This window comes from Fundulus heteroclitus, chromosome 6 (assembly GCF_011125445.2).
Source record: "Fundulus heteroclitus isolate FHET01 chromosome 6, MU-UCD_Fhet_4.1, whole genome shotgun sequence".
Taxonomy (NCBI): Eukaryota; Metazoa; Chordata; class Actinopteri; order Cyprinodontiformes; family Fundulidae; genus Fundulus; species Fundulus heteroclitus.
This window is the reverse complement of record NC_046366.1, coordinates 1969414-2113592: the sequence shown is the minus strand read 5'-3', so window position 1 is coordinate 2113592 and position 144179 is coordinate 1969414. Positions and strand designations below refer to the sequence as shown.

The 144179-nt window shown below is 42.1% G+C and overlaps 1 protein-coding gene and 1 long non-coding RNA gene across 3 annotated transcripts; one reads left to right on the top strand and one right to left on the bottom strand.

Moving 5' to 3' along the window:
* Positions 1-26446: 26446 nt before the first annotated feature.
* On the bottom strand, positions 26447-127406 carry LOC105933858 (phospholipid phosphatase-related protein type 4). The gene is made up of 11 exons (XM_036137829.1): positions 126771-127406; positions 116717-116902; positions 92974-93103; positions 91002-91197; positions 78222-78279; positions 77920-78093; positions 51472-51607; positions 50174-50402; positions 48985-49600; positions 29017-29155; positions 26447-28150 (listed from the first exon to the last, which is right to left on the bottom strand). Exons 1-11 carry the CDS (start codon positions 126852-126854, stop codon positions 27237-27239), a joined length of 2862 nt encoding a protein of 953 aa, XP_035993722.1. The 5' UTR covers positions 126855-127406; the 3' UTR covers positions 26447-27236.
* LOC118563383 lies at positions 52552-56714 on the top strand. 2 transcript variants are annotated; one of them, XR_004931182.1, is made up of 3 exons: positions 52552-52801; positions 56100-56162; positions 56248-56714. It is a non-coding gene; the product is annotated as an uncharacterized LOC118563383 (long non-coding RNA). The 2 variants fall into 2 exon arrangements; XR_004931183.1 differs by lacking the exon at positions 52552-52801 and adding an exon at positions 53904-53942.
* Positions 127407-144179: the final 16773 nt, after the last annotated feature.

The window sequence follows — 144179 nt, the reverse complement described above, 5'->3', positions numbered from 1 at the left end:
CATGTGTATCTTCGAGTTCATCTTCCATGACTGCCAACCACTCCTACACAATCTATTCGCTTAGCGTATATCAAGCCTTGTCCTCTCAACCTACAACCCTGGATTCCACTCACCTCTCCCTGGTGGACAACTAACCTACTTCAAAATAAGATGGTTTCCTGTTGTCTCACTTACTCCATCCTGTCCCCGTCTCATTCTCTCATCTGTTTCCAGAGCTACTGATTTCCCTCAGAGTCACAGCAGTCCATATCTAAACTTATTTATTGTTACTAGTTTGAAATAATAAAACTTATCTGATTCATAGTTTTCTCCTTAGAGTTTCTCTGCATGTGGGTAAGAAGCCTAAACAAAGCCATGACAGTATTTAAAACAAGATGTGGGTGGTCCTCACAACTGGAACTTGTCGAGTCCAATCCCCTGAAGCAGATGACATATTGCTTTGCTGTGTGAGTGGTTATCAACCCTCCTCAAGTTGGTTGCCCGTTTTCTCTTTGATGTTCTGAGGTTACCTCCTTTCAGTACAACCTTTGGTAGACCTTGGAGTGGACCTTGGTCTATTCCTGGATCCCAGTCCTCTGCCCCCTTCTTTTCAGAATTTGGATTTGCTGTCTGGACACCTCCACATTTCACCATCAATTCTACATTTCAGTATCGTCACTCACCTGTCCAACCCCCAACACTTCACCGTCATCTGAATATTCCCCTGGAAGAAAGAAGAACCCATTACCAACCTTCACCACTCACCACAACCTTCCGATCACAGCTCTCTGGGTATATCCACCTCCTCCCTGGAAACACATCCATCTCCATAACAGTAAAAGAATCGCCTTTTCATTGTATTCGTCACTTATCAAATATTACTTCCTTTCGTACCACATACCTCTCCTCCTCAGTGCGATTATGGATTTCCCACCCTGAAACCAGAAGATTTATCCATTCATTCAATCCTACAAATAAACCATACACTCCCTGTTAAACCTAGAATAGAATAAAAAATTCTCCTTCTCACATATAAAGCCTTTTATAATCAAGCTCCATCATACACCAGAGATCTGATTGCTCCATATTTCTTTCTACCAGGCTTGCTTTTTTCATCCCTTCTCAAGAGTAAGCCCAAGCAGAGTAGAGCCAAAATATGAAGTAAACAGACTGTCATTCAATAATTGATCGAGGGGCAAGGATAAATGAGAAGGTTTTCACTGAGGAAGTCCAGGGAAAAGTTAAACTTAAGACCAAAGACATTAATAATAAAGTCCACCATTATTATTATTTAATGTAATCATTCATGCTGATTCCCTTGTACTTCTGTTCTGGCTGCTGTTCCATACCAAATGAACAGGTGTTGTGACAGAATGTGGATTTGGAGCCACCAAGTGGCTGATGTACCATATTCCCCTCCAGTTGGCAATCATCTCCTTGATGAGCTTCTTTGCTGCTCTCCTTTCCACCATTTCATGAACTTGAGCTCCATATGCCACTCTCCATTTTGGTTCTTTCTTGGGTTGTCTCACTGTTATTAGAAAAGTGGCCTCCATTCCACTCCTGGTGGAGAGCTTGGATCCTCAATCCATGGATACTTTGCATCCCAGTGTGCTTTGCTGTTGTCAGCATCTGCTTTAACATAGGTGAAACACTTCCTGATGATTTCTAGCTCTCTTTCTTCACCTAATATCATTTTGGTGCCTCCAGGTTGACAGTTACCACACCTGCATCCTCCACACTTTGGTTCACAGGCTGCTCCAATGCTATCCCATTTCCACCAGTCAAGAAAGACTCTACTGAGACCTGTATTCTTGGTTTCAGCTTTGAACCCTTGATTTTCAGTGAGCTCTTGGTACTTTACTACTGTGGCTCTCATGGATCGGGCAAAGTGTGTTTCAGATATGTGCACAGCAATATCCACCTATTCAAAGAGATACGGATGTACACCACCAACAGTCTTTTCTAATGGGCTCTCCCATAGGACAAGGTCTCTAATCACCTTCACTCTCTGTGGAGCAAGTCTTCCCTCATGGTGACTAATAAGCAGTTCAATATGTGCAGGTCTATGCAGGTCTTCTAGGCTGGTTTCTGGGAAGAACGTTTGTAGTTGCTTAGATTTTATTGCTCTGTGCACTTTGACAATTTCATCTAAGCCATAGCAGACAAGCTCATACGCTCTCTCTGTACCAGTAGGTGTCTTGACCCTCACTCTGAGCAGGTATCTCTTGGTCCTGACCTTCATGGCCATTCCTCCCACCCCATGGATGACAAGGGTGATTCTTTAACTGTATATATTTAACCTTCTGGCAGCTCTATCTATGGGTGATATAATTAGTGTCTGATGCCAAGTCTGAGTGTTCCAATTGTCTGTCCTGCATTGGTAGTCACCTCCAACAGCATAAGAATAACTGGCAGCTCACATGACTCCATTCCACCAAGTTGGTTCTTCTCAGCACAGCGTGTTTTTGCTGTTCTGTTGGTGAAGGCTCTCTTAAACTTTTCTGTTTTCTCTGGGGAAGGTTCAGACACAAATCTCTCTTGCTCCTCTGTAAGCTTGTGCCTACTCACACTAGATTTTTGTGCTTTGTCTGCTTCACTCCTCTTGAAGTTCCCTCTCCAGCATACAAATAAATGGTGGTCTGCAGAGCTCCCTTTCCTACAGTCTTGGTTCCTACACAGATAAGTATCTTTGCATGCCCCCAGTTTATTCACAGCATCCAGCTTTTCACCTCTTGCAAAAGAAATATTTTCTCTGTGTTTCTCATCTCCACAGACAACACAACCACCTTTTCTTGTGGATTGGCTTGAAGCATACTTCCTCTCCATGTAAATAGGCCTTTTGTCTGCCTTCTCACCCACTTGAAGCCGCTCTAATCTTTCTAGGATTTCTTCTTGAGACTTTAGAAATCTAAGGAAGCTCTCAAAGTGGTAATCTGTCTTGATACCATTTAATGGGTTGATCATGAATACCAGCCAGTCCTTCTTCATGCTCTCTGGTAATTGCTTTCTATGGATCTGATGACTAGAGGGTTCTTGAGGGCTCCTGAATTCCCCAGCTCTGTTAGATCATTGAAGGTCTTCTCTACAGATTGGATTAAGTCAATTGTTCTCCTTGTCTGATTTGACTTTAGTGCAGGAAATCTTTCCAGTTCCTCAATTATTTCCAAGGCAATTGTGGTCCTATTCTCAAGCACTCTGAACATGTCCACAGCTGTATTGTAAGAGGACAGGCGCAGGTCTCTGTTTATCTTTTCCTCAACGCTCTCTAGGAGCTGGATTTTCTTCGCTTCTGCTGAACCAGTGCGCTCTCCCTGCCTCTGCAAACTCTCCTAGTCTCTCCTCCACCGATGGATATTCCTCTTGATTCCATAAAATTTGGGAAGGCTGGTTGGTTTGATTTTCTGTACTGGTAGCTGAACTGGCTGTGTGACCTGTGCACTTACGTTCAATCAATCAATCAATCAATCAATCAATCAATCAATCAATCAATCAATCAATCAATCAATCAACCAATCAATCAATCAATCAATCAACCAATCAATCAATCAATCAATCAATCAATCAATCAATCAATTTTATTTGTCAACTGCAATTTGCATTGCAATCAAAAATTCAGTTCCAGTACAACTGTTCATCACATACACTTAAACATTTTGGGGGAACGATTGACTGAGGCCTTGAGGTGCGTTTCTCCAAACTGCCTCAGACCCCGCTTTACACAGAGTCCACAGGCACTGCCCTTGAAAATCTGTTGAAGAAAGATTTACACTGGGGGAGTGGAGGGAGATAAAAAAGACAAGTGCTTCACAATTTATGTTTTCACACATAATGTGAAGCATCCGACAAAAAAACTCATTTGCACGAGAAGCACAATTAATTACGAGACACATATATGCAGAAAGGTAAACATTTGAATGGTGGTCGGGTGCAGTTCGTCTGTACTTGTGAGCATCAGTATGTGTGTCTGGGTGAAAGTTTATATTTCTGTGGGGCTCTCCAGAGGTCATTTGTCCTTGGTCTTATCCGGCAGCCAACAGTTCAGAGAAACCTCCACTGATGGTAGCGGGAAAGGTGAGGGGGGAGCAGGGGATTTGTGCGATGTCACCATAACAACTCAGGGAGAATTTGATAGTGGAAAGTCTGATTTGAAAAACAGAATTTGTTATAAGAACAAGCTGAAATCAACTTTTCCTTCAGCTTTAGAGTCTTTTCGTCGCTGTCTCCTGGATCCAATTCCAATATTCCAATCGATGGGCTAGTTAACATTCACACTTCCAGGTTTTATCCAATCTCACCTCTGTGTACCACAACCGCGGTCAGCTTATCAAGCCGTCCGTTTTGTTCATTCAACACAATTACGTCAACTGCCGCTGGCAGTCACATCAAGGCCATGTTGATCGCCAGCAGCTTCTGAAGGTGTTGACACATTAAATATCCTGCGAGACCAAAAAAGAGGAATCCAAGTATCATAAATCAGAATAAATAGACATCTTCTACGTCCTCAACAGAAAGAATTGAGAGGCACACTGTGGACAATTTCTCCCACGGGTCCGAGATGTATCCCGCAAAAAAAGCTCCGTCAGGACAGGCACGCTCCCCGCTTCTTTGCTTTCCAATTGAAAAACTTTTTATCAATAGCGTTGAGAGACCAGCTGACGAGATCCATAATTTCCTTAGAGCTTTCGGTTGCTATGAAGAAATGGCACAAAAGACACAAAACGAAGCAAATAGCAGGAAAGAAGGGGAAGGTTAATAGCAGTGTAACGTGAGGGTTCAAATAAATGGTGTCTGGATCACTCTCCAGAAGGAGAACCGAAAGGATGGAGACAGATGACCTTTTGCGACCACGCTTTATTCCGTCTTATTCCAACCTCCAGCACAGCCGCACTTCCTTGTTTTTGTGACCTGACCAACAACAAACCAATAAGAATCTAAACTAAGAAAAAGCAGATCGAACTAACTATCTTAAAGATGTAGTCGTGAATTAAATAAAATATAACTATATGTACTACCAAATTAACTGAACTTTACAGCAGATAAGGAGCTGTGGAGAGCTGAAGAAAAACCGACCAACCTTGAGGAGAGATAGAACAGAAGAGAACCTTTGGGAACCCTTCCTCCATTTTCCTCCTCTGCAACTCGTAGTGCTATAAGGAATTCAGGCCTTCTGGCTTCAAGGTTGTTGAATTGTGTTTCAGCCCCTTTACTCTGCCATAGAGACTTGCTTTCTGTTCCTCTGGAATTTATTTCTCCCATGCTAAAATGCTTGCAGCTGCATCTCGGACTAGTTAAGTTGCACCATCTAGTTCATAGCCATCTTTATTAACAGCAGAGACTGGGATTTCACCAACTTTATTGCAGGCCGCCTCTGCTTCCTGAATTGCATACTTTCAATTCAATTCAATTCAATTTTATTTATATAGCGCCAAATCATGAAACATGTCATCTCAAGGCACTTTACAAAGTCAAGTTCAATCATATTATACAGATTGGGTCAGATTATACAGATTGGTCAAAAATGTCCTACATAAGGAAACCAGTTGATTGCATCAAAGTCCCGACAAGCAGCATTCACTCCTGGGGAACCGTAGAGCCACAGGAAGAGTCATCTGCATTGTACATGGCTTTGCTGCAATCCCTCATACTGAGCAAGCATGAAGCGACAGTGGGAAGAAAAACCACCCATTAACGGGAAAAAAAACCTCCGGCAGAACCGGGCTCAGTATGAACGGTCATCTGCCTCGACCGACTGGGGTTACAGAAGACAGAACAGAGACACAACAAGAGAAACAAAAAAGCACAGAAGCACACATTGATCTAGTAATCTGTTCTACATTAGATGGTAGTAGCGGGTGAGCCGTCTTCTCTGGATGATGTCACAGTTAACAGAACGCCAGACCAGGTGTACCTACTATGAAGAGAAAAGAGAGAGAACAGAAAGTTAAAGCAGAAATGACAACACATAATGCATAATTGAAGAACAGTAGAACTCAATAGAGTGAGAAAATTAGATCCTGATATACTCCAGTAGCCTAAGCCTATAGCAGTAAAACTATAAAGGTAGCTGAGAGTAACATGAGCCACTAGTTATAATTTTTGTCAAAAAGAAAAGTTTTAAGCCTAGTCTTAAAAGTAGACAGGGTGTCTGCCTCACGGACCAAAACTGGGAGTTGGTTCCACAGGAGAGGAGCCTGATAGCTAAAGGATCTGCCTCCCATTCTACTTTTAGAGACTCTAGGAACCACCAGCAGACCTGCAGTCTGAGAGCGAAGTGCTCTGTTAGGAACATACGGGGTAATCAGAGCTCTGATATATGATGGAGCTTGATTATTAAGGGCTTTATACGTTAGAAGAAGAATTTTAAATTCTATTCTTGATTTAACAGGAAGCCAATGAAGGGAAGCTAAAATTGGAGAAATATGATCCCTCTTGTTGATTTTCATCAGAACTCTTGCTGCAGCATTTTGGATCAGCTAAAGGCTTTGAACTGCATTTTGTGGAATTCCTGATAGTAAAGAATTACAATAGTCCAGCCTTGAAGTAACAAATGCATGGACCAGTTTTTCAGCATCACTCCTGGACAGAATGTTTCTAATTTTGGCGATATTCCGGAGGTGAAAAAAGGAAACTCTGGAAACCTGTTTAATATGGGATTTAAATGACATGCCTTGGTCAAAAATAACACCAAGATTTTTTACTTTATTACCAGAGGCCAGGTTAATGCCACCCAGATTAAGTGATTGGTTAAGAAGTTTATTTTTTGAGGACTCTGGCCCAAAGATTAAAACTTCGGTCTTGTCAGAATTTAGATGCAGGAAATTTAAAGTCATCCAGCTTTTGATGTCATCAAGACATGACTGCAGTCGAAGTAATTGATTGGATTCATCAGGATTTATGGATAAATATAGCTGAGTATCATCAGCATAACAGTGGAAATTAATCCCATGCTGTCTGATAATTTTGCCTATCGGAAGCATATATATAGTAAAGAGAATTGGTCCAAGGACTGAACCCTGTGGTACTCCACAGGTGACCCTAGAGTTTGAGGAAGATTTATTATTAACATGAACAAATTGGAATCTGTCTGACAGATAATATTTAAACCAGCCTAATGCTTTCCCCTTAATCCCTACAGTATGTTCAAGTCTTTGTAGGAGAATATTGTGATCAACTGTATCAAACGCAGCACTGAGATCTAACAGGACAAGTATAGACACAAGTCCATTATCTGAGGCCATGAGAATATCATTAGTGACCTTCACCAGAGCTGTTTCAGTGCTATGATGAGCTCTGAAGCCTGACTGAAACTCCTCAAGTAGGTCATTACTTTGTAAATGTTCACAAAGTTGATTAGCAACTACTTTCTCAAGAATTTTAGATAAGAAAAGAAGATTAGATATAGGTCTGTAATTTACTTTACATCATCTTCTTAACCTCATCTTCCCCATATCTAGACCAGAGGTTTTGCTGGACTATCTTTCTGACTTCTTCCAGTCTTATTACAGTCCTTCATTGTCTTTTCCAGGTTCGCCTGCACCTGCCTGCTTAGTTTTGCTTCCTCCTCCTCCTCTCCAGCTTCCTCAATATCTGCCAGTAGGCCAGTATGATAACCATCATTTGTTTCACTGACCCCCCTCATGTAAGAGGTGAGCATCTTGAATTCCCCTTGTAACTCACTCTTGCTCATGTTCTCCGCAGCCCAGCTCAGGAAGTTGGCTTGTTTGGTGAAGGTTAATACTCTGTGTCGACAGCGTCCTTGAGTTCAGGCCTTTAATCCTCGTCCCCACTGTGACTTGGTTTTCAACTGTCAATTTATGTCTGGTTTGATGTTTCAGCTCCTGCACAAACTTGAAAAATGGCTGGTCATCACCAAGAACAGTGGTCCCCAATTCTGGTCCTCGAGGGCCAGTGTCCCTGCAGGTTTTACATGTGTCCCTGATCCAACACACCTGACTTACTTCCCCAGTGGGCTGTCAAGTTCTCCAGAGTCCTCCTAATGACCTCATTATTTGACTCAGGTGTGTTGAAGCAAAGTAACAAATAAAAGTTGCAGGACAGCGGCCCTCGAGGACCAGGATTGGGGACCACTGACCAAGAAGGACGCTAGGCACAACTCAAATCCTTTTTCCATTGTGTTTTATTTGTTCAAACCGGTCTTCAGGTTTGTCGAAGGATTTAGGATAAGGATTTCTGATTAAGATTTAGGTTGAAAACCTAAAAAACAGAAATTCAATTAATTCCAAACAAACATTTTACATCAAACATCCACTATGGTTCAACCATAAGCACAATATAAACTGAACATCACCAGGCCACAAGCCATAACACCATATCTTCACAATTTCTAACTCAACTTCTACCTTTTAATAAACAATATCTTCATAACTGTAACTTAATTTCCTCCTTACCAGTTGTGTATCTGGTGATTTGACCATGAGCTGAAACCTGCTTGGTTGAGAGCCTGTCTCTTCCTTTGTCTTCCAAACTACCACACAGGTGTGCACAGGTGTTTTAACCACAGGAAGGCTTACAGAGAAAGTTCCGCCCCCCAGCACAAGTTCACTCCTCGTTTTTCCTACCTTTCTTCTTTTTTGACATGACACCCATAATCAATTAATTGCCCAAGTAGATCCCTACAAATATCTATGATCACAAATTGACTGTCATGGTTTAAGTTATCTCGCTTCTGGTTATTTTGTAGTTCACCCAGCTCTCCCTCCCACAGCCATTAGTCACACCTACTCTAATTAGTCTTCATTCCCGTCACCTGTCAGGCTCCCTTTATAAACTCACCTCAGTTGTCTCCTCGTCGCTGGCTCGTAGAGTTTTGTTGCTCTCCTTCATGTCTGCCTGCACCTGTTCCCCCGTCTTGGTTCCCGGTCCGTCAAGTTTTGTTTTTGTTTGGCTGCGCTGCTGGCTTCAGTTTTTCCGTCTTTGTCCTGGTCTTGTCCCTGGTCCTGCAGCAGCCCAGCTCCTCTCTGTCTCGTGGACTCTGTACCTGCCAGTCAGCTCCTGCATCATTCACCTCCGTCTGGTAACAACTCTGGTTCCTCATGTCACTACTATCCTCCTGCAATAAACTCTCTTAAATCCTACTCTGTGTGTGCCTGCTGTGTCCGGGTTCACCCTCAACTAAATCTTGACAGTGACAATAAATTTTTGTGGATTGCTCAGGTTATGTCTGCAACAGGGTCCAGCAGCAGCTAAATTTTTTGCACAGGTTGAGGGCCTTTGGTGTCAAACAGAAAGTCATGCTACTCTTTTACCATTCTGTAATAGAGAGCATCATTAGATATGACTGGTTTGGTAACCTGTCTGTCCAAATGACATAGATGGGAGTCAAGCAGCAGCCCTCACTTCAGACTATCTTCAATGAGACAATAACCAGACTGGCTCATCTCAGACCACACTCATATTCTTCAGGTCGACATCTTAGGCTACCTTCACAATGCAGGCGTTGATGCTCAATTACGATTTTTTTGTGAAATCAGATTTTTTTGCCTGTCCGTTCACATCTCAAAATATATGCGACTTGTATGTGATCTCGTGTGTGAACTGCATTCATACACCTAAGTGTATGCCCGAGTCAGCAGCACACCACCCCCACAATAAACAGTGTTGGTACCGCACTGCTTCCCCCTTCTGAGACGCCGGATAGTGGACCAAAATCGCTTCAAAGCCGGATGGAAGTCTTTCTTCATGGCCTCTTTGAACTTTTTCCCACGCCCGATTTGACATGCACCGACAACCTTGCGGCCACAGCTCCGACTAGCCGCCTCAACAATAGAGGAATGGAACATGGTCCGTTCAGACTCAATGTCCCCTGCCTCCCTCGGGACGCTTTCAAAGTTCTCCCAGGGGTGGGAGTTAAAGCTCTGTTTCACAGGGGATTCTACCAGACGTTCCCTCGTTCCAAACCCTCACAATACGTTTGGGCCTACCCGGTCTGACCGGCTTCCTCCCCCGCCATCGGAGCCAACTCACCACCAGGTAGTGGAGCTCAGGCTCCTTCCCCACCAGAGAGGTGACATTCCCCATCCCAAGAGCCAGCTTCTGCAGCCGAGGATCAGATCGCCAAGGCCCCCACCCACTACTGCCACCCATTGCACAACGCACCCGACCCCTTTGGCCCCTCCCAGAGGTGGTGAGCCCATCGGAAGGGGGACCCATTTTACCTCTTCGGGCTGAGCCCGGCCGGGCTCCATGGGCAAAAGCCCGGCCACCAGACGCTCGCCAACGTGCCCCATATCCAGGCCTGGCTCTAGAGTGGGGCCCCGGTGACCCGCGTCCGGGCGAGGGAACACGAAATCCATTAATGTTACTCGTCATAAGGGTCTTACATGCATCATATAATAATTATGCTAGAGGTGTACTTATTTTAATTCATAGAAGTATATCGTTCCAACTTAAAAAAACAATCAAGGATCCAGCTGGGAGATTTGTCATCACGCATGGTAATATCCTCTCCCTCACATTAAACTTACTTAGTATATATGGTCTGAATGAGGATAACCCTACATTTTTTGAAAATCTTTACCTTACTATGTCCACTTTACAGGGCTTTTATATTATTGGAGGGGACTTTAATTGCACTTTAAACCCAGACACGGATCGCTCTACAGGTTGTGATACTTATAAGGTACAGACTAGAAAACTACAAAAGCAATATATAGTGGACTTAAACTTGGTTGAAGTTTGGCGAGAGCAGAATCCGGGTAAAATTGAATATTCTTGTCACTCAAGTATGCATAAATCTCGTTCCCGTATCCATAATCCCCCTAATTGGTGATTGCAAGTAAAATGGTCACAGGACCAGACTTTTTTAAACAAGTGGGAACTAAAATAGACACTTATTTTGAATAAAATATAGATCAAACCAGCGCCAGCATGAGGTGGGAAGCATTTAAAACGTACATTAGAGGATAAATCATTAGTTACACAAGCTCCAAGGCCAAACAGCAAAGGTAGCAATGGAAACATTGGAAAAACAATCTAACTCTTTAGAGATAAGTTTAAATGTAAGGGAAGATCCAAGGAAACATACCGAAACATCTCTGCCGTAAAACATGCTACTCCTGATAGCTGAGTATAATAAACTATCCGTTGACAAAGTTGTAAAAAGCTTAATGTGGCTAAAACAAACCTATTACGATCAAGGGAAAAAAGCTGGGAAACCTTTGGCATGGCAAATTAAAAAAAATACAATCTGAGAGAGCAATTAATAGTATATTGACCTCTTCGGGAAATCTGTCAGTAGACCCTTTGGAAATTAATAATAGTTTCAGAGAATTTTTGAAAGCTAATATAGGTCTGAGTTCCCTCAAGCTACAAAAGAAGAACGGGATATATTTCTTGATCGGTTTCAATTCCAGACACTGACGGAGGATGCTAAAATTGAATTAGATGGTGATTTGACAACTGAAGAAATCTCACAGGCTATCCAAAATATTAACAGCTGAAAGATTCCAGGGCCTGATGGTTTGCCAATTGAATACTATAAAACATTTAAAGAAAAACTATTAATTCCACTCATTAATATGTTCGAAAAAATCCTATCAAACAGGAACTTTCCCACCCTCTTTAAGACTTGCAATGATAACATTGATTTTAAAACCAGGAAAAAAAACCATAAGACCAATAAGCCTTATCAGATGTGACACAAAAATACTTTGTAAAGCCTTAGCAAGGAGACTTGACACCAATATCCCACGCATAGTTCTTAATGATCAGAATGGCTTCGTACAAAAACGTCAAGGCTTTCATAACATCAGACGGGTTCTTAACATAATTCATGAAAAATTTGATACAAAAGATACAGCAGTACTATCACTAGATGCTCGGCAAGCTTTTCATGGAATAGAGTGGCCATACCTATTTAATGTTTTACCCAGATATGGATTTGGAAAGAAATTTCTTAAATGGATTCAGATTTTATACACCAACCAGAATCTGAAATTATATTATTGGTCCGCCCAGTTACGATCGGCAATATTTTATTTCTCACTGAAGGCTCCTCCAGCCTGGGTGAATATTGAGCAGGCATCAGTACCGAACCTCCCATTAAGGCTGTATATGTACTCTGCAGACCCAAAGAAGGTAAAAAAAAGTTAACAGAGAATCCTCAGAAATACTATTGATGTATGGTACAAAGCACATCAACATACTGGAGACACTACTTCCATCTCCCGTTTCTCCCCAATATGGGGTAATACATATTTCAAAGCAGGAAGGGCAGATGGTGGATTCAAAATCTGGGCAGATAATGGTGTACAAAAAATAGAGGACCTTTTGTAATATTCTGAGTTCTGTTCTGGTTTATGTTAGTTTTAATTTTCCTTCTCTCTCCTGTCTTTTATTATCTGGCTGTTTTGAGTTCTGTCTTGTCTGGATTCTTGTTTAGATTCTTGTTTACTGTTTTAGTTTATCCTGTTATGTCTTCAGAAGCTTCTTAGTTTAGGTTTGATTTTTTGATCTGTTCTTGTTTTGAGCCTCAGCACTGATGTCTGGTCTAATTACTTATTCTGCACACCTGCCTAACTCCACCCCTGCTGCAATCACCTCTCACCGGTTTCACCTGCTTCCACCTCCATATAAACTGTTGAGACCAGACATCAGTGCCAGGTTGATGATAAAGAGTCCACCATTGACAGGCTAGAGGCATAGAGACTGGATATTCAGGTAGTCATACAAAAGGCAGATTGGGAAAAGGCATGCTTTAAAGCCCAAAAACAATCTATCAACACTAGAATGAAACTATTACAATACAAATGGTGGATGAGAACTTACACTACCCCGGTTAAGTTAAATCAGTGGTCTCCTAATGTGCCAGACACGTGTATTAACTGTTTGGAAGGAAAGGGTACTCTATATCACTGTGTATGGGACTGCCCAAATATAAAAAAATAATGGAGAGAAATTGTTCTGACTTTATCTGAGATCATGAGAGTGAAGATACCTCACCTGGCAGAAATATGTATACTTGGTATATATCCAAAAATCTTTACTGTTAAATATATCTGTTTGCAGATATTTGCAGATATTCAAGTTTGCAGATGAGTTGAACAGATTTTTCACCCGTTTTGACTCCCCCCACACTGGCCTCCTCCCTGCCCACAATCCTCCACACGCCTCCAACCACAAGCCCACCAGAGACCTACCATCCCCCCTGCCACCACTCTCATCAACCCCCGCCCCATCCACACCTTCGGTCCTGCCTGCCTCCCCCTCACAGTCACACCAATCCAGGTGAGAGGGCAGCTGATGAGGCTGAAACAGAGGAAAGCCTCAGGACCGGACGGCATCCCCCCAGGCTGCTGAGAACCTGTGCAGATGAGCTCCGTGAGGTCCTCAGCTACATCTACAACCTGAGCCTCAGCCTGGGGGTGGTGCCCACCCTGTGGAAGACCTCCTGTGTGGTACCGGTTCCCAAAACACCCCGCGCCAGGGAACCGGCCCACTTCAGACCAGTCACCCTGACCTCCCACCTGATGAAGACCATGGAGCGCCTCATCCTTGCTCACCTGCACAACGAGGTGAGCCCCACCCTGGACCCGCTGCAGTTTGCCTACCAGCCCAACATCGGAGTAGAGGACGCCATCATCTACCTGCTGCAGCGGGCGCTCACCCATCTGTAGACCACCGGGAGCACTGTGAGAGTCATGTTCTTTGACTTCCAATCCAAGAACTACCTGTGTCTAAACACCAGTAAGACCAAGGAGATGGTGATCTACTTCAGGAGAAGACCCCCACCTCACTCACCTGTGAACATCCAGGGGCAGGACATAGAAGCTGTGGAGAGTTTCAAATACCTGGGTGTTCACATCAACAATAAGCTGGACTGGACTCATAACACCGATGCTCTGTACAAGAAGGGCCGCCTCCACCTCCTGAGGAGACAGAGATCCTTTGGAGTGAGCAGGCCTCTGCTTAAGACCTTTTATGACTCTGTGGTGGCCTCACCCCTCCTCTACGCTGTCGTCTGCTGGGCCCTGGCAGCGCGGAGCGGGACAGAAAGAGGCTGAATAAGGTGGTTAGGAAGGCCACTTCTGTCCTGGGCTGCACTTTGGACTCGGTGGAGGAAGTGGCTGAGAAGAGGGTGTTGTCCAGGCTCACATCCATCATGGACAACACCTTCCACCACCTGCACCAGACTGTAGAGGAGCTGAGCAGCTCCTTTAGTGGAAGACTTAGACATCCTGTCTGTAAAAAGGAGCGCTACCGCAGGTCATTCATTCCTGCTGCCATCAGATTATACAATGCTGTAATTCTAACTGTAACCACAATTAACTATAAATGTAACTGTAATAACCAACATGCAATAACTAATGTGCAATCCTATTTAATACATTGTGCAATAATCCTGAAAGAAGTGACTTCTGCTGCTATTACACCTGAATATATGTCAATACACATGTATATAAGTCAATGTGAATGTACATAAGATATCCTCTGCCTTATTTCTATTTTGTATTTTTTATTCTTATTTTCTTATCTACTTCTTTTTGATCTACTGTATAACCGAGGACACACTGTATATACCTGATGCACCTTGTCCTACTTTTGGCACCTTCTTCTGATTACTGAATACTAAACCGATGTGAGATCAATAAAGCCTATCTTATCTTATCTTATATATAAAACTCAATAAAGGTATTGTTGGAAAAAAAAGAATGAGTGGAAAAGTAAGGCTGCCACCTTACCGTGGTGGAGGGGTTTGAGTGTCCCAATGATCCTAGGAGCTATGCTGTCAGGGGCTTTAAGCCCCTAGTAGGGTCACCCAAGGCAGACAGGTCCTAGGTGAGGGACCAGTCAAAGCGCAGCCCAAAACTCCCCTTATGATGAGTACGATTATAGGACCTCGTGTTCCCTCGCCCGGACGCGGGTCACCGGGGCCCCACTCTGGAGCCAGGCCTGGAGGTGGGGCACGTTGGCGAGCGTCTGGTGGCCGGGCTTTTGCCCATGGAGCCCGGCCGGGCTCAGCCCGAAGAGGTGACATGGGTCCCCCTTCCAATGGGCTCACCACCTGTCGGAGGGGCCAAAGGGGTCGGGTGCATTGTGCAACGGGTAGCAGTAGAGGGCGGGGACCTTGGTGTTCCGATCCTCGGCTGCAGAAGCTGGCTCTTGGGACGTGGAATGTCACCTCTCTGGTGGGGAAGGAGCCTGAGCTTGTGCGCGAGGTTGAGAGGTTCCGACTAGAGATAGTCGGACTCACCTCGACGCACCGCTCTGGCTCCGGAACCAGTCTCCTTGAGAGGGGCTGGACATTCTTCCACTCTGGAGTTGCCCATGGTGAGAGGCGCCGAGCTGGGGTTGGCATACTTGTTGCCCCCCATCTCGGTGCCTGCACGTTGGGGTTTTCCCCGGTAAACGAGAGGGTGGCCTCCCTCCGCATTCGTGTGGGGGGACGGGTTCTGACTGTTGTTTGCGCTTATGCGCCAAACAGCAGTTCGGATTACCCACCCTTTTTGGAGTCCTTGGAAGGGGTACTGGAGAGTGCCCCTCCTGGGGACTCCCTCGTTTTGCTGGGGGACTTCAACGCTCACGTGGGCAATGACAGTGGGACCTGGAGGGGCGTGGTTGGGAGGAATGGCCCACCTGATCTGAACTCGAGTGGTGTTTTGTTGTTGGACTTCTGTGCTCGTCATAGATTGTCCATCACAAACACCATGTTCAAGCATAAGGGTGTCCATATGTGCTCTTTGCACCAGGACACCCTAGGTCGCAGTTCAATGATCGACTTTGTTGTCGTTTCATCTGATCTGCGGCCGTATGTCTTGGACACTCGGGTGAAGAGAGGGGCGGAGCTCTCCACCGACCACTACCTGGTGGTGAGTTGGCTCCGATGGCGGGGAAGGAAGCCGGTCCGACCGGGAAGGCCCAAACGCACTGTGAGGGTTTGCTGGGAACGTCTGGCAGAGTCCCCTGTGAGGCGGAGCTTTAACTCCCACCTCCGGGAGAACTTTAAACACGTCCCGAGGGAGGCGGGGGACATTGAGTCTGAATGGACCATGTTCCACGCCTCTATTGTTGAGGCGGCTAGTCGGAGCTGTGGCTGCAAGGTTGTCGGTGCATGTCGCGGCGGCAACCCTCGAACCCACTGGTGGACACCAGCGGTGACGGAAGCCGTCAAGCTGAAGAAGGAGTCCTACCGGGCTTTTTTGGCCTGTGGGACTCCGGAAGCAGCTGATGTGTACCGGCAGTCGAAGCGGCAGGTGGCTCGGCTGGTCGCCGAGGCAAAAACTCGGGCGTGGGAAGAGTTCGGAGAGGCCATGGAGAAAGGCTTCCGTACGGCTTCAAAGCGATTCTGGTCCACTATCCGGCGTCTCAGGAGGGGGAAGCAGTGCAGTACCAACACTGTTTACAGTGGGGGTGTTGTGCTGCTGACCTCGACTCGGGACGTCGTGCGTCGGTGGGCGGAATACTTCGAAGACCTCCTTAATCCCACCAACACGTCTTCCATTGAGGAAGCAGAGCCTGGGGACTCTGGGTCGGGTTCTCCCATCTCTGGGGCTGAGGTTGCCGAGGTTGTTAAAAAGCTCCTCGGTGGCAAGGCCCCGGGGGTGGATGAGATTCGCCCTGAGTACCTTAAGGCTCTGGATGTTGTGGGGCTGTGTTGGTTAACGCGGCTCTGCAACATTGCATGGACATCGGGGGCAGTTCCCCTGGATTGGCAGACTGGGGTGGTGGTCCCCCTATTTAAAAAGGTGGACCGGAGGGTGTGTTCCAACTACAGAGGAATCACACTCTTAAGCCTCCCTGGTAAGGTCTATTCAGGGGTTCTAGAAAGGAGGGTCCGTCGGATAGTCGAATCTCGGATTCAGGAAGAGCAGTGTGGTTTTCGTCCTGGCCGTGGAACACTGGACCAGCTCTATACCCTCAGCAGGATTCTTGAGGGGGCATGGGAGTTTGCCCAACCAGTCTACATGTGCTTTGTGGATCTGGAGAAGGCATTCAACCATGTCCCCAGGGGGATCCTGTGGGGGGTACTCCGGGAGTATGGAGTACCGGACCCTTTATTAAGGGCTGTCAGGTCTCTGTACGACCGGTGTCAGAGTCTGGTCCGCATTGCCGGCAGTAAGTCGGACTCGTTTCCGGTGAGAGTTGGACTCTGCCAAGGTTGCCCTTTGTCACCGATTCTGTTCATAACTTTTATGGACAGAATTTCTAGGCGCAGCCAAGGTGTTGAGGGGATCCGTTTTGGTGGCCTTAGGATTGCCTCTCTGCTATTCGCGGATGACGTGGTCCTATTGGCTTCATCAGGGCGTGATCTACAGCTCTCACTGGAGCGGTTCGCAGCCGAGTGCGAAGCGGCCGGGATGAAAATCAGTGCCTCCAAATCCGAGACCATGGTCTTGAACCGGAAAAGGGTAGAGTGCCTTCTCCGGGTTGGGGAGAATGTGCTGCCCCTAGTGGAGGAGTTCAAGTATCTTGGGGTCTTGTTCACGAATGAGGGGAAGATGGAGCGGGAGATCGACAGGCGGATTGGTGCAGCGTCTGCTGTGAAGCGGGCGCTGTACCGATCCGTTGTGGTGAAGAGAGAGCTGAGCCAAAAGGCGAAGCTCTCGATTTACCGGTCGATCTACGTTCCTACCCTCATCTATGGTCACGAGCTTTGGGTCGTGACCGACAGAACGAGATCCCGGATACAAGCGGCTGAAATGAGTTTTCTTCGTAGTGTGTCTGGGCTCTCCCTTAGAGATAGGGTGAGGAGCTCAGTCATCCGGGGAGGACTCAGAGTAGAGCCGCTGCTCCTCCACGACGAGAGGAGCCAGTTGAGGTGGCTCGGAGATCTGGTCAGGATGCCTCCTGGACGCCTCCCTGGTGAGGTGTTCCGGGCACGTCCCACCGGGAGGAGGCCCAGGGGAAGACCCAGGACACGCTGGAGGGACTATGTCTCCCGACTGGCCTGGGATCGCCTTGGGACTCCTCCTGAGGAGCTGGCCCAAGTGGCTGGGGAGAGGGACGTCTGGGCCTCCCTACTGAAGCTGCTGCCCCCGCGACCCGACCCCGGATAAGCGGAAGAAGACGGACGGACGGACGGACGGACGGACGGAAAAGAAAATAATTAAAGTTTGGGAATGGCCTAGTGCTGTAATGAATGAGAGTGAACCCGGTATTCAACCAGACACAAGGGGAAACTTAAGGAGGTTTATTAAATGAAAGAACAAATAGAAACAGTCCTTGGTAGAGTCCAGTGGGGAAACAGGCATTATGAGCGGAAGATGAACAGACTCAGACCGGGGGGAATAATCCAGGAGGGAGACAGGCTTTGGTAGCAGTCCAGGCTGGGGACTCCAGGAAACAGGTCCACCCAAGGTCCGGGAAAACTGGCAACCAGAAGCAGACTAGGATTAGCAGAACTCCGTAAATTTACAAATGGGCGAGGGTCGGGTACACAGGCAGACAATCCAGGTGCGAAACAGAGGCAGTAGTCGGTGAGCAGATCAGGTCCGGTTTCCAGGCAGGCAATAGAATACAACAGGGGTCAGGCTGGCTCGGAAATGGTAAACAGACACTGGTCAAAACATGGACAGACAGGCAAGGCTAGAGAAGGCTGGAAGTTCGCACCGGGAGAATTGAGACGTTCTGGCCACAAACAAAAAACTGAGGCAGGTTTAAATAGACGGGCGGACAGGTGAGCAGGGAGACTAATTAACCAAAAACAGGTGAGAAAAATCAAGGGAGTGAAGTGGCTGAAAGATTGACAGGATAAGTGGAACGGGACAGAACTGAACTAGACAAAATACCGAACTAAAGTAATCATACAAACTAAAACCTAGATAGAAAACAAAAGCTAAGGCTGAGCAAAACACAAGCACATAATAAAAACCAGAACTAATGCAAATACAGGAACCATGACCAATTTCAGAAAATAACAAAAACCGTACAAAGGCTACAAAAGAATCCACAACAAGACAGAACCCAAAACAGAAATAAAACCTGAGGCAAGGGAGTGAACTAACTGATCAAAATTAACAAACATCAGCCAAAACAAAGCCCAGATCCTGACAAGTGCAAGTCCATCATTTATATATTCTCCTCTGTGTTTTTCTGCAGGAACAAAATAAGCTGCTAAATGTAGTTATATTCAATGAATTGGAATAATATTAAAAGGTTAATTTATTCCAGTAACTCAATTAACTAAGGGAAACACATTATATAGATCAGGGTTTCCCAAAGTGTGGTTTCCCAGAGGTGTTTGCCAGGGGTGCGCGAGGCGAAAACTGTAATGGCGTCTGACCGTGTTTCTTTCCCCCCCACACAATAAAGATGTGTAAATAAGCATTTCTTTTGTAAAGCTCAAAAAAACGTAAATCTAATCAATAAATAAAAATGTATTGTAATGATCCTTATTAGACTTAGTGGACAAAAATCAAACCGCTTCGTGTTTGTATTTTTGCGGCATAAACTGTGCGTCAGACTCAGATTTAGAAGCTTTGTTACGACGTTTAAGTTGTAACTGCAACCGCTTTATATAAATATATATATATATATACAGCATTTAACGTTAAAATATTGTATTAGACCAATAAAAGAGACAGTTTTTTTCATGCAGAAATAGGGGCTATTGGCTTAAATTTTTTTTCTTCTTCAAAATACATTTTTAATCTGACAAGTAAGCCTCTTAGAAATAATAATAGGTATAATAATAAGTATATTCTAATTTATTGAATAAGACTGTAAATGAGGAAAAGAGAAATAAGTAACAGGAATGGACAAAGCGACACTGCTATTTTGATATCAAACCTTTATTTTGTTACAGAAACACCACTACAAAACAGAAACTTTTAGATATCCATCATTGTTAATACACTTTTGCTGATGTATGTAATCAGTGTCAGTACATCTGCAGCAGTTAAATCAGTTTGTCACATAAAGTTAGACCTCCACATACTGTTTCTAGCCTTAATCCCGCTGTGTGTAAAAAAAAAAAAAAAAACTCTGTTTACACTTGTTTTCATATGACGCTTCAAACGTAGAAGTCAACATATGGATGAGATGGCATCATTTCAGGAGTTGCTTCAACACATATTCCTTGTTTGACTTTGATCCCAGTTGTGTCAGAGCATGTGTTTCTGTTAAAAATGCACTGTTGTCTGCATGTTGGCAAATAACAGCAGAGATAACTTGAAAGCACAAAAAATCTGGGAAGGACCCAAAACTGATGAATAAATCTCAGTTAGACCCAGAATATCTTCTGAAGAGGCCTTTTATCTCACTGTGCTCACAAAAGGTTGTGAGGGGAAAAAATCTTGATTGTATGAAAACCCTGTGATTTTAGGGAAATCTTGCAATTTGGAGAGAATAAATTCTCTAATTTCAAGAATGTACAATAAACTAAACAAACATTTCAAGCTCAGTGATTGTTGTTATTTCATCATATAAATAAAACATACATTTTCTACATCTGAATGTATTGTGATTCTCAATGTAAATCAATGTTTAAATGCTTATTCTTTTGAGTCAAAAGCATAAACCAGAAAAAACATTATTATACAGTGCTCTTGGAAACATACAGGTAGTTGTGAAAAAGTTCAAAATTTTTAATCTCATTTCATTAAGTCAAACATATATATAGATGTGTTACACATAGTGAAATACTGGAAGCCTTTCTTATCAATTTAATGCTTAGAGTTTGTAGATAATGAAAACTCAAAATTAAGTGTCTCAGAAAATTAGAGTATTACATAAAATCAACAAAAAATTGTTTTAAACAGTAGCAGAAAACTATGTTCATTTCTGTCCCCCGAATACTTGGTTGGTGCTCCTTTTGTATGATTAACTGCATCAATGCAGTGTGGTATGGAGGCAATCAGCCTTTGGTTCTGCTGAGGTGTAATTGAAGTCCAGGTATCTTTCATAGCTGTCTTCAGGTCATCTGCATTATTGGATCAGGTGTCTCTCATCTTCCTCTTGACAACACACAATATAATCTTGCCAGTTTGATGGCCAATCAAGCACAGTAACCCTACAGTCATTGGACCATTTTTGATACCTTTTGGCAGTGTGGCCAGGTGCCATGTCCTATTGGAAAATGGAATCAGTATTTGTATAGTTTGTCGGAAAAAGGAAGCATTAAGTGCTTTTAAACCTCCAGGTACTGTAGATGACTGTGTTGACTGTGGTTTAAAAAAATCCAGTGGATCAACAGCAGCAAATGACATGGCACCCTTAATCATCACTGACTGTGGAAACTTCACTTCAAGCAACATGGATTTTGTGCCCTTGGACCTTATTTTTCAATTGAAATAAAAAACTGTACTCGTACTTGTTGTCTTCCGCTTACCAGGGACCATGTCGCAGAGTCAGCAGACTCAAAAGAGATGCTCAGAATTCCCACTCCCCTTCCTCCACTTCCTCCTGCTCCTCTGGGGTATGCCTAAGAGTTTCTCAAGCATGCCAAGAGACATATTTTCTCCAGCATGTCCTGGGCTGCTCCCTGGGCCTCCTCCTGGTGGAAGATGTCTGGAACACCTGCCGGGGAAGGCCTTTAGAGGGTATTAGGAACAAATACCCAAATCCCCTCAGCTGACTCCTCTCAATGTGGAGAATCAGGGACACTACTCTAAGCCCCTCCCGGATGGCTGAGCCCCTCACTATATCTCTGAGGGAGTGCGTGGCCACTGTGCGGAAGAAGCTAATTTTGGCCGCTTGTATCCAGGATGTTGGTCTTTCAGTCATGACCCTAATTTCATCACCACAGGTGGTTGTGAGGACCAGCAAAACTTTAGTCCATTTAGGCCTTTTTTGCACAATGTATTTTGGTAGAAATGGAACAGCAGGATTTGAAAACAGATTCCAGAGGGTTATGTTTTGAAAACTTCCTGGTCTCCATTGTCATGTAAACAGGAAAAACAGAATCTGCCTAATATAGGGAAGCCCTGGCACACGTGGTGGTGCCTTTTTAAGCAGGGGGGTGTTTGTACGCATGTTCTAGAGTTTCAAAAAACATGTTAACAGAAACAGAACAACAACCTTGTTTTCAATGTATCACTGTCATGTAAAGAGGCACAGATGCCTTTGGAGGTAATTTGATTTAATTAGCTGATCATTGAACTTTTTCACAATATTCTAATTTTCTCAGACACTTGATTTTGGGTTTTTATTATCTCTAAACGATAATCATCAAAAGGACAAAAATGGCTTAAAAATATTTAATTAATTGTGTAATGAATTTATATACTCTATGAGGTTCACTTTCTGAAATGAATGACAAAAAAATTCTACGTATTCATGATGTTCTAATCTTTCAGATGTACCTATAGTTACACAGAGTAAGCACACTCACACTCATAACTACTCAGTGAAACTGTCTCCTATAAAATATTTATCATTGTACTCAAAGCCCCATCCATCCATCCATCCATCCATCCATCCATCCATCCATCCATCCATCCATCCATCCATCCATCCATCCGACACGCCTATCCCCTGTGGGGTCGTGAGAGGTGCTGGTGCCTATCTCCAGCTGTCAATGGGCGAGAGGCAGGGTACACCCTGGACAGGTCTGAAAGCCTCATTTCAATCATATATCGTACGCAACGTGTGGAGGCTGACAGTGTGGACTGGGACGCAATGAACATACCTACGTGGAACAAACAGAATTGGAGTAACCCCGTTTTTTTGTGTGGGGGGTGGAATCTCCTGTAATTTATGCTAAACATGAGCATTGACAGCAGGGCATCACCTGGATTTCCACTCTGAGCTGATGAACAGATTACAGGGATAAGTATAAAGATATAAATGTTTGTTATGTTAGCATTAGAAACAGCAAAGTAGGCGTCGTGTAAACAGCTTGTGGCTCATATTTTTAAATACGTGATAAAAAAACAAGCTAAAATTACACTAACCCTTCAAAAAATATTTTACAGCAGCAACATCATAGAAATGCAAATTTCAACCATGTTGAACTTGTGTGGGAAAGGCTTGGACAGTTGTGTTTAACAGTCTAGAGGCAGTGCAGCCCTCAGGAAAACCACATCCAAGGCTTTTTATATTACTTTGTGGATGTAGGTAGTAGTTAGGTAGCTCAAAAAGTTCTTGTTTAATATAAATAAATCTAAGAGTCATCTTGTATATAACATTTCATGTGCTGCATTTGCTTTGCTTCAGAAGGTGGAACTCAGACCTGTTAACAACATTCAAGGTACACGTCTGAAACCCAGTGGCATTTGGTAGTTGCACCCAAATTAGAACTACGCATCAATAGCAATGGGATTCTCTTTATGTTATGCATGCAAACACAACAAACACATTTTCACTAACAGATGCTATTCAATACCATTTGGGTCACACATCTACTGAGACAAAATGTTAGATAGTCTGGTGACTTTAGAACCGTACTTTACATGTGTAGTGGACATGCTGGATTGGAGGTTGAAGGAAAAACTGTAGACTTTCCAAGGGGACCTAGAAATCTTTTCAACTTTAAAGTACAAATAGAACACAGATACGGCCTGTCATTTTTCCAGCCAGTTATCGATTCTGGCTGTAACTTTAATTGTTTAGGTAATGATGTTTTTTTTTCTCAAGTTTCATTTCCACAGTTTCCAGTCGAAATTCACATGGAAAAGCATGTGTGTAAAACATGTAAAACAACTTGCAAATCCCACTGGTATTCTGACTTGTAAATAGAGAGCGCTTAACTCAGTGTGATGTCATTTCAACATCCAAGCATCAATTTTCGTGACAAATTCAACGGTAAATGTTCAGCACTGAAACTTGTCTGACAACAAAATGAACTTCAGAAGCTAAGTGGTGATAACTCGATTTGACTGCCCTCAGGGACCACAGACCCCTGTATATAATGTATATAATATCTACATTCTGTTTAAAATTTCAAGTCATAGAAAAAAAATAAATAATAAGTTTTAGAAATATGTAGTAAATTATTTTCTCTGAACCATTAACTTTCAGCGTAACCAACTTTGGAACAGTAGGTAGTATTAAAAGGCTAGAGGTGTATATTTGTGCCGAATATACCTTTATGCCTTTCCAGGATACAAAAGGTACTTGCTGAAAAGCTCATGTGATGTTTGAATGAATGGAAGGAAATAATCTACTAAATTTAACATATAAAGTGTAAACACTTAGAAAAAATTGCCTACCTGTTTAATGCAGATAATGCAGCACCACAGAATGACACAAAGCAATTCAGACTCAAGGAATGACTACAGAGAGAAAATCAGTTTTTTTTAGAATACTTATCAAGACATAAAGTTGGCAATTTGTAAAGTAAAGTGTCTTGTAAACTGCATTTTCAATGATTATTTAAGTCAAAGAACAGTTTTTCTTTTAGACTGGTTTCCAGTAAATAAATTAGCTTTGGTGCCTTGGAATGCCAGCGATGATCGGGCATATTGACAGTGCCAGTTACAGGCTTGCTGTAAGACAGCATGTTGGGAATAGTGTGGGTCATGTCCTCACATTGTTTCGCCATTGAGAGGCAGAGCTCCTTTTCTGCAACACACTGAGTGATATGTTGGGCTTCACTTACTTCAAACATGGCTCTTAAAATTGCCTCATGCATCTAAGTTGTGCTTTCAGAATGCTCCAACATAATACTTGGGCAACTACAGTCTTATTTATTGTTATTTTCTATAAAATAAAAAAGAAAAGGTAATAGTGTGCTAAGACATGTGCACCACAACAGTAATGTTGGGACTTTTCACAACCTAAAATAAATAGTGGGTATACATTTCAATCGAAAGTTGACTTTAAGCGTTGAAATAAATAACTTATTTACATTAAATAGAGTTGTCAAAGCTGGGAGATTTTGAAAACTATTATTTTAAAAGTACATTTGATTATAATTACAGCTTATACTTGAAACTAAGTCAAATATTAAATATGATGTAATACTCTCAGGGATTCTGGTGCTGAGTAATTCTAGAAAATGACTGCCAACACCAGACTAGACGACATCATATATTTGATTAGAAATCACATTCAGTAACATTTATCAAAATATACTTTCCTGTGTGTGGAACTACACATGGATAAAAAATGGACACACCAGGGTACCTTTTTGTAGTTTGGCTGTTTGACAGTCTCATTCATAGCATCTGCTATGTGGGATAATCACACATGCATTCAGTCTTATATCTGTTTTGTTCATTATTAGGACACGTGTGGTTATTGTCAACAGACAACATACTGTATGTGTGCATGCCAGTATCAGTATCACCCCCTCTGCTGAGTCAGTTACACATGACAACTGATTTTACAACATCATGACACAAACGCATGTATTCCTAATTTAAATTACTTCTACCGACTGCATTCAGAACTGTACAAGATAAAGATAATGACACCACAAGTGATATCCATTCCTTACTTTTGATGCGTCAACAACATAGTATTCATGAAGTGTGATGTAAAAAAAGCTGTAGCTTCCCATTGTGACTCATAAAACAGTTGCTATTATTTGTCAGCACGAGAAGTTCGCCTGATTCTTTTTAAAAAGGTACTCTTGGTTTGCTCTTTTTTTTGCAGTGGTTTTAATGGCACAGTTTGGAGACACAGCACCAAAAATAGTTTTCTCCCATTTGCTATCACTTATAATATTCATGTAAAAATAAGTAAATAAATAAATGTTAAAATGTTAGAATTATATGTTTGGAAAAATTGCACTTTTTGAGAAATAATTTTAACTAAAACTGGAATCATTCATCCTCACCTGCATTGTAAGTTGCTAACATTCATTATAGATTCCAAATGCAACTTTATTTTATGTTATAACCTAGAAGAAGCTATGACCTAGCTCTACAAAGAGAAAGGGACTGTGTTGCTCTTTACCCAGTAATTCACTGTATTAAAATCAAGAGTGATTTCAGGGACAAGACAAAAAAGATTCAATAACAAAAATAGCTAAATATAATAGATTAGTATAAAGTTGAGATTTAGTTTAAAGATAAACTGTCTTGTTCATTTAGCTGCAATAAACAAAGAAACAATGTTTTGTATAAAACCTTTAAGGATCCAGAATGATCAGACATTGTAACTGTTTATTTTAGATTTTGATTGTTGGTATGCTTCTAGCTTGTGAAATGATAAAGAAAATATCGACAAAACAAAGTCCTCTAAACTATATATATATATATATATATATATATATATATATATATATATATATATATATATATATATATATACAATAAAATAATGTTGTAATATGTTAAAATTACGTTTAAATAGGTTCAAATAAACCTTTAAAATTTTTACTGTGCGATTGATTTTTCTGTGCCATGTGAAATTATACTTTTGATCTAAATATTAAGTAAATTGTAAAACTGGTGTGGGATTGGGTCCTACTTGAAGTAAACCAAACTAAGTGTGTTTAATCTTTGGCCTTTACATTTTTGTTTCTGTGGGTTTAGATCATTCACATCTCACCTGTCAAAGCACCTACCATACATTAGGACCAATTAGATACTGCACAAAATTAAAACATTGCACTCAAAGGTAAAATAAAGACAGCATATTTTACTATATATTTAACACAATATGCAACTCATGATATTGATCATTGCCTCCACAAACACAATACCACAGTCACCTATAAGATACTGTTACTGCTCTGACCGGACTCAGCAATGTGAGCCGCTTATATTTAAGATTGGTTGTTTGATTCCTTTGGGGCTGCGAGCTGACATTATATACAAAAACATCACAGGGATGGTCTTATATTGTAAGTATTCGTCAAAGATCATGTCCTCACTTTGCTTCTTGTGTTGTTGGGTTGTTTAGTGACAGTGTAAAAACTGTGAAACCTGTAATTATCGTTTCTTAATGCAATCATGGATCTTGCAGTTGAAAAAGGAGGACAGCAGTCTTGAGATTAAATCAAGTCTTGTGAGACCCCTAAAACATTACCATTTTCTTTATGGGATGAGTGAAGTGGTCCTCGGGTCATCTAGCTCAATGTCCCTGTGGTGTTGAAGTCATTATTTCAAGAGTTACTTAGTCTGTCTAGTAGTAGGTTTTGATTTAAAAAATACAAAATGTAATAACAATGACATTGGAAAAATGGACTCAAACTCTTACACAGAGAGCCCAGTCCATAAAATTCACAACTGATGCCGTTGGTTGGAACAGAGGTTGAATATTCACTGTTGTCGGAAATACAAAAAAATTCCAGCCTTTCCCTGTGAACTGGTCCTGGAGGGTGGATAGATATTATTCCACATTCTTCCTCTTGGTCCTAACAGCGATCTCAAACTCAAATATTTTTAGCATAAGTACAGATGGATGACTCATTCCTTATAGGCCAGGCCCAGAGTAGGAGGTGGAGTGTGACTCAGGAGGGGGCGCGGCAGAGTAGGGGGAGGAGTTGGGCTTGGACGACCAAACACGGCCTGCATCTGCCTGTTAGGGAAATTAGGTTGAATTGGATTTTCTTGGAAATTTCGAAGGTTTTCATGGAAACGGTTGCTGCTCTCATTGTCAAGCCGGTTGCTGTCATCATTGGGGTGGTGATTGTTGTGGCTATCAGGGGTGGGCCCTCGATCTTGGACATGGATGATGTTGGTGCTGCCCTTTCTTCTAAGAGTGGACTCACGGCTGGACGAGGCCACTGACTGGCAGTCTGAACCACCGTCACTGCTTGCAGCTGTTGCCTCAACAGGTGTGACCCTAATAGTAGTAACTGCTTGGGGGTGAGGGTGAAAGGGAGGAGCAAAGGTGACAGTGGAAGAAAAAGACATGTTGGAGTTGGTAGAGCTGGGGTTAAAATTAGGATGAACATTGTTAAAGTTTGGATTACTGGGATTGTTGGGGTTAAAATTGTGGTGCTGGAAATTGTTGGGATTATTTGGGTGTAGGGGGTATAAAGGGTGCACCACACGTGGATGGTTGGTGTATGTGACTCCTCCTCCTGCACCCCCTCCTCCTCCTCCATTCCCCCCAACTTCGCTCTCTGATTCTGTCCCTGTCACACTCCTCCTTCCATCCACTGAGCCACCATCCCTCAGAGAATCACAGCTGTCTGTGTGTCTGTTCAGGTCATTGAGGGCAAAAGTTGACTGTCGCAAGGATGCTCTTTGTTCAGGTGGTTTCCATCGCCATGAGCCACTGCCATCATTGCTTGGAGGTTTCACCACAGGTCTTTGTCTGGATTCTGGGTGAGCGTCTACTCGAACTATACTGCCACTTCTTTCCAAACCACCTCCTGAAAATGCAAGTCAAGGAAACTATTATCTATTGTAAAGTATACAACAGAATATGTGGCATGGCATAAAACAGTTGGAAGTCCATTTTTGTGGCTGTCTTTTAAAATCTATATGATTCTACAGACTACAAAAATAGTTATTGTGCATTATTTAATTATTACGCAAATATATATGTTGTCTATGACTATTGTAAAAAGAACTTTCTTATTAATAGGAACTGTACCTCTCTGCACAAATTCACATCGTGAGGAGAACAGTTTAGTTTGAACTGTTAGTCCTGCCCCCAACAGTTTTTCCCAATGAGAAACCTTTGACATGCACAGGACTAAACATGAGCTTCAGGCTCTTGCATAATGCTGCAGAGGAAACAAGGCTTCATCGAAGAACATTTCTTAATTTTATTTGACATAAATGGCTAGGTCTCGGGTAAATGATAGTTTCCTTTGTGAATGGTCAACACTTACATGCATGCCAGCCTGCTCTGTTTACATATTCTGTCGTGCATGCACTGGAGGAGCTGCTACTTAGCAAAGGCTCCACACCTCGTTGTGCCATTGGCATGGAAAGGTTGTCCCAGGTTGTCCCTAGTCGGCTGCTAATTCCTACTAAAAATAGCCTGGACTCGCTCGATCGATCAGCTTATTTTTATTATCAAATTACGTGTTTTTACTCAAAATACATTGAGTAAAAAGCATTTCCTTCATCAGACAAAAATAAAATAAGGTAGGTAGTTCTTTTAATTTCTTTCCATTTCCAAAGTCAGAGAACCCTTTCCACAACTTAATTTGATCTCTAGACATCATGCAACAAATATTGGTGTTATACAAAGCCAGAGAACTGTGTACAACTGTCATACGGTACAGACCTCCTCCAACTCCTATTGCCCCAGTGGTAGAGGCCGGTGGAGATGGATCTTGGTCTGTCAGTGCTCTGTACCGAATAGATCCACCGTCCTCAGACCGAGGAGAGTGAAGGAGACCTTGCTGTTTGGACAAGGCTATGACCTAGAAAAAGAAAAGACACAATAAATTAAGATAAATTCCAAACTGTGTAACATCCTGTTGTGGTTTAGGTTATTTTTTCAGTTTAGCCAACTTTTCTGTTTTAGGATTTATTTCTGTTTCTTGTTTTGTATTGGATTTATGCTTAGCCTGTTTTAGTTATCTGGTCTTTGTCATTAGTTTTTATTTCAGCTCGTGTCTGTTTAGTCTTAGTCTTGTTTTCTACCTTAGGTTTATTGTCTATTAGTCTGTATGCTCCTTTTATCACCTCCATCTGCTTTGGTTATTTAGTCCCGCCCCCTGCTCTCCTGTTCCGTTCGCCTATTTAAGCCCGCCTCAGTTTTCTGTTTGTTGCCAGGACGTCTCGCATTGCCACTTCTCACTCAGCCTTTGGTAAGAGCACTCCAGCGTCTGTTACTCTATCTAGGTAACTGTCTGTTGCCCGTCCTGACCTGATTCTGATTTTGAGTCTGCTCCAGCCTTTTTGTGTCTTCCTGGATGTCTGCTCCGAACCTTGTGATTTGTTTTTGCCTGGATTACCCTTCATCTCCTTTAATAAATCCCTTAGCATCAGCTCTGTGTCTGGCTCACATTGGATTCAACCTAAGCAGTCATAACAAACTGTGCTGATAGAGAAGAATGTGTAACGTTTCACTTGAATATGAAGTGACTGTGCTACAATTAGAAGTCTTTTGACTTTTAAAATAAAAAATCTTTGATTGCAGCTGTTGGCCAAACCCACATACCTGAGTAGTGGCTGCACGTGTGCTGATCTGTTAATACGGTTCATTCAGAAAACACATACATACCTACAGACATATATTCATTCAATACCATTAAATTTTATTTATATAATGCCAATTCACAACACATCATCTCAAGGAGCTTTACAAAGTCAAATTCAATCAAATCATACAGATTGGTCAAAAGGTTCCCTATCGAAGGAAACCCAGCAGACTGCATGTCTTGACAAGCAGCATTCACACCTCATGGAAGAGCGTAGAGCCACAGTGGACGGTCATCTGCATTGTTGATGGCTTTGCAGCAATCCCTCATACTAAGCATACATGAAGTGATAGTGAAGAGGAGAACTCCTCTTTAACAGGAAGTACAATCTCCTACAGAACCAGGCTCAGTGTGAACGCTCACCTGCCTTGACCGACTGAGGGTTAGAGAAGATGCAGCAGAGACACAAAAAGCATAGAAGCACACATTGAGCCAGGAATCCTTTCTTTGTTATATGGTAATAGAAAATGATTTGCCTTCCCTGGTTGGTGTCACAGCTAACAGAATGCCAGACGAGGTGTACCTACTGTTATGCCATTATAATGTCACAAACTGCAACTCCCATTATGCAACACAGTCAGGACTACAACTTCCCGGGACACCTACAGCTCCAGTCACAACGGAGGTGATGGCTCCCCACAGATCAAATTACATCCCGAGAATAAAACCGCAGCAGAGCCAAGAGCTTGTTCTTCTTTTGTGCAGCACGCTGTGTTGAGAAGACATTCAGCTGAACTTCTGTGTGGTGTTTACAAATGGTGGGCCCGTGATTGAATTCTTGGCAGGACCAAGTTTGCCACATCACCTTTTCCTCTGCATTGTGTACCAGGGAGGTCAAGACTCTAATTTAACATTAATTCATCTATAATTTAACTGGGAAATCCCACATCTACCAGTGAACCAACGAGATCCCTTTGTTTTGTTTTGGCCAAACAAAACAGTTGGATCAACCGAAGAGCAACATCTGCTCACGAAACCAAATTGAGACTTCTGCAGCCACTCCAGAGAGCCAGCGTGTTCTGTTGCCCAGCAATGCAGCCAACATCGCCTGTCTTTTCCCCGCCAACCCCAGCTGAGATCCAAAGATGCTGAGCTGCGCAACCGGCAATCTCCCTTTTTGGGAGCAACAAATAAGTAAGTAAGTAAATAAGTAAAGAGCTTTCTCTTTTCCTTTATACACCTATAAGCAGAACATATTAGGAACAGGTTTAATGCTTACTCCCAAGGGAGTTTGTTTGAACTGTGGTGAATATTTCCATTGTGTGATTACATTATGATCTGTGATTTGTGCTGTGTTTTGAGTTGTTTTTGTGAGAAACGAGTCACACGAGAAAAGAGCTATTTTCCTCCCTTTTCTCAGTTTCCTGCTCCATTTTTTAAAGCTTCCCACAGTTTTGATGAAGCCCTTTTGTCTCGACTGAGAACCACCCTTCGAGTTGAAGTCCACCATCACGCTAGGCTAGTGGGTTAGCCTGTGGTCTCCCTCGAAGCCATCTTGCACACGCTAAGCTAATCAGTGTTAGCACTGGTTTATCATGTGGCCCGAAGCTATTTCGAAGCGCTTAGCTGCGGGCTATTGTGAAGTCACTCTTTGCTAACCGGCTAGCCATCATTAGCCGACCACCATCTTGAGGCCCAGAGTTAGAATGTTTTCGAGGCTAACTATTTCATGAACTAACACTGGTAGCAGCTAGCTTTGCCGAAGTGTCCGCCATCACCTAAAATCTGAGGGCTGGATGATTGAATGCAAATTCAGACAGACAGGACTAACTGTCCACCAGCTGTTGTTCAAATATTACCAGACATCTTACTCCAAAGCACTGAGAGCTGCTAAGGCCTCCTACTCCTACTGCTAAGGCCTCCTACTACTGATCCCTCCATTGACAATTGCAACCGCTTCATGGACTTCTTCAGAACCAAGGTTGATACAATCAGACAAAATATTGTTTTGACCCAATCAGACCACCCACCCAGCACTTCTCCCTGTTCTCTCTATTCTGGTCCAACCCTTGAAGCTTTTGCTGAGGTTGCTCAATTCAAACTCCTCTCCATCGTTCAGAAGATGAACCCTTCCTCCCGCTCCCTCAACCCCCTTCCAACATCACTTTTATAGAGGTGCCTTCCAGGCATTGCCCCTTCATGACCTGAATAATTAATCACTCTCTATCCACTGGGGAAGTTCCATCTCTTTTTAAACTCAGTTATCAAGCCTGTACTAAAAAGGCACAACTTAAACTCTGATACCCTCTCTAAATACAGTCCCATCTCAAACATGCCTTTTCTGGTAAAGGGTTTGGAAAAGGTTGTTACCCACCAGTTGAACCAACACCTTCAGTCGCACCAGCTCTATGAGAAGTTCCAGTCTGGCTTGTGACCCTCCTACAGCACAGAGACTGACCTGGTCAGGGTTCTGAATGACCTGCTGATAGCGGCTGACCCTGGTTCCCCTAGCCGACTGACCTTGTTCGACCTAAGTGACGCCTTTGACACGGTTGACCATCTCATACTGTGTCATCACCTCCGGGAGGTAGGAGTTAGTGGGACAGCCCTCAGCTTTTTTTCTTGTCTCTCTTGGAAGCGGGAATATGTTAAACTGGGAAATCTTGCCTCTACTTCCAGATTGCCTACCTCCAATGTCCCCCAGGGGTCAGTCCTTGGTCCCCTGCTCTTTTCACCATCAACAATCCCTCCATCGCTCTTTCCTCACTTGTCACCAGTCTTGGTGTCAAGTTGGATTCCTCCCTCTCCTTTTCTGCTCATATTAAATTGCAAGACCGCTTACTGCCATCTGAGGAACGTTGCTAAACTCAAACCCTCACTCTTCTGAGCCATCTGCTACAGCTAGAAGTCATTCAGGATCCAAGGGACATTGCAACAACTTTAAATAATTACTTTATAGACTAAGTTAAAGAACTGGCTCGAAGCAATAGGGCATTCCTCAAATGATGTCAAATTACTAAATTTAGACATATGCGTCGCGGCAATCTTGTGGTCGTACAAGCAGAGTGGTAATGCTTGACTAGTTTACTTGTATGAGTCAAATAGTGAACAAATCTGTTCTGAATATCTCCACAATAGACAATGTTGTGCCATATTAAAGCCATGATGAAAACAATTGATGTCAGATTGAATTCTGACCACACAACCACAAAGAAGAGAGAGTCAGCTGTGACGGCCTTTCTCTCAACAGGGTGGCTGCTGTAAACCACCCCCACAGACAAAAGAACTGACCTTCCTCTCTTTCAGTCTTCTACTTCTGACCAGACTCTGAAACAACCACTACTTCTCTCCTGGAGCCCTCGAGGAGAGTGGGAGGGAGTCACACATGGGGCCTGGAAGAGGCCACAGTCTGAGTGAGACATGAGCCTCTCTGAAACTCAGTTCTTTCTGAGCATCGGGAGAAACTGGCAGTCGATTCAAAGATAAGTCTCTAACTTTTGCTTAGAAACAGATGCCGAAGTGATTAAATCCGTCTATGCCAGCTTTGTTTTGCTTTCTCAGCGGACTCCAGGCGGAGCTGGTTCCAAGCAACGCAGAGCTGAAAAGCCGGCAGACCCACTTTGTATGCTGAGGAAAACCTGCTCTATTCGTGACTGCAACCGGGTCAGAGGCTGTCTGGAGGACCTATGAGCCTCCGATCCTGACCACTAGTGGCGGCTGGCCCATAGGGGGCGCTCGGGCGCTGCCCTCCCTAGATGTGGAGGGGAAAAGTCAAAATATATATAGATTTTAAAAGTATTATTAATGTCAGTTTTTACTTAATAGTACATGGCTACATGTAATAAGAATTATTAAAACTAATTGACTCTACCAAATGACTCATTTAACAGTGCATTTCCACCAACAGAACATATCATTTCTCTTCTTCTACACTTGTGGGGCTGTCACTCAAGGAGCCCCACAAGTGTAGCGAAATAACCAATCGTATACTGTTGCTAGGGAAAATGTATAAATAGTTGGCCAATCAGCATCGCCAAAATGAATGGGTTTGGGACTCCTGGAGTCTTTGCCCTTGCTACATAGTGATAGGTGTATAGACCAGTTAATGCGTGACATCACGAGGTACAACCGCGCTACATCCGGGTCCTGCGGGTAGGCAAAAACAGTACTGTTTTCCCTTACCACCGTGACAAAATGGGTGAATTAGAGCGTACCTTTAGTTTATTTTTGGAATCTAAACAATGCCTACGACTTCTTGTGCTCCCGGTTGCACACAGAGGCATTCCAAATCGTCGGATGTACGTTTCTTTCGTTTACCAAAGGACGAAGAAAGAAGAAAGAAATGGATAATTTCAATGAAAAGGATGCAGGCAGACAATCCCAATCGACTGTGGGAGCCATCATATCATGACTACACTTGCAGTCTACACTTCATCCCCGGTAAATACAACTTAATTGTGCACTAGTCATTGTTTTACTTAAATCATTGTATAAATAAAAAATTAGGATATATATTTAAGTCAAGACGTAAAAGTTTGTTTCGCAATAATATACGTACTTGTACAATGTATGCAAACCCTCTGGCATGAGTCTGTGAAAAGGATTAATAAGACAAAAACACTGAAATAATCATTTGTGAACAATGTTTTTTTTAATTAATTAAATAAATTTTAATTAAATAAATTAAATTTAAATGCATGAACTGGGTTAGGCAGGGAAATCTATTGGGCAGCCCCACCAAGATTTTTTTTCACCAGCTGCCACTGCTGACCACGCTTTGCCAAGCTGCCCGACCACGCTGTCAGTTAGCTCATAGCTGCAGAGCTAAGCCACTAGCCCACTGCTGAAGGAACAACGGTTCCCTTTTCACTGCCTTCCTTGGATGACCAAAGTGGATTGAACTCACACGAGGAATCGACAGGTTGGAGAGAGACCCTAAAAGGACAGGTTAAAAGGTTTATTGGTAAATGTTGTGTGATGCGTTACACATGGTTGCTTTAAAACAAAGGGCCAACGGAATTAGCTAATGCTAGCATTCGCTCCCATGTTATTGTGGAATGTGTTCTTATGGTTATAACAAAGGTTATCTCCACAAGGGTTTCTTACATTGATGGGACATTAATGTTAACATTATCCGGCCAACTCATGACTAAAATAAAACCGAAGCTTTTATTTGTTAGCGCCGAAAGTCTGCTAGCCAAAATGCTATTAGCTTCTGGTAATTTCCAGTTCCGTTTTTTCTACAAAAGTCCGTTCCAATCATAAACATTGTTTGTTCAGCTCTGCCATCATTTGATAGAGCTATGAGCCTTATTCACGCATTAATATTGAATATTAATGTTGGTTTAAAGGCAATTTTGATAACTTTAGGAGTTACCAAATTTAACCTCCGATCATTAGAGTGACCCCTAGCACCCGGAGGTATAATTGCACAAACAAAGGCAAGCGATCCTAAAAGTAAATTATTTTTTTGGGCAAATCAGTCTTTAGAATGATGTTTACTCAAAATAATGTTCTGGTTAACTTCGGATTTGCATTGTGAATGAGTTGAAACACATACTGTCATGATTTGTCTTCAATGAACTCAGAACCACACACACGGAGCTAAAATTGAGAACCTACCGAACCTATCTTCGGCAGCGCCCCTGGCGGCAGCAGCCGAACACTGCTCCTGTACCAACTAGCGGACTTTTTGAAAAAAATGCCGCCAACGGCTCTGACTGACGTCACTTCCTGTTTGCGGTAAGGCGTATTGTATCACTTCCTGTTTTCACTGCGTGAGCAACGGTTTGTTGCTCCAGATTCTCTCGCTTTTATCTTTAATCTCTTTGCTGTAACATCTGTTTCTAACACATAAGCACTTTTAAAACATTTTCTGTTGCTGCACATCACGCTTGGGAACTCCTCGTGTTTCACGGTTTGCTCTCTTGGCGTGGTAGAAGGGCGCTAGCCTAGCTTTAGCCTAGCCTAGCCTTAGCTCCACAATGGCTTCCTCTCCTACTATTACTTCAGCTTCTCCGTCTCTGACTAAGTCTCCCCTTATCTCCTGCTCTCTGTGTCAGATGTTTAGCTATTCCTCTGCCTCCTTTAGTGATAATGGTACTTGTAATAAATGTAGTGTTTTTGTAGCTTTGGAGGCGAGGGTGTCAGAATTAGAGTCCCGGCTCCGTGCTATGGAAAGACCAGCTGATAGCCGCCCCTCTGCTAGCGCGGAGCCACATAGACCTAGCGTTAGTTCACTTAGTGGTCCTCCAGAAGCACCCGAGCAGCCGGGTAAGCAGGCCGGCTGGGTAACAGTTCGTAGGAAGCATAGCTCTAGATTTCAGCCCCCAGTTCACCACCGACCCGTCTGCGTTTCAAATAAATTTTCCCCACTCAGCGACACACCCGCTGAGAAGCCGATCCTGGTTATTGGGAGCTCAATAGTCAGAAACGTGGCACTAGAGACACCAGGGACCATAGTTAAATGCCTGCCAGGGGCCAGAACGGGCGACATAGAATCTTACCTAAAACTGCTGGCTAAGGATAAGCGTAAATACAGTAAGATTGTTATTCACGCTGGCGGTAATGACACCCGATCACGCCGATCGGAGGTCACTAAAGTTGGTGTTGCTTCGGTGTGTGAGTTTGCTAAAGCAATGTCGGACTCCGTAATTTTCTCTGGTCCCCTGCCTGATTTGACCAGTGATGACATGTTTAGCCGCATGTCATCATTCAACCGCTGGTTGTCTAGGTGGTGTCCTGAAAACGACGTGGGCTACATTGATAACTGGAGAACTTTCTGGGGAAAACCTGGTCTGATCCGGAGAGACGGCATCCATCCTACTTTGGATGGTGCAGCTCTTCTTTCTAGAAATCTGGCCGGATTTATTAGTCCTCCTAAATGCTGACAATCCAGGGTCCAGACCAGGAAGCAGAGCCGTAGTTTAACACACCTCTCTGCAGCTTCTGTACTGTTACCCATCCATTATCCTATTGAGACGGTGTCTTTCCCACGGCCAAAACTTAACAGATCAAAAACTTATCTAAAAGGAACAAATCATAAAAACCTAATAAAAATCAATACGGTTCACCTTGAACCTAAAAATAAAACAACTAAATGTGGTCTATTAAATATAAGGTCTCTCCCTCCAAAGACTTTGTTAGTTAATGAATTGATTTCTGATAAACAGATTGATTTGTTTTGTCTCACAGAAACCTGGCTACAAGAGGACTACGTTAGTATAAATGAGTCAACTCCCTCCAATTATTCAAATTTCCACATTCCCAGATCTGTGGGAAGAGGAGGAGGAGTGGCAACTATCTTTCAGTCTGATTTATTAATTAGTCCCAGGCCAATTAATAACTACAGTTCTTTTGAACATTTAACCCTCAGTTTCCCTCATCCAAGCTGCAAAGCAATAAAACCTCTTCTGTTTGTTGTTTTGTATCGTCCACCAGGCCCTTACACTCAGTTTTTGGATGAGTTGTCAGATTTCTTATCTGATTTGGTGTTAAATACTGATAAGGCTATTATAGTGGGTGATTTTAACATCCATGTTGACACAGAATGTGATAACCTTAGTGTAGCCTTTAAAACTATCCTAGATTCAATTGGTTTTGCTCAAAATGTGCATGAACCGACGCACTCTCGGCTCCATACTTTAGACCTTGTTCTGACATATGGCATTGATTGTGAAGAATTAACAGTATTTCCTCACAACCCTGTCCTATCTGATCATTTTTTAATAACATTTGAGTTTAATCTAACTGAGTTCTCCACCCCCAAAAGAGGGTTCCATTATAGTAGATCTTTATCGGATAATGCTGTATCAAAACTTAAAGAGTCTGTCCACTTTTTAATATCCTCCGTATTGCAGAAATGCCCTGCAGATAGCAGCAATGTTGTTTCTTCCAATTCACAAATAGATGTCTTTGTAAACGGTATGACTTCGTCATTGCGTTCTGCATTAGACAATGTAGCTCCCTTGAAAAAGAAGGTGATTATTCACAGGAAGCTGGCTCCTTGGTTTAATTCAGAGCTGCGTTCCTTGAAGCACAATGTTAGGAAATTGGAGAGAAAATGGCGCTCTACACACCAAGAGGAATCCTACCTAATCTGGAAGAACAGTCTATTGTTGTATAACAAGACCCTTCGCAGAGCTAGAGCAGCATATTTTTCATCATTAATTGAGGAGAATAAGAATAATCCTAGATTTCTCTTCAGTACAGTTGCCAAACTTACTCAGAGCCACAGCTCTGTTGATCCATCCATTCCCTTAGCTCTTAGCAGTAATGATTTTATGGGATTCTTCATAAATAAAATTGATTCCATTAAAAATAAAATAATTGGCATCCTCCCAAACATGATTACCTCATCCTCAGTAAGTGAGGCAGCATTGGAGGAATCCTTAGAACCTGCGCAGTGTCTGAACTGTTTAAAAGCAGTAGAGCTTTCTGAGCTATCTAAAATTTTAGCTTCATCCAAACCTTCTACCTGTATGTTAGACCCAATCCCAACCAAGTTGTTTAAGGAGGTATTCCCTCTGATCAGTGGTCCTATTTTAGACATGATTAATGTATCCTTGGTAAATGGATATGTACCACAGGCTTTTAAAGTAGCTGTTATTAAACCTTTACTTAAGAAACCATCTCTTGATCAAGATGAGTTAGTAAATTACAGACCTATATCTAATCTTCTTTTCTTATCTAAAATTCTTGAGAAAGTAGTTGCTAATCAACTATGTGAACATTTACAAAGTAATGACCTACTTGAGGAGTTTCAGTCAGGCTTCAGAGCTCATCATAGCACTGAAACAGCTCTGGTGAAGGTCACTAATGATATTCTCATGGCCTCAGATAATGGACTTGTGTCTATACTTGTCCTGTTAGATCTCAGTGCTGCATTTGATACAGTTGATCACAATATTCTCCTACAAAGACTTGAGCATACTGTAGGGATTAAGGGAAAAGCATTAGGCTGGTTTAAATCTTATCTGTCAGACAGATTCCAGTTTGTTCATGTTAATAATAAATCTTCCTCAAACTCTAGGGTCACTTGTGGAGTACCACAGGGTTCAGTCCTTGGACCAATTCTATTTACTATATATATGCTTCCGATTGGCAAAATTATCAGACAGCATGGGATTAATTTCCACTGTTATGCTGATGACACTCAGCTATATTTATCCATAAATCCTGATGAATCCAATCAGTTACTTCGACTGCAGTCATGTCTTGATGACATCAAAAGCTGGATGACTTTAAATTTCCTGCATTTAAATTCTGACAAGACAGAAGTTGTAATCTTTGGGCCAGAGTCTTCAAAAAATAAAGTTCTTAATCAATCCCTTAATCTGGATGGCATTAACTTGGCCTCTGGTAATAAAGTTAAAAATCTTGGTGTTGTTTTCGACCAAGACATGTCATTTAAATCCCATATTAAACAGGTTTCCAGAGTTTCCTTTTTTCACCTCCGGAATATCGCCAAAATTAGAAACATTCTGTCCAGGAGTGATGCTGAAAAACTAGTCCATGCATTTGTTACTTCAAGGCTGGACTATTGTAATTCTTTACTATCAGGAAGTCCACAAAATGCAGTTCGAAGTCTTCAGCTGATTCAAAATGCTGCGGCAAGAGTTCTGATGAAAATCAACAAGAGGGATCATATTTCTCCAATTTTAGCTTCCCTTCATTGGCTTCCTGTTAAATCAAGAATAGAATTTAAAATTCTCCTTCTAACGTATAAAGCCCTTAATAATCAAGCTCCATCATATATCAGAGCTCTGATTACCCCGTATGTTCCTAACAGAGCACTTCGCTCTCAGACTGCAGGTCTGCTGCTGGTTCCTAGAGTCTCTAAAAGTAGAATGGGAGGCAGATCCTTTAGCTATCAGGCTCCTCTCCTGTGGAACCAACTCCCAGTTTTGGTCCGTGAGGCAGACACCCTATCTATTTTTAAGACTAATGTTAAAACTTTCCTTTTTGACAAAGCTTATAGTTAGAGTGGCTCATACCCTGAGCTATCTCTATAGTTGTGCTGTGATAGGCCTAGGCTGCTGGAGGACATCAGGGTCTAATTTTCTCACTCTACTGATTTCTACTGTTCTTCAGTCTACTGTTCTCCAGTTTTGCATTGTATTACATTGAAATGACTGTCGTCATTTCAGCTTTTAACTTTTTGCTCTCTCTCTTTTTCTTCATAGTAGGTACACCTGGTCTGGCGTTCTGTTAACTGTGACATCATCCAGAGAAGACGGCTCACCCGCTACTACCATCTAATGTAGAACAGATTACTAGATCAATGTGTGCTTCTGTGCTTGTTTGTCTGTCTTGTTGTGTCTCTGTTCTGTCTTCTGTAACCCCAGTCGGTCGAGGCAGATGACTGTTCATACTGAGCCCGGTTCTGCCGGAGGTTTTTCCTTCCCGTTAATGGGTGGTTTTTCTTCCCACTGTCGCTTCATGCTTGCTCAGTATGAGGGATTGCAGCAAAGCCATGAACAATGCAGACGACTCTCTCTGTGGCTCTACGGTTCCCCAGGAGTGACTGCTGCTTGTCGGGACTTTGATGCAATCAACTGGTTTCCTTATATAGGACATTTTTGATCAATCTGTATAATCTGACCCAATCTGTATAATATGATTGAACTTGACTTTGTAAAGTGCCTTGAGATGACATGTTTCATGATTTGGCGCTATATAAATAAAATTGAATTGAAATTGAATTGAATTCAAACTCGCTGGAAACCAGTCATCTACCCAGCCGATCAGTACTTGACCGCGAGCGCCTGTTGGAGTTACGCTCAAGTTGTGTTTTTGGACTTTTAAATACCACGCTCGACTGTTTACGTGACTGTGGCGTCTTACGGAGACCAGCCCCGGAGGCCTGTGAAGCGGCGGCCTCGACGAGCAGCTCACGCCGGAGGAGAGCGACGCGGAAGCGGTGTAGCCGGCCGAAGAAGCGCGGGTGCCGAGGAGGCTTAGCAGCGAGGCTAAAGGCTAACCCATTCAGACCGCCGCTACCATCCATCTGGCTTTCCAACGTTCGCTCACTGGACAACAAAATGGACCATTTACAACTCGAGCTCTCTGCAAAGAGGGAGCTCAGGGACTGCTGCGCTCTCATTCTGACCGAAACATGGCTAACCTCAACAATCCCAGACAACGCCGTTAGCCTGGAGGGGCTAGCTACTTTCCGCGCCGACAGACAAACAGAACTCTGCGGTAAGACCCGAGGAGGCGGACTCTGCGTTTACACCAATAACACCTGGTGTAAAAATGCTAGATTAGTCACAAGTCTCTGCTCTCCGGACATTGAGCTTTTGATTATTAGCTGCAGACCTTTTTATCTGCCTAGAGAGTTCACTGTTGTTATCATCGCAGCGGTTTATGTTCCTCCCAGCGCTAATACTAAAGATGCTATGAGTGTTCTCTATCGGACTATCTCTGAGCTGCAATCTGCACACACAGAGGGTGTTTTCATCATTGCTGGGGATTTTAACCAGGCAAATATGAAAACTGTTCTCCCTCATTTTTACCAACACGTGGATTTTGCAACTCGGGGAGAGAACACTCTAGACTTAGTCTACACAAACATTAAAGGAGCATTCAGAGCAGCCCCCCGCCCCCACCTGGGGGGCGGGGGGGCTCTGAGCAAAACCAGGGGCTAGGATAGGGACTACAGGGTCTCTGAGCAAAACCAACAGCGAGGCAGGTGAGGGTGTGGACTGAGGGAGCAATGGAGGCGCTCCAGGACTGTTTTGAGTGCTCTGACTGGAACATGTTCAAAGCTGCTGCAACTTATGAGGACAAGATCAACATTGATGAGTACGCCATGACTGTGTCAGCCTACATCAACAAATGCATTGAGGACGTCAGCACCACCAAGACCATCATCACCCGAGCCAACCAACGACCCTGGATTACTGCGGAGGTCCGTCAAGCGCTAAAAGCACGGAACTCAGCCTTCAAGTCTGGTGACAAGGAGGCATTGAGGACAGCGAGAGCCAACCTGAACCGTGCCATCAGGCTAGCAAAGCGGAACCACAGTCAGAAAATCCAGGAGCTTTTCCATGACGCCAGCAACACCAGGAGCATGTGGAAAAGCATCCGGGCGATCACTGAATACAACACGCCCTCCCCCCCGGTGGGTGAAGTTGATGCTGACTTCCTCAATGGACTAAATAACTTCTTTGGGAGGTTTGAGGCACTAAACAGCACTCTAGCAGTGAAAGCTGTTCCCCATCAGGAAGAGGAGGTCCTCTGCCTTGACACCGCCGACGTGTGGAAGACTCTGAGGAGAGTCAACCCGCGGAAGGCCCCAGGCCCCGACAACATACCTGGGCGGGTGCTCAAGGAGTGTGCAGGTCAGCTAGCTGGTGTCCTCACAGACATTTTTAACACCTCGCTGGACCAAGCCATAGTGCCAGCAGGCTTCAAGTCTGCCTCCATCATTCCGGTGCCAAAGAAACCTCAAGTCACCTGTTTCAACGACTACCGGCCTGTTGCACTGACTCCCATCATGATGAAGTGCTTTGAAAGGCTGGTAAAGGAACACATCATCTCCAGTCTCCCCCCAACACTCGACCCGTTCCAGTTTGCCTACCGACGGAACCGCTCCACTGAGGACGCCATCTCCTCTGCTCTTCACCTGAGCCTAGCACACCTGGAGGAGAAGAACACGCACGTGCGGATGCTGTTCCTGGACTTCAGTTCAGCGTTCAACACCATCATCCCACAACATCTGGTGGGAAAACTGTAACATCTGGGCTTCAACACACCCCTACGAAACTGGCTGCTAGACTTCCTCACCAACAGACCTCAGTCAGTCCGGGTCGGACAGAACACCTCTGATGTCACCACCCTCAGCACGGGCTCCCCTCAGGGCTGCGTCCTGAGCCCCCTGCTGTTCACCCTGATGACACACGACTGCGTCCCCAGGTTCACCACCAATCACATCGTGAAGTTTGCAGACGACACAATGGTGGTGGGCCTGATCAGAGACGACAACGACCAGGACTACAGAGAGGAGGTGGAACAGCTGGTGGACTGGTGCAGAGACAACAGCCTGATCCTGAACGTGGAGAAGACGAAGGAGATCATCGTCAACTTCAGGAAAAACCGGCCTCACCATGCTCCACTGCTCATCAACAACTCAGCGGTGGAGGTGGTCAGCAGCACCAAGTTCCTGGGGGTGCACATCACGGACAACCTCACCTGGACTGTGAACACCACGTCACTGGTGAAGAGGGCACAGAAGCGACTGTACTTTCTGCGGAGGATGAGGAGAGCCCGCCTGCCCCCGCCCATCCTCACGACCTTCTACAGAAGCACCATAGAGAGTATTCTGACCAGCTGTCTCTCTATGTGGTGTGGAGGCTGCAGTGCCTCCGACTGGAAGAACGTGAGGAGAGTGGTGAGGACAGCAGAAGGGATCATCGGGGCTCCTCTTCCCTCCATTAAAGACATTTCATCGCAGCGCTGTGTGTCTCGAGCCCGTAACATCATCAGGGACCCCTCACACCCCCACCATGGACTGTTCTCCCTGCTGCCCTCTGGAAAGAGGTTCCGCAGCATCCGCTGCAGGTCCACCAGGTTCTGCAAAAGCTTTTTCCCTGCTGCCATCAGACTGTTGAACTGCTAAACTGCTGAAGTATAAAAACGGACTGTGTACCACACTCGACTCGCTGATTTGCACATTTGCACATTTGTATCGTATCCTGCAAAATTGCTGCTGCACCTTACCCAGAAACGTACTGCAAAACTGTTTACAATGCAACTGTCTACCTTTAAATCACTGCTGCACCTTACTGCATATTTGTTTACATTTGTTTTACATTGTTTACATTTCATCAGCCTACTGTTCACTGCTGCACTTTATCCGGAAGTCAATTGAAACTATCCTGTAAGTGACTGCGATTTATCACTGCACTTTATCCTGTACTGTAATTCACTGTCAGGTATCCTGTAGAGTTACTGCAATCTTTCTGAGCTGTGTGAAAACGAAATTTCGTTCTGTATGCACTCTGTGTATACAAAATGACAATAAAGAAAGTCCAAGTCTAAGTCTAAGTTTATTAAAAGGTAGATGGAGTGGTGGATGATAAAACCAGAGAGACAGGACTGAACTGGAACAGGGGAGTAGATGAGAGCAGGAGCTGACGGCCCAGAGAGAGTTCTTGGAGACCAGAGCACAGCAGCAGGATCCACAGCACGGCAGAGAGAGAACCAGGGCACAGCAGTAGGATCCACAGTACGGCAGAGAGTGAGCCAGAGCACAGCAGCAGGTTCCACAGCACGGCAGAGAGTGTGCCAGAGTACAGCAGCAGGTTCCACAGCACAGCAGAGAGAGAACCAGGGCACAGCAGCAGGATCCACAGCATGGCAGAGAGGGAACCTTGCTAGTCAGAGGCACAACAGGATAAATGGCTATGCTGGGTGAATACTTGCAGATCTGAGTCTCAACAGGAAAGTAGCACAGATGAGGCTGGAATAATCAAAGGCAGGCTGAGGTATAGAGATGCAGCAGTGGCAGGGTTCCAGCAGCAAGCAGGGAACATTCAGGTAGACAGGTGAGGAGTAGGTGTTTTCTGATGACAAACCGGCAGAGGAGTGAAAGCAGAGGGAGGCTTAAGTAGGGAGGCTGGCAGGTGAAGTGAGTCTGACTGATTAATGACCAACAGGTGAGACTGACTGCAGAGGGAGTGACCTTTAAGAGCGCTGGAACCCATCCAACGCAGGAACCCAGACGGCGCAGGAACCCAGACACATAGACTCTAAGGGAATTTAACAAACAAAACTAGAAAAAACTAATACAGAACTAAGACCAGAACTACAGGGCTAGGACAGGAACTACAGGAGCTAGACAGGAACTACAGGGGCTAGGATAGGGACTACAGGGTCTAAAGCCGGATCTACGGGTCTAAAACTGAAAAATCAAAACGAGACTGGTAAACTAGGAAAGGAACCAAACGCTAAAGCAAAACTATGAAACAAAGCTGGGCAGCAGCAAAAGTTAACGCTGGGCAGCGACGACGGGGAGCGCCGTCCTTTATTGCTGAGCAGCGTGGGAAGTGGACTTCGCGGAAGGCGATCCGGGAAACAGAGTCAGAGGCGGGGCTTCGTGGATGCGACCCCGGCAGACGAACCGGAAGCGTGACGTCACAACTCAGCGACCATGGCGAGACGAAACAGAAGCGAGGCGTCGCCGTACGGCGACCCAGGCTAGATGAACCGGAGGCGGGGTGTCGCCACACTGCGACCCAGGCGAGAAGAACCGGAGGCGAGGCAGATCCTACCAGCTTCTGCACCAGGCTCTGTGCGTGCTCGGGTTCATCCCTAGGCCGGTCCATAATGTCATGATATTTTTCTAGGATGAACCCAGACACAGCACGCACACACAGAGCTAGTTCTTAGGAGTGAGTTTATTGAATAGTGTGGAAGATGGATGATGATGGAACCCACAGTCTTTCAACAGACGGAGGTGTAGGGTGCAGAAGCTGGCCGGCAGGAGGCGTGTTGATAGACTGACCGGGAGGAACTCTGGAGCCGAAGACTTGAGACCAGGACGAAGCATCTGAGCCGAGGACTTGAGACCAGAACATCAGAGCCGAGGACTTGAGACCAGAACATCAGAGCCGAGGACATGAGACTGGAACAGCTCACCAGGAGTTGAGAACAGGAGTTGGAACTAGAGAGCAGAACGGAACCCGGGAGTCGTGAACAGGAGTTGAGAACTTGAGTGGGAACAGGGCTGAGCTGGATCTGGGCAGTGACTGGAACAAAAACAAAGCTGAAGGAAAGTCTATTGGCTGACTGGAACAAAAAACAAAGTTGAAGTAAGTTTTCTGGCTGACTGTAACAAAAAACTGAGCAGACAAGGATTATGGCAGAGACGGAGCAGGAGTGAACACTATGGACCGGCGACGAGAACACAACTGCGGTGAGTTTATAAAGGGAGCTTGACAGGTGGCGGGAATAAAGACTAATTAGTGTCCAGACAGGTGTGACTAATAGCTGAGCGAGAGAGAGCTGTGTGAACTGCAAAATAACAAGAAAGAAACCAGACAAAACTTAAATCATGACAGAAGGGAAAGCTGAGTGAGGGGGAAGAGGAGCTGAAAACTAACAGAAAATAAAGTCAAATCACAACTAAAACCCTAACAAAGAGGAAGAACTGAAAACTAATAGTAAACAAAAGCCAAGTCAAAACTAAACCCTGACACATACCAAATGTTGTTTTGAATTAGTAAAGCTAATTTGACCTCAATTCACATTCTTTAAGATGAACTTTGGTTCTTTAACTCAAACATAATGTTATTTTATCAAATAACGTTTTGTATACTCAGGATTTGCATTGTGAATGGATTGAAAACATGTCAAAGGTTTTTCTAAATTAGTTAAGCTAATTTAACTCCAGTCCATGCTTTTGAATCAGATCTGCAGTGAACAGGATTCCCTGAATTATTCTGATCATGACCAACCACTTTTGTTTTGTCTTTTGTTTCTTTTGCATGTAAATAGTTCTTAGCTTAGCTTCTATTTATCTTCATTTTGCTTGGTAGTTTAGTTAAGTTTCACTAGCTTAGTAGAGAGGATTTGTTAATCGAAATATAGTGTTAATTCAGATAAACAGCATTACATACTGATGTTCTCTGGATGTTCATTTTATTTCTGTTATTAAATTCTTGAACTTGAAAAGAAGTTGTCACTCCTTTATTCTGTGTGTGCAGAGTTTGGTGTTAAAAGATTGCTAGTGCTCAAACTTATCCCTTTCAACCATTGTCTTGATATCAACTTAACAGCTGATTATCACTAGACAATACTTAACAGACAGAGTTATTTATGAAACATTAAATAACTTTAATCAGTGCATAATCGCACAACAACAATAATATGGTAACAACAACAGCTGCACTACTATATAGTGACTAGTGATATGATGATTGTGGTCATATAAAGTGAGTTCTTTTTCCCCACTGGTTTTCCAAAATCAGTGGGGAAACCCCCTTGGTGCAACTGGTGGGCAACAACCTGCAAAAGGATTGCAAAGAAATGTCAGTGTTAGTTACAAGCTTGTATCAGAGTGGGCTTTACTGTGGAATCTGACCAAAGACACCTAAATGTGGTCTCTACAATTCTTCGGTCGTAAGAAGCCAATCCTTGAACGTGCAGACCTAAAACCAGTGACTTCAGCAACTGGGCAGGTTTGTGAAGTTTATTTGGCATTTTATCAGCGGCTTTAAAACACCATACAATCCATGAGGGTTGTTCATGTGAACTTCAATGTTGCATAGTCTACTCATTGTAAGCGACTTTGGACTTGTTTTACTCTAGTCATTTGTAACTGTTGCATTTTTTTGGGGTTGTTTCTGAATGTGAAGCTGTTTTTTTGAGCTTTGTATTTTTCCTGACAGCCCGCCCTTTTCTGGTTATCGCACCGTGAAAACAACTTTATGATGAGGAAATGTCCTGGTGTGTATAAATACCAGCTAAATACATGCATTTGTGATCAGTGTGTGGTGGTTTTCTTGCTGGTCTTCCACTTCTTTTCATTGATCAAGTTGATGTTTCTCTCACAGTGATCATGTTTGTGTGTATGCAGTGTGTGTGTGTGTGTGTGTGTGTGTGTGTGTGTGTGTGTGTGTGTGTGTGTGTGTGTGTGTGTGTGTGTGTGTGTGTGTGTGTGTGTAAAGGTGAGATGGGATCTGAGTATCTGATTACAGTGGGATGATTGACTGTTTTTAAGTCTATTTTCTGCACAGCTCTGTAATAAATTAAAACAGAGGACAGCCTCTCCTACCTTTCTAGTAATACTGCTTTCTTTCCACTTTGAGCCCTCTACATTTCAACTAACATTTAAGCTGTTCTTTGCTGGGATTCTCGATTGAAACAGGTTAAAATGAAGCTCCTGGGACGACGTCATTTTCCAAAATGATTAGTATTGCGATTGTTGCCAATGTACTTTGCACTCTTCTTGTCCGTCCAGCCAGGAAACCGGGCTGTCTTGGCAAAAATGTGACATTATTTAAGAAATGCCCCATTGCCCCCAGATAGAATGTCTTAATTGGTGCCTAGTGTCGCAGTCGCAGTCGCAGTTAATGCTTGTTAATGCTCAGCTGAAGACTTTGAAATGCGTTTTGTGGACTACCTGATAGTAAAGAATTACAATAATCCAGCCTTGAAGTAACAAATGCATGGACTAGTTTTTAAATATCACTCCTGGATAGAATGTTTATAATTTTGGCATTATTCCTGAGGTGAAAAAAGTAAATCCTGGAAACCTGTTTAATATGGGATTTAAACGACATGTCTTGGCTTTGACATTTTCTAGTCATGTTTCCATGCTCACCATAGTATAGAGACCACTATTGTCAAGGTGTTTAATGTCATCCATATAAATGCAGACTGTGGAAGTACCACAGTGCTGGTATTATTGGACCTTAGTGCAGCATTTGATAATGCTAAATTCTCCATTCTGTTAGAGTGCCTGGTAAACATGGTTAGCCTTTCTGGTGCAGCACTCAACTGTTTAAATCCTATGTAAAGGACAGGGAGTTTTTGTGTCAATAGGTAACTTTACATCAGAGAAAACAAAAATCAAATGTGGGGGTTCCCCAAGGATCCATCTTGGGTCCCCTCCTACTCAATATTTACATGCTCCCTGTAGCTCCGATCATAAAAAACAACATCAGTTACCATGACTATGCAGACAACACACAGCTCTGCATCGCCATGTCACCAGGTGAGGACAAACCCATCCAAGTGTTGAGTAAATGCTTAGAAGAAATCAATGCATGGATGTGCCAAAACTTTCTTTAGTTGAATAAAAACAAAACTGAAGTAATTACACAAAATCTGCACAGAATCATATACAAAGGTTGTTAGAAATTTTAAACTTATGGTCATTAGTTATGTGCTTCTCTTTTTATTACTGTTGAGGAAGGGTATGGAAAGGGTTTGGAGAGGTGTTTTGCTCATGTACCACTAATTTGAAAATCCTAATAAAGCATTGCAATAAATGTTTTCATTAAGCTTAATCAAAGGAATAAAACTTCAGCAACTGAGCAAATTACTAAAGTAAGTTGTCAACAAAATTCAGTAAAACAGAAAGGAAATTTTTTTTTTACCTGCATTAGACGAGGCTGTCCTCCAGCACTGAGGGGTCTGCAAGGAAGAGTGGTCTTCTCAGCCACTCTAAGCCATTTTTCTCTCACTGACCCACCACCGTCCATCATGCTGTCCTCTGATTCACTCTCCTGATCCTTGCTGTTAAGATTTTCCTCCTCAGGAATGTGAACCAGCTGAGAGGAGCCTGGGCGAGGCTGGATGGAAACTCTGGCCCCACCAGCCATCCCAGTGTTGCCATTATGTGACAGGTGATTATGATTGCTAATAGGGACAGAGCTGGCTGCGAGTTTCATGTACTGTGCCGGGATGTGGGCTCCAGCACGCATCTCCACTTCCTGGCCGGATGATGGAGGCATGTGTGCTCCACCCCGGAGCTCTGCCTCCAGGCCCATAGCAGATGGCTCAGAAGAGCAGCGGAATTCCATATTCCTCTGAGGAGAAGAAGAAGGGAGTGGTCTTATTCCATCCATTGCCTGCATGGAAAGCTTCCTGTTATCATTCTTGTTCTTCCACTGGCTTAGCAATTGTTTTGATCGAGTGGAGTCCATGGAGGTGTGGATGGAGGCATGACGCCGTGGAATACGGCCCTCCTCCACTGAAGAGCCTCCATGGGACCTGGAAGAATGATAATAATAATACTGTATTAATCTTTTAATGACATTGCAACAAACATTTCAATAACATGTGTCCTCTGCATTTAACCCATCCCTTAGGGAGCAGTGGGCTGCCATTGTTCGGCACCCAGGGAGCAATTTGGAGCTAAGTGTCTTGCTCAGGGTCCTAGAGTGGTAGTCTGTGGGAATCAAACCCAGAACCTCCAGGATGAAAGTGCAATGCTCTAATACTAGGCCACCACTCTCCCATAAAATACATGCAAAATTAAAAATGACTGTAGAAAAGGTCACTGTATATATGTTTGCTGCTGACCATACAGGCCTGTGACCAAGGCACAAGTTGTTCCCATGTTTTTCTTGATGTAAAGTACTTGATGGTTCAATCGTATTGCCTAATGTGGTATTGGTGGAATTCACTATTGTCAATAATTCAAATTCCAAAAAAACAAAAGTAACAAAAAAATGAAAGAGAATAAATTATTTAATTTACTAGGACCTTCAACATAGGTTACACAAAATCTGTTTAGACCAACTCCGGTTGGTCTGAACTGTGGCTATTAGAACAAACTGCTACCTTGGTAGTGTGCTGCTGCTGAAAGTCATCATGTTGTCACGGTTTCCTGGTGGACTGGACTGAGTGATCACCTCCACGTCAGCACTAGCTCTCTTCAGATTGCTCATAGATGGCTCTCGATAGGAGGAGCTACGTGTCAGGATGGGTACTGGATGGTCAGGGGCCAATGTGTGGGACGATGTCCTTGTAATGATGGGCTTTGGTGGGCTGGGGGCCAGAGTGTGGTGGCCTAGTAAAAAACAACAAAATAAAAATAACTTAAGTTCTTACTGCCTGGTTAAATCTGATGTGATTGAATAAAACACAAATTTCATTTAGATAATCACTTCTGGGTCACCTCAAGACTGTTGCAATTTCCAAAGCTTTAATAATATTTTGTCTTCAATAAGAATTCACAGTAGGTTGAAAAACATGAAACATTGGTAGTTATTCTTTTGTTGTTCTGTTGTTGTTCTGATGTTTCTAGAGACGTTTGTGGTGAGAAAATTGCTCAAAATGGGAGAGGAATGATACATTTTTGAGATTAAAAAGATTCTGACCTATAAGACCCACAATTTCCTCACTAAAAGGGCAATGGCAAATATACTGGATATTGCATGGGTTAAGGTTAGACTATTCTCTTAAAAAAATTAGTTTAAGTGAAGATGGATGCTAAGTTCATTGTTTTGAAGCTGTTTAAAATGATTTGCATATTGAACATTTTACCATGTAATAAATTAATTCTAGTGTAGTAATTAATTTATTTGTTTATCATGATAGGCTATGCCTCCTGCTGTTTTAAAAATAATAGGAACCATAGAAATGGTGATGGATTCTGTTTTGGTGCACTTCAGTGTAAAATGTTCAATGTTTGTTAAAGGTGTCATTTAATGCATTTCAAAGATACACCTTGCCCTTTAGACATCATGGTAACATGGTGAAGATGACCCTGTTTTATCCTTTACAAGAGTCCAGTTCTATCTATTGTGAAACATGCTAGATTACTAATGGAAAGCAATCATTCAAAAATCTAGAGGCTAATTTAAAAGTGTAAAATTCTACAGGGAATACACACAGGGATTTAATGTTCCGATCTTGCTAATCACTAAAAAGAGCAGACAAAAGACAGTTTAAAATGTTTATATGTCATTGATAATTCATGAATGAATCACTAATAACTCCTATAGAAAGGCTCCTTAAAGGCCCAGAGTCAAGAATTTTGGATTAAGAAATGTGCATTAAGGAAATGTTAAAGGAATCCAGAAGTATTTCTCACCTTAGTGTGTGAATGTGTTGTGTTCATGCAGGCAGGATTTTACCTTGGTGACTTTTGCTAACTGCTGATTGGCTGACATTGGGGAGGGACGAGAGGGGTGGCTCTCTAAGAATGGGGACATTCAGTCGACTTTTGGAGCGATCTTCACTTGGCTTGAAGTTGCTTACGGCGTTTACCCCCTGCATACACAAAATACATGCAGAATAAGACGCAGGCTGACAGCTAAAAATAAAGCTGTGGTGTGACTTTGGATATATTACATGTATACGTCATAATACAAGTCAGCAGAGTCAAACAAAACATCATTATAACAAAATAATCAGTGCTGGCAATAAGTTTCAGCTTGTCATTTTATTGCTAGCCTAAGTTACAGAGTATCCTGTATTCTGCCAAAAGTAATCACAAATCTGCCATCCTATACATATTCAATTCAATTCAATTCAATTTTATTTATATAGCGCCAAATCATGAAACATGTCATCTCAAGGCACTTTACAAAGTATAATATCAACTTGAGAAACATCTCATTCCTAATCCATATGATTTAAGATGATGTTAACCCACACTTGCAGCCATGAAAGGTACAGCTATTCTGGGAAGGCTTTCGCAGATCATTGTCTTCCACACCATACTCACTCATCTATCTCACAATGAGCCATCTAGAACCGAAGGGGCCACCTCCAAGCTGTTCCCACAAAGTTGGGTGGATGAAACTTTCTAAAATATATTGGTATGCACCAATGTATGTACTTGATTTACTTTTTATTCAGAAAATTGTTACGAAAATAGTATTTTTCATTGTTTCATTTTACACATTTTGTCATGATATTTTTCTAGGATGAACCCGGACACAGCGCGCACACACAGAGTTGGATTTTAAGAGAGTTTATTGTACGATGTGGATGGAGGATGACATGAGGAACCAGAGTCTATTACCAGCCGGAGTTGTAGGGTGCTGAAGCTGGCCAGCAGGAGTAGTGTGGAGAGACTGACCAGGAAGTGACATTTCAGCTGATGACTGGAGACCAGGACGGAACACAGGAGTCGAGAACTTGAGACCAGGACGGAACACAGGAGTCGAGAACTTGAGACCAGGACGGAACACAGGAGCCGAGAACTTGAGACCAGGACAGAACACAGGAGTCGAGAACTTGAGACCAGGACGGAACACAGGAGGCGAGAACTTGAGACCAAAGCAGAGCGCCGGAGCTAGTGACTGGAGACCAAGGCAGAGCGGCAGAGCCGACGAACCCTAGACTGCGGGCTGAGCTGGAACGGAGTCTCTGGTGGTGAACTGAGCTGGAACAGAGTTACTGGATGTGGACTGAACAGGAGTTGAACCTTTACGGACCGGCAAGCAAGAGCAGACTGAGGTGAGTAGATATAGTGGTGAGAGCAGGTGGAAACAGTCCGAGGTTAATTGCAGCCTGACAGGTGAAACCAATCAGGCTGCGCAGGGAAGGGAGGAGGCAGGAAAGCTCAGAATGCAGCCTACAAGCTGCATCCTGACACATTTATTTGTGGGTGTTTAAGTTTTATTACTTTTGTTATTCTATTGGGATATTTGTAATTGTGTTGAAAATCTTGATTCTAATGTTATCTGTTCAAAATAAAGAAAAGTATCTCAGTGAAGCAGAAAGATATAATTTAAATAGTACATTACATATGGCCTTCGCTATAAAGTTCAACAGTGCATCGATGCATGGACATCAGCAACAAGGAAGACAAGGTCATTTTAGACACTCTGATAAAATCATGTGTTGGCTTGACAAATGGGCCGTATCAGCGGCGTATCGAGAGCCAGTTACAACAGACTTGAACTCGCCGACACCCAGTCACGTGGTTCATGGAGCCCTCAGCAGTTTCAAATGTATCCAAGAGGACCTGGCTGCAGACCTCCACAGTCAGGTCCCTACCTCTACTATCAGGCCCTGAAGGGAGAACATTTTTGGGGGGTAGGGAGGTGGTGAGGACATTTTGAGAGAGAAACAAGCGAGACAGCATATGTACTTAAAGAATAAGGTGAGTGAACTTATTCTCCGAGTAGCAGTGAGTTTCTGATTTTTATTATCCTGTGTTCTTTGTAAAGATAGGTGCCGTTATATAGGTAGCATTATAAAAGTCATTAATGACGCAAATTACAGAATGCTGCATGTTGGTTTGGGTTGTTGTTTTAAAGCTAAGATAAATTACTTCAACATTTACTTTGACCAATAGTAAGCATCTACACTTAAGGATTCTTAACTTTTTAGTGCATAAAGTAGAGTAACTGATTTGTTTGTATGTAACATTATGAAATATTTTTGTAAACTGTGCATTAGTTGGGCACAACAACAAAGTTGAAAACATCTCTCTGTTAAGTACGTTATGTACATATCACAAAGACTTCCAGTTCCTTATGATAAAGATTTATCATAAGAAAAGGAATATTTAGGAACAAGGAAATCTCACGACTGGATTTGTTGCACAGGTGGCCTCCTATCACAGTTCCATGCTGGAATTCACTGAGCCCCGGTGAGTGACCCATTCTTTCACAAATGTTTGTAAAAACGATCTGTATGTCTAGATGTTTGATTTTATACACCTGTGGCCATGGAAGTCAATGGAACGCCTGATTCCAATAATTTGGAAGGGTTAGCAAATACCGTTGGCAATATAGTGTATTTATATTAATATTGAATACTTTATAATAATTACATAACTGACTTATTTCTGATATCTTGGGTCTTCCACAACAATCATACAGGATTGACTGTGATATCTCCAGGTTGATAGAAATAGACATCATTTGTTATATATTAATTATTTGTGTAATTTTGTGTGCATTAAAGATTTCAGCATTAAATTAAAATTAATATGCTTTATTCCTAGAATCCCTTTACAGCACACTAGATGATCCCTATTACGTTTCTGTTGTAAATTGATTCACACAGTCGAAGTAAACTTATTACAACAAAACATTTATTTTGACATAGTGTGAGGTTGTTTTTGTTTGCGTGTTCATTTTCTAGATAGACATGCCATTTGTACAACTGTATCATCCTTATGGAAAATCTTGACCTTGGAAGTTGAGACTGCAAAGGTTTTGTTGTTTCACTTTAAGTTGTTACAAGAGATTTTTATTTATTTCTATTGTTTAATAATCTTTTTGAGCCATAGAAAGCAGTTTGCCCACTGGACAAATGCATAAAAAGTAATTCTACGAGGTGAGGTGTCACTTGTCTTTAGGCTGACAAAAGGAAGGTGTTTTTCTTTTTCTTTCCTTTCAGGTCAGAAATTATATTGTTTGTACTGAAATTGTGGGGTCACTTTAACTTTCAAATCCAGTCATCCATCCATCTATCTATCTATCTATCTATCTATCTATCTATCTATCTATCTATCTATCTATCTATCTATCTATCTATCTATCTATCTATATATATATATATATATATATATATATATATATATATATAGATATAATTTATTTATTTCCTTTTTGGAGCTTGTGTTTTGAAGTGGTTTTCTTCCTATCTGAACAACAGAACGTTTTCCATGTTTTTGAATAATATTATGTCTGAAGTCACACTTGTGTTGCGTGGTGTTCCTCAGTTCTTGGCCCTAGGCCCACTTTTGTTTCTTTTGTACATCAGCCCCTTTGGGAAGATTATTAGCAGTTTGAAAATGTAACTTACCATTTATGTGCTGATGATATTCAATTGTACTGGTCCTTTAATTACTCAGAGTTTAACAAGTTAGATGACCTATTAAATTGTATTGCTTGTATTAAGGACTGGCTTACCAATAAATGTCTTCAGTTGAACTCTAGTAAGACTGAAACTCTGATCATTGCTCCCAGAACTGAAAGTTTCTGTGATCAAACAACATCTAGGTTCCCTGGGCTCCTCATCCCAGCCTAGTCTATGGAACCTTGATGTTCTTTTTGACCAGTCGATGTCCCTGGAATCCCATTCAAAACTTTTAGTTCAAATTTGGTTTTATCACTTGAGAAATATCTCTAAATTCAGGGCAACAATTTCCAAATCGGACCTGGAGATGATTATTTGTGCTTTTATTTCCTCTCATTTCGATTATTGTAACTTTCTTTTTATTTGTTTTAACAAATCAGCAGTCACTAGTCTCCAGTTGATACGAACGCTGCAGAAAGGCTTTTAACGGGAACAGACAGAAGGGGTCACATCACATCAGATTTATCCTCTTTATATTGGCTACGTGTCAAATTTAGAATTGATTTTAAATTTTTTGTTTTAACTTTTAGAGCTTTTAATGGACAGGCCCCCAAATATATCTTAGACCTTTTAATCCCTTACTCTTCTGGCTGCACTTTTTCCGGTCCTCGGGCCAAAACCTACTGAAGGTCCCTAATACTCCGTTTAAAACCTTGAGGCGACCTGTCCTTCCAAGCTGTACCCCCCAGACTGCTCCTTTCTCTCCATGTGGACAACTCGGTTGAATCCTTAAAAAAGCAGCTGAAGACACTTTTATTTACATAAATGTATATATTTTTTATGTTATCCTTGTAAGATGTTCTTGTGATATCTCTATTTGGTATTTATTACATTTTGTAAAGCACTTTGTGATTTTTGTCCGTGAAAGGTACTATACAAATAAAGTTTACTTACTTACTTAAATATTACAACTGATCATTTTGCTTATCTATATTTTCAGGAAGAGGAGCTGCAGGCAGAGGTCTTAGTCAGACTTGCTGATGTGGACACACCTATGGAAAGTGTAAGCTTTTCCACAATATCTTTTGGTCAGATACTGTTGGTGTGAAAGCTATGGTACAGACATCTTTCTTTTGTCTTTTCCATAGGACTCGGTTGAAGATTGCATTCTTCAGAATTGCAGAAATGCAGCAGAGGGTTTAGGACAACTAATCACTGTTCTCTGCCACAGTGGACCTGCCTGGTGTTCTGTGCGTAGGGGAGGAGGCACAGGCAGACGCTGCTTCACGATATGTGGAAGGAATAACTGTAAGAGAGCAAAAGGAAATCGATCTTGGAGCCATTCAAACTTAAGTTTCACAACCTTGACCACATGCGGAGGTTTTGTGAGGAAATATTGGACAAACAAATTATTTGCCATATTGTGAATGTCGTACTGCGTGAGTTTTTTGTGTGTGAGAGTAAAGCTGACTGCATTATATTAAATAATTTTTTTAGGGGCAGCAGGGACATTTATCTGTATTCTGTGTAGAAATGTTATTCCCCACATATTGTAAATGGTCAATGGCTTGTACTTGTATAGCGCTTTACCTAGTCTGACGACCTCCAAAGCGCTTCACACTACGATTTTAGTCATTCACCCATTCACACACACATTCACACCCTGACGGTGGTGAGCTATGTTAGTAGCTACAGCTGCCCTGGGGCAGACTGACCACCGCCAGCAGGCAATGCGGGTGAAGTGTCTTGCCCAAGGACACAACTACGTAGACAGTCAGAGTGGGGGATTGAACTGGCAACCCGCCAATTGTAGGACGAACTCACTAACCTCTGATCATATTTGATAAAAAATAGGTGTATGTTTGTGCAACACAATGATCAATATAAAATGTCAACAATGTTTTATAATAAAGTTTTGTACGTAAAGCAAACCAAACAGGAGTAATATTACCAGTTTTAAAGATCTTTCGGTTTTTCTCTGCATGCTGGGAATGCTAGACCTTGTCCTCCAACTTACCTTCAGTTCTATATACTTCAACAAAGCATGAATATCACTGTTTTCAGGACTTATTACTATCCTATATAACACGTTTAGCAGATGTCAGATTGCTTTATCTGGTACTAGATGGAAAATGGGCTGAATGATAGAGCTGATCTAAACTATTTTTTAAAAAGTTTTAAAAAACTAAATAAAATTATTTTGATTGGTGACCCAGGATGAATTATTTTCTGAGGAAGACATAATTATTGTATATTTAATTTTTTGTGAAGTGAGTTCTACATGTATGTATAACCCCGTTGATTATGCATTTAACCTTACAATTATTGTATATTAGTAATTAATTAAAATGTTAATTTAAGTAAAACTGTTTCTGTTTAAGACTGCCGACCTGTCCAGGCTGTACTACGCCTCTCGCCCATTGATAGCTGGAGATAGGCACCAGCACCCCTCGCAACCCCACAAGCTAGCATAAAGATTAGATGGAGCAAATGCACATAAAAAACAGACAATCCGTTTTTAGTGTGCTCAACAGGCTACGTGCTTCTTCAGGACACCTGTCTTCCTCTCCATGACATCAGAAACCAACACAGAAGACTGCTACACATTAAGCTGTAACCAGGTGTCTTAACTCTGGATGAAATGGCAATCATGCTAAAATAATATAAAACAAATGCATTTAATGTCCTACAGAAAAAATACCAACTTTGTGAAGGTTATGGTATTAAAGCGTTGTTCAATCATCTTGTGCAGCTCTTGTTTTGGAGGACAGAAAATGGCATCTTGTTACCTTGGTGATCCTGTGTAACAGGCTTCAGCAGTTCATTGAAGTCTGACTTGTGCTTAACTGAAAAATAATAAATAATTACTAATCTTCCCTATCAGTTTTCTGTACTGTTAATACCCCAATTTATGCTGCCATCTCTGCAAGAATGTCTGTAAAATAATCTATATATCAACCTTAATTAACAATTTCAGTCTCCCCTTTTTTTATAGTTGACATCATTTATTAACTTGATTTAAAATAATTTAAAGATTGTGCCCGCAGCAACAAGTATAAACTTCTGAAGAATTATTTTGTGCCCTGTCGGTTTGAGCCTCCACTCTACACACATTCAGTGGAATTAATTTTAAGCTCAGATATCTAAAAAAAAGAAAATTCTAAACTTTAATATTTCAAACTGTGCCAAATATGTTAAAAAGCTAAAATGACTGACTCAAATAGACCAATTTAAACCCGTCCAGACCCTTTCTGCATACAGTTAGCATGCTATAGTTTGACAACAACCAGCTGGTTAATGTGATTAATTTACCAAAACCGGCTACATGAAATGTCACCGTTGACCTATTTTAGTACAGAGCAGTCAGCTAAAGCTTCATAATGTAAGCCAAATGTAATTTAATTCATGCAGACAACTCTCCCTGTGGCTCTACGCTTCTCCAGGAGTGAATGCTGCTTGTCGGGACTTTGATGCAATCAACTGGGTTCCCTTATATAGGAATTTTTTGACCAATCTGTATAATCTGATTGATATGATTGAATTTTACTTTGTAAAGTGCCTTGAGATGATATGTTTAATGAATTGACGCTATATAAATAAAATGGAATTCAATTGAATTGAATCAATTTACTTTCAAAAATGACTCCGAAATCCCGAGAAGGAATTGCATTCAATGCTGGAACTATTGCTTTTTGGAACTATTTGCGGCTACATGAACCACGTGACTTACACATTCCAGTCTTTTAATAGAAGTCTATGAGAGTGGTGCCACTTTCTCTCACTTATATCGCTCTGGGCCGTATAATCCGCGTACCATTCGAACAATTGTTTTTTTGATTGATTTGATTGGTTTGTTTGATTTGATTTTTTGAATTAAAAATTAAAAAGCGACTTATTTCATTTTCATGTGAGATTTAAATAAATAAAATATCACATAAAAAATCAAACATATATAAAACACCCCTCATTTGATTTTGATATTTGTTTTATGAGATGCTTGTAAAATTCTGTTACCTATGTTTTGGGAGCAGGTTATGTTTTCAGTAGTGTTGGTTTGTCTGTTAGAAACTTTACAGAAAAAGTGATTATGGATTGATCTGAAACTTTCACCAGAGGAGTGTCTTGACTTAAGGACAAACCCATTCAATTTTGGTGGTGATCCATAGAAATATTATCTCATTTGAGGTTTTGGTCTCAATATGTGGTGAAATTAGCTATTTGGTGGAGGTCTGCTTTTATACTTATTACTGAGATAGGGGCTACGTAGGATGGAAACTGGTTTTGCTGGCTGAGAAAAATTAGGCTTCCTGAGAAGATTAGGGTAGGCTTACTATTCTGGTAAATGGCGTTCTAATGTAAAATAAAAAAAAAGTTACATCAATGTGGGAACGGAATATTTCAGCCATACACTCACACCCTGTATGATACCCCATAAGAACTAAACAATCATTGGATCATTTATTCCTCAAATTAGGCTATATCCATGTGAATTTGGAGACTTTTTTATGTACAAAAGTTACATTGAGGAACTTAATATTTAAGCCATCTGAAAAGTTTCAGCTGTCAAAACTGTGTGAAGACTGTCGGATCCCCAGGCTCCTGACACAAGGGGGAAAGATCTTCACAGGAGAACAGCATTTCACACAAGATGTCACACAACAAAGTTCAGTCCTTCGGTCCTTGGTCCAATTCTCTTTATATATATATATATATATATATATATATATATATATATATATATATATATATATATATATATATATATATATATATATATATATATATATGTGTGTGTGTGTGTGTGTGCGTGTGTGTGTTTGTAGATAGATAGATAGATAGATAGATAGATAGATAGATAGATAGATAGATAGATAGATAGATAGATAGATAGATAGATAGATAGATAGATAGATAGATAGATAGATAGATAGATAGATAGATAGATAGATAGATAGATAGATAGGCATTAAATTGGCCTCTGGCATTAAAGTAAATAATTTTTGTTACGTTTTCATGATTTGACACTAACAATTTTTTTTAATGAAGTATAAATCATTATCTCTAATGTGATCATCAAAAATTAAAACAAGGATGTTTTGTTTATGTACAGGAATCTGTAATATTCTGGGTTAGGTTTATTATTTGATCTATTAGTACTCTCTCCTGCCTCAGGTTCTGTCTTGCCTGGATTCTTGTTCAGCTTGTGTACTGTCTTAGTTATCCTGTTTCTGTGTTAGTTCCGGTTGTCATCGTTGTCACGTGTTGTCTTCATGAACCCAAGCACGACCACACAAACTGGGCACAATAGAGTTTATTTAAGAAGGTGAGTTGTGGAGGATGAAATCTGAGATTTTAGAGGACTGGAGACCAAGGAAGAGCGCCAGGAGCTGATGAGTCCTTGACTGTGGGCTGTGCTGGAAACGGGGTCTCAGGCAGTGACGGAGCTGAAACAGCGTTTCTGGCTGTGGCTGAGCTGGAGCAAAGTCTCTGACTGTGACTGAGGTGAAGCAGAGAATCTGGCTAAGACGAGTGATTTTACGTGATGTGCTGAGGCTTCGAGGCGTGTGTCGAGTAATGGAGGGGGCATTTCCGTAAAGCGCGTATCGAGGCTTGCTTCATTTAGGGGAGGAGCCGAAAAGCGATGACGTCCGAAGCCTCGCTGCCCGGCTGTACCACGTGACTGTTCGGGAAGTGGTTCAGATTTTGCCAGATGACCGGTTCATTCAGAACCAGTCATGGCTGCACGCTGGATCATAAAACAGTTCTGCTAACCAGATGCAGTTTAAAACGCCATTTAGTCTGTTTATAAGTTTCGTTTTTATTAATTCAGCATTTTTTAACTACATGCACCGTATTTCTGTGCCTCAGCACTTGCTCCCCCCCCCCCCCCCTTTTCCCTCGGAGCAGGTGCTTTTATCACCGTTCGCCATTCATAACGTGAATCACTACATTTAATGTCCTCACATCGGTAGCAACGTGTGCCAGTTAAAATCAATAGGAGAGTTACTAGCTGTGTTTCATGCTTTCATTTTTAACAACCTAGAATCAGTGGCGCTTCGGTGGGCTGCTGCCTTGCGCTTTAATTCAGGTGCGCACTTTTAAGGGTCATTTTAAAAAACTTGTAACATCAGGGGCTTCATCTCAGACCTGTCAGTACCCCTGCTCCCTTTATAGGAGCCCTTTACAGTATTTAGTTTTGCATTTTTCCCACTGTATTTAGTTATGCATTTTCCCCGCAGCGCACCAACGGGGGTAAAATCCGCCCACCGCACCGCCGCACTGACGAGAGCAATAGAAATTTGTGTGGTCAGCGCGGCGACTGACTGAGAAACCTGTCACTGTGAAAGGTGATAATGGTTATAAACTGTAACAGTCTCGAAGTGCATTGAGCTGAAAAGAGGGAGACATCAGCAGCAGGATCGTGCTTAAAGACGCAGCGTGAACCTCTGTGTGCTTCAGTGTTGCTGCTGAGGGGAAATTGTTGACCATAATCCCCCCCCCCCCACCCGCCCCCAAAATTTGCATAATCTCACTGTTAACTTTTGATCAAAGTTGAGAGGTCTGATTATTACACACCATGCCATATCACATGACACTACTATTTTGGGAATAATTACACACAGAGAATACATTCAAACATTAAAGGGGAGTTTTCCCCACTGTCGCTTCATGCTTGCTCAGTATAAGGGATTGCTGCAAAGCCATGGACAATGCAGACGACTGTCCTTGTGGCTCTACGCTCTTTCAGGAGGAGTGAATGCTGCTTGTCAAGATGCAATCTACAGGGTATCCTTAGATAGGAAACTTTTTGAACAATCTGTATAAAGTGATCCAATCTTTATAATCTGATCCAATCTGTATAATCTGGTTGAATTTGACTTTGAAAAGTGCCTTGAGATGACGTGTATCATGAATCGGTGCTATATAAATAAAATTTAATTGACTTCCTTTCCTTTCAAAATTTATATGCTTCCTTTCATCTTATAAACTTGCCAACATCTGGTCTGGTTTTCTGTTTAGTTTTGACGTCATCAGGGGAAGAGGTATCGGCCGAAAATGCTACTGCCAACAACTTTATGTTCTTCATGTGATACACGTGGCCCAGTCATTCAGTGTTTAGCCCTGTTTTCTCCTACACATAGCCTTTTGTTCAGCATTTATTGCCACTCACTATTTTTACTCCTCTTGACTTGAAAACTAGGTTTAAATATAATCTCCTTAGTGTTTCTCTACTCGATGAAGTGACTAAAGGAGATGTTATTTCCATTATCTTTTTGTAACAAAGGAAGTTGTAACAGTGCATTGCAATTCTATAATAAAGCAAAAATTAAAATTAACATAAATGCTTCTCTAAATAAACATCTGTGAGTATATTTCCTCTTACTTTGATTGAATTCTGATCCTGCATTATCTGATTAAAAGTGGCTCAACATGACTTGTTATATCTGTTGACAGAGCTTCATCCTACAGGAGAAACCAGAACAAAAAAGTGGGCCAGCTAAAGCTGCGTTAGAATGTGTGGATGTCAGTGCTTCAGCAGAGAGTCTAAAAGTGTATACTGCCAGTGTCTAAAGCAGAGAGTGGGTTGAAGGGTGATGGTGTGTAGGAGGTATTATAGTATAAGGAAGTATCAACCAACCAGTTTTAATATATTAGTAGTTCCTCTCAGTATTTAAAGCAGCTTGACTGTAGGAATGTTAAATGTAAATAATGTGTATTTAATATGAGTTTCACTATTTGATAAGCAACAGTAAAAAAAGCTTGCAGTAAACTAAATGCTAAATACTTAAGATACTTAAAATGCAATAAGAAATAGTAACCATCTTTTGCTGTGATAGCTCAATAATGCTAACCTGGTTTAAAAGGTTCACATAGAATTCCTTCTTTTCTTTTTCCATCACTGTATGTTTAAATACATGACTCAGCAGGGTCTACCAGTTCTCTACACAAAGCCACTTTTCTACTACTCACACATCCCACAACTGCAGATGGCTGAATTCTGGCTGTACTGAAACTCTGAAGTGTTCAGAGTGAGAAAATGAGTGAGAAAACAGGCCCCTGGTGTGCTCACATGATGGGAGTCCTGCTTGGATTTCGGATGAATTGATTTCTCAAATACCTTAAATGATCTGATTCCGAAAAATCCTCAATGCAAAACTCTCTGATTCTATGCTTTGTTCACGCTTATATATTGGTATGCTTTTCAGCACACTTTTCATTGTGGATAGCTGTTGCGGTTGAACATCAGGCTTCCTTTCACATCATGAGAATTAATGCTAAAACATGCCCCACAAGAAAAGACAAATTTGTTCTCTCTGCCGGTCCTACAACAAGCTGTTGTAGCTTTGTTGTTCTAGGACTGGCATGGCCAGAAAGTGGGCATGGTTACTACTACTGTGGAATGCACCCATGAGGACTGCACTTAGGTTTCTTTGAAATTTGAAATGTCCTAGCAACAAAGAATTTTTTTCTTTATCTTGCCACATCTAGTAATACTTCAAATGTATCTGTTCTTGAAGAGTATGTAGAGATGAGAGATAATGAAAGAACACTTAATGATCAAAATCCTTTTCTTGAAAACATAACAACAGTACTCTGTGTGGTCGGTGTTGTTACTAAGTAAAGAAGATTGATAAGACAACTAGTTCCAGTTTCACTAGAAATAGACATACCATCCATCCATCCATCCATCCATTATCTTCCACTTATCCGGGGTTAGGTCGCTGGGGTAGCAGCTTCAGTAGGGAGGCCCAGACAAACCCCCCTCAGCCACATGGGCCAGCTCTTCTGGGGGAATCCCAAGGCGTTCCCTGGCCAGCCGGGAGACATAGTCCCTCCAGCGTGTCCTGGGTCTTCCCCTGGGCCTCCTCCCGGTGGGACGTGCCCGGAACACCTCACCAGGGAGGCGTCCAGGAGGCATCCTAACCAAATGCCAGAGCCACCTCAACTGGCTCCTCTCGACGTGGAGGAGCAGCAGCTCTACTCTGAGTCCTCCCCAGATGACTGAGCTCCTCATCCTATCTCTAAGGGAGAGCCCAGACACACTACGGAGAAAATTCATTTTGGCCGCTTGTATCCATAAATAAACATACTATATTTTTAAATGTTGGAAGCCTTTTAGAAATCTCAGTGTTAAGGATGTACATTCGCTAGGAAATACACACAGTCTGTTCATTACAGTTAGTAAATCTATACATCCCTGCTAAGATGCCAGGCTTTTGTGATGTAAAAAAATGCAAGAGACCACAATAAATATTTTTGAAAACTTTTCCCACATTTAGTATAATGTCGGACTCCGTAACTTTCTCTGGTCTCCTGCTTGATCTGACCAGTGATGACATGTTTAGCTGCATGTCATCATTCAACCCCTGGTTGTCTAGGTGGCATCCTGATAACAATATGAACTATACTGATAACTGGCTAACTTTCTGGGGAAAACCTGGTCTGATCTGGAGAGATGGCATCCATCCCACTTTGGATGGCGCAGCTCTTCTTTCTAGGAATCAAGTAGGATTCATTAGCTCTCCAAAATGCTGACAATCCAGGGTCCACACCAAGAAGGAGAGCTGTAGTTTAACACACCTCACTGCAGCTTCTGTACTGTTACCCATCCATTACCCCATTGAGATGGTGTCTTTCCCACGGCAAAACTAAAATAGATTAAAAACTGATCTAAAAGGAGCAAATCATAAAAATTAATACTACTCAACTTGAACCAAAAAATAAAACAATTAAATGTGGTTTATTAAATAAAAGTTAGTTAGTTAATTAATTGATTTCTGATATTCAGATTGATTTATTTTGTCTCACAGAAACCTGGCTGCAAGAGGACTATGTTAGTATAAATGAGTCAACTCCTTCTAATTATTTAAATGTACATATTCCCAGAACTACAGGACAAGGAGGAGTAGCAACCATTGTCAGGGTCTGGGAGATTTTTCCCTCTGTGTGGTTTGTCTTTCTGCACTAGATGGCGTCCAGTAAGCATGGTGGCTGCGTGAAGCACAGGTGTTCTCCATCAGACCTCATCAGCAGGAGGATAAGAGGAGCCGGCTGCCAGCACTTCTTTGCCAGAGTGTTTTCCTCACAGTGATTCTAGCCTGTGCGCTCAGTTTCCTAGTGCCCGAACCTGAAGACTCCTAGGTTCTCAAGTCCCAGCTGGCAGACTCCAGGCTTTTGGCCTCAGTCCTCGTGTGATTGCACCCTGCTCACCCTCCACCGTGCTTCCCTTCTCAAGATCCAGATCCATTTGTAAACTCACCAGCCTCCTGCAACAGACCCTACTCATTCCTCCCTGGCGGATCTCCACCTCCACCCCAGTAAGCCTTTGATCCTTCTTCTGCAATATTCCTCTTTATCAAGTCCCTAACTGTCCATTCCTCTCTAAAGCCTCTGCTGCCCCTGGCTCGAGCTCCCATTTCCATATTCCTGACAACTTGCATCACTTGTTTCAACAAACCTTCAAAAACTGTGTGTGTTCTTCATGTGTGTTAAATCACTGGCAAAAACCATGACAACCATCTTCCAGTCTGATTTATTGATTAGTCCCAGGCCAAATTAATAACTATAATTCTTTTGAACATTTAACCCTTAGTTTCCCTCATCCAAACTGCAAAGCAATAAAACCAACTTTTGTTTGTTGTTTTGTATCATCCACTGGGCACTTACTCTCAGTTTTTAGATTAGTTCTCCATATTCTTCTCTGATTTAGAGTTAAACACTGACATGGTTACTATAGTTGGGGATTTTAACATTCATATAGACACTGAATGTGATAACATTAATGTAGCCCATAAAACTGTCCTAGATTCAATTAGTTTTGCTCAAAATGTGCATACACCAACACATTCTTGCCTTTATACTTTGCACCTGTGCTGACATATGGCATTGATTACAAAGAAGTAACAGTATTTCCTTACAACCCTGTCCTACCTGACCATTTTTAAAAACCTTTGAGTTCAACTTAACTGAGTTCTCCACCCCCAAAAGAAGGTTTAATTTCTAATAGATTAGATCAGATTATGCTGTATCAATTTTTAAAGTCTGCCCCCCTTTTAATTTCCTTAGTATAACAGAAATGCCCAGCAGATTGCAGTAATGTATTTTCTTCCCATTCAGAAGTTGATGCTCTTGTTAACAGCATCACTTCCTCATTGTGTGTTGCATTAGACAATGTAGCCTCCTTGAACAAGAAGGCGATTATTCACAGCTGGTTTAATCCAGTGATGCTGTCTTTGAAGCACAGCGTTAGGAAATATGAGACAAAATGAGGCTCTACACATCTAGAGGTATCAGTTAAACAGTCTACTGTTGTATAAAAAGACCCTTCGCAGAGTTAGAGCAGCATATTTTTCATCATTAATATAGGAGAATAAAAATAATCCTAGGTTCCTCTTTATTACAGTTGCCAAATTTACCCAGAGTCATAGCTCTTTTGATCCATCCATTCCCTTAGCTTTCAGCAGTAATGATTTTATGGGATTCTTCATAAATAAAATTGATTCCATTAAAAATAAAATCATTGGCATCATCCCAAACATGATTACCTTATCCTCAGTAAGTGAGGCAGTGTTGGAAAACCTGATAAGTGTTTGACCTGTTTAGATGCCTGTAGAGCTGTAGAGATTTCCGAGTTATTTAAAATTATAGCTTCATCTAAAGCTTCAACTTTTATGGTATACCCAATCCCAACCAAGTTATTTAAAGAAGTATTCCCTTTGATTAATGCTTTTTTAGACATGATTAATCTGTTCTTCTTAAATGGATATGTACCATGGGCTTTTAACTCTTTTTTTTTTTTTTAAACCTTTACTTAAGAAACCCTCTCTTGATCAAGATGATTTATTATCTAATCTTCTTTTCTTATCTGAAATTCTTAAGAAAGTAGTTGCTTTTCAAGTATATGAACATTTGCAAAGTAATGACCTATTTGAAGAGTTTCAAACAGGCATCAGAGCCATCATAGCAGAGAAATAGCTCTGGCGAAGGTCACTAGTGATATTCTCAGATAATGCACTTGTGTCTGTACTTGTCCTGTTAGATCTCAGTGCTGCATTTCATACAGCTAATTAAAATATTATCCTTGAAATACTTGAACATACTGTAGGGATTAAGGTAAAAGCATTAGGCTGGTTTAAATCTTTATCTGACAAATTCCAGTTTGTTCATGTTGTAATGGCAAACCTGAATGGTTGCCTGGGTCTTAGCTTCAGCTTGACATGTGTCCTGAAGTGGTAAAAAAAAAAAAAAAAGAAACAAAAATTAATCCTCAAAAAAATTCTCCCTCAAAGTATAGGGTCACTTACTTGTTCTCTCTGCCTGGAGTAATTCAATTTATTTGAGTAGCACAGGGTTCAGTCCTTGGGCTAGTTCTCTTTACTATATATATTCTTCCGATTGGTAAAATTATGAGACAGCATGAGACATCTTTGGACCTCAAAAAATAATCAATGAAGGGAAACTAAAATAGGAGAAATATGATGTCTCTTGTTGATTTTCATCAGAACTCTTGCTACAGCATTTTGGATCAGCTGAAGACTTCAAACTGCATTTTGTGGACTTCCTGATGGTAAAGAACTACAATGGTCCAGCCTTGAAATAACAAATGCATGGTCTCATTTTTCAACACCACTCCTGGACCAATTTTAGCAATATTCCAGAGGTGGAAAAAAGGAAATCCTGGAAATCTGTTTAATATGGGATTTAAATGACATGCCTTGCTCAAAAATACACTAAGGATTTTACTTTATTGCCATAGGCCAATTTGATGCCATCCAGATTAAGTGATTAAGATTGATTCAAGATTTTTTTGAGGACTCTGGTCACAAAGATTACAACTTCTGTCTTGTCAGAATTTAAAAGCAGGACCTTTAAAGTCATATGGGTTTTAATGTCATCAAGACATGCCTGTAGTCGAAGTAATTGATTTCATTCATCAGGATTTATGGATAAAAGCAGCTGATGAATTTACCAATCAGAAGCATACATATAGTAAAGAGAATATTCCCTCCCTGCTAGTATCTTACACCGTTCTATGAGGGTTTCTGGGACCTCTTTGCATAGCCAGCACATGACTGAAATAAGGTCCTACATGACCGAAATAAGGTCCTGGGTTCAAATCCCGGCCTGGGGTCTTTCTGGATGCAGTCTGCATGTTCTCTTAGGGGAGTGGTGGCCTAGTTGTTAGAGCAGTGTGCTTGCACTCAGAGAAGGATACAAGTACCCGGTTCGATCCCCTGAGCAAGACCCTTAACCCCAGATTGCTCCCCGGGTGCCACACATGGCAGCCCACTGCTCCCCAAGGGTGATGGGTTAAAAGCAGAGAACAAATTTCGTTGTAATGTACAGGGGTTGGACAATGAAACTGAAACACCTGATTTTAGACCACAATAATTTATTAGTATGGTGTAGGGCCTCTTTTTGCGGCCAATACAGCGTCAATTCGTCTTGGGAATGACATATACAAGTCCTGCACAGTGGTCAGAGGGATTTCAAGCTATTCTTCTTGCAGGATAGTGGCCAGGTCATGACGTGATGCTGGTGGAGGAAAATGTTTCATGACTCGCTCCTCCAAAACCCCCCAAAGTGGCTCAATAAAATTTAGATCTGGTGACTGTGCACGCCATGGGAGATGTTCAACTTCACTTTGATGTTCATCAAACCAATCTTTCACCAGTCTTGCTGTGTGTATTGGTGCATTGTCATCCTGATACACGGCACCTCCTTCAGGATACAATGTTTGAACCATTGGATGCACACGGTCCTCCAGAATGGTTCGGTAGTCCTTGGCAGTGACGTGCCCATCTAGCACAAGTATGGGGCCAATGGAATGCCATGATATGGCAGCCCAAACCATCACTGAACCACCCCCATGCTTCACTCTGGGCATGCAACAGTCTGGGTGGTACGCTTCTTTGGGGCTTCTCTACACCATAACTCTCTCGGATGTGGAGAAAACAGTAAAGGTGGACTCATCAGAGAACAATACATGTTTCAAATTGTCCACAGCCCAAGAATTGCGCTCCTTGCACCATTGAAACTGACGTTTGGCATTGGCACGAGTGACCAAAGGTTTGGCTATAGCAGCCCGGCCGTGGATATTGACCCTGTGGAGCTCCCGACGGACAGTTTTGGTGGAAACAGGAGAGTTGAGGTGCACATTTAATTCTGCCGTGATTTGGGGAGCCGTGGTTTTATGTTTTTTGGATACAATCCGGGTTAGCACCCGAACATCCCTTTCAGACAGCCTACTCTTGCGTCCACAGTTAATCCTGTTGGATGTGGTTCGTCCTTCTTGGTGGTATGCTGACATTACCCTGGATACCGTGGCTCTTGATACATCACAAAGACTTGCTGTCTTGGTCACAGATGCGCCAGCAAGATGTGCACCAACAATTTGTCCTCTTTTGAACTCTGGTATGTCACCCATAATGTTGTGTGCATTGCAATATTTTGAGAAAACTGTGCTCTTACCCTGCTAATTGGACCTTTACAATCTGCTCTCATTGGTTCAATGTGCAATTAATGAAGACTGGCCCCCAGGCTGGTCCAATTTAGCCATGAAACCTCCCACACTAAAATGAGAGGTGTTTCAGTTTCATTGTCCAACCCCTGTATGTTTCAATGTATGTTTCAATGACAATAAAGATGATATTACTATTACTTACTATTACCTGGAATGGTAGATCTGGGCCTCTATTGTTCCGGTGCTCAAGGCCTGCTCCTGTACTTCACGATCAGTGTTTCAGTCCTTTAGTCCAACCCTCTCTAGCCATTGGTAGGATGTGGTCATATCAGCCACTTCAGCTATCTGTCGGTGGTACATCCCATGCAGGGTTTTTCCTCCCAGGATGGTTCCATCAGTTCCTTCTCTTTCAGCTTCCATTCTCTGAGACAGTCACTGTGCACTTCATCCCTTGAGGCCATCTTCCTGACATATTCTTTGGGCTTGGATGTTTCATCTTCAATGGAAACTCTGATGCTCACTAGGCCTCATCCTCCTTTGTGCTTAGTGTATAGCCTGTGGATACTGGATTTGGGGTGTAATCAACCGTGGATGGTGAGTAGCTTTCGTGTCTTAACATCAGGGGTCTGGATTTACTCTTTTGGTCAACTTATTCCAGCAGGGTATCTGATTACTGGCATGGCATAGCTGTTGATTGCCCAGACTTTGTTCTTGTCATTGAGCTGACTTCTCGCCTTACTCGTGGCCTTACTTGTTGCAGGTATTTGGCTGTTGCTGCTTTCTTTGTGGCCTCTTCATGGTTGTCATTTGCTTGTGGTATTCCAAGATACTTATAGCTCTCTTCAACATCTGCTATTCTCCCTTCTAGGAGTGTAACCCCCTCTGTGTGTATTACCTTGCCTCTTTTTGTCACCATCCAACTACATTTATCCAGCCCGAATGACATTCCAATGTCCCTGCTTTAGATCCTGGTGGTATGGATCAGCGAGTCAATGTCTCACTCACTCTTAGCCTACAGCTTTATGTCATCCATGTGCAGGAGGTGGCTGATAGTGGCCCCATTTCTGAGTTGGTATCCATAGCCAGACTTGTTGATTATTTGACTGAGGGGGTTCAGGCCTCAGGAACAGTAGAGATAATCCATGTTGTGGAGAGACATTTGATTTGTGCAATTTGCTTGAAGTTAGCATCAAGGGTGGTTTTCCACAGCCTCATGGAGCTTGCAATGATGGCTCTGAGTGCTGTTGACCTTATGCAGCTACAGGCATTCCAGTATCCATGTGTGTGGCATTGAATCAGAGGCTTTTTGTAATCAATCCATGCAGTACAAAGGTTTGTATGTCCACTTTTACAGCCTAGAGCGACTTTTCTGTCAACCAGCAGCTGGTGTTTGGCTCCTCTGTTGTTTTTACCTATGCCTTTTTGGGCCTTTGTCATGTTGATCCATGTGCCCACTTATCTTACCAGACAGGGGCTTCCAAGTTGTGAGGAGACACGTTATTGGCCAATAGTTGGTAGGGGCTGTCCCCTTCTGGGGGTATTTCATTATCAGAACTGTTCTGATCTTTGTCAGTCATTCAGGGTGGGTCCCATTTGTCAGCAGTTGGTTCATTTGTGCTGCTAGGCATTCATGGACAGAAGTCAGCTTCTTCAGCCAGTAGGCATGGATCATATTGGGGCCTGGTGCTGTCCAGTTCTTCATATCTGAGAGTCTTATATAAATATACATCAATATGAACCCGGTAACCTTATTCCTCTCTCATCACTTTCTACACAAGAAGACCATGCCACACACATACACCTCAGGGCTTTCATGAACATGCCCCCCTGAAACCCCAAAGCCTAACACCCAGATGGGAAAATATCTTGAAAATTAGAATTAGAATGTGTGCATCATGGGTCACAAAAATAAAATGAGCACACTGGAGCACCATAAGCACAAAGCACCCCGGACACGGTGCTGAACGAAAACATGGAGCTACAGTCTCCAACAAAAACTCCCCTGGGACATGCAATGGCTGACCGAAAACCAACACTGCAGAGGAAACGTCAAGGTTTTCTTTAGGAGCTGAGCACAAATCAAGCAGCACCCATGGCAAATGATCCACCAGCGATCATCTGTGAGCACTGCGCGTAACGCTGCCTTAATCGACCGGTGGAAATGTTCACATATTCCATTAGCGTGAGGGTGGCAAACATTAGTACAATGGACTTGCTTCCCCAAGGAACTTGCCATCTAGGACCAAAGCCCTGAAACACACTTAGGACCTCTGTTGGAAATAATGTTTGAAGGCACACCATAACGGGCTACCCAAGCAGTGAGGAAGATACCAGCCACATCAGTAGCCACTGCAGAGGAATGGGGAACCACTTCTTGCCACCTGGTAGCATAGTCCACCATAGTGAGAAGATGTGTAAAACCCTGTGACGGAGGCAGGGGACCAACTAGGTCCATGTGCACATGATCAAAACGCCTGGATGGCATGGGAAAAGATTCAAGAGGCGCCTTAGTATGTCGATGCACCGACCGGGTTGGTCGGTGACCATGGCGGAAAAATCCACCCCGAGAAACACAGGACAGACAAAAACACAATCTGCCACCGAGTTGGAGCTTCTGGCGAGATGACGGATGTCTGTCGTAAACTCGGAAATATCCACTTGGTGCCGCTGCTGACATGCCTTCCAGCAAAAAATGGAAATACAGAGTAGCCAAAAACAGTGCCAGTAACTCACAGTCAAAGACGCTGTACTTTCACTCACTATCCCTCAATTTTAAAGCTGAAAAACACCAATGGCACCATGCATCCACCACACATTGCTCCACAACAGCCTCAGCAGTTAAGTCTGAAGCATCGGTTGTCAGGGTGATTGGGGCATCTGCTTGAGGATTAGCGTGGATTAGCATGCGGGCAGTTGAGCAGCATTGGGCGGCACTACTTTAACACCACGCAGACGGCGAGAGGACGCCGGATTGTTAACGTTTGTGGTATGCAACAAGCCTCGGCCTCTCGTTCTCTATGGCTACTAGAATTTAACCACTTACCTCTGTGTCTCTCAGGTACCTTCTCGTGACAGTCCACTCCCTCTCATGGAGTCGCAATAGCATATGCGAACATAGCTCCGTCGAAAGCAGCTATCAGGTCAGAAGTCCAGATGACTGCGCCTGTGGCCTTGCTTGAATGCAGCGACATGCGCACAGGGAATTAACCTATTATAAACCATACCCACAAAACTCCTGCAATGCCTTGAGTGCCACAGGATGTGGGAAATCTGCCACCTGATCTTTAGCAGGCAATGGAATTGCACCATGTGCTGAAATGCAAAGACCTAAAAAATGTATCACCAGCAACCCAAACTGGCATTTAGCCAGATTGACAATCAGACCATTGGCATCCAAATGCTGAAAAACCTCCCTAAGGTGCAGCCGGTGCTCTGCAGCAGATGAGCTGGCCACCAAAATGTCATCCAGATGGACAAATACAAAAACGAGATCCCGCAACACTTCCCCTTGAGTCCGAGCGGCAAGCGGAGAAACTCAAAGCCCAAATGGGGTGATCCCCGCTGTTTTAGGCACCTGCCTGCACAGGAACCTGATGGTATCTGCGCACCAGGTATACCTTGGAGAAAATGGAGGCTTCGGAAAACTGAACTGAGAAATTCTGAATCTGCGGAATGGGGTAATGATCCGGCATTGTCACGTTGTTCAAATGGCGAAAATCGGCACACGGGCGCCACGACCCGTCTTCTTAAGGTACCATGTGGAGTGGAGAGGCCCAAGGGCTGTTAGAATGCCTCACTATTCCCAACATCTCCATAGTACCAAACTCCTTTTTAGCAATCGGCAGCTTAACTGCATTAAGACTGCTCAAAAACTGGCAGCCCGCTAGTCGGGATGTAATTCTTGACACTGTGTTTAGTCTCAATCGAGGAAAACGCCGGTGTAGTTAAAAGATGACAATTTGGCCACCAACCGTTGAAAGACATCATCTGACACTGAAACATTTGCATGCATCCCCAGTCCTGTGCCCCCAGAAATATAAGGGAAAGTAGCAAAAGTTACAGCATCAATCAGGTTTCAGGGTCAACCAGAAACCAATGCTCTGAAAGGGAGTCTGTAACGTAGAGTAGTTCACCGGCGGCAACAGCTGCTACTGAGCACTGGCCTCCACGTTTCCCGACACACGACTGTGCATGGAGGGATACAGTTATTCACCTTGTTTCCAAACCTCCAGTGGTAGAAACACAGGGAGCTCCCATGACGACCCCTCACGCCGACCGATGAGAAATGAGAAAACAACTTATTCCATTTCACTGGATGATAGTGATGGGTCCGGCAACACCAATGCGTCAGCGCATGTGTCGAGCTCATAGAGCAAAACCCGTGTCGATGCGCAGGAACTGTTTCGAACTGACGCGCCAAACTGTTTCTGGTCCCTCTAAGCTGCACGCGTGTGCATTTGTGCGCACAGCAAAGATATGCTGCGCAGTAAATAAAATCCAAGCTAAACAAAATAACGGTTAATAATGGTTAATTTTCAACCATTTTGCAACTCTGGTGTGATGGTGTACCACAGTCTCGCTCTGTGAGCGCCAGGTGCTGATCGGAGCGCACCATTGATGGATGGGTTGGGCAGACGCCTTTATGGTTGGGTGGGTTGCGCTGTGTGTCTTTGTTCTGAGTGTCGTTTTAGAAAAACGGCTGATCTACCATTAGTAGAAAGCTGCTACTCTGAGTAGTTCTTCCTCCCTTTGTCATAGTCAGCATTTCCAATTTCAGAACAGATGATATCAGTCAGGTAACTAAACACAGTGCCCGATCAACCATTAAACATGAGCACGAGCATGAAAAAAAAGCCCGATCACTGGCGGCATTGAAAGGACATGGCAGCAAAACATTTGTAAAATAAATAAATAAAAAAGCCAGTCCACAAGCATCCTGGTTCACATTATTTATTGACTGTATCTAAAGAAAAAATCAAATATATGTCAGGACTCAGTTAGCAGGGCTGTGCAGCTTGCTGCCGGCTCTGCTGCCTCAGATTTTTTCCACAGGTGTTCGGGGTTGACTGATGGGCGAAGCCCACACCTGCGGGCAGTTGAGCAGCATCGAGCGGCACTACTTAAACACCACGCAGACGGCGAGAGGACGCTGGATTGTTAACGTTTGTGGTATGCAACAAGCCTCGGCCTCTCGTTCTCTATGGCTACTAGAATTTAACCACTTACCTCTGTGTCTCTCAGGTACCTCCTCGTGACAGTCCACTCCCTCTCGTGACTCAGTGAAGTCAATTGTGACAGTTGCTCCACGCATCATCATTCTCCGCTTGGAGTTCGTCCCATGTGCTATCATCTGGTTCCTCTCGCCGTACTGGTCCTCTGGATTCCCCGGTGCTGCTCGGACCCGGCCCCACCTTCGACCCACTGGTCTCTCGGACACCTGTGGCCACCATCACACGACTGGTGCTGAGTCCCCACTGCTTCCTCCCCGGACGGCTCTCCATCCACTGAGTGGTAAGCTTGCGTTCAGCAGCACATCCAGCTTAGTCAGGTCAGGTCCTCCTCACGTTCCCCGTGATAATCTGTCTCGTTTCCTCCCAGTGATCGACCCGGTTTCCTGATCCCTGACCGCTGCCTGACACTGCCTCTGCTGAGGCAGAATTTCCCCTGTTTCCTGGTTCTTTAATAAACCTATAAAAACGTACCTGTCTCTCCCGAGTGTGCTTCTGCATGTGGGCTAAATACATTAAGCCAGCCATGACAATATATGTTTAATTCAAATGAAAATATAAAATAATACAATGCAACATACTGTCAGGATGCAGCATGAGGGCTGCATGCTGAGCCTCTCTCCCTCTCTCTCGTTACTGCGCAGCCTGATGGGTTTCACCTGGCAGGCTGCAATTAACTCGCAACTGCTTCCACCTGGTTCCACCCTTATATAAACATACCTCTTTCTGCTCTCGTTGCCGGCCCGTAGTGTTCACTCCCGTTCAGTCTCAGCCTGTTTTCATCCTCTGTTGCGCCTCTGTCCAGAGACTTTCCCACGTCTGGTTGCCAAGAGTTCCTGCGCCCGCACCTCCAAGAATCCTCTCGGCTGCACGGTGAAATCTTCAGCAACCAGAGATTTTCCCACGTCTGGTTGCCAGAGTTCCTGCGCCCGCGCCTATCTGCACCTCCAAGAATCCTCTCGGCTGCACGGTGAGATCTACAGCAGCCTCAACGTTCTCCAGTCCAGCAACTCAGTTCAACGTTCTCCAGTCCAGCAAATCAGCTCAACGTTCTCCAGTCCAGCAAATCAGCTCAACGTTCCCCAGTCCAGCAAATCAGCTCAACGTTCCCCAGTCCAGCAAATCAGCTCAACGTTCCCCAGTCCAGCAAATCAGCTCAACGTTCCCCAGTCCAGCAAATCAGCTCAACGTTCCCCAGTCCAGCAAATCAGTTCAACGTTCTCCAGTCCAGCAAATCAGCTCAACGTTCTCCAGTCCAGCAAATCAGCTCAACGTTCTCCAGTCCAGCGACTCAGTTAAACGTTCTCCAGTCATGCAACTCAGCTCAACCCTCTCAAGTCCTCCGCTCCCGAGTCTCCTCCCGGTCAGTCTTCCCGTGCTCCTCCTGCTAGCCAGCTTCCGCACCCTTCACCTCCGTCCATAAAGACTCTGGTTCCTCTCGTCATTTCACCCATCATCCTGTACAATAAAACTCACTTCAAGAACAAGCTCTGTGTGTGCGTGCTGTGTCCGGGTTCATCCAAAGACAAATCATGACACATACAATGATTTAAATTGTATTGTGTATACTTGGTCATCAAATCAGTGTCAGTTAACTCTGTCAACCAGGTTGCCTGTAGGGATTTTTAAGGTCCAGCAGGTGTCAGTGTTCAGTGACACAGTATCGGCACAGTATCAATACAGTTTGGCAATGTGTCGAAACGCTTCATGACGCCTCATCGACCCATCACTACTGGATGATTCAATACCTTGGCATTCGAGTTAAAAAAATTAACATGGCAACCATTACTTACAGATGCAGGGTGTTAGTGGAAGTCACCATCTACATGCATGATGAGAAAGAACTGTCCAAATTACGTTTATTAGTCTTGTCATTGGTGTACACCGTGAAGTTGTAGTTGTAGCCATAATCTGAGCAAAGAACTAAGAAAAACTGAACAAAGAAAACACCCACAAAGCAAGAAAAAAAGACAAGCACCCACACAAAACTTCATATCCAGTGTTGTTCCCAACTGACAAACATAAGGTCTACTTTCTACAAGAACCTTTTACCATAATCTCAACCACAGTCTCATACAAGAAAGAAAAAATAAATGTCTAAACCAGGGGTGTCAAACATATGGCCCGATGGCTAAATGCATTATCATTATTCAACAATGTTTTTTTTGTTTTTTTCCAGTGTTCTGTTTGGCAATGTGGCAATAAGAATTGTTGTCTTAATGCCAAAAAGAGCTCATCAGATTTGACTTTCACAAGTGGAGCAGTACGGCTTTTGCCATAGTGCTCCGCTTGATTTATGAATGTGAATAGTTTTATTATGTTTCATGTGGGGAATATCTCAAATATTATAGACACTACAATGGGAAAGTACAAGAAGAAAAAAAGGTGAAAGAGAAGAGATAAAAGGAAGAGAATGATAAAACAATTATTGAGAAAAACATGTACTTTAACCTGATTGTTAAACTGTTTTCAGTTTAAATTTGTTAAATTGTTTTCAGGTTTGTGACCTGAAAACAATTTCAGGTCACAAACAGAATACTCAGGTTGCAGGCTGCTTTAGCTGGGTGAATAAGATGAATCAACACTTTCCGAGCTATAATCCAACATATACAGATCAAAACACATGAAAGTTGTTTAGATCTGTACCATGTCTGGGTTGCATGGTATTGCAGTTGTGTGTGGATGGTTGTGTGACCTGTGCGTCCGTGACACTCTGTGACGGACTAATGACCTGTGCATGGATAAGCGGGTATACAATATGGATGGATGGATGGATGGATCAGCAATTTCTCATCATCTATTGTACAAAATTACAGCCAACATTGGGGTTTCCTTCCCTAATTATTTTTTAATTTGAGGAAAATTATATTGATTGTGTTGAGAAAATAGGAGTAAATAAAGGGGAAGTGAACCAAAAAATATCAGTTATGAATTAAATCAAACCATAATTTTGAGATCTGTAACATAAATATGTATTATTCAGATTCAAAATTCCAATCAAGAACACCATGAACAATATTGACAACATGAGCACCAGTGAGTCTGACAGACTGGGCTTGAGGTGTGTGTTTTAACTAATTTTGTTAGATTCATGTAAATGTTCTCAATATTGAAAATTAAAGTTTTACCAGGTAAACGGCGATGGCAGCTCCCAGTAACCAGCCACAGTATACATCCACAGGGTGGTTTCTGAACTGAATAATCCGAGTTAATCCAGCCAGGATGGCCAGCATGACAAAAGAGAAGACCAGCAGAGGCTTCAGCAGCTTGGCTGAGTCTGTCAGCACTGTGTTGAAGTACATCTAAGAAAGACAATTTTGAATGTATCACTTACTATTACTCAGCCTTTTTTGAATTTACATTAATAAAAGATTTTACATTTACTGTACAAACTCCATTCTGCATATATGTAAGTGCAGAAACTACTTACAGAGATGTAGACAGCAGCAAAGGCAGCCAGTGTAGCATGTTGGGAAGGGAAAGACTTTCTAAAAGACAAAGAAGAAGAAAGGCTGAGTGTTCTCCAAATGAATTAGCATGGTCAGACAGGTAAGGACAATGCTGAATACTCATCTTAAACAGGAATGTGACTTTCAAAGAAACTTGGATGTGTTTGTGTGTATGTGCACAGTGGCATCTCTGCACTAACAGGTGTTTAATAAATGCAGCATGTAAAAGGATGACAATGAAACGTGTCCCCCAGGGTATGGTCTCAAAATATGTTACTTTAGAATTGGTAATACATTATGTAACACAGTTGCTACTGCTTCAGTTTGCTTATAAAACTGTAACATGTTTATAAGTAAAACTGCCTAATCATTAGTTTGTTCATGTTAATCATAAATTCTCTTGTAGCCACATTTGATAAAGGTGATCAAAGTAATCTCTTAGAAAGGGTTGAACCAGTCATAGGGATGAAGGGATGTCAGATTGATCTTGTTTGTCAAGTGCTAATCCGGCCTCATCGTGAGTGGTTGATTTTATTATTTCCTATTTTCCAAGCATTAAACTTAAAGTCTTCTTGTTGTCCTCCTTCCAGCCAATAGTCAGTTCCAGTTCCATCCAGAACTCAGTCTTTTGTCTCCTTGTTTCTGGAGTTGGGCAACAACTGGCCATTGGAGAAATTACCTCAGGTTCCAAACCGCAAATCTCCTCACCACCCCTCTGGATCTATTGTCAGTACACTTCTATCATCACTCACCTGCCTATCCACCCTTTATTGTTTCACTGTCAACTCTGCCTTCCCCTGGAAAACTAAGCCAACTAAGAAAACTAAGAACCATTATGCTTGTGAAATGTTTTTTTTTTTTTTTTTTTTTTTTGGGTCATCACAACAGCAAACAGGCTTAAACAGGACTTTCACTCTGTTCATTCTGAAAATGTTTCGACACCTATCCAGGAGTCATTGCTGGTGGCTCGCACCTGAGCAACCTGCAGTTGGAGCACTGCTGTTTTTACAGACATGGAGGCCCATCCTCCTAGGCATATCCTGAGTCAGATGCAAATTAACGACCATCACTGTTCTGGGTTGTTAGGCGCTATTGCCTGTTGTGAGTATAGTTTTTTGTTTTTCTAGATTAAAGCTCTTTGGAGGTCATCTGGATTGAGATCCCCAAGCTTGTGGGAGTTATTTTTCTTCCATATGCTGGATGCTGCCTGTGGTTCTTGCAGCAGCGGTGGCCCAAGCAGCTCAAACTTGGTTTGGAGCTCACCAACCTCTGGCCCTGGGAGGAGGTGATTTTTTTAACTTGCCTGTTGCTAATGCTTATCTCTAGCTAACATGACCATTTAATCTGAATGACATTTTTACTTGACAAGAGTTAGATATTATGTGACATGGCTTTCCCAGCTTCGAATCCCAATTGATGGAAATAAAATGCTCTCTAGGGTTGAGTGGAGTGATCTACGAGTTCCCAAAATTGAATGACTTTCATCCAGGCTTGCAGTCTTTTTGCCAGTGGTTGTTTTAGATTATGATCACATTGGGGTTTCAGCATACGTGTGTGCTGTGAAATCAAGTCAGTTGTTTTAACTTCATTGAGTTTAGTGAGTGGTCTTAAGCAAATAAAGGTCACAGCATGGACTTGGTTTAACGTATGATTTATATGGAGATGTCAAAGTGATATGTGACTCTGGCATTTTTAATCCCTAATCACCTATTTTATGTAGAGTTAATCTTTTAACAATTGCCCATGTGCTACTGTGTACTCCCGTCACCTTGTCAATACACAGACAGCATTGCAGTTGTCAGCTGTTTTAATAGACTCTCAGCTTCCCTCTCTGTAGTTTTACAAGGATGAACATGTTGATCAGCACCTGGATGATTTAATTCTGTCTATATGGGTATTTTGGATGTTATTGCTCCTTTTAAGACGAAACACTGTAAAGTTTCCACAGAGCCGTGGCTCAAAGAACACACTTATGCTTAAACACACCTGCTGGAGTGCAGAGAGAAAGTGAAAGGACAGGGTTAATATATTTCTTTGGAGATATTCCAAAATTGATCATCAGGCTGCTTTTGGAAATACCAAGACTCATTTTATTTCTATGGTAGTGTCTGAGAACATCAGCAAGGCTTAAATTATCATTTCTAATTTTATTTGGTATAGTTGACCTGCTACAGCTCCTGCTATTGTAGGATTGACCAGTTTGTTCTTCTCTGTCTTAAGCTGGTTAAAAAAAATCAGCTGCTGGTGTGCTAATGGGTACAAGATGACACATTCATATAACCCTGATTTTGTACTCCCTCCACAGGCTGCCTGTTTCTTTGGAACCGTTTTTAACATTTTGCTTTTAGTGTTTAAACATCTCAGTATCTCTGATACAAAAGGTAGACCACTGTATCAGGTGTATCTCAGATACACCTTGCAGCAGCTTTTGGAGGATATTTCTCCAGGGTTGAATAAACTAAAAAACTGGTTTGACAAAAACAAATTATCCTTAGATTTGGAGAAAACTAAGTTCATGTTATTCGGTAACTGAAGGAAATATAGATGTGAAAGTCATAAAAATGGGGTAAAGGTGGTAAGAGTAAATCAAATCAAATTATTGGATGTGATTATCGACTACAAAATCTACTGGAAACCTCACATAATATGTTCAGACTAAACTAAGTAGAAGCATCACAATTCTTAGTAAAGCAAAACATTTTCAAAATAATAAAGCATTAGCTACAAATTCCCTACTTTTTTTTTTTTTTTTTTACCAGACCTGAGCTCCTGTGTAGAAGTTTGGTGTAACACCTACCGGACATCACTCAAACAGCTATGCATGCTGCAGAAAAGAGCCATTAGGATAAGGCTGGCTACCACCACACTGATCCATTACGCATTTACTCTTATTGGCAATAAATCTGGTAGAATTTCAAACACCACAATTAATGCATAAAGCTAGAAAAAAAAAAAGCTTACCAGACTGTCATGGTTTTAACATGTTTAACCCACATGCAGATCACACTCACGAGGCAAAGAGCAGTTTAAGATGTTTATTAAAGCACACGGTTGTACAAGGGAGACTGTGCGGATAACCCTCGGCTAAGCTACGCAGGAGGGAGATGCGAGACCGGGCTCGAGCGATCTGCGGGCGAGAGGCAGAGTTAGACACAGCTCTGAGAACGAAGGTGCAAGAACGTGGTGACGGGGAAGGAGCTTACCGCCAAGCGCAGGAACCGAGCCGGGGTGAGTGGAGCGGAGAGACGGACCCAGCGGGTGACTTCCAGTGATGGCAGCAGATGACTGAGTGGCTGGTGGGCGGGCAGATGGAGGTCGAGCGGGGTCCAACGCCGGTGGGAGTATTGGTCCGTGGACAGCTGGAGGAACCAGGGAGATCCGGTGAGGTCCTCAGCCTGGCTTGGTAACACCAAGTGAGCCTTGGAGTGGGACTTGAGCACGAGGGAGCCAAACTGCAGTCACCTGTGGAAAAAGCAGAGAAGGCAGAACCAGCAGAAAACTGCATGGTGCTGCCTGCTGAGTCCTGGGAGTACCAGGGGCGTCCGCAGGGGTCTGTGGGATGGTTTGTTTTGGGCACAAACAGGACAGGTTAGAACATACCACCGGATGTCTTTAGCCTTGGGTGGCCACCAGAAACGGCGGGAGATGAGAGTTGGCGTTCTGTGAGTGCCAGGATGAATGGAGAGCTTGGTGGAGTGATTCAAACTGATCCCCTGGGAGCGTACAGCGCTGGGAACGTAAGCCCGGTTGGGAGGCCCATTGCCCAGATCTGGGTCATCCCGCAATGCCTCGGAGATGAGATCCTCTATTTCCTAGTGTAGGGCGTCGAAGGCGCATGTTGGTGGTAGGATGGGTGCAGGTTCTTTGTCTGATTCTTGCGGGGTGTGGAGGTGAGAAAGGGCTTCAGGCTTTAGGTTCTTTGAGCCGGGGCAGTAGGTGATAGACAGATTGAAGCGGGAGAAGAATAGGGACCAACAGGCTTGTCGAGGATTGAGGCGTTTGGTGGACTGCAGGTAAGCTAAGTTCTTATGGTCCGTCCAGATGAGGATGGGCTGCTCGGACCGCACTAACCAGTGGCACCATTCTTCCAGGGCAAGTTTAATGGCAATCAGTTCTTGGTCTCCTACATCATAGTTTCGTTCAAGTGGGGTCAGATGTTGGGAGAAAAAGGCAGAGGGATGGAGTTTTTGGTCATCGTTGGAACGCTGGGAGAGGATAGCACTCACTCCGGTGTCAGAGGCGTCGATCTCTAGCGTGAAATGTTTATGAGGGTCGGGGTGCACAAGGATGGGTGACTGGGAGAATTTTTCTTTCAGTTCCTGAAACGCTGTGTTGGCATCAGAGTGCCATGTGAACAGTGCTTTGGTTGATGTGAGAGCATGCTGGGGGGCAGCGATCTGACTGTATCCCCTGATGAATCAGCGGTAAAAGTTTGCGAAACCGAGGCAGTGTTGTAGCTGTTTCCGAGTCTCGGGCACGAGTCAGTTGAGAACAACCTTAATTTTTTTCTGGATCCAACTGGACCCACCCACCCTCTAGAATAAGGCTGACGAAGGTTACGGAGGACTTGTGAAATTCACATTTTTCTGCCTTGACAAAGACGGTTCTCAAGCAGGCGTTGTAGGACTAGGCGCAAGTGACGAAGATGTTCGGTGAAGTTTCAGGAGTACATTGGTGTATCGTCCAGATAGATGAATACATTTAGAAAGGGGGCGGGAGGCAGACCTGCCAAACTGCAATCATCTGTGGAAAAAGCAGAGAAGGCAGAACCGGCAGAAAACTGCATGGTGCTGCCTGCTGAGTCCTGACAAAGACAGTATTGCTGAGAGAGCAGAGGGTATTACTACAGGCAGGAGCAGAATTTCAAAATCTTATGTATTCAAACAAGCATGAAAAGAATGAGCATTTCAATAAATGGTGAGAAGGTCTCAAACAAACTCAGCATTGAATTAAAGTGACATCCAAGCATGAGAGGGTTTAGGAAAAGGCTCAAACTGGTTTTCTTAAAATATCTGAGATGGAAGAACAGTGAACACACATGGGTGCTTTTAGCCACTGTACATGGTTTTCAGTTTTTTATCTGGTAAAGTTTTAAATATCCAATACGTTTCATTCCACTTCATGATTGTGTCCCACTTGTTGATTATTCACAAAAAATGTGTTTTATATTTTTATGTTTGAAGCCAGAAATGTTGCAAAATGTTGAAAAATTCAAGGGGGCCGAATACGTTCGCAAGGCACTAGACATACTGTTGCAATGGTTGTGGTTGTGTGGGTAATAAGTGTCTGAATGTAGATGTGCATGGGCACATGTGAATGTGTGTATGTGTATATGTATGTTAATATGGATAGGCGAGCTGCCAGAATTGACAAAGACTCCAGGATAGGTCTCAAAACTTTCAGAAAAACTGAGTGAAAGTCTGGTTGCCTCTGATTTAAGCCTGTTTGCTGTTACTTAATGGAATTTGAGTAGTATAAACTCATAGGTAAAGTAGGGATCAGGAAAATTATTTGTGTTCAGAACTATAGCAAGGAGAAGGGGTATGATTAATTCAATTTTATTTATACAGCGCCAATTCATGAAACATGTCATCTCAAGGCACTTTACAAAGTCAAGTTCAATCATTATACAGATTGGGTCAGATTATACAGATTGGTCAAAAATTTCCTATTTAAGGGAACCAGTTGGTTGCATCAAAGTCCCGACAAGCAGCATTCACTCCTGGAGAAGCGTAGAGCCACAGGAAGAGTCGTCTGCATTGTACATGGCTTTGCTGCAATCCCTCATACTGAGCAAGCATGAAGCAACAGTGGGAAGAAAAACTCCCCATTAACGGGAAGGAAAATCTCCGGCAGAACCGGGCTCAGTATGAACGGTCATCTGCCTCGACCGACTGGGGGTTACAGAAGACAGAACAGAGACACAACAAGAGAGACAAAAAAGCACAGAAGCACACATTGATCCAGTAATCTGTTCAACATTAGATGGTAATAGAGCGTGAGCCGTCTTCTCTGGATGATGTCACAGTTAACAGAATGCCAGATCAGGTGTACCTTCTATGAAGAGAGAGAGAGAGAGAACAGAAAGTTAAAGCAGAAATGATGACACGCAATGCATAATTGAAGAACAGTAGAACTCTAAAGAGTGAGAAAATTAGATCCTGATGTCCTCTAGTAGCCAAAGCCTATAGCAGCAAAACTATAAAGGTAGCTCAGAGTAACATGAGCCACTCTAGTTATAAGCTTTGTCAAAAAGGAAAGTTTTAAGATTAGTCTTAAAAGTAGACAGGGTGTCTGCCTCACGGACCAAAACTGGGAGTTGGTTCCATAGGAGAGGAGCCTGGTAGCTAAAGGATCTGCCTCCCATTCTACTTTTAGAGACTCTAGGAACCACCAGCAGACCTGCAGTCTGAGAGCGAAGTGCTCTGTTAGGAACATATGGGGTAATCAGAGCCCTGATATATGATGGAGCTTGATTATTAAGGGCTTTATACATTAGAAGAAGACTTTTAAATTATATTATTGATTTAACAAGAAGCCAATGAAGGGAAGCTAAAATTGGAGAAATATGATCCCTCTTGTTGATTTTCATCAGAACTCTTACTGCAGCATTTTGGATCAGCTGAAAGCTTTGAACTGCATTTTGTGGACTTCCTGATAGCAAAGAATTACAATAGTCCAGCCTTGAAGTAACAAATGCATGGACTAGTTTTTCAGTATCACTCCTGGACAGAATGTTTCTAATTTTGCCGATATTCCGGAGGTGAAAAAAGGAAACTCTGGAAACATGTTTTAATATGGGATTTAAATGACATGTCTTGGTCAAAAATAACACCAAGATTTTTTACTTTATTACCAGAGGCCAAGTTAATGCCACCCAGATTAAGTGATTGGTTAAGAAGTTTATTTTTTAAGGACTCTGGCCCAAAGAGTATAACTTCTGTCTTGTCAGAATTTAAGTGCAGGAAATTTAAAGTCATCCAGCTTTTGATGTCATCAAGACATGACTGCAGTCAAAGTAATTGATTCATCAGGATTTATGGATAATATAGCTGAGTGTCATCAGCATAACAGTGGAAATTAATCCCATGCTGTCTGATAATTTTGCCGATCAGAAGCATATATATAGTAAAGAGAATTGGTCCAAGGACTGAACCCTGTGGTACTCCACAGGTGACCCTAGAGTTTGAGGAAGATTTATTATTAACATGAACAAACTGGAATTTGTCCGACAGATAAGATTTAAACCAGCCAAATGCTTTCCCCTTAATCCCTACAGTATACTCAAATCTTTGTAGGAGAATATTGTGATCAACTGTATCAAATGCAGCACTGAGATCTAACAGGACAAGTACAGACACAAGTCCATTATCTGAGGCCATGAGAATATCATTAGTGACCTTCACCAGAGCTGTTTCAGTGCTATGATGAGCTCTGAAGCCTGACTGAAACATTTCGAGTAGGTCATTACTTTGTAAATGTTCACAAAGTCGATTAGCAACTACTTTCTCAAGAATTTTAGATAAGAAAAGAAGATTAGATATAGGTCTGTAGTTTACTAATTCATCTTGATCAAGAGAAGGTTTCTTAAGTGAAGGTTTAATAACAGCTACTTTAAAAACCTGTGGTACATATCCATTTACTAAAGATAGCTTAATCATGTCCAAAATAGGGCCACTGATCAAAGGGAATATCTCCTTAAACAACTTGGTTGGGATTGGGTCTAACATACAGGTATAAGGTTTAGATGAAGCTAAAATGTTAGATAGCTCAGAAAGCTCTACTGCTTCTAAACAGTTCAGACACTGTGCAGGTTCTAAGGATTCCTCCAATGCTGCCTCACTTACTGAGGACGAGGTAATCATGTTTGGGAGGATGCTAATTATTTTATTTTTAATTGCATCAATTTTATTTATAAAGAAACCCATAAAATCGTTACTACTAAGAGCTAAGGGAATGGATGGATCAACAGAGCTGTGGCTCTGGGTAAATTTGGCAACTGTACTGTAGAGAAATCTAGGATTATTTTTATTCTCTTCAATTAATGATGAAAAATATGCTGCTCTAACTCTGCGAAGGGTCTTGTTATACAACAATAGACTGTCCCTCCAGATTAAGTATGATTCCGCTTGGTGTGCAGAGCACCATTTTCTCTCCAATTTCCTAACATTGTGCTTCAAGGAACGCAGCTCTGAATTAAACCAGGGAGCCAGCTTCAAAACCTGTGAATAATAATAATGATTAAATAAGTTTCACTTCCTAATACCCCTTTCCAAACACAATTACTAAATTATATATTAATAGTTATATATATATTATCATTTATACATAATGTTTGTATCTGTTAAATGTATAATTTCACTGGATTGTCTGAAGTAAATAATTCATTCATTCATTCATTCAAGCTTTTACATCCATCCATCCTTAATAGAAGGTCTCTACACTAAAAGCTATTCGTTTTTCCAAGGACTCGGCTCAGGACCAGGGGACACAGAGCTTTTTCAGCTGCAGCTCTTAGGGCCCCTTTGAGGTCTGCTAAAGCTTTCAATGATTTTAAATCTCTTTTGAAAACTCTGGATTTTAAGCTGGAATTTAACTCCAAAGAGCACAACCATTAGGTTAGACCCTGTTTCTCCAATGCCTTTTATTTTTAATGCTTGTTTTGTCAACCTTGTATTCTATTTCTTAACCCTTTTAATTATTATTTTCTATTTTATTTGTTGCTCACCTGTACAGCCCTTTTATTGCCTTTTAGTCTATAAAGTAGTTTATTATTAAATAAATAATGATGATCAGGATTCAGTCTGATCACCGCTTCTCTCACCTCCACTCAAAATTTTCTCTTGGTTCCCACAAAGCATTTTCTGATTTCAGACAAATATTCTCCACAGCTCCCCCCATCCTTATTCACCTTGACTGAACTACAACATTCTCAAGGTAGACACTTCGAACTTGGAGATTTGAGTAGTCTTGCTGCATTGATGGTTCCAACTGATTGTAAACTCTACCCTTGTGCATTTTTCTAAGTTTTTTCTCCTGCTGAGAAAGATTGTGTTAATTTGGACTGAGAGTCATTTTGCAGTAGGTTGGAACTTGAAGAATGAAGGCACCTCTCTTACCTGCAGTCAATATACAACAGTCTTACAGGTCTTTATTTTTTTCGGTTTGCTATCACTTACCACCCTCGATTCCATAAAGTTTAACCAGATGAGAGCAGTGGTAGCTGTACTGCCATTGAGCCATGATGAGAAAATAAAGTCAGGACTGGATTGGGAGCAACATGAGTTGGGACCCTCACAGGCACAAAGGACCTCCCCTCTCAGCAGGAGTTCTCTGTTGCCATAAAACTTTCCTCCCACAGGACAAAGCTTCTGTCTGCTTCTTCTTGCTGGAGCCCTTGAAGGGGGCTGTCACCCCTTCATCTTTCTTCCTGCCTCAGACATAGGAGGAGGGAGACGGGCCTGAACCATTATGGGCCTGAAAGACGCACCGTCCAGCACCTTGGAGAAATCTCTCTTCGCCTGGTGACATGACCGAGCAAATCAGAGTTAAGTCTGCTGTCTTTCTTTTGCTGAATTCCGTCATGCCAGAAACAGCATTGTTTTTCCTTCTCAGCCTTTACAGGAATGTGGACTCCAGACAGAGCTGAAAAGCCAGAAAAGGGCCCGCTTTCGAATGCTGAGGAGAACCTGCTGAAATCGTGACTGCAACCGAGCGGGGGGCTGTCTGCAGGACATCGGGCCTCCGATCCTGACCACATGTGGCTGCTGCTACGCTGCAAAGCCGCAGGCTAGCCCATAGCTGCATGGCCGCAGTCTGCTGCTGAAATTACATTTTCCCTTTTCACTGCCTTCCTTGGATGATCAAAGTGAACTTACACGAGGTATCGATAGGTTGGACAGAGAGACCCAAAAAGGAAAGTTAAATGGTTTATTTGGAAAATGTTTGTGTAAGGCGTTGCATGGGTTTTAAACAATGAAAGAGCTAACGGAGAAAGATCATTGCTAGCATTCGGTACCATGTCATTGTCGAGTGTGTTTTTATGGTAACAAATGCTATCTCCACAAGGGCTTCACACATTGATGGGACATTAATGTTATGTTATCTGGTCCACTCATTATGAAAAGGCAAAGCTTTTATTTCTTAGCGCCGAAAGTTCGCTAGCCAAAATGCTATTAGCTTCTGGTAGCTTCCGATTTCGGACAGTCAAAGGAGCTTGTTTTAAAGCCTAACGCTTGTTTGTTTCGCTCCGCCGTCGTTTGATAGTGCTATGAGCCTTATTCCCGCATTAATATTGAATATTAATGTTGATTTAAAGGCGTTTTATTTAACTCTAGGAATAACCGATTTTAGCGACCAATCACCACAGAGACCCCCAAGCGTTTGGAGGTAGAATCGCATTAATAAACGTTCATAAAGTTTAACTGATTTTACTGAACAAACCGTTCTTTTAAATATTATTTGATTATGATTTGAATCAGATCTGCAATGAACAGGATTCACTGAATTATTCTGATAATGATCAACCACTTTTTTTTTTTTTTTTTTGCATGTAAATAGTTCCTTAGCTTTCTTTTATCTTCATTTGCTTAGTAGTTTAGTTAAGTTTCACTAGCCTAGTAGAGAGGATTTATTAATAGCTTACCGCGAGCGAGCTATTTTTAGAAACGTAACGTCACAATGACGTCACATCACGTGGTACGCTGTAGGGCAAACTTCCATAGTCCGCCGCTGTTTCGCTGTAAAAGAGACGTGTGTTAGCCTAGGTTTTACTCGTTAAAATGACTGCTTTTTCCAAATCTAAGACCATGGTTTTTAAACATTGTTGCTATGGAACGTGCAACAGCGACTTGAGGTACGCTGATCGGCCGCATATGAAGGATGTTTTCTTCATTATTTTCCCGAAATTCAAGAGTGCCAAGGATAAATGTGTGTGCTGGGTACACCAGTGCGGTCAGCCTACACAACAGTTCAACCTGGAAAAAGTTACCAAATTCACCTACATATGTAGCAAGCATTTTGTCGGAGGAAAGGGCCCAACAGAAGAACATCCTGACCCAATTCCAGCGACATCAAGTAGTGAACAGGTAAGAGTATTTTGGTGGCCGACATGTTAATAATGAAGCGCCTGCTACCATGATAGCATATAGGCTATCATGGTAGCAGGCGCTAACATGATACCCTGCTACCAGGATAGCTTACTCAAAAACATTTCAAATAAGACAAACATTAAATATATACCGATCCCTGGACAGTGATTACAAACAAAAAAGACGGCCGATGACTCCATGACCGCCGCACAGGAAAAAAACCCAAAGCTTACCGTTCGATCAACTCGGCCCGTTTTCCGGTCTTTTTAAGCCCTCGACACTCAAGCCATCGTTTGAGCTGAAGGTTGGTGTGTTCTTCGACAGTGCGACCAGTAAACCGTGCGCCTGGGACATCGTCTTGGGAAAGTTTAATGGCTGCAAAGTCGGTCATATCGCTGGTTCTGTTGCGTGTAGTTGCTACGGGCGTTCTCTACCTGTGTGCCCTACCTAAGCGGCAAAAGGGGCGTTGCTCTTGAGACGGTGACGTCACTTGAGCGGTACGCTATTGAAAGATGGTCTTAATTCAGATAAACAGCATTAGATAGTGATGTTCTCTGGATGTTCATTTAATTTCTGTTAATAAATTCTTGAACTTGAAGAACTTGTCAGTCCTTTATTCTGTGTGTGCAGAGTTTGCAGGTTTTTCTTTCTTTCTTCCTATGTCTGAGGCAGGAAGAAAGATGAAGAAGGGGTGGCAGGCCCCCTCAAGGGCTCCAGCAAGAAGAAGCAGACAGAAGCTTTGTCCTGTGGAAGGAAAGTTTTATGGCAACAGAGAACTCCTGCTGAGAGGGGAGGTCCTTTGTGCCTGTGAGGGTCCCAACTCATGTTGCTCCCAATCCAGTCTGATTTTAGGACCCTACTGAATTTTACACAGGATAAGTATGCACTGTTGTCAGACTGGCAGGCACTATACATACTTAAATTTCTGCTTATTTGTTGCTGTAATAAAAACTGACTGCTAAAGCGAGTTGTTTGTTCAGTACCCAAAATAGGTACTGTTGTGTACTGGTACTGATTTCCAGGCACTGGGAATCAGTACCACATTGGTTCAGCTGTGAAAGGTAGCCATCCCGAGTGACAAGTCACCCATCTGATGTTACTGACTGATACTGGGTTTTAATAAAAGTTTTTCCCCAAAAAAGCAAATTTGAAAAAAACCTGAAAGCTAGGTGGTGATTATCATTTCAGTTCCGGGAATATTCATGATTCTAAATTGGCGAATAATTATCACCACCAACCCAGTTTGGCAGATTAATTAAAATAAATAGCCTTGTCACAGCTGACTGTATTCTCACTGTACAAATCCTTACTTCAATCATGACTCATGGCAGCATCTGTAGCAAACTGATTTTGGAGACAACTCTGTAAGAAACCTCTTTTTCATATACACATAACATACAGTATACTCATGTAGACATATATAATGTGTAACTAAACAATTTATATAATGTTGACTTCTCATTACATGATTGTTAGTGAACTGCGAACAAAGGGGTGATGCTGTGTGTACCCAAAGACTCAAATGACAAGACTGAACCCTGTGTGAATCAATGTGACCAACAAGACAATGAACAAGACAAATAATCCCCACACTCCCACAAACATCCTCTGACATCCTGAATGGCTCACAAAGCAATCCACAGTCACTCCCACAGTGAAACAAAACCTCACCTCCCAGCGTTGATGAGTCCTACGTCTTGTCCAGAGCAGATATCCTCCAGAATAAAAGCTTCATCACAGCTGGACATGTTAATGTGGGTCAAATTGGGTTTGCACACATCCAACCAGTAGGGTGTATGTTGCCCAGTGGACAGTTGAAGGATGTCTGTTATTAGTGCTGTCACACACAGGCCGAAGATGTGGACGCCTGTACAACAGTGCATTTAAAGTATGCCGGTGTTAATAATCATATGATGATATGAATCTTCAACACCTGCAGCTTTATAAAGATAGGGCCTGATCTTCAAAGATTCCAAATAAGAATCGCTAAATCTCTAGACAGAAATAAAACTGTGCAAGCAATAAGTGGGCGTGTTGCACCTGATCTTCAAAGATTGCGTGACCAATGGATAAGACGTGCAAAGCAGATTTAGTCCGCCCCTTTTAAATGAGTAAATTGTGTGTACAACAGGCAGTTTGGGAGCTTCCGTCAAAGAAAGAGGAGAATCAAATCCTTCACATAATTATTAAAAAATAAAGAAAAAAAAGGTTGTTTTGTCAGCAGCTGTTATGTAAATCAGATTTTTTTTTGTTATGTCTGAGTTTAATAAGAAAACATTACAGCTGACAAATCAGATACATTTCTGTTTATTATTATTCTACTGGTTTGTGTATCCATGACGCTGACCATGTCAAATGTGATAGCAGAGCAGAGCTTATCCAGCCACCACTGACTGAAAACCCTCCCTCCGGTCATTAGAGGTAATAATGCTAACTAATTACTAATTTATGAAAACTAATAAACATAAACATATCTGTCTAGGGTTTACCCCACCTCTCTCTCATTCCCACTGCCACGCCTGCACAGCACCTCCCCTCTTCCCTCCTCTAAAAGCAGCTCCGATCCAGTGAAATAGTATTTTCCCAGGATTTAACAGTCTTTACAGAACCTACCCAACACCCCCCCCCCCCCACACACACACACACAAATTGCTTTGCTCCTGATATTAATACTAGCTTTATACATGCTAATTAGTTTGCACATGTTTTAATATGTGCAAACCTTTTGAAGATCAGGCCCATATTGTACTATTAGTTTACTTTTTGCTGTTTGCCATCACATTTTTTCATGCCATTGAAAAACAGTTTAGTCCCTTTTGGCAATGAGCCACTGTTCTTCTCTGCCAGTTACAGTTTTGTTTTTTACAAACAAAAGGAAGATGTTTCTAATAAGTTACAGATATTATGCATATATTATCTACTGCACAGGAGAAGCAACACTCAATCCATCTAAAAGAAGGGACAGAGCTGACTGTAACTCTTGAGGAAGCTTAGATCCTTCAGTGTTTGCAGCAGGATAATGCAGGGGGCTGCAAGATACAAACGTTTACATGGTAACGGCGTAGGCGTATGCAGAGAGGGAATCTCTTAAAGCCATCATCTGTTGAGGTATCAGCATCAGAGCAACAAAGCTCAATAAGCTGATAAAGAAGGCTGGCTCTTTTATGTAACCTCTGGAGATGACTGTGCAAAGAAGGAGTCTACCTAAAATGAAGAACATTACAGACAACCCTGAGTATCCTTTTCACTAGACAGTCAGACAACAACAGAGTGTCTTCACTCAGAGACTTCTTCAGATTTGTTGTAATACTAACCGCTACAGAAGATCTTTTCTGCCCACAGAAAATTCTTTGAAGGAACTTGAAAAATAGGAATTACAACCATGTTCAATTTCACTCTAGGATTAATAAAGTATTTTATTGAATTTAAACCAAATTTGACACTAAGTTTCTGTCATTTGTCAAAACATTTCTGAAACGATGGAAAATTGTTCATTTACCCTCTGCTCTACCATTACCCTCTACCATCCACTGTTGTTTCTTTCTGCCTGTTAATGGTTTTAGGTTTCCTACAGACACTAGGAAGATGTTTCTAATCAGTTGTTGACACAATGAATATTGACACAATGAATATATTTTCCTACCTATAAAACGGACAGCTCTGCGAATGTAGGAGTTGAAATTACATCCTGCAGCATTGATGTTGGCCTCAGTCTGAGCGGTTGATGACCTCCTGGACAGATAGCAGTACAGGATGGCTTCTCCTATCAGGATCTACACACACAAAAAAGTTTGTAAGACAGATTTTTTATGACTGCTGATAAAATGAAAAATGGCTTGCACTTGTATAGCGCTTTAACTAGTCATTCACCCATTCACACCCTGACGACAGTGTTATTAGCCACAACTGTTTTGGGGCAGACTGACTGTTTTGATGCGAGGCTGCCATACATCGGCACCACCGGGCCCTCTGACCACTGCCAGCAGGCAATCGGGTGAAGTGTCTTGCCCAAAGACAACGACTGACACGGATTGGGTGGAATGGATTGAACCAGTAACCCACCAATTGCAGGACGAACTCCCCAACTTCTGCGCCACTGTCGCCCAAAACTGTTAAGATAATACAATACCTAAGTTGAACACTGATAAGTTTAGGACTTTTGGTTCTTCTTGTTGAAGTGTTGGAGATAACCAAACAGCATGCCCTGCACCTTCATTACACTAATTATGTATCTTCCTTTCATTGCAATGGTGCAGGTCATAATACCACTAAAAAATTACTCATCATTATGGAACCAGGACCAGCTTTACTAAGCAAAAACATAATTGCTAAATTACAGTCATATCCCACATTTAAGTGGGTTCAGTAGCATTAACCATGCAGGGGTGCCATCACAAATTTTGGGCCCCATGACAAAAAATAAAAATCCTTCTACAATTACAATTTTCTTTCTTGGGGCACCTGCCTGGTAGTGGCCCTTGGAATTGTCCTAACCTTTCCCTCCTATACAACGTCCCTGAACTATGGAAGTTAAAAACTTTAGTCACACTGTTTGATGTCTATGAATTGAATCTGTGTCTGTATGATTCAATTGAATTGACTCTGCAAAGTGTCTTGAGATGACATCTTGTAAACTGGCACTATATAAACTGGTTTGATTTGATCTTGCCAGTGCTGATGTATTGAAAAAGGTTTATGGGGGTTTAAACGTGAGCAACTGAAAGGGATTTTGTGGACCATCAAGTCCTATCACATCTTTGAAGTATGTGTTTCTTATGCACATCTGTGGATATATCAACTCATGGGAGTCAGAAACATTGATCTAAATTACTGGATTGGACATCATATGACTAGAGCATTATGCACATGTGCCATTGCTATGCATTGAGTCTGGAAAGTTACATGCTGCAAGAAACCAAACAAATAAGCTCAAAAAGGGAAACAATGTTTCACCATTAATTGCCAACAGTATAACAAGGTCCAAGAGGATCACATTTCAGAGCTTAGTAAAACAGTTTCCCTGGCTGGGAAGTGTAAAGTGTCTCTCAAGGATCCAACTAGGGAGGACCTTTATTGTTCCTTATTTTTTTAACTGACCTTGCTACAATATTCATCTCTGCTTTTTCACTGCTAGTTGTATACAAAACTTGCCTTTATGTTTCTAATAGAGTTTTAGCTCATTTAAATAAATAATAAATAGATCAATATTTACTTGGCAAATTCAGAAGCTTTGTACAAAACACTACTTTGTTGTTCTTGTATCATAGTCTCATTAACCTATTGGGAATAGTTAGGACTGTAGGATGTTTAGGAGGATTCACTGGAACACTTCATCCTTACAGATACTCTGTTTAGAGAGCGAGGCCAGACACAGTAGAACAGTTTATGATGTTTTAATGAGTAGGCACACACCTACATGTATACAGCATGCTTTCTCATGGATTTGCAGTTTACAGGTTGTCCTTACGCTATAATTGTTCTTTATTGTCTGTATTAATTCTTTCTGCGTGAGATCTGAAATACAGAAAGACAATATAGCCCTATATGAGAAGCTGGTTTAATAAAGACACACTAGCTTAGATTTAGCTTAGAGTTGAATGACTATTAGCAAGTCAGTTAGAACATCAATACTCAATCAAGTAAAGTGCTTTATTTGTCATTATACATACAAAGTACATACAATAAAATTACATAGATCAGATGGAGGGTTAGCCTGAGCCACTGCCACTAATGGCCGACCTGACCAGCATGTCTGGTGGTAGGGGAAACCAGAGCTCCTGGAGGAAACCTACGCAGACATGGGGAGAACATTCAAAACTCCAGAAAGCCTCCCTGCTGGGATCTTATTGGCAAGAGTGCTAACCACTGCGCCCAACACCTTCACAGACTTCAAAACATGTAATGTTAGCATAAATATTTGCGCCAAACTTTACTACCTCATTTGCATATGAAACAAATTAATTTGGGATAGTTAACCTCTCATTATAACTCACCTTCTTCACAAACACAGACTGACATCAATGTAATAGAACATTAACTGCTGTAACTGCTGTGACTGCCGTAAACAACTCACTATGTTTCAAAGGACCTCTTAGCTGTCCAACAAGGTGCCTGTGTAAAAGAAATAAACTCTTTCCTAAGCCCTAAACAATTTCAGCAAGAACAATGCAGTAACAGTAGGGAATTTACAACAGTATCCTTATTTAAAATATTGCAATATTGTTTGGGTGAGTACAGCCACCCTCAGAATAGCATATTATGTAAGAACTACAAAATTCCCAAATATGCTGTTAGAGTCTTGGTACTGGGTTTGTCACTATTAGGAATGTCAGGCAGCTGGACCAGATGAGCCACCGGCCGTAGGTATGTCCTTTCCGCTACTTGAACCTTGGCTGACTGAACACATCCATCTGTGCTCTCTATCACCTTGACAACCTTCCCAACAGACCACTGTGCTCTCGGAAACCGGGGATGGATGATCATTGCAACCGTACCCCGGACAAGATCATCACTTGGGGTAGGGAGGCTTCCTGCGCCCCATCAGCAGCATGTAAGGCGTGACTGAATCAGGGTCTGCTATGTCTGACGAGACATAGCCCAATGTCTTGGAATTAAGGATACCCTCAAACTCGATCACAAAGGTGAGCAGGGCATCTTCATAGAGAAACTGTGCCAACAACTACCAGAAGAACTTTCTTGACTGACTGGATTTAACATTTCCAAGCCCCACCGAAGTGAGGTGCTGCTGGTGGGTTGAATTGGAACTTGATCTGTGTCTTGGCTAGCCTCCTCTGTAGCTCTGGGACCATAGCTGCAAATGCCTCTTTAAGCTCTCTCAGCTGCTCGGAAATTAGTCCCCTGGTCTGAGTACAGATCAGCAAGGGTTTGTCTTTGTTGATAAACAAAGATGCTTTTCTTCTTAGCGCTAGAAGAAAAGCGTCTGCATCAAGACCTTTTAGCAGGTCCAGATGGACACAATGCATTGTAAGGCATTTGAAGATCACTCCCCAACTTTGATGGCATATGGACCAAAACGGTCTACTCCTGTAGAGTAGTAGGTGGGCTTCAGAAATCTCAGGCGGGCTGGAGGTAGGTCTGCCATGTTGGGAACCGAGTGCTTCCCTCTCCATTTGATGCACTCCAGACATGTCTTTTGACATTTCTTCACAGCCTCCTCACCCGTAGAATCCAATACTGCTGCCTAAGCTCGGAGAAGACTGTATCAGGACCTAGGTGGAGCAGACGAGCATCGGTGTCCCTGATCAGAAGTCTTGTGGCAGTATGCCTAGGCTAAAGCACGACAGGGTGGATTTCACTAGGGTCAGACTATGCGCCTAAGTCAACCTCCAACTCTGATGAGGCCTGACTCTGAGTCCACTTCAGGAGCGAGAGAACTAAGCTTGCTGCTAGGGGCACAGGATTACCAGCCTTTAGGCACTTTACTTCTTCAGGAAAACTCTCTGCCGGGCTGGACTTTAATATGTGGAATTCAGCGTGATGGAGATCAGGAGGAATAATCCCATATATATATGTGTGTGTGTGTGTGTGTGTGTGTGTGTGTGTGTGTGTGTGTGTGTGTGTGTCAGGATGCAGCTTGTAGGCTGCATGCTGAGCCTCCCTTCCTCTCTCTCTTCCCTGCGCAGCCTGATTGGTTCCACCTGTCAGGCTGTAATTATCCCTGATTTGTTTCCACCTGTTGTCACCTCTATATATACCCACCTCATTCTGTTCTCCTTGCCGGTCCGTAGTGTTCAACTCCTGCTCAGTCTCAGCCAGAAATCCTGTGTCAGCTTTGTTTTTGTTTAGTCAGCCTGAAGACTTTTCCTCAGCTTTATTTTATTCAGTCACTGCCAGACACTGCTTCAGCTCTGTTCCAGCTCACCCTCGGCCAGAGACTCCATTCCAGCCCAGCCTCAGCCAGAGACTCTGTTCCAGCTAAGTCACAGCCAGAGACTCCACTCCAACATATATATATATATATATATATATATATATATATATATATATATATATATATATATATATATATATATATATCCAAATAAAGTGATAGTGACTTATGCAAGAACAGTGCAAAGAATGCATACATTTCAGTTAAAGAGGGGAGTGTCTGAATCACTGAGGGAGGCGTTGTAGAGATTGATGACCACAGGCAGGAATTATTTCCTGTGGCACTCTGTGGTGCATCTGGATAAGAGGAGTCTTCTGCTGAAGGAGCTCCTCTGCTGGGCCAGTGTGTCATGGAGAGGGTTTGAGACATTGTCTAAGATGGACTGGAGCCTGGACAGCATCCTCCTCTCTGCCATGGTCGTCAGAGTGTCCAGTTCCTCACCCACAACACCACAGGCCTTCCTGATCAGTTTGTTTAGTCTGTTGTTGTCAGCGACCCTCAGCCCGCTGCCCCAGCATGTGACAGCAAAGAAGAGCGTGCTGGCAACAACAGACTCATAAAACATCCTCAGCAGATGTTAAAGGACTGCAACCTCCTCAGGAAAAAGAGTCGGCTTTGGCCCTTTTTGTAGACTGCCTCGGTGTTTCTAGTCCAGTCCAGCTTATTGTTAAAGTACACTCCCAGGTACTTATACTCCTCCACAGTGTCAACAGGGACCCCCTGGATGGAAACAGGGGTCACAGGTGTTTTTGTCCTCGGATCAGCAGCCTCCCCATAAAGCAACAGGTGTGTAGCTTTAACCAGGTCTGCCCTGAACTGAGAGGTCAGGCTGTGGATCTGCCGAGCATGTCTGTGTAAGGCCACAGAAGGTGGTCTGTTTGAGTTCAGTGCGATCTGCTGAGTTGACAGAATCTGAAGCTGAAGGCCATTCACGAGGTGGAGAGTATAGGAAAGCTGGACCTTTGATCCATCGGCTTGGAGTGGCTAGCTTGGCTAGGGTCTTACCCCTTGTTAAGTCATCAGCAGGGTTACTGGTTGTGTCTACATAATGGCAAGTGTGTGAGGCAGTCAGATCTTGGATCTCTGAGACCCTGATTCCAACAAAGATCTTGAACCTGCAGGATTCAGATGTCAGCCAACTCAAGACTGTACTTGAATCAGTCCAAAGGTAAGTCTTTTTGATTTTCAAAGTGAGCTATCGATGTATAAGGGCAGACAGCTTAGCTCTGGTTAGGGCACAGAGCTCTAAACGTGGCATTGACTGATGTCATTTTGGGGCTACTCTCGACCTGACCATTACAAAGGAGACGTGGACTATGTTGCTGACTGTAGTCAAGTAGGCAACCAGTCCATACGCCTGTTCTGAGGCATCAGAGAAAATGTGAAGATTGTACTCTGCATCTTCTATTGTGGCTTCTGGTGGAGCATATGTTTTGGGAAAAGATACACTTCCCAGTTCAGGGAGCTCTCTCTCCCAACTTGACCAGGCCTTGATGATCTTGGGTGTAGGGTTAAGGTGATCCCAGTTCCTCTTCTTTGTCCACACCTTTTACACGAGGACTTTAGCTCTTGTTGTGTATGGGATGATGATCCCAAGATGATGATCCTGTTTGACTCCCAAGGTGAGTCTTAAGAACTTAAGAGTTAAGTTGGCTGTCTTAACCTCATAATCAGATGCAGGAGGAAGGATCCTGCATGCCAAAAATAGTTTTGTTGTATTTCTCCTCAGCCTGTACAGAGACGACAACCCCAGATTCCGCTAAAAAGCCAGCAGAATGACCCGCTGTGAAATTTAAAGAAGAACCCGTGCTCAAATTGGACTGCATCCAAGTCAGAGACTGTCTGCGGGACATCAGGCTTCCGACCCCGACCACATGGTGCTGAAGAGCTAAGCACTAGCCTGCCAAAAATAAGCCAACAACTTCCCTCCTTCAACGCTCCTTCCGTGAATGGTCAAACTGGACAGAACTGACACGAGACAAAAGACAGGTTTGGACAGGGAGTTGAGGGGGAAGTAAAAAGTTTTATTGGTAAATGTCTGTAACTCGGACACATAATGCTTTAGAACAAAGGACTAACAGGTAGCTCACGCTAGCCTTAATGCTATTAGCCTCGCAAACATCCGGTCCCGGACATTTCAAAAGGAGTTTGTTTTAAAGCATAAAAGCTTAACTGTTCTGCTCGGCCATCCTTCGATGGTGCTATGAGCCTTATTCCCACATCAATATGGTATATTAATGCCGGTTTTCAAGGCAATTTTGAACTATAGACTTTAACCAGGTTAGCGCCGATCGCTGCAGCGACCCCTAGCGCCCGGAGGTAGAATCGCATAAACAAAGGCAAGCGATTGTGAATTAAATGATTTTACAGGACAAACCGGTCCTCAGAATGTTATTTCATCAAATAATGTTTTGTTTAACTTGGGCTTTGCATTGTGACTGGATTGAAACACATGCCAAATATTTTTAACTCCATTCCATGTTGTTGTTTTTTAATCAGATCTGCAGTGAACAAGGATTCACCAAATTATTCTGATTATGACCAACCACTTTTGTTTGTCTTTTGTTTGTTTTTGCATGTAAATAGTTCCTTAAGTTAGCTATAGTTTAGTTATGTTTCACTAGCCTAGTAGAGAGGATTTGTTAATCGAAATATTGTGTTAATTCAGATAAACAGCATTACATAGTGATGTTCTCTGGATGTTAATTGTATTTCTGTTATTAAATTCTTGGACTTGAAAAGAAGTTGTCTCTCCTTTATTCTATGTGTGTGCAGGTTTTGCTGTTAAAAGATCGCTAGTGCTCAAATTCATTCATTCATCGGAGCCGTGCACTGGAAAACTGAACGTCTGAGCCGTGTTCTGGGGAAAACAAACTGACGGAAAGTCTATGGGCTGACTGTAACAAAAACCAGGTTGAAAGGAGTCTTCAGGCTGACGGTAACAAAACGGACCTGACAAGAATACTGGCAGAGAACTGAGCGGGAGTGAACGCTATGGACCAGCGACGGGAACAGAAAGAGGTGAGTCTTATAAAGCGGTGGAAACAGGTGGAAGCAGTTGCGGGTTAATTGCAGCCTGCCAGGTGAAACTGATCAGGATGCGCAGGAACAAGAGAGAGGGAGAGAGGCTCAGCATGCAGCCAATAAGCTGCATCCTGACAGTACCCCCCCAAGGCCGGACACCGGACGGCCCAGAATCCCCACGCCGGGCGGGTGGAGGGGGCCCAGGAAGGCGGGCAAGAGTCGAAACCGAACACTGAGGGACCAAAGAGCCAGCAAACACGAGGAACCAAAAGGGGCCAGAGAACACGGGGAACCAAAGAACTAGAGAACACTGGGGAACCAAGGAACTAGAGAACAGCGGGGAACCAAGGAACAGCGGGGAACCAAGGAGCTAGAGAACACGGGGAACCAAGGAGCTAGAGAACACTGATGTGCCAAAGCAAAACCAGGGCGCGGCACATCAGGGAAAGGCACGAACGCTTGACTGCGCCGGGGGAAAGAGCGAGCGCTTGACAGCGCCAGGGGAAAGAGCGAGCGCAACACAGCGCCAAAGGGAAGGATCGGGCGTATGGAAACGCCAAAAGGGAAGGATCGGGCGTATGGAAACGCCAAAAGGGAAGGATCGGGCGTATGGAAACGCCAAAAGGGAAGGATCGGGCATATGGAAACGCCAAAGGGGAAGGAACGGGCGTATGGAAACGCCAAGGGGAAGGAACGGGCGTATGGAAACGCCAAGGGGAAGGAACGGGCGTATGGAAACGCCAAGGGGAAGGAACGGGCGTATGGAAACGCCAAAGGGAAGGAACGGGCGTACTTAACGCCAAAGGGAAGGAACGGGCGTACTTAACGCCAAAGGGAAGGAACGGGCGCACGACAGCGCCAAAGGGAAGGAACGGGCGCACGACAACGCCAGAGGGAAGAACAGGCGTACGACAACGCCAGAGGGAAGAACAGGCGTACGACAACGCCAGAGGGAAGAACAGGCGTGCGACAACGCCAGAGGGAAGAACAGGCGTGCGACAACGCCAGAGGGACACCCGCCGGGGCGTGAGGGAAACACCGGGGCTTGGGGAAAAGAACGCCGGGGCGTGGGGAGAACACCGGGGCGCGAGGAAAGAGAACACCGGGACGCGAGGAAAAACGCCGGGGCGCAAGGAAGGAGATTGCCGGGGCGCAAAGGGAACGCCGGGGCACCAGGGAAACAGGAATATCTAAAACACCAGGGAACAAGAACGGAGGGCGTACTAATACGCCGGGGAACCGAGAAAAGAGGGCGTCCTAACACGCCGGGGAACCGAGAATCAGAGGGCGTCCTAACACGCTGGGGAAATCTTTGAATCACTGGCTCTTTAGCACATAATGGCACCTTGCCCAGTGTTGGTCGTGTCCACCTCCACAATTAATTGTAATTTCCAAAGAGAAATTATTCCAGACTGCAACGTTTCACACCAATCACTGTGGGCTCATCCACTTCGTCCTTAGATGCTTGACGCAGAATCAGTTTGTGCAAGCAGGGTGTGCAGGACAGGGGCAGAAATTAACAGGGTCTTGAGTCTTTTGAAGGCTTGATCTGCTTGGTCAGTCCAGGCGAACCTGATCTTGACGGAGATCAGGTTATGGAGAGAGGAGGCAATTTGACGGGAATTCAGGATGAAACATCTGTAAAAATTTGCAAACCCCGGAAATCTCTGAATCTGTTTCCAGTCTGTGGGAGTTGGCCAATCCTGGACCACAGAGATATCAGCGGTATCCATGGCAAGATCCAAATAGCCTAGCTTATGACTTTAAAAAGCTCAAATGAGCTGTATACAGTAGCAGCAGTGATGGGACAGATGAGGAGGACAGATGGGATCGAGAAGGGAACATAGAGGGAGACAGGAGGGAAAGAAAAGAGAGAGATCACTGAGGACTGAAAGGAAAAATAAATGAGGGAAGAGAGGAAATAAAGAGGGCAGATATAAGCCTAACTTATATTTTACTGACATTTTAGATTTGTTCTTAGAGATCCAAATTAAGTTTTCTTAATTTAGGTTTAAAGTCAAAGATTGTATTATGTCTACTGTCTAAATTAAATGATTCAATATCTCTTCCTATCATGAAATGGGAAGAGGATTTATCAGTCAGCTTTGAACAAAACATCTGGGCTCAGATATGTCTAAGAACTTTCAAAATGACTAGACACCGACATTTACAACTAATACAATACAATATCCTTCACAGAGTACAATTATACAGGTCAAAGATTATTCTAATATCTGTTCACAGTGCACAGGTAATAGTCCTGAATAATCATGCACTATGGGTATGTACACCTGCTCAGACGTTCTGGATCCAAATATGTAAGGACTTGTCAAAGTGCCTGAGTTTTAAAATTTCACCTTCCCGCTCAATTTGCTAGCTGGGTAACTTTGATAAGAGCACTTTAAAAAAAACAGTTTACATGTATTTCACTGCCTTATGTATTGCAAAGAAAACTATCCTCATAAATTGGAAAAGCAAAAAAAACCAGTATCAATCAGTATAGAGATCTGTTGTTGGATCATATTAGTCTTGAGACAGTATCTGCATCCGCATCAGATCGAGCTCTCTGGGCTTCTTTGATCAGCTCCATCACTTACTGGGGGTGGGGGACTGTGGGCTGTGTCCTGTAGGGCATGGAGGCTGATTTAGGGGGTGCCTGGGTCTTGGGGCTCTGCGTGGTGCCCGGAGTGGGGTGTTGGGTGGGTCCATTGCCTCCACCTGGTCTGGGCTTGGGGGGCCTCAGGGCGTCCTCCAGCAGCTGCTTGCGATGCTCTTGGGGGACGTTGGCGGACATGGGTTACTGACCTGGTAGCTATGCTGCCACTGGGTGGGTCTAGGGTGGGTCCAGGGCTCTGGGTTCCCGGAGTGTGTCGTCCTTGGGCAGGTGTCCTGGTGTAAGTATGTCGCCTGGCTTTTGGGCCGGTGTATGCCCAAGTATCTGGCTCTACTGGGGCCTCTGGTGTACCTGGTTTGACATGCCTGAGTCAAATAATCAGGTAATTAGCAGGACTCTGAAGAACCTGTCTAAATACTGAGGAGCTAATTGTGCCATTTGATTCAGGTGTGTGGGACCAGGGAAACCTCTAAAAGTTTCAGGACACAGGCCCTTAAGGACTGGAGCTTGACACCCCTGAATACATTATATTGCAAAAGTATTTGCTTAGCCATCCAAATTATTGGAATGAGGTGTTCCATTGGCTTCCATGGTCACAGGTGTATAAAACCTATGCATGCAGACTGTTTTCAGAAACATTTGTGAAAGAATGGGTTGCTCTCAGGAGCTCAGTGAATTCCAGTGTGAAGCTGTGATAGGATGCCACTTAGGCAACAAATCCAGTTGTCAACTTTCCTCGCTCCTAAATATTCTTCAGTCAACTGCTGTATCATAAGAAAGTGTTTGGAAATGACAGCAACTCAGCCACAAAGTGTTAGGCCACGTAAACTGACGGAGAAAGTTTAGTGGATACTGAAAAGCATAGAGCATAGAGGTTGCCAACTTTCTGCAGAGTCAATCACTACACGCTTCCAAACTTCATGTGGCCTTCAGATTAGCTCAACAGTGCAGAGAGCTTCATGGAATGGGTTTTCATGGCCGAGCAGCTGTATCCAAGCCCTACATCACCAAGTGCAATGCAAAGCGTTGGAGACACGTTGTTTAGAGTGACAACTCACGCTTCTCAATCTAAAAATCTGATGGACGAGTCTGAGTTTGGCGGTTGCCAGCAGAAGGGTGCTTGTCTGACTTCATTGTGCCAAGTGTAAAGTTTGGCAGAGGGGGGATTATGATGTGGGGTTGTTTTTCAGGAGCTGGGCTTGGCCCCTTAGTTCCAGTGAAAGGAGCTCAACCCGATAGAACACCTTTGGGATGAAATAGAGCGGAGACTAAAAGCCAGGCCTTGTCGTACAACATCAGTATGTGACCTCACAAATGTGTTTCTGGAAAAATGGTCAAAAATTCCCATAAACACACTCCTAAACTTTCTGGACAGCCTTCCCAGAAGAGTCGAGGGCAGGTGAGTGAATACATATACAATACAATATAGTGTATATTAGGTTTCTCAATGTACTGGAAACTAAATATTTTTTGTTATACACAGAGAAGAATAATCATTGATATGTATTAAGAAAAATCATAGCCAGTCTAAGATGAAAGCACACAGAACATTTTTGTTGTTGTTGTGATCTTTTCCATAATTTGGACAAAAGAGACTCTCAATGGAACTTTGCCTTATTTGTTATTGGCTGAATGAATGTACCGCTTAAAGCCTTGTTTTCTGGGAAAGAAGGATATCAAAGAATCAGCGAGGGTAAGTAAGCCTATGTCTTTAATATACAACTGTAATGATCCTGGCAGCTGACCCGTTTCTCAGTTTTCTCACCTGCTCAGTCTCCAACTCTCTGCAATTAACCGCCTCAGCTGCCCCAGAGCCGTTTACCCAAACAAGCCAGTTCTCGGTCAGGTTAGTGATCCAGCTTTGCTGATTTGTCACATCTAACTCCCATGATCACTAACCTGTTCCCTTGCCTCCAGGAGACTGCCAGCTGGTTAAGCGCAAGCAGCGCGTCCTGAGAGCCACACTCCTCCTCCCTTTAAATAAACAAAGCTCTTAATGTCACTGACCTGTTTCGGGTTGTCTTTGGGTCTGACTCCTGTACATTACAACAACAGTTACATTCTGTCTCTTATTTTAAATATGAGAAGCCATATTATAAACGATGACCAAAGTTTTATGAATACCGGGCTTGTTGAACTGCAACATAAGAACCTCATCCAGCTTTTTTGTATATTTGTGACAGCGCCCACCACCCACACACACACACACGGTTGTTTTATGTTTTTAATCCAATTTCACATTTTTAAAAGTAACACATGACAAGTATCAAAAGAAAAGTATTTATTGAACCTGAACGTTAAGGTGTGTTTTCCATTGATTGCATTCTTCAAAAAATTGCAATCACATCCAGATGTGGATGCAATTTGTTGAGCAACATCTGGACGTGTTCTACTGTCAGGCTGAAGTGACTATATCCACGTAAAACATACCGATTAGTAGTAACAATGACAGCAACTTAGGTCAAATTGACTTAACGTAGAGCAATTTGGATAAAGAGAATTGTAAAATCCTAGCTGAGTTGCTTTTATTAAAAATTTTTTACTGAAAACTTACATTTTAGTAGCAACATTGACAGCAACTTAGGTCAACGTGACTGTATAGAGAGATTTTGAAGAGCTTTTATTTTGAAATCCCACATCAGATGTGAATGATATTTGTTGAGCAACATCTGGAGGTGTTCTACTGTCATGTTGAAGTGACAGTATACACTGAAAACGTACCGTTCAAGGTTGACATTAATTTATGTCAAACTGACTTAACATAGAGATTTTGGAGGACTCTTATTTTGAAATTCTACATCGCGTAGATGGATTTCGATGAGTAACATCTCGAGATCTTGATCTGTCATCTGCAAGTGAAAGTAGTCACATGGGAAAACAAATTGTTTTAGTATCCCTGTGCAAATTCTCATTTATCCAGGTAATAGCAACAGCAAGCCTGTTTAAGCTTGTATGCTATTGTTTTAGTATTTATTTAGGCTAAACTCTGACCAGAATATATATTTCCGTATTCACCAGCAGACCTTAATAATAAAAAAAAATATTACATAAAGCTGAAAGAAATTATATAAACTAAGTGTAGTCGACATGTGTAAAAAGAAATAGTAGAATAGGCTGATGCACGTCAAACATCTTGCTTATATTTTGGAAAGTAGTCTCAGACATTAGGAACCACATCCGGTTTTGGGATATGAACAAACGAGACATTTTTCCGTTTCTGTTTAAAAGCTTTTTTGTTTTTTGTAACCCGAAATAGAAAATGAAATTCAAATCATTTTTCAAATTTTACTTTTCCCTATTTGACAATGAAAAAGAGAAAAGCTTTGTATTTCGATTTTTTTTGTATTTTAAAACAAAAATCAAACGGCCATTTGTTTTTGTTTTTTCAATTCCTGTTTCTGAAACAAAAATTCAATGACCAAAAGATACACCGACCTCCATAATCAACCGCTAGTGGTCGCAAACTCAACCTGCAAAAGTTGGATTTGCAACGCAAAGTCAGAAGTAAGGACTCATCTATTAAACTCACAGAGTGACTGTAAAGTTGCAAATATTAACAAACTTGACGAGAGTTGAATGTCACGGTGTTAACACTCAGTACCCTGCTTGTAAAACGTGTTTCCTGGACTCATTTTCCAATGTGCAACAGTGTAATAATACGGCCAATAACTTAAAACTACTTTATTATTTTATTTAGTATTATTTGAACAGTTCTTTTTTATATATTTTAACCCACTAACTGAATAACATGCTAACACTTCTCTTTCACTTTTTGACAAAAGTAAAACATGTCTACTTCCATGTCTGGTTGGACAAAAATGAGAAAATTAACATAATCTCAATCTCAATTTTTGATAAAAGTTGAGGTCTGTCTAAGACTGTGTTTAATGTTTGATGAATGTTTTGGTGCTGATAGTAAACCCTAATTAGTTCATGGATATTTTATTGCAAATGGAAAAATACTAATATGCTTGAATGATATTAAACTTTTTCTTTTACTAAACTGAGTTTATAAACCATTGAGGTACATTATCTAAATTGTGACAGTAATGCCTTCATGCACTTTTTTCTTAATTGAGTATAGATCTCTTGATAAGTGCATTTTTCTTTAGTTTCAGCAATTTGAAACATAAAAGTAAATTCATTGTTAATGTTAAGCAATTACTTAATGAACTAGTAAAAGGCAAAATTGTACATTTTGTTTATTCAACTAAGATAGGCATGGTCTGTTTCCTTGTTTGTTACTTTTGTTATTTATTTATTATTATTCCTTTTACTTTAACTGGCATTTACTACAGCTAAAACAGGAACTTAACTGACCCTTCATAGACATTCAGGTTTAATGTATTGCCAGAAAACTTAATGAAGACAACAAGAATGGGAATGGCGCAGGAGCGGGAGTCAAGCGGGATGGGAGTGGGAGTAATATTACCAGGAGCGGGACGGGACATGACTTTTTTTCAGTGGGAGTGGGATGGGACAAGAGTGAAAATCCACTCCTGTGTCACCCACTAAAGCTCATCCTGTAACAGAATCGCATGGTTTACTAATACATAGCAATGGCGCTTGCATGCGCACATCAATATTTATAGCAGCTAACAGGTGATGTGCAATCCAGTAATATATAATAATGGTAAGAACATCATGAAGTAATTTTGTTCTAACAGACCTGATAGGGAGAACACATTTCTCTGTTCTTGTGGAGTATGTATTGGCATTTAAGTGCAAGGGAGGATATCTACCAATGAATAAACATAAGATTGGAAACCCAACTATGCCTGAATATAAAAAGCTATTATAAAAAAATGGGAAAAAGAAACCAAACCATGTGAATTAGAATAATTGCATGTTCAAGATAGTAAAATAGTCACACACATCAGTTGTATTCATCAAGATATGGACAACATTGTAAAAAATATTTACACATACCATGCTACCATGCTTTCATAACTTTTGAGTCATGCATTGCAAACACAGTTTCATAGCACTGATTACTATGTTTTATATGTAGTTATGATTTTTATCCAAACAAAAGTACATATGCCACTTGTATTTTATGCTATTTGTATACCTTCAATTATAATTACTAACTATAGAATCACTGTGAAAATGGATTTCCAAATGTAGCTATTTTCACTTGAATAAACCCCTAGCAATGTTTTCATTTTAGCACAGCACTTTATAATGATTCAAAATGTCAGTTGGTTGCCATAGTGGAAATACCCATCCAAACTGAAAGAAAATATTTTCTTTACCCTTAATTCCTTAGTCTACAAAGCTAAATCAGTTAAAATGACACACTCAAAGGATACTAAAAGCATTATGGCTAAAAGCAATACAGTGCTGATAAACATATCTTATAAGTATTAAGAACAAAAAGAACAGAACGCGCATCGACACGGGTTTTGCTCTATGAGCTCGACACATGCGCCGACGCATCGGTGTTGCCGACCCATCACTAATATATATATACAGTGTCCGAAATTAACTTTGTTATTCACCGGCCAAGTTGGCCGGTAGATGTAAAAATCAACCGGCCAGGCATATTTTTTACCGGCCAAAATATTAATTTTGACCAGACCTCAACTTTTATAAAAATTAAGAGTGAAATTATGTTAATTATGGGGGGCGTGGTTGGGGGCGTGGCTGACTGGAACCTGGAAGAGAAATCTTTGTTTCCTGAATTAAAAAAATATATATATTGTAGTTGATTATAAAAGACACAATATGAATTATCAGATTCACATCCAGCCGATAAAAAACACTACAGATTATCATTATTCTATCCATGTTGGCCTTATTTGTGAATGAGGCAGAGTTTCATCAAGCCTGTACGGTCAGTGGGGGTTCTAGACCAAATTGTAGCAGGGTGGGTCAGGGTGGGGTGGGGCCAGTGTTTTTTCACAGGGGCACAGAACAAAAGATTTGGGGGGGGGGGGGGGGGGGACTTAACAGGTCAACATTTCATCGTTTAAAATATTAAGTAAGCCAAAGAGCCAATTGTGGCTCTGGAACTGCAGGTTGCAGACCCCTGATCTTTTCTCAATACAGCGGGAGCTTAACGTGAAACAGCTTGATTTTAATTATTGTTATTTTTTTTATATTTATTTTTTAATTATTTTGTTATTTTATTATTGGGTAAAACCATAAACGAAAAAAATGCAACTGATCCAAATGACCAGTCAGTCACGTTATCTTTGTCAGCATTTATCATCCTAAGAAATTTAACATCATGTTTTTAGTACAGGGGCCATAACAGGGGCCAGGAACAGTTCTACATGGGCATAGGCCCCTGTTGGCCCCTGTTCAGAACCGCCCCAGTGTATGGTTCAAAATTTTCCCCTAAGCTGCAACACTTAAAGCACTCAGGGTTCACGCTGCGTCTTTACGCTGATCTCGCTGCTGGATTTTACCCTCGTGCGCTGCGCCCCCGATGTTACAGGTTACATGTAACGTAATTTTGCGAACCTGAATTCAAGCGCAACGCACCACGCCCACTGAAGCACCGCTGGTTCTGAGTCGTTAAAAACAAAAGAGCATGAAAAACAGTTACTGACTCTCCTACTGACTTTAATTGGGACATTTTGGTACGAGTGGAAGGACATTAAACGTAGCGATTCACGTTTTGAAGGCTGGCCGCTGATAAAAGCACCTTGCTCCGAGAGGGGGCGGGGGAGGCGCAGTAAGAGCGGTGAAGCACAGAGCCGCAGCGCAGGTAGTTAAAAAAATCCGAATAAATAAGAACGAAACTTATAAACAGACTAATTGGCGTTTTAGACTGTATCTGGTTAGCAGATCTGTTTTCTGATCCAGCGTTCAGCCATGACTGGTTCTGAATGTGAAAGAAGCTGAACCAGCACCGCAGAAGGCGGGTCTAGACTGAGCTCTGGATGGACAGAGCTGTGAACGGATCGTATGGGTTTTGTTATTTTTATGTTACTTTTATTTTATTTGGTACAAACATTTACTCGCCATGTGGCAGCTAGCCCTCTGAAATTCACTCGCCAAACGGGAAATTTACTCGCATTTGGCGACTGGCGAGTGTTAATTTCGGACCCTGTATATATATATATATATATATATATATATATATATATATATATATATATATATATATGCAGTGTGCGATTTGCAAAAAAAAAACAGAGGGGGGGAGGGTAATTTCAAAAGTTGTATTAATGAATCAAAGTTTTATTAATAATGGTTAGCTAGCAGGTGCTCTTTCAGGTAGCTAGCTAGATCCAGTAGGTTAGACTTTTGTTTTTAAACTTGCGCCATCTACTGTCGGGACTCAGGAGTGGGTATTAATTTACTTTAACCGCTTTGAGCAGAAAATGTAATAATACTCTTTAAATACAAACAACAAAATTAATTTACAAATGTGAAGGACACAAGACATGTATTAATATCAATTTTGAAAAATCCATCATATTCAGGGGTTAAAGCAAAAACAATCAATTTGACTGAAAACATTTTCTAGTCAGCCCATATATTCCCGGGCCGTGGACGTCATGCCACCTTAGTAACCTCATTTGCTTATTGTAACAAGTCCACTTTAACCAAATCTGACAGTTCCATTGACAATTCCTGTATCTCTCCCACCTTCCAGCTTCAGAGCCTTTGCACCATCAAGGACAGCCCTCCGCATAATCTCCTTCACTTTCCACATCCATAACATCACCTGGTCAACTTTCATATTTGCAGCATCAAGCAAGTTCTTCCTTCGCAATTTTGCCAAACTGGTCCACAGTCCACTCACCTTTCCACTTTACAATTTCAAAACCCTCCATAAACTGCAGCTAATTCAAAAGACAGCATCTTGCATCGTTACATCATCTTCTTCACACCTGTACATTAACTCTACTGTAACATTCAATATAAATCAATCCTATATACTGTGTGTCCCCACCTCTCGCTCATTGACTGCTGGAGATGGTCAACAGCCCCTCCACGACCTTCTTTGTTACAGAAAAGCGCAGGTGGAATAATATTTATGATTTTTTTTTTACTTTTTCCGAATCAGACCCAGTCAAACCGGGACATCGTTTCACATTCCGACCCTCCTTCTTCTTCTTAAAAAAAAGCGCGTCATGCTAAATAAGCCGAGCTACAGCGTTACTCTTTCAGTTTTAAATAAAACATAACAGGAACAGACACACTTACCGAGGGAAGTCAGCTGTTTTATGCACTGAACTTTCTGACCTGCTGGTTTACATAAATCCAAAGAAAACCTTTGACTACTGCTTCTTTCATTCATAGCATCTGTGGTCAGTTTGAGATTTTCTTTTAAAAGTTAAAATGATTGAACACCGATAAACCTCAGACTGGTAGAGTTCCGCTTTGCGAAGACCCGCCCTACTCTACTTCTGATTGGCTAATGTCCTAGCTCTGCCAGATTTCATTGGTTAAGTGCAGCTTCTGTTTAAAATCTTGAATAAAAAGTCTACACGGAACATTTTGCGCTCATTTTCCAAATGACAAAAGTCCCTCACAGCGACGGAGAACATTAAACCCCTGGGAGGGGGGGGGGGGGGGGGAGTATCCCCCCCAGGGATAAAACGCGAATGACCAGAGGGGGGAACGTCACAACCAGAGGGGAGGGAAATCCCCCCCACCCACCCCCCCCAGCAAATCACACCCTGTATATATATTTCTTTTGTGGAGAATGTTGTATAAAATTATGTTGTTTGTATATCTGGAGCGTGTAACGAAAATAATTTCCCTCTGGGATTATTCAAGTATTTCTGATTCTGACTGATTCTGATTCCTACCAGTTTTACATTATTTACTTCAAAAAGTAAAACATTTCACTAATGATCTTCTAGCACAGGGTTTCCCAAAGTGTGGTGCGCACGAGCTGCCACTAGGGGGTGCGCGAGGCAAAAACTGTAATGGCGTCTGACGAGTTTTTTTTTTTTTCCCAGCAATGGAGATGTGTAAATAAGCATTTCTTTTGTAAAGCTCAAAAAACTGTGAATTTAATCAATCAATAAAAATGTATTGTAATGATACTTATTAGACTTTATTGCTAAATGCTGTTGCATACTTACTGTTCCTTTAAATCAGATTGCTTTGAGGGTCATAGCGAAAGAAATGTGTGGCTTTCGGGGAGAGGGGTCGTGATTCGGGGGACCGGCGGAGTGAAAGCTGTCCCGTCCTATTCGTCCTAAAATAAAGTGTTAGCAGCAAAACCTCGTCTGGTGCTTGGGTGTCAGTATTAACACGAAAATGTTAATAAACTGTATTTATTTAGAAGAAATCTTCTTCTACGCTTCATTTTAAGATGAAAAATCCGCATTGTGCTGTATATGCGCACATGGCTTGTGGTCTCTGCTTCAATAGTTCTCGCAAATACGCTCTATAGGCTGAAATCTGGGGAACAGGTGAGACATCTAAGGTGAAAGTTAGTCATTAAAGAGGAGAGGAAGAGAGTCAGAGAGAAATTGGAGGCAACAGAGGAGAGAATCAGCTGCAGCTGCTGAGGGGGGGGGATTAGGTGTGATAGACGCGATTTCTGGATAATGCTCACACAGATCTGTAATACTTTTCATTGTGATTCAGACAGGTGCAGACTGCACCATGCAGTTAATTTTAAAGAGGCAGTTTTAGCGCATATTCAGACAGAAACGGGCTGGGGGAGCCGAGGTGTGTTGCCGTGGGCGTGTTTACCCACTGAAGGTAACCGCTGTGAAACAATCAGAAAGATTTCTCTGATTAATAACATCTTTAAGGAGCGCCAGAGTTATTGTTACTCTGTGCTGCTTCACCAGTTCTCGCTCGCTCGTCACCGGACACAAATCGAAGTGCTTCTTGTATTTTGCGGCGGAAATTGTGCGTCAGACTCAGAGTTACGACGTTTGATTTGTAACTGCAACCGTTAGATAGATAGATAGATAGATAGATAGATAGATAGATAGATAGATAGATAGATAGATAGATAGATAGATAGATAGATAGATAGAGGGTTGGACAATGGAACTGAAACACCTCTCATTTTAGTGTGGGAGGTTTCATGGCTAAATTGGACCAGCCTGGTGGCCAAACTTCATTATTTTCATTCACTTCATTATTTGAACCAATAAGAGCAGAGTGTGAAGGTCCAATTAGCAGGGTAAGAGCGCAGTTTTGCTCAAAATATTGCAATGCACATAACATTATGGGTGACATACCAGAGTTCAAAAGAGGACAAATTGTTGGTGCACGTCTTGCTGGCGCATCTGTGACCTAGACAGCAAGTCTTTGTGATGTATTGAGAGCCACTGTATCCAGGGTAATGTCAGCATACCACCAAGAAGGACCAACCACATCCAACAGGATTAACTGTGGACGCAAGAGGAAGCTGTCTGAAAGGGATGTTCGGGTGCTAACCCGGATTGTATCCAAAAAACATAAAACCACGGCTCCCCAAATCACAGCAGAATTAAATGTGCACCTCAACTCTCCTGTTTCCACCAAAACTGTCCGTCGGGAGCTCCACAGGGTCAATATCCACGGCCGGGCTGCTATAGCCAAACCTTTGGTCACTCGTGCCAATGCCAAACGTTGGTTTCCATGGTGCAAGGAGCGCAAATCTTGGGCTGTGGACAATTTGAAACATGTATTGTTCTCTGATGAGTCCACCTTTACTGTTTTCCCCACATCTGGAAGAGTTACGGTGTGGTGAAGCCCCAAAGAAGCGTACCACCCAGACGGTTGCATGCCCAGAGTGAAGCATGGGGGTGGATCAGTGATTGTTTGGGCTGTCATATCATGGCATTACCTTGGCCCCATACTTGTGCTAGATGGGCACGTCACTGCCAAGGACTACCGAACCATTCTGGAGGACCGTGTGCATCCAATGGTTCAAACATTGTATCCTGAAGGAGGTGCCATGTATCAGGATGACAATGCACCAATACACACAGCAAGACTAGTAAAAGATTAGTTTGATGAACATCAAAGTGAAGTTGAACAACTCCCATGGCCTGCACAGTCACCAGGTCTAAATATTGTTGAGCCACTTCGGGGTGTTTTGGAGAGTGAGTCAGGAAACATTTTCCTCCACCAGCATCATGTTGTGACCTGGCCACTATCCTGTAAGAATAATGGCTTAAAATCCCTCTGCGGCTAAAAAAGTTTGGGAACCCCTGTTCTAGCAGAAACCGTTCCATTGATTTATACAGAGGTGGGTCGATAAGTCAAAAAGTGTACTCCACAATGGCAGCTGGCCCATAGGGGGCGCTCGGGCGCTGCCCTCCCTAGATGTGGAGGGGAAAAGTCAAAATGTATATAGATTTTAAAAGTATTATTAATGCCAGTTTTTACTTTATAGTACATGGCTACATGTAAAAAGAATATTTAAAACACTTCTAGTAATTGACTCTACCAATTGACTCTCATTTAACAGTGCATTTCCACCAACAGAACGTATCATTTCTCCTCTTCTACATTTGTGGGGCTGTGACTCAAGGCGCCCCACAAGTGTAGCGAAATAACCAATCGTATACTGTTGCTAGGGAAAATTTATAAATATTTGGCCAATCAGCATCGCCAAAATGAATGGCTTTGGGGCTCCTGGAATCTTTGCCCCTGCTACACAGTGATAGGTGTATAGACCAGTTCATGCGTGACGTCACGAGCTACATCCGGGTCCCGCGGGTAGGCAAAAACAGTACTGTTTTCGCTTACCACCGTGACAAAACGGGTGAATTAGAGCGTACTTTTAGTTTATTTTTGGAATCTAAACAATGCCTACGACTTGTTGTGCTCCTGGTTGCACACAGAGGCATTCCAAATCGTTGGATGTACGTTTCTTTCGTTTACCGAAGGACAAAGAAAGAAGAAAGAAATAGATAATTTCAATGAACAGGATGCAGGTAGACAATCCCAATCGACTGTGGGAGCCATCATACCACGACAGAATTTGCAGTCTACACTTCATCTCCGGTAAATACAACTTAATTTTGCACTAGTCATTGTTCTACTTAAATCATTATATAAATAAAAAATTAGGATATATATTTAAGTCAAGACGTAAACGTTCGTTTCGTAATAATATACGTACATGAACAATGTATGCAAACCCTCTGGCATGAGTCTGTGAAAAGGATTAATAAGACAAAAACACCAAAATAATCCTTTGTGAACAATGTTTTTTTGATTAATTAAATGCTTATTGTGGAATCGTAGTAATTTTTCCGACTTTTAATTTAAATGCATGTACTGGGTTAGGCAGGGAAATCTATTGGCCAGCCCCACCAAGATTTTTTTCACCAGCCGCCACTGGTACTCCAGTAAGAGTAGCCCTACATGAACATATTTATATTCAAGTAAAAGTAAAAAGTAGCCAATCGAAAAATTAATCAAGAGAGAAAAACTATTTGATAAGAAGGCTACTCAAGTGCTGAGTAACTAAATATAACAACTGATTTAATACTTAAAAGTGATGTAATCGGACAAACAAATAAAAAACTGTTTTACAACTGTAAAAATTCTGATATTAAACACTAAAAATAAAAAAATATATAGAATTATATAAATTGCAAAATAATAATTTCAGGCAGAAGAAGCACTTCTAAATCTTTTTTTACATACAACATAAACCCTATGAAACAACACATGCAGCAGTAAATGTATATACAGTATTTTAGAACAGTGCAAAGTACTTCCAATGAGAATATATATTGTTTACTGTATGTTCACTTGACCTCCAAAAGGATCATTGAGGTCAGCAAACAGAAAATAACATTAAAACAACGCAACAAGTCTCACCTAAATAAAAATCAAGGTTTGTCTCTCTGGTGCATTTTGTTTTTGGTTAAAATGAGTCTGTTCTTTATTCAGTGAAGTTACTCACAGTGTGTACTGTAGAATAGCTAGCAGTTTGAAGAGTAGGAGTATTTTTTTATATATATTATTACTTAGGTAAAAGTACAGTGCTGTAGAACTACTCCTAAAAGTACATTTAGTTAAAAAACTTGAGTAAATGTAACAGAGTAAATATAACTATACTACTACCCACCTATGAATTTATATACAGTAGCTTTTAAATTAGTCATCAATTTTTTTGTTTGATGTTGGAATTTAAAAATCCTGGATTGTCACCTGTTATTGAATGTAGCATTAATCTTAGCAGTAAACAAGTTCCCAAAATAAGGAACAAACTGTCAGTGTTGGGAAAACGGCTGGTCCATTCTTATTAAGCGATGGTAGTTTCCATTCACTAGCAAACAGAATCTGAATGATTTTTTATATATATTTCAGCCTATAAGCAAACTCTATAGATATACAACCTATTACTAATACACACAAATGTATACATAGCTTTACAGCATTACCATGGTCATAGATCATTAATAATTTGCCAAAAATGTACACTGTTTGCAATCTTTGACGTTATCTGTTAGATCAGTGATTCCCAGCCCTGGTTCTCAAGTACTCCTGCCCTGCATGTTTTAGATGTGTCCCTGTTGCCACACACCTGATTCAAATGATCAAGGGCTGCAGAAGCCTCTTAATCACTCATTCATATAAGTCAGGTGTGTGTCAGCAAGGAGACACCTAAAACATGCAGGGCAGGGGTACTTGAGAACCAGTGCTGGGAACTACTGTGTGACAAGCAAAAGAAAAAAAAATAAAATAAATAGTACCAAAATCTGGCATCTTTTTCTAAAGAAAAAATGCTTTTCATCCTGTAAAGTGTCAATGTCTATCATTGTAAGAGGTTGTTTTAATCTCACTGTAAGATGTTACATCCAGACAGGTAAATTATTTTTGCTTTCTTTAGAGAATTAGAGTTAATTTTTACTTGTTAATGAAATCCAGTAAAGTTTCAGTGCCTGAAACGAATTAAGAAGATGTGATAGCTGTGGTACTTACTGTGACTGTTGGAGCTGCAAATGCCAAGCTGAAGAGTAAAGGGAGTGGGCAGACTTCCTGTCTGGGCAGGATGTAGGGCAACGACAGGCTGCGGTCATTACAACTGTACCCAGAATGCACCGGTTGGAAAATATCGGTCAGCTCCAGAAAATAAAGACTGACAACAGAGGAGGCCAGGATAGGGAGCTGCAACATAGAGGGAGGACAAGAACAATACTCATAAGAAAAGACTTCAAACAATCAGGTCATGTTAACATAATCACTACAAGTAAAGAGGTACCTCTTTACCTAAACATGTATTACTAGGAGCATTATAAAGCATATTTATGACAAACAATGGATAGTTCTTTTCACAGAAACATTAGTGTTAATCTGTACTCCAGGATGGAGATTTTTAACAAAATGGTGAGGATCCAACATAAACTTTTAGATAATTCATACAACAATCCCACATGATGAAAACATATAGGTCTCTTTTTTGCTAACACGTCTAACAATTTGTTCAAGGCATTGTTATCTTATCTGTGACATTTTTAAAGAGCTGGAGACTAATGCACTTTTAGTATATGACCACAAAGCCCCATTAGAAACTCATGTGATTCAAATAAACAACATCTTTTTAAGGCCAAGAGCAAAGGTTTCTCTCTACATGAAGCATAGAAAAATACTTCACTTGATAAGTCACACACTAGGTAAATTAGCCAAACAAGTTAAATCAAGCGGACTTAGACTAAAGTAAGGGCATGAACATAATCAGTCTGAAAACAGGAAGTAAGATAAAAGATCCCTAAAACTTAGAACAGCAGTGATCCTTTCAAAGATTAGCCAGATTACAAAAATTACTCCAACACATTCACGACTCCTCCAGGAGGCCACAAAAGAACCCAGATCAACATCTGAAGTACTAAAACCCTCACCGGCTGCAGTTAAAGGCATACTATGCAACATTTTTAAAGTTAATTAATATGTTCCATACCGTTTTGGATGATTAAATGATTCATTTCACTGCATGAAAAGTGTGATTTTCGTCACTATGCGGCACTGAAGGACTCTCCGGTACTTTTGGAGTCCAGCCTGTTACCCGGACCTGGACTGTCTTGCTGCTCGTTCAATCCTGTAAAAACTGCTGCTAGAGCTCTGCCATCCCACCTCAGACCTTGCCTCTGTGTTTGTCTGCTTATTGCAGAGTAACCTGCCTGTTTAATCCTGCACTCAGTTCGGTTTTCTGTTTGCCTGCCTGTCCATGAATAAATCCTTTAAGCATCAGCTCCATGTCGAGCTGAATATTGGGTTCTGTAACACCATTCATTACACATATACTAGCATAAACTTTAAGATATGTAAAGGCCAAGTTAGTTAAGTTAGTTTTGCACCCACTATGGTGGATTTCATCTTTTAATATTGTCAAGGTGGAACCCTGTTTGTCTTAATAACTGCAATCACTGCCCAAAGAATGATTAGTTCTAGAATGTTTCACTGAAACACAACAAGGTAAAGTAAGGCCAAAGGAACTTTAGTTGAACTACTCTTGGCTCCTACTATCTTTTTCCAAAGATCTGTTTATAAGACTTCCTAGAAATGGAAGAGCAGCACACACACCATTTCACACACACACCCCTCCAACTAGGAAGGGAGGGCTTTTGGTCCAGAGCAGCGCCTGTACACAGTAAGATATCATGTTCCCATTTACGTCATACTGTATCCCTATAAAGGCTGAAAGTTACCCCATATTGTTGGGATTGTTGGGACTTCTGTGAAATGAAGATGATTGTAAGTCCAGAATAAACGAATCCCCCTGCTGGTCACTGAAGAGAAGCTGTGGTGTCTGGTCTCGTCTGTCTGTTTTTTAAGGTTAAATCCTCTCCCACATAATTGGCGTTGTCGGCAGGATAAGTAAAGGTGCAATTACGTATACACAGAGTGTTATTAGTGAATTCTTACAACTTATACTCAGTACGAGTTGAGATGAAACTGAAATGAAATCAGATGGACACTAAACATCAATGTTAAAGAAAATGTACATTAGCCCCATTGACATTTAAAGGATATCATCATGAGACTAGTGAAGACTCTGAGCTGGGAAATCATTGTAATATACGATACTGGTTAGTTTTTCCTGTCTCCTTAGGGCGACCCAGGGACGTAGAAGGGCGGGGTCCCTCTTTGTGTGCTGGACTAAGGGACTCAGAGGCATGATGTTTGCAACAGAGGGGGCCCTGCACCTGGACTGTGAGAAAGCAGTGCAATTTAATCAAAGGATCCCGGAGAGCGACATACGGTGTCAGCGACATGAGGACAAGAACTTTGCCAAACTACGAAGCTGCCAATCCCATCAAATGTTACAAATTCTGATTTTATCTATGCTATGCTAAATCCCTGAAGTTTTTGATTTATGATAAGGTGTAGGATGGGTATATTTTTTAGGAAGATGTTTTTGGGTGGTAACCATAGAAACTGAATGATGATATTATACTATTCTAATTTTTTTAATTTTGCTTAATATGTTTGTCTTCTTTCCTGTTATTTTATGTTTTTTGACGACATTGTGAGTACCATGGCTGGGTTTCTGAGCCATGCTGGTCGGTCAGGTGGTCGGCTGGCGGACGCCCGTGGGGGAGGGGTCCATGCAACAGTTTTTACCCTGAATAAACACATAAATACCAGCGACAGGGATTTTTCGGTTGCATATGGTCAGAAATAACTGGCATATGGAAAAACAATGGACATTTTGTACATTCGTATATAGTTCAGTGCATGTTCTTATTTTATTCTACATTTACGACCATACATTACCAATTTTTCTTTGTTCTTTTTTCTGTTTGATAATCAAAGCAAGTATTTTTACCCTTTTATATTCCTCTAGTGCTCCACAATTACATTATTCCACTTTTCTTATAGTTCCCAGTGTGATTTTTCCCTTGATATGGCTCACGTAAATGAGCCAAAGGGGGGATGTATGGTGGATTTCATCTTTTAATATTGTCAAGGTGGAACCCTGTTTGTCTTAATAACTGCAATCACTGCCCAAAGAATGATTAGTTCTAGAATGTTTCACTGAATCACAACAAGGTAAAGTAAGGCCAAAGGAACTTTAGTTGAACTACTCTTGGCTCCTACTATCTTTTTCCAAAGATCTGTTTATAAGACTTCCTAGAAATGGAAGAGCAGCACACACACCATTTCACACACACACCCCTCCAACTAGGAAGGGAGGGCTTTTGGTCCAGAGCAGCGCCTGTACACAGTAAGATATCATGTTCCCATTTACGTCATACTGTATCCCTATAAAGGCTGAAAGTTACCCCATATTGTTGGGATTGTTGGGACTTCTGTGAAATGAAGATGATTGTAAGTCCAGAATAAACGAATCCCCCTGCTGGTCACTGAAGAGAAGCTGTGGTGGCTGGTCTCGTCTGTCTGTTTTTTAAGGTTAAATCCTCTCCCACACCACATGAACAGATTAAATAATTTCTTACTTTTTTGGTGTACCAAATCAGCATTATAACGATGACATATTTTGTGGACCAAGGCCCTGATGATGAGAATGGCTAGCTCCGTCCCTTCTCTTAGTTTTTTCCTGATTGTTCAATATTCAAAAATGGAGTAGATTAACTGCAATATATTAATTAGGTGTCCAGTTGTTCTACCGAAGAAATTGCTGTTTCATCGGAAACAGGATGTTTCACTCAAACTGTCACACTAAAAGCTTTTGATGATCCCTAAGATTTTTGGGAATTAATCTGGCATTACTTTCACACCTGAGGTAAGGGGGAAGAGATAAGCACCAGCTGTTCCTTCTATTCAAAGATTCAAAAGATTCAAAGGTTATTTACTGTCACCACGTGTTACCAAGGAGAAATTTCTTTTTGGCCACTCTGGCTAAGACTACACATAAAATACAAACTAAAACAATGGACAAGGGTTACAGTGTTTGTTTCCTCAACTGAGCTTTTGCAGAACACTGGTATTGCTTATCCTCTCTCCTTGGCACTGCCATATGTCAATATGATGATCATCAGTGGTAATTCACCATAGATTCGTCTCTGCAGAAAATGATGCCACTTCTCAAAAGTATATGCCTTTGGGTTAAGGCATGAGTGTAAAGGGAGCCAGCTCTTTTAATATGTTAATCTTCTGCTGAGATGTGGTGCAGGAGGACACACGTTGCTGTAAAGAGTCCAGTAAATGTGTCCAGAGGGCAAGCAACAGGTGTTCTGTAATACTTGACCCAGGGTACAAGAATCAAGAGCTGCACAATATATGACACATATATTGTTATAGCAACATTACTGTACACAGATTGGATTGCAATACATTGTAACTGGTCTTTAGGTGGACAAAATTATTTCAAAATTGGACTTTTTTCACATGTAACAGATTTTTGTTTTTTAGTGAGCATAATCTGTTTCCTCAGATTAATTTATACCGAATCAAATGGTTATCAAATGATGATGTCATACTCTCCACTACTGTCAGGATACTGTGCTGCATTGCAATGAGGCTCTTGCCCTAATTTACAGCCCTATATCAACTCACATGCTGTAGTTACTAGGGGAGAACACCGTATGCAGGTATATTATCCAGCATATGCATACTTATAAACAGTTATCTGAATTTAGTTTTAAAGAAAGGCTTGTCTTTATATACATTGTGAAGACTGAACTGAACATATAAATGCATACTGATAATTTAACTAAAGGCTATCTTGTGACTGAACAGCAGAAAACAGGCTGCAGAAAGGATGTATTCCTCCTCATAACGTCTGTAGCCCTGAGCACACAGATATAAAAATACACCCCATTCAGGAGGCCATGTTGCCTAGCAGCCAGTTAGTGGGTATGATAGTGTGGCAGTGTGTGAAATACACGCAAAGCTTTGCTGTGGACAGAAGGAGGCAAATTGAGAAATTAGCACGTCTGATGATCTACCTAAAAGCTAGGAATGAACACCAGTAGAACTGACAAAGAACAGCATTTTAAGACTGCACCCAACAGAATGTGTTTTTTTTTTTTTTGTAAAAGCAAGCCAAAGGGATGGATTTTTTTTATGCACAGATAAAACATCAACATTTCTAGGAAAGCATGAACTCAGCAATAACTCATGAAAACTGGTTATTACTAATTTGTCTGTCATCTACAGTTTACACTGTTTATTCTCAGCCACGACATTTAAGACCCTCTGGTGTAGAGAGCTAAGTCTTCATTTTTGATATGGGGGACCCAGGTTTTTGTCCTGGTTGCATAAGGAAGGGCTTTCGGTATAAAAAGAACTCTACTATGTGCAAGTTGTAATGACTTGGTGTGGGGAGCCCTGAATAAGGGAGCAGCTGAATGGAATCACAATCTCAGCCACAACATTAAACTGCTAGGCATGTGGAATATTGCATCTGGAAAGAGGAGCTTGAAAACAGACATGTAATAGCCCCAGAAAAAAAGTCCACCAAAGTAATAGTATAAAGTACAAAGACAAAGAAGTATGCTTGTTTGTAAAAACAATCTGCATGCTTAGGGTCCTCCTGATTCCAATAATTTGGATGGGTAAGCAAATACTTTTGGCAATATAAACTATAACTTCACTGTGATGAATTGCAGGGCAGTCTAATGGCTCTTACCGCGCTCTTATCGACATTGTTAAATCTGTAGATAAATGTATGTTTTTTGTGTATTTTCTTTTTATGGTCAAAATATGTAACAAGGCCCCTTTAAAGTTGTTTAGCATGTTTCCAACTTAAATGGACATCCAGTTTATGAGCAAAGACCACAGAAGAGGACAAACAGGCATACAGTTACAAATGCTAGGCATTCATCATCATCAACAACAACAACTTTATTGATAAAGCACTCTAACACCAGCCGCAGCTGACACAAAGGGCTGAACATCAAAAACAATAAAATGACACTAAGTGATGAAATGGAAAAACTACGCACACAAAAATAAATTAAGAAACTTGCTAAAAACATTAACACAATAGGCTGTGGGCCATAATCTGTAGGATGACTTGTCGTATGAACTGTCAGGGGGCAACTTTCTTCCTCTTAGATAAGTTGCTACACATGGCAGTGATTTCAAAACACCAATGTTCCCACGTTTTCACTTGCACACTAATATGTTATAGCCGATAAAAAATATAACCCGTTCCGCTCCGATCCAAGAGGTCACATGATTTGAGTTTTGCTGCTCAGCCAATCAGATTGGGGTATTGTCAGCTGTGCAAGTTAAACCAGTTCATCATGGCTGCGCCTGTAATGTGTTGTATGCATCCGTTTCCAGGCGACAAAAGCCCAGTAATAGCATCTTCTGGTGCCAGTTGGCAGAGATCTTGATGGCAAGGGAAAATAAATAGCCCAGTCCATAAATCCATAAATTTTCCGACACGCTTATCCCGGCTGGGTTTGCCCAATTTTGTGATATTTGTGATATCACCAAGACCTGCTGAGCTAGGATAGCACAGGCGACAGGTGTCGTCGTGCCAAACGACTTATCCCCGCCAGAATGTGTATCCCCTGCGTCTGGAGCACATTCAGCTGAAAGAATGAATCCAGTCAATTACATCTGATTTACAACCTATTAGGAGTGGAAATGAAGATCTTTTACTTTTCTTAATGAAATATAGCAATGTTGTCATTACATTATCGTTCAGTTAGTGGGATAAAACTGAAAATGTAACATTTGTTAGTGCTATCGTAAGGGATTGCTATGTCGGTTAAAACTTAATTGATCGATTGAATATAACACGTTGTGAGAAAGAAAACGGCTTTGTGGTCATTTCCAGATGCGTCACCAAAATATTAGCTTTATGTTATTAGATTGCCGCATGTCTATCTGCTGAAACCACAAATCCACCTTCCTGAGTCCATCACAGCTGTCTACTTGTTCATCTTTTTTCTTTTTCTTTTTTGGTAGCTAGACCCGCATGAATGGATCATATAAAGCGTATTTTAAGTGTGATCAAATGAACACTGAATAAAGGTACAACCAAAATTATCAGATCTAATAAGATTTTAATTCAACCAAGAACCATATAAAGATATTAACCATATTATATTAAGAAAACAAGATATGTTGCTTTCAAAAAATCTATTTCATTTTATCAGAAAGTGATGTTTAAAAATATTCAGACTTCACAATGCTGGAGGTTAAAAGTTTTTTTGATTTCGAGCACTCTCCCGACGCAGGGGATACAAATTCTGGCGGGGATAAGTCGTCTGGCACGACACGGGCACCTCTCGCAACCAGGGATAAATAAGCGTGTTGGAAAATGGATGGATTTATGGACAGGGCTATTTCTTTTTCCTTGCCGTCAAGATCTCTGCCAATTGGCACCAGAAAATAGTATTATTGGGCTTTCTTCGTATGGAAACAGATGCATACACCACCTTACAGGCGCCACCATGGACAGCTGACAATACGCTGATCTGATTGGCTGAGCAGCGTGACCTCTTGGACCGGAGTGCAACGGGTTATTTGTTTTATCGGCTATAACTTATTAATGTGCAAGTGAAAACGTGTGAACATTGCTGTTTTGAGATCACTGCCATGTGTAGCAACTTATCCAAGTGAAAGAAAGTTGCCCCCAGAAAGTTCTTAAGGAGACGTCCAACAGATTATGGGCCACGCAAATAGAGATAAAAACAATACCAGTACAAATTAAGGAACATAAAATCTCAGTTGGTTTGAAAGCCAGGAGTAAAAGTGCGTTTCCAAACGAGTTCCAAAAATGGACAATGAGGGGGCCTGTCATATGTAGCCTCGTGAGACCATCCTGATCTCGCGAGGTTTCAAGGTTTCACTCGCAGATCAGTCTGGATACCCTCCGTTGAAGAAAATTTGGAGCCGTTCACCAAACGAACGTCCAATCAGCGTTGGCTTTGAGGCGGGTTGAGGTGTGACGCAACGGGAAGCGCGTCAGTTCAGTCTAAAGAACATGGCGGCTTCAGCCGATGAAACTAGCGTTAGCGCGGCTATCGAGCAAGTTTTATCGGAATTACAGAGTATTTCTCTGCTGAGCTAACGAGCCTTTACTTGCAGCAGCAAGAGTAGCTTGGCTTGTGGTTGTGTTTTCGTCGTCGCTCGACGACAGAGCGACGACGAATCTGATTGGTTTATTTGGCCCATCTATCACCAACATAGGCCAATCAGCTGACCAGTATTTTCGCCCCTTCCCAAAATTACTTCAACGGAAGGTTTCCAGATGGATATGCGGAGCAAATCTATCTGGCGGAGTCAGGTAATGTCATATGTGCAATGGAAGAGCATTATTAAAAGTTGTTTGTTGTGAACCAGAATATCGGAGTAACTTGGTGATGGTGACATAGGTAGGAAACGTCACTTTCTTCTGTTTTTCTGTGACAGAACCCATTAAAATATTCAGCTAAACTAATGAATGAAAGATTATCTACCTTCCTTGACCGAAGATTATGAAAGTAATATACATACTTACTAGAAATGTCTTTAAAATGCATGTAAACACAGTTGTTTGGCATAAATGTTTAATGTAGGCTGTGTTGCTGTTATATTCTACGAGGGCACCCTGCACGTCAAATAATGACGGGAGGGGGCTACCCCGTGCATCAACTTGTGATGCTAAGGGAACCTTACCAAGCATAAGACAAGTAGGGAGTGAGAATGTGTTGTCCAGGTCAGCTAACTGACAAAACTGCTGCTCTTATAGAGGAGGTCAAATTTGCTAATCATCAATAGCACTTTTCTAGTCATGCCAACCACTCAAATTTCTTCACACGAGTGCCACATTCACACAATAGTCCTAGTATTCATATGTTGATATGCTTACAGGTAGGTAACTTGGGGTTAAGTGCTTTGCTCAAATGTACATCAACATGTGGAAGAAAGAAACTGGAATCAAAACAATTGTATTGCAGGCCAACTACTATTTTCACTAAGCCAAAGTTGCCCATTATATTAAAGTTTATTTGAATAGGTGTTACTTTTCCATGTAAATCTTATGAAAGCAGCAACAGTGGAGTTTATTCACACATTTCCCTATTGTGGCTTCATTAAGTTTTTATGCAATAAATAATGTCTTTGGATTTGTTTATTTTCTAAGAGTAAATATATTTTCGTCATGACTGCTGTGTGGTCAAATAAAGCAGACCAGTTACAACATGGCTTTTCCCCCACTGGCTTAACATAACACCTACAACAATGACCCTAGTGTGATTTCTCAAATTCACATTTCAGTATAGAAACAACATAATATGCAGCCCATTATTTAAAATCTAATTTCATAAAATGCTGAAAGAAGTCAGAACTGGTGAGGCTGCTGGGTGGCTTCTCAAAAGGCTGGGTGTGTAGGACTGAAATGCAGTATTACTACAGGCTTTAGGCCAAGAGAAAAAAAAAGCAATTACGCTGAAAGTCAGTGATTTACTAGGAAAATGGCTAAACCGAAAACAGAAAATGAATGTCTAATACACATGACTAAATGAACACAGGCTCTAAAGTGTATTGATGCAGCAAACCATTAGCACTGATTTTGCTTTCTGTGAACACATCACTGTTAAATGCGACACAAATGAAAGACATGCAGCTGAAAATATTTGCCCCAACATTTTTCAGCCCTGCCACACAAAATGCTGGATGAATAACAATATCCTAGAAAAGACTGCAGCGTCACTGGCAGCCAAAGCAAAAGGATCAAACAGGATCGAGCAGAATTAAGTGAGTGTAAGGCAGATCAGACTGCACAACTTCCAACCTGTACGAGTAGTCCACTTTTTTTCAACCCAAACAAACAGAATAACATATAGAGGGTGGTGGGTTTTGAGGCATTAGCAGTCCCCACACATTAGTGAGCTTACGTGGTCATACCGTAGGGCCACAGGGATGTGTGTAACTGAATGTGCAAGAGAAATCTGACTGGTAACCAGCATATCTGTCAGCGACACCATCAGATACACCACTAACAGCCTAATTATACATCATGCCACCATACAGACAGACACACAGATAGATAGATAGATAGATAGATAGATAGATAGATAGATAGATAGATAGATAGATAGATAGATAGATAGATAGATAGATAGATAGATACCTCAACAAAATAAAAGCACGGCAGCAGAGTGACGCTCTCCTTGGTCTCTCTCTCGGCTTTCAGCCGCTCCTTTGTGCGGGACATAACGAGCGGCCGGTGGTCTCCCCCGGTAGCGGGAGACAGTGAACTGTACTTGATTCTCGTCTTAATTTTGGCGAAATTCCAGCCAAGTCCCTGTCCGCCCACCCCAGGACGTTGTGGAATTAGAACCCTACAGGCCAGCCTCCATCATCTGACAGAGTGGGCATGAAGGATCGCTGCCTCTAACAGAAATGTCCGCCGATGAACCTGCGGTCCAATTTCTGCTCTTCAATTAAAAAAAAATCAGCACAGGAATCGAGTCACTGTGCCCTTCACACACGTCCAGTCTTTGTGCTGTCAGTAAAGAAATCATTCTGGAGCCGAAACGCGCGACGTATTTAAAGTAGAGCAGTGTTTATATCCCACTCCAGCCACAGGGAGCAGGGCTCCAGTAAATTCAGTTATCAGGTATTTTTCCTCTGGCAGCGAATCAATGCTGCTCCAGCTCTGCTGCAGCAGGTGGACGGCTCTGCCTCAGCCAAAACAAGCCACATTTCCTGTTGGGGATTTCAAAATAAGCTTCCTCTCCTCGGTCTTTTGAAACCAGGGAACACAGAGGAACGCATCGGGCTGCGCATTGTATGACGCACATCACGTATCGCCATTGATAGCCTTGCTCAGTGCATGGTGCAGGTATACATGTTGTAATGGTGATTTTAAGCATAGTGTCTATCCTTTCGTTTTACGTGAATAAACATAGGCCATATCATTTAAAGGTATTCCATTACCTGTCGCCGCAATTACCTTGTGTGGCAGTCTTAATCCAGGGTTTAATATGTTGAGTCGAGTACCAAAAAATACACATTTTTAAATATCCAAAAAATGTTGTGATTTTTTTAACCTGCTATAAAAATATCAGTCCAACCATTTTATATACCTGCCTATTTGTGCAGGGTCACGGGGGCACGGGTACCTGTTCGACAGGTCACCAGTCTATCACAGATTCCTATCCACTGATGATTTTAATTAAACAAATTAGATTTTCTGTGAGAAAGGTAGTTATGTAATTATTGTAGATCTAGAACTTTAAAAAGGGGGTTTGCTCATTTGCCGTAAAATATGGTCATTTTAGCAAATTATTTTGGTCTCAATTCAAAAAATAAAATAAAAGCTTTTTGGGCTACCAACATACGAACACAATTTGGGTCAGTATTTCTTTCAAAACACTTGCTGTATTAACCAATTTTAATAAATGAAAATAAAAACAGATTTTAATGCACCAAAGTCTACATTTGAGTAAAAGTAATTGGATAACAGTGATCCAACTATAACGCAACTATAACGTGGTTGATAACGTGTTATCACATTATCAATCTGGGATTGCCGCTATCGAACCCGTTTATTGGATTGGAGGGACATTCAGCAGAACTTTCTGAGTTGACTGGGTGAAGCGACACCTATAGTGCCCGCCTACCAAAGGTTGGTTTTAGCCAATCATGGTATCAAATGAAAATTTAAGTAGCAGGCATCATGAGAAACCAAAATGACTAACGCTGGTCAAGTCACTTCTTGCTGTTCTTCTTTCAAAGATGAAATTGTGTATTCTGACAAAGCAGATGTGATGTGGCAGCTCCAGATGTGATAGCTACGCATGCGTCCTCCTGCGCTGCCATGTTTATTTTGGAACAGCTGTGGGCTCGGCAGCTTTGCTTTCGTCACAGTGTATATGTCCTGCCTTTAAAATAGTACTGCAACGAGATTGGCCAGAAAAATTTTTTTTGGTTCGGTCACAAACGGTTGATGCAGGTACAAGATGAATTCTCATGTGTTTGTGAATGCACAAATATCGCAAGAATTCAGCTTGCATGCAAGGTTAATGTAATTAAGGAGAATGTAAAGAAAGAGTGGTTATTGTGTTATTGTGTTGCACCAAACATTTTTTAATTCACACAAAAATGTATTTATTTAGAAGAAATCTTCTTCTACGCTTCATTTTAAGATGAAATGACGTCCCTTTGGGAATCTAGGGTCTTGGTTCCCCTTGCATCTGCCTCGGTACTCTGGGGGACAGGTCTTTGGCTCTTTACAACCACTACTGAGCATTTTTCTCGTGGATAAATCTTACATTCACAAGCGCACTCTCACAAACACCTACAGGTGCTTGGATCCAGGTACTTACAGACCCACTTCCATACAAAAAAAACCTATTATTATCTTCAGCTGTCACTTTATACATGTCGAATTAATTAATACTGTATATACTTCAGTAATGGTATCAAGGCATTGTATCTGTAATACTTTATCTGCTCGTTGTGCTGTTCTTTTTACATCTCTCTTTGCAGGTGAAGAAGCACACTGAGGATGTTGTTTAATTATCTCCTTTTCCTCTCCTCTACAGGCTGAGGAGAAGGAGCGGAAGAGAGCGCGTGTGAGAAAACTCTGAGTGTTTATTCTTACTTTTTTCTATCCCTTTTCACTGGGTGTATGTAATTATTGTGTATATAGTTGTTTTGCTTTGTTTTTTTGGGGTTTGGTGGCCGTCGGGTCTTGCCCGGCGGCAGGTCGGTGTCTTGAACGCCATGGTGGTGGCTCAGGTGTCTTCTCCACGCTGACACGGAACAACGGCATCAAGATGGGTGCCGGGTCTCCATGCAGCATGGAGGAAGTTTGTTTGGCTGTGGGTAAAATTATTGGGCACATCGCGATTAAGTCCGCGGCCCGCTTGAGCGGAGCAGTGGTTAAGTTTGTGGAGAAGGTGGAGCAGGCACACCTGCTCCTGCAGGTGTTGCCGCTCATGCAGCCTGCCACGAAGGTTATTTTATCAAATGTCCCTCCCTTCGTCAGCGATGAGTTCCTCGTCAAAGAGCCTTCTCGGCATGGAAAAATAGTTTCCCCGTGTGACTTCAGGTACAGTTTCTAAACCCTCAACTCTTTTGGTACCAGACCACAAAGAAAGGTTGCAAGGATTAACAGAGGCACAGGTTCAAATTGAATATAGTTTATTGGTTTTACAAGACAATGGGAACAATTTACGTGTTTTATCGTGCAGGGAAGAATACCCACCTTAGCACAGGCGCCTATGCTGGCCTGGAATCCCGATAGCCAAGAGGAATAGTTAAAAAAAAAAACAATTGAATTAACTAGACCATTTAGAGGAGCACTTCTAAAGAAAACACAAACGAAATACACCTTGGTGTCTCCCAACAAAAACACACTCACGCCACAAACCCTAGTGCATAAAACACAAAAGAAAACAGCTCTCCTCCCACTAGTCCCCTAAATCCAATCTAAATAAAACCGGCACAGGACCCAGGGACAGCATAGGACCTCAGGTGAGATAAAACCAGCCCGGGGAGCTAAACAATAAAAACTCCCCTGCATTTTGTTAAAACTAGGAATAAATAGCTAAAATAGGCTCTAAGCAGTGTTTAAAACAGTAAATAAAAACACAACTGAAACAGTAGCAGGCCAACCTCTTCAAGGTGGAACCCAGTCCACGGCAGTCTGTGCGTCTCTCTATTACCGCATTGCCTTTGCCGGAATCCTTGCCTCATATCTGATCTCCTCACCAATATACCCCCCTTTAAATGGAACAGCTGATTACCTGCCTCATCAAATACCAGCTGTGCGCTGTCAAAGCATCCTCCATATATGGGCAGAAGGAAGAGTGTGCAGCACCATGCTTCAGGACCAAAGTGCCCGGCTACACCCGATTAGAAAGATCTTGTCAGGGTGTAAATCACCATTATTAAAACACGCCGTTTCACACAGGGGACAGCTCTATATGATTCTTAACATGCGTGACGAGGAACTCAACCTGTGCTTTAAGGTTAAAATAGATTATTATGACTACATTTTGTTTGCAACATCTTCAAACATGAAGTGCTTTGGCTGCGGAGGGGAGGGACATTTGATAAAAATGTGCCCAAACCGCGCAGGATCAGCCCCGTCAGACGCCGTGGAGCAGCAGCCTGCAGCAGCCGGGGAGAAGGTGGGTGTGTCTGGCAAGGCTGGAGCACCTGCCGCGGTGGAGGAGTCTGGAGCTGCGGGGAACTCCAGCGTAGCCGCGGAGGAAGCCGTGGCGTCGGGTCCGGTTGCTGGAGACCAGCATGAGAGTTTAGTGGAGGAGAAAACTGTAGAGGAACCATCTGATCCACAAAACAGTGGTTGTGTGATGACTGAGGGCAGCACAGTGGTGTGTGGTGGTGGAGAAACCTGTGTGAGTGGTGGGGAGGTGGACAATTAGGGTGAGATGGAGCAGGATGGTGTGTGTAGAGATCAGGAGAGTGAGACTGGTGGTGAGGTGACTGGTGTGTGTGGAGATCAGGGAGGGAATGGTGAGCAGTGGTGTCAAAAGTACACACATTTGTTACTTAAGTAGAAGTATAGATACTGCAGTTTAAAAACACTCTGGTAAAAGTTGAAGTATCAACTTGACCTCTTTACTCAAGTAAAAGTGAAAAAGTATGTGCTCCAAAAACTACTTAAAGTATAAAAGTATAAAGTAACCTTTAAAAAAATGCCACTATATGAATTGAAAGCTTAATTTAAACACTGATTAGTTCTACATGTGGCCCAAGACACAACATAATCATTAACCCATTAGTCAAAGACAAAGTCACTCAAGGAGCATGTTCTCTCTCAAACTTTATTGGAATTCAATTCCAAACAGAGGTAGTATTCAAGCCTGCAGAACTGCCAGAACATAAATGTGTGAGTTCCATCAAATACCTAAGGTAAACTATACCCTTTGGTGCAAAAACATTCTATGTAGTTTGTGTGGGAGGGAGAGAGAGAAAGAGAGAGAGAGAGAGAGAGAGAGAGAGAGAGAGAAAAGAAAGAAAGAGAAAGAGAGAAAGAAAGAGAGAGATAAAAAGAGAATAGCTATAGAATAGCTAACCAATGAGTGTTTGCATTATATGACTCATCCAATTACACTAGTTCTCACTAGGTGTGGATGGCGCCATGATCTACATTGGATGGCGCACATTACGTGAAATAAATATTTATAAATATTAAACTGAAGCCAAGAGTAACGAGTAACGTTTGTTTTAAAAATGTAAGGAATAGAAAGTACAGATACTTGTGTGAAAATGTAATGAGTAGAAGTCAGAAGTAGGAAGAAAAATAAGTAATGGAGTAAAGTATAGATACCTAAAAAGTGTACTTAAATACAGTAATTAAGTATTTGTACTTCATTACTTGACACCTCTGAAGGTGAGGTGGTGGCAGGTGGTGGAGGGGAAGTGAATATGGAGAAGTCTGTGGTGGATTTTGTGGAGGATAAAGGCGAGGGGGAGCAGGTGATGTACCTGGAGGCTCCTACTAAAAGGCGCAGTAAAAGGAAAAACGTGGTGGCTGCTGTGCAGGCTAGCAGGCAGATCAGCAAGCTGACCACAGAGAGAAAAGTGATTTCTGACAGCAGTGATAGTGAAGGTGAGATCTCTGACAGCAGTGAGGTGTCTCTGTCACAGACCAGCTGTGGAGAGACAAGATACCCCGTAGAATCGTTTTTAACTTTTCTGCAGCAAACAAAAGGGTTGAGGAGGGTGAGGGTTGAAAGTTATTTTCCAGATTTGAGAACTTTTTATTTTTCAGCCAGACACCATATTAGAAATAAAGAAGAGGTTGGTTTTACGGAACAACAAGTTTACAGATTAAAAAAAGTAATGAGCAAAGTTAAAAAGCAATTTTGAAACTCATGAAACGCACAGGCACTTTAATATTTTGTATAGCTGTTTGGTATGTTGCTTTTAATCTCTTACCCATTACGGATTCTTTTAAAATAGCATCCTTCAACATCAATGGGGCTAGAGATGCAGTAAAGCGAGCACAGATTTATCAAACAATAAACCATAAAAGAATTGATGTTTTATTTTTACAAGAAACTCATAGTGATCTGTCAAACGAAGCGGATTGGCAAAAGGAGTGGAAGGGGGAGGTTGTTTAAGTCATGGCACCTCCCAGAGCGCAGGAGTGGGTTTCCTTTTTTCTAAAGCTTTTACTCCAGGATCACTGGAAATAAAACACATTGTTCCAGGAAGGTGTCTTTTAGCCAGGGCTGGTTTTGATCATTTTAATGTGACTTTTATCAATATTTATGCTCCAATTACCAATGCAGAGAAAAGGTGTTTTTTAGAAGAAATTTGGGATTGTGGATCTGAGGATTACGTTTTTATAGGAAGGGATTTTAATTGTACAGAAGACGATTCTTTACATCGTAATCATGCAGAACCGCATGTAGCAGCTCAGCGTGTTCTGAGGCAGCTGGTCTCGTCTCATGGCCTGGTGGATGTATGGACTGAAATGATCTAAAAAGCTAGTTTTAGCAAACCTGCTGGAAACCAAAGTGCAAGGCGCATTGGTCAGGTCTCGGGTTCAGAACATCAAGGAAAACATCATCAGTATTTCTTGTCTTCACCTCGTTATTGAGACATCAAAGTAAAAGCATATATGGGATGTTAAACACATTACAGTTGGTTCAGTCGCTTTTTGCTTACTTGTTTTTACAAGCCCAGCTTCTCTGATACATTGAGGTGTAAAGGAGATGGTTGTAAGGGCTCAAGGACCCACCCAACAACCTCCCAGGGCCCCACTAATACATCCGAAAGGGCCCCCAGAGAGCAGGAACCCATCTCAGAGAAGAGCAGAGGAGAGCCCCAGGCAACCCCCAGTAGCCACAATGCAGAAGCACCCAGGGGCTTGTGCACACTGCCCAGGGGCACATTTACGCCAGAGAGCCGAGACCCAAGAGCACATCACCCCCCAGCGGAGCCTTGACAGAGCCAGGAGTCTAGGCCCCGCGAAGCAACCGCCAGGAGAGCAGCACACACCTGAACACCCAGCCTTGGACTCAGAGAACCACAAATGCACCAGCAGGTCAAAGCGCCAAACCCCAGCAAGGAGACTGACAAACACATAATCACAGGCACGCAGTCACAATCACATGTTCCTAATCTCATGCCGACACATGCAAATGCTCATAACTACACAGTCAATGTAATACACAATAATTGACCATAAACGCACACTTGCACTCTCCTCACACATTCTATATACCCAGTGGGGTAACTTGGAATTTTCTAGATATCCTGGTTGAATTAAGTCTCAGCTCGGTTTCCGAAAAGCAGTAACACAAAAGTTGCCATGGCAATTTAGTCTGTGCAGCTAGCCTGCTCCAGAACAGGCTAACAGCCAGACTTAGTTAATTCTAATGCCTACTCTGTTCAGTCTGTTGTCACACTGATCAGAAACCAATATGTTGTCTGTTTCTGTTCTCTTATCTGCTTTTTGTGTTTTGGTATTTTTCTATCAGGCCGCGTTAAAATACCACGGATACACATTGGTATTCAGTCAAGTACTATTATTAGTTAAAAATTGTGATAGTAGTCTATATCATTATTAACTTTATTATTATCAATGGGGGCATTGTTACTGTTCAATTGTGTTTTTTGTTTTGTTTCTGCGACTCTAGGAGGCACAGTTTTTCTTCCTCCCCCTGAACAAACATATTTCCCTTCAAGTGCACAAAATGCACAATCTCTCCAAAAGGGGAAAAAAAACTATACAAATCATAAAGTTAGTGACTGAACAACTGGGAAAGAATGTTATATAAGGGAAAGAATGTTATATTATTCAATATATTTTATCATGAATAGGTAATTTCATTGTACATCAGTTATCCTACATTAACTTCTTTCAATTTGTTTTAGAGTCCATGTTTAATGTTTTAAACACAAACAAAGTTGGTATTAAGTATTAATGCCACTATTAAAATCTCATATGAGGTGAACATTGTTTTGCATAGGCTGTCTGCTGACAAAGTGTCATCCCTCTACTGCTTTTCCTTCAGGAGTTATGGAAGGGTCAGTGAAACAGCGCCCTCTAGACCTATAATCTTCAATTTCATTTATCTTTGTCTTAAACAGGTCTTAAAGAAGTCTTAAATTTGAGTTAGCGAGACCCACAGAAGCCCTGTACATATATGTACTGAATATAGTGATTTTCCTTTATCATTAGGGTTCCAAGCTCCCAGTGCAGGCAAACGGCTATGCCATTCGTCTGCTCTGTGAGCAGAGAACCCTATTGTTTTTCGTGTGTTTTTTCATTATTTATTCTTCCACCAAATCTCCGCTGAAACGCGTTGTGTAGCCCATGCGGACTTGTAACGAATCCATTGAATCAGGTATCCAAGTGCAGAATGTGCACCGCTACTCAAACCCAGAAATTCAGACCCCTCAACAACTATGGGGCGCTACAACAAAGGACAATGCGTTTCGGCCTGTAACCACCAAACTACTGGTCCCACACTCAAAAACTTCATATCACTTTGTTTATTGGATGATTCTGCCTCATGAAGGGAAATGGCACACCTTTCGTTTCCCAGCTACTTTTCGTGCTACATGGCTACAAAGGTTAAACCTTTCTTGTTAAACTCCTCCTACATTTTTTGTGCAATCCGCGCAAAACTCCATATCCGTCTAATGGACAAATAAAAAAAGTTAATGCGGCAGATTTTTTAATCTTGACTTTTTTGAAAAGTAATGCTAAAATAAGTGATTGTTAGCTAGCTCTAAATGTAATGGCTCATTATTCTAAAACCATAACAGATTTTAACATGTCCTTCATAACCCATACTCCAAATAAAATTTTGCACACGTGTCCCACGTTTGAGGATCGTCCATCGCTAGGGGGCGCTGTGATGTCAAGAAATCTACTACGCAAGATTCGCTGTCCGGATTTTTACAAAACCTTCTTTATTCCCTTCTAGTCATAGCCCTGAAAGTATTAAATATGGTAATGTTTAAAACAAGTGGGCGGGGCCTATTTCCAAAAGTGTGAAAAAAAAAAACTTTTTTCCTAAAGTTTCCTAAATTTACCTAAAATCAATTTTGTGGTGTAACAAGCTCAGATTTTCAGGATGTATTCTTGAATAAGGTGTAGCAATTATCCCACTGCATGTATTGAGGTTTTTGAAATTTGCACACTGCATCTCTCCACTGCGCTCTCCCAGCCTGAGAAAAATTTGTCGCCGGTTTTGCTGCCGCTGAACCCGTCTAACACCTCTCCTCCTCCAATAACAAGTACATAAAAAAAATAAAATAAAAATTTCCATATCCATTTTATTGTCATCTGGCGCTGTTTTTCCCGGGTTTGGGGTAGACATGACGTCGTGTCGCAACCAGGAAGTGCTCCAAAGGCTAGACCGTCCCATTTACCAACGGTTAAGGATCCTCCGGAGCATCCTCCGATGGCTGGGTCCTCCTAAGGCTGTGTAGGCTGGGTCCTTCGAAGGACGCAGCCTGCGAATTGATACACAGCTATGGTTTCACAGAGTTGAGCGGCAGCGCTGTCTTCTTTTCTGTCTTCTCGCGCTTCCCCTGTGACTCTTTGGCGCCCCCCAGGGGAGGCGCGCCTCACCTATTGAAAACCCCTGACATAAAGCATGCAGCGTGAACCCCTGCGTGGTAGCTGAGGGAAAAATGTTGGACCGTATAGGCTTGATGAAACTCTGCATCATTCACAAATACGACCAACATGGATAGAATAATAATAATCTGTAGTGTTTTTTATTGCCTGGATGTGAATCTGAAAATTCATATTGTGCCTTTTATAATCAACTACAATATTTTCTTATCAAAGTCAGGAAACAAAGATTTCTCTTCCAGGGTCCAGTCAGCCACTAACCCAACCACACGCCCCAAAAATAAACATAATCTCACTCTTAATTTTCGATAAAGGTTGCGAGATCTGGTCCGGATTAATATTTTGGCCAGTAAAAAATATGCCTGGCCCGTTGATTTTTACATCACAAAGTTCATTTCGGACACTGCACACACACATTATATAGATATAGATATAGATATAGATATAGATATAGATATAGATATAGATACAGGGGTTGGACAATGGAACTGAAACACCTCTCATTTTAGTGTGGGAGGTTTCATGGCTAAATTGGACCAGCCTGGTGGCCAATCTTCATTAATTACACATTGAACCAATAAGAGCAGAGTGTGAAGGTCCAATTAGCAGGGTAAGATCACAGTTTTGCTCAAAATATTGCAATGCACACAACATTATGGGTGACATACCAGAGTTCAAAAGAGGACAAATTGTTGGTGCATGTCTTGCTGGCGCATCTGTGACCAAGACAGCAAGTCTTTGTGATGTATCAAGAGCCACGGTACCAGGGTAATGTCAGCATACCACCAGCATAGGACCAACCACATCCAACAGGATTAACTGTGGACGCAAGAGGAAGCTGTCTGAAAGGGATGTTCAGGTGCTAACCCGGATTGTATCCAAAAAACATAAAACCACGGCTCCCCAAATCACGGCAGATTTAAATATGCACCTCAACTCTCCTGTTTCCACCAAAACTGTCCGTCGGGAGCTCTACAGGGTCAATATCCACAGCTGGGCTGCTATAGCCAAACCTTTGGTCACTCGTGCCAATGCCAAGGTCGGTTTCAATGGTGCAAGGAGCGCAAATCTTGGGCTGTGGACAATTTGAAACATGTATTGTTCTCTGATGAGTCCACCTTTACTGTTTGTATCAGGATGACAATGCACCAAAACACACAGCAAAACTGGTGAAAGATTGGTTTGATGAACATGAAAGTGAAGTTGAACATCTCCCATGGCCTGCACAGTCACCAGATCTAAATATTGTTGAGCCACTTTGGGGTGTTTTGGAGGAGCGAGTCATGAAACATTTTCCTCCACCAGCATCATGTCGTGACCTGGCCACTATCCTGCAAGAAGAATGGCTTAAAATCCCTCTGACCACTGTGCAGGACTTATAGATGTAATTCTCAAGACAAATTGACGCTGTATTGGGCACATCAAAAATAACTTCGTGATTTTTGAATTTTGGGCTCTCCTCATCCTCCACAGGAAGTACAGTCGCTTCTGTGCCCCCTTCACCAGTGACGTGGTGTTCACAGACCCGGTGAGGTTGTCTGTGATGTGCACCCTGAGGAATTTGGTGCTGCTGACCACCTCCACAGCTGAGCTGTTGATGAGCAGAGGAGCGTGGCGAGGCCGGTTCTTCCTGAATTCGATGTCGATCTCCTTTGTTCAGATAATTGAACTGCAAATAATTTTGTTCATTATCAGTTTGTCATTCGTCTGTGTCTCAAAGGCAGCTCGTATATGCAACAGCACTGCGCACCGATGGCCGATCCCAATGTAGAGAAAATGCACGCAGATGAATAGCAATCACCTTCTCTGGTCATGCGAACATTTTTGATTTATTGATGTACGCCTGAGTTTTCCAGTGAAATCTCGGAGTACTGCTCTCGCAATATTTTAGCGCATTCAAATTAAATGCTGTTATTGGTGGAAATCTGACTGTACGCAAACCTTTAAAGAGTCATTTTCGTGGGTGAATTTCATAAACAACTTTTCCTGACAAAGGAAACGAGATGAATCATGACAAAACGCAAAGCACTACACGAAGCCCGATGATCAGAGAGCGATCTCTGCATTTTTTGTTGCATCCTTGGTAGTGACCAAGAAGAAGACTGAGAAGGAGCGGCCAGAAAAATAGCCCAATGGCCCGTCTGGTGAGGGGAACAAGCTTGCGCCGAATGTCACGGACAGGGCTGGTAGTACTGGACACCCCTAATGGATATGTGTGAAGAATAAACAGAGCGGTAGTTTGTTAGGCCATATGAAGGTAAACATTGTGTATTAGCTTGCAAATGTTACCCTTCTACAAGTATTTGTACATATTGTTAGCAATAAACAACATTTCATGTGACTTTGAGAAGAACTTGGTGTTTGATATTTTGTTATACATCTCAAGTTGCATATTTGGAGTTGACTGAAAACTTAATTTGCAGGACATGGCTACCATTTGAACTTGAAACAGTGAAAATGCCAGAGCTTCCTCCTCCTTGGTGGCTTTGAGGGATATCGGACAGCCCCTACTCTATACTCTAAACCCTGTATATATGTAGGTATGTATTAGTGATGGGTCGATGAGGCGTCATGAAGCGTTTCGACACGTTGCCAAACTGTATTGATACTGTGCCGATACTGTGTCACTAAATACTGACACCTGCTGGACCTTAAAAATCCCTACAGGCAACCTAGTTGACTGACACTGTTAACTGACACTGATTTGATGACCAAGTATACACAATAATACAATTTAAGTCATTGTATGTTGCATCGTATGATTTAATATTTTCATTTGAATTTAAAATATTAGATTTTTTTTAGATACAGTCAATAAATAATGTGAACCTGTATCATAACGTAATAACCTCTAAGTAAACATGTTGTGAGTGAGGATGCTTGTGGACTGGCTTTATTTATTTTTACAAATTTTTTTGCTGCCATGTCCTTTCAATTAACAACCCCCCCCCCCCCCCACACACACACACACACACACACTCCCCCTTTTGTGTTGAACAGTGAAGTGTGAGAAAACAGCTTTAATTCTCCATCACATTACTTTCATATTGCCCATGCATTGACTTTTTCAACACTTTTCTCTTGCGGTTTGGTTTTAAGCAGCAACAGCATTGTTTCTTATGGTTTAATATTGACCATATGCCTTCTTTAAAGATTTCTAATTCTACTTGCAGGATATGCGCACTTCCAAGCTTATTTCCTGTCATCATGGTGAATCACGTTATTTGCGTTCCAGTGATCGGGCTTTTTTTCATGCTCGTGCTCATGTTCAATGGTTGATCGGGCGCTGTGTTTAGTTACCTGACTGATATCATCTGTTCTGAAATCGGAAATGCTGAGTATGACAGAGGGAGGAAGAACTACTCAGAGTAGCAGCTTTCTACTCAGTGTAGATCAACTGTTTTTTCTGAAACGACGCTCAGAACAAAGACACACAGCGCAACCTGCCCAACCATAAAGGCGTCTGCCCAACCCATCAATCAGTGGTGCTTTCCGATCAGCACCTGGTGCTCACATAGCGGCCGGGGCCGTGGTACAACATCTCACTAGAGTTGAGAAATGTTTAAAAAAATATTATTTTGTTTACAGTTCAGCCTGGATTTTATTTACTGCGCAGAATAGCTTTGCTGTGCGCGCTGAATCCAGATGCTGTGCACGCATGCACACGCGCTCAGTTTAAAAGGAACAGAAACAGTTTGGCACGTCAGTCAGTTCGAAACAGTTCCTGTATCGGTTACGTGACTTTCCCATAGCGATACGCACATCGACATGGGTTTTGCTCTATGAGCTTGACGCATGTGCCGACGCATTGGTGTTGCCGAACCCATCGTATGTATGTATGCAGTGTGCGATTTGCAAAAAAAAAAACAGAGAGGGGGGGGATAATTTCAAAAGTTGTATTAATGAATCAAAGTTTTATTAATAATGGTTAGCTAGCAGGTGCTCTTTCAGGTAGCCAGCTAGATCCAGTAGGTAAGACTTTTGTTTTTAAACTTGCACCATCTACTGTCGGGACTCAGGAGTGGGTATTAATTTACTTTAACCGCTTTGAGCAGAAAATGTAATAATACTCTTTAAATACAAACAACAAAATTAATTTATAAATGTGAATGACACAAGACATGTATTAATATCAATTTTGAAAAATCCATCATATTCAGGGGTTAAATCAAAAACAATCAATTTGACTGAAAACATTTTCTAGTCAGCCCATATATTCCCGGGCCGTGGACGTCATGCCACCTTAGTAACCTCATTTGCTTATTGTAACAAGTCCACTTTAACCAAATCTGCCTGCCTGACTCCTGAATTGTTTCTGTCTGCCCGCCCTTATGCCCGACCTGATCAGCCTGTGGATCATCGATTCTGTCTCTGCCCTGGATTACCTGCCTGTGTACCGGACCCCCGCTCTGTTTAAGTCTCCAGTCTGCCTGACCCCTTTTGCATCTCTGCCCCGCCAGGTAATGGACCTGGATTTTCCCTCTGGACTGCCCGTTTGCCAGCCTCTCAACGGCCTCGCAAGCTCTGTCCGCCATCGGACCCCGCTTCGGACCCGAACCGGCCTCTGAGACGGCCCCAAGTTCTGAATCCCTCTACCAGGTTAGTGATCCTGCTTCCCTCTTTCTTGCCAGTTTCCCTTTAGCCAATCACTAACCTGTTGTGTCTGCCATAGCGGGTTTCCTGTTGGAGAGCTGCCTGCTGCATGCTACCCGTGCCGCGCTGCCTGCGCTTTCCCCGTGATGCGCTTGTAGCTCAAGAAATAAAATTACTGAAAATCTCCTACCTGTTTGTGTGCATCTTGGGTCCTAATTTCCGTACGTTACAAATTTTGTGAATCCTGGTTTACTGCAGATCTAAATTTATCTTAAAGAAAGTGGAATGAGGTTAAATTAGCTTAATTAAGAACATCATTTAGTATGTGTCTTAACCCATTCACAATGCAAATCCTGAGTTGAACAAAACATTATTTGATGAAATAACATTTTGAAGAATGATTTGCTCAGTATAAATCAGTAATCATTCCTCCGCGAAGCTGGGGTTCACTGATTGGTCACTAAAATCAGTTAATCCTAAAGTTATACAAAAACGACATTAATACTTCATAATAATGCGGTAATAACGCGTGTAGCATTATCGAATGATGGTGGAGCGAAATTAAACAAACCTTATGTTTGAAACAAACCGTAGTTGCGCATCCGGGAAGAGTAAGGTGACCAGATTTCTAAAATCAAATCTGGGGACATTTCTTGCTCGTGGATAAAAATCAATACATCTCATCAAGATGAAATTAGGAAACGGGGACAGTAATGGTTTAATTTATTTTTACATATTTATTAATATTTAAACAACAACAATCAAGTGTTAAAGCAGGAATGTGGCACACTTTTAGTGTATCATAACATTGATAAAATGAATACATCAATAGTGTTAAAGGTATATATGCAACCAGGGTTGATTTTCCAGCGAGGCTCCCCCCAGAGGGCGAAAGTAAAAGTGCACTGTCGTAAAGATGCTCAGCTGTTCTGGTTTCTCCGTCAAGCCAGGCGCGGTTGTTTTGAGTTTAGCAGACAGGCGAACGCAACGAAAAGTCGAAAAAAACGGCAGTACAGCGCGGCCGGCTGCCGGCGGAGCCCACGGGCTCGTCCCTGCGGCTCTTGGGGGCGTCGCCATTGCGGTGGCTGGGGGATTTCCTCGGGGTCGTCTCTCCTCTTTCCTCGGGGGGGTTGCAGATTTCCTGTGATGGCCCCTCTCGGGCGCACTGCTTTGGGGGCCCCTTTGGGAGTCCGGGGTTACGGGTCCCCTAACTCGGGGAAGGTGGGTCTTCGGTTCTCCACAACCACTATCGAACTATTTCCTTCTGGATAATTTTCACCTAAACTAGTGCACTCTCACAAACTCCCACAGGTGCTGGGTCCCAGGTATTAAATGTTTACTTATATACAGAAAGGCTATAATTTATTTATTTATTTTCTTTTACTTTCTTTTTTAGGTATCACATTACACATGTCAGCTTAAATAATAATACATATGATTTAGCAATGGTATCAAGGTGTTACACGATTGTATCTGTTGCTTTATGTCTGTTGGTTGTGCTGTTCTTTTTGTGTCTCTTTCCAGGTGATGGAGCAGACGGAGAAGGTTTTATCACTCTCTTCCTTTTATCTCTTCTTTCTTTCACGTCTTCTCTTTCTTTTTTTTCTCTTCTTGTTTTTCTTTTACTCTCCTACTTTCCCATTGTAGTGTCCATATAATTTGAAATTCTCCCTGCAGGAATCACAATAAAGCTATTTACATGCACAAATCAAGTGGAGCATTATGGCGAAAGCTGTTTGCTCCACTTGTGGAAGCAAAATCTGTCGAGCTCTATTTGGCATTAAGATATCAATTCTCATTGCCACATTGCTAGACAGGACACTAGGAAAAAAAAAAATAAATAAAAAACGGCAGTACAAACAATGACTAACACAGTGAAAGTATAAACATCAGGGTTTCCCGCAGCACTATCTTGTGATTTTGGCGAGGCTACCGCCGCGGCCGCCTCGCCAAACTCACGCTACCGCCTCGCCAACATTCAAAAAAAAAAATAATAATAATAATTAAAAAAAAAATGCAACACATACTTATTCTGTTCATGTTTACATGCCTATGAGAAATATTTTTTTTTTTCTGCGTTAACATCAAAAAGAAGTAGCGGTCAAGCCTGCAGGTAAAGGATGATATATGTTTCTTACTGTCACCTGACCGCATCAGGGACTGTGCATCTCAAACTAGCAGATTCATTTCTCGCACTAATGGGCTATAAGCACAGCTCCACTAGTTCCTGAACCTCAGCAGCTCCTTTGTTTCCTGTCTTTCATCACTGGACAAGCTGATTAATCCAGGTGTGTCTGGCTGGTTACTGAGGTCAGACACACCTGGATTAATCAGTCTGACCAGTAAAATAGGCACAGACTTGGAGACCCCTTGACAAGAATGCAAGTGATTGTGCGTGTAGTGCAGCATTAGCATGTATAAACTTACATAAAGTGTGATAACTACATTATGTGTATGTGTATGGTAGTAGTTGATGTGCAAGTATATTGTTAACTCCAGTCAGTGAGTCAGCTAACATGAGATAATCTCTGGATTCTTCATGGCCTTCTGTGTCTGAAGAGCCATCAGCCATGATATCCAGATGTCTGGATAAAATAAGAGGATAGGATGTATTATGTGCAGAACAGAAATTTTTAAAACAAGAAAAAAAAATACAACTAAACTGCCTCTTCATTCTGACACAGCTAGGGAAGTGCAGTGAAACTCATGTTCAGTGCAGAGACTCAGAAATGTATATCCTCAGTCAACTGGGCTTCTCAACTCGAACCCGAGTCACTCTGTTTTACATAGCATACTTTGTGCACTACATTACTCAATACGTTAGTTTATCACTCAAATCATGTCAACGCTTTATCACTTGAACTTTATTAATACTTTTTCTCCCTTCTTGTCAACCGTTCTTTCCATCGGTGTTCCTATTTTCCTCCACTCTCATTTAATCTCCTTTCTGTCTTCCTATCTTCTTCCTCTCTCCTCTTCTACTCAATCTTACATTATTCTAAAACAGAGACATTATATTATTAAAATCACTTACACAAACATTAGAATATCCAAGATGAAAACTTCCTATTATTATTATCTGATACTAAAAATGCTAATTACCACAATATTAGGAGCTACAAGTAAAAACAACATAATAAATTCAATTCAATTCAATTTTCAATTAAATTTTATTTATATAGCGCCAAATCATGAAACATGTCATCTCAAGGCACTTTACAAAGTTAAGTTGAATCATATTATACAGATTGGGTCAGAATATACAGATTGGTCAAAAATTTCCTATATAAGGGAACCAGTTGATTGCATCAAAGTCCCGACAAGCAGCATTCACTCCTGGGGAAGCGTAGAGCCACAGGGAGAGTCGTC

Bases quoted from the DNA above. Each gene is read 5' to 3' on its own strand.
- LOC105933858 (XM_036137829.1), bottom strand. From the start codon at position 126,854: ATGTCCCGCACAAAGGAGCGGCTGAAAGCCGAGAGAGAGACCAAGGAG. The intron at 93,104-116,716 runs GTAAGTACCACA...TTGTGTGTGTAG, and splicing joins TTGCAGCTCCAACAGTCACA to ATCCTGATAGGAGAAGCCAT. The intron at 51,608-77,919 runs GTAAAACTTTAA...TTGTGTATGCAG, and splicing joins CTGCCATCGCCGTTTACCTG to GGGGTAAACGCCGTAAGCAA.